Below are 121,896 nucleotides of genomic sequence, written 5' to 3'. Positions count from 1 at the left end.
AAATAACTCTTTCCAATTTTAGCATTTAACACATGAACTTACCTTTGAATTCTTTGTCAGTGAAGTGAACTAAAAATAGGTTATATATTTTGAAACAAATATTTTCAGTGACATGTTTGTAAATGTATATTATGATATGTCACATATCTTCATGAAAGTTTATTGTTTTCAATGAAAGTAATGATGATAGAATTCAATCGCAAAGTCTCTCCCATACTATTCGAGTGAGTTAACTATTTACACATTTTGATTGAAAGGAAATTTCTACATTTCAAAAAAAAGCTAAATAAATATTTAAATCTTTAAAATATGTCAGAAAGTGTATACTTTAGTGCATTTGATTTTAAATTAATTAAAATATGGATAGCTATCCTTCAATATGTAAACTGTACAAAGTTAGAAAATGTGGGAAGCAGTCTGGTATGGCTCCTTCAATTACCAACACAGCTTTCATACCCTTCATTATCTGTATATCAAGAATTGTTTCTGTGGAATTAATAATTTACTGTTAGACTGTTTTTTGTTTGTTTTATTTACTTCGGTTTCATTTTACTTTTAAATATTTACAGGTAATTTGACGAAATGAATCCCTTGTCAGCGTATCCTTTTCTAAAAGACTACCATTAGGTTTCTAATTATCTGCTTTTATGTTATTAAAAAATTTAACATAATATTAGCACAGCTAGTAATTCTGTTGGTATCTTCTTTGTTCCTTAACTTTACTATTAGAGATATACAAATACCATTTCCTTCAGATCATGAGGCTGAAATAGCATATGGTTCCCTCTCTGTAGATAAAGAACCCAAAAGAGGAGGTGTCAGCAAAACTATGACATTCAGTCACAATGTCTTGAACGTGTATGGTTAATGTTTATTTTATTAATTGTAACCAACAATATTTGATTTTAAATAATTTTTTTTGTCTTTGAGTCCTATGTTCCAAAGGTATTATAATTTTGTTTGGGGACATGTAAACTTGACATCATGCTTAATCTGTTTCATGGACTGCCATTTTGTTAATATGGAAAATTTTATTCTATTATTATTAGTTCATGTTTTACCCTCACAGTGCCTACGTGTGTTTGGCATGTTTTAGATCTCAATCAAATCATCTCAATTTCAATGTTTGAAAAAATTAAAGAATTTTGCTTTGGTCTCTTTTTATATTTAATGATATTAATTTGTTTTAAAATAATTTTAGAAAATATTGTTGTTATTTTTTAGCCAATTGACGTACCGGTACCGTACTAATTTTTTTTTTTTGCATTAACTTTTTTTTCTAGAAAACGTTATTAGGAAAAGGTTTCTTTAATAAATGATTCCAAACGTGACAACAGTTTTGTTTTTTTCCAGACATTTTCAAGCCCAAGAAGCAAGAATGCTGAGAGTCAGTATCAATTCATTCTTTGAACATTTAAAGCTGGTGGTTGAAACAATGGAACGTTTTGGACCACCTAGATAACAAACAGGATATCAAGATCTTTATCATACAAAAATGTCATTGTATCAATGATTGCATTACAAATAAAGTATCAAGTATACTATATAGTAGATTTGTATCATTTTTGTTTTAATAGTATCCCCCCAAAAGGGAAAAAAGCAGCTATTAGTTTTGTGTCTGTCCATCTTTCACATTAAGATTGAAAAAAAAAAAAATCAAAACACTAATGAAAGTCCAATGTCACCATACAAAAAAAAAAACAACAGTTGCAACAGCTACGCTTTGCCTTTTGTAAGTAAACTCTTTTTGTTTTCTAAATTAAATTTGTGAAACAGTCTTAAAACTTTAATAATGAATGTAAGAAAACTACACATTTTTGTTAACCTTTAAATATGAAGTTTTATTTTTAAATGTATTAATACTTTTTGTTTTCTGGTGTATGTACAAGCTATTTTTTGTTTATCAGAAACATTTATTTGGTTAAAAGAACAACTTAAGAATGCACACTGTATGCTCATTTTAATACATATATATAGAGAGAGTGTTCGTCAGTGCTTTTTTTGTAAAAAAAAAAATAAATATTTGCCGGTACTCAGTGATGGATTGCATAACTTTGAACTACCAATAAATTAATAATAAACGTTACACAGCTGAATCCAATTAGTTCCCAACAAATAATTTGGTGACATGTTGCTCACATCACAAATGACACACTGTCATAACAAAAATTAATACAGTAACTGTAATACAGTACAACAAACTAAATCAGTACATTCAAAAATAGTGAAAAAAAAAAAATTGCAATCGTTATTTTTTTTAGTCAACTTTCTTTTTTTTACAATGTCCTTTTATCTACTCTTTGGTCATTTGTATGGACAAACGTTCGTGTGAATTGAAATATTATTTTTTTTTGAAAAAAAAAAGGGGAAGGTGAGATTGAAGCGAATCTAGTTGTTAAGACATATTTCATGTTCCTTCTTATCAATGGCAGCTGAACTGTGAAGACATTTCCAGCACAATAGCATCTCGTTGTCAATACACATTTGTAGTATGACTCACACTAGAGAGAGACTTCACGATAATAAAACAAAAGGTCAAACCTATTGGCATAGACAGCAATATTTTGTATAGATGTACATCTCTAAAGTGTTCTATAAGTTAAAGAAACTAATTCAATGTCAAGTCTGTTTTATTAAATTGTGTTTATTAATTTTCTTGAATAACATATTAGTAGTATGGTAAGCAATTTAAATACTAACAAGACTTATCAGAAGTAATTTGTTTTTTAAACGTACACTCAGTGAACAGAGACAACTAATTAACATATTTAGGCCTAAGTGTCTAATTAAAACAAATTTTTTAAAAAGAAAGTCTACCGAACTAGATTCACCAAGCAAGAAAAGATCTTGTATTGAAATGAGAAGTTCCCTTTGTTCTTGTCACGCTTGGAAGGGATCTCTTACGTTCAAGTTGTTCCAGCCAGTGGTCACGATCACTAAATTCAGGTCATGATATTGGTGAGGATGGCTCTCGTAAGATCATTGCTAAGGGTACTTTTAGAAATGAGTCTTCGAAGACCACCTCTGGTAATACTTTTGTTGATGTTTGCTCGCTAACTGCAATGGACTTTGGGGACATCTTTTTATTGATAACCTGTAATGGTAATGAATTAAAAGACGTAATTACACCAGACACAGTGTTTCTAGGCGGCTCATCTTCATTGACCACAAATTGAAGTGACTTTGGAAATGTGATATTGCCTAATTTGGCCGGTGACCTAAGCGACGGGATTTTCAAATCCGCTTCTTGTGACGCGCCTTCACTGTTAACATTTGATTGTATTCCATGGAATGTGTTTTCATTAACTGTGACAGGTAGTTGTTTTGGGTAAGTTTTGTTTCTTAATAGCTTTTTTAGAGAATTCGGAAACGGTCTTTCATTAGTTTGCTGTGGCACTTGTTTTGAAGATTTTTTCCCGTTGATCTCTTCTGTGGCCATTTCCATTTTTGGTGGTTGCTTTAAAGAAGACGCGTCTTCGATCACATCTACTGGTAATTGTTTCGAAACCATGTCTGCAGTGATCTGTGAAAATATCGTTTTTGGATTGATCTGTAACGGCATTGGGTTTGGTGATGAATCTTCATGAGACAAAATGAAAGGAAGTTTGAAAGATGCCTCGTCACTTGCCTCATCCAGATTGTACTCACCATTCGATTCGACCGTTGTTTCAAATGTGCATGGTCTACACAGACATGTCTTGGGCAACTTCACTCGAATCATCGCCTGATAAAATCGACGCTGATCGTCATTCAGCACTGGGCATTTCAGAGATAGACCTGCTGTAATGAGCTCTACCGCCTGGCAGCAGGTGCAGGAAGCCTGCGTCACAAAAGGATTGTTTCTACTAGTCATGCTGTAGCTACGACAGCTTCCTATGCAGACTGGTGCGATGCGCCGTACGGGCACACAGTTGCGGTATCTGAAAGTATGAAAGGCAAGTTTTTTGGCACACGTTTCTGCCGAGGTGACTCCAGGAAGACAAGCTAGTATTGTCATTAGAATGTAGAGAAAGACATAGGAGCTTTGAAGTGGTCGATTGTTGTACGTATACAAATCAACATCCTGTAAAAAAAAATATGATTCATTATCTTTACTTAAATTTAAACAGCTGCCAATTTATATCGTTATTATTAATTTATATAAAAAAAAAAACATTGGGTAGGCCTAAATATATAGACTTACAACGTTTTTTCCCCCAACACGATTTCACATCGGCTATAGGGTATATTTAAAAAAACTGGTTTAGTATTGCAATATAAAGTGTCGTAGCTAGGGATTTGGGGGCCCGGGGGCTTGAACTCTTTAGGGGCCCCTGCATTTTGACATTCGACATCATGACATGAGATAATTGAGTAATAGTTATTATTTAATGTAAAAACTAATTTCGGACATTCATTTGAGGACTCCCAGGGGGATTTTCACATTTTGATCCCCCTCTCCCATCCAACCCTAGCTACGCCTCTGGAAAAATAGCTATTTCCCAAACAAATAAGACTTGTGGTAGGTAAATAAGTAGATGAACCGAGCGAATTTGAGAGGGCCCCGGGGGGGGGGGGATTGAAGAGGAATAAAAAAAAGCATGAGAAAAATCAATGAGAGAGTAAAAAATGAGCGAGATAAATAGAAGACGAAACAAGAACGTTAGCGAAAGAGAGACGAAGAAAGATAAAAAGAGAGAGAGAGAGAGCAATATAAATAGAAAGAATGTGAAAGCGAGAGAGAGAGAGTGATAAAAGGGAAAGTGAGAGAGAGAGAGGGGGGGGATACAAATAACAAAAATGAGCGCGCGCACGAGTGAGAGAGTAGTAGCGATAGACAGCAATATGAAGAAAAAGAAAGAGAGAGAGAGAGAGAATGAAAGAGAACACTGTATCTAAAAAGCTGTACAAAATGCAATCATAAGGTTAATTCAGAAAAAGAAAACGTGTGGTCTAAAGAGTATATTACTGGATTAAAATATGGAAAATATAAAAATTAAAACGCACAAAGTGTTTTCAAATACTCCACACCTAAACATTTATATGTTTTTTAAATACAAAAAATGTAACATAATTTTTAAAAAAATCAACTACGCGATTGTCATTTGTGAAGCTGTTGTTGATCTATTATTTTTCATTTTTTTTTCTTGTAAATGCTTCACTATTGCAAGGAGTCTTTCCAATAAGCTTTGCACAATCAATTAAGCCATTCCTTCTAATGATTTCTACATACGACAGTACGCAAAATATTTAAGTGCGTCCATTTATTTATTCAACTCTTTTCTGGATTCAAAGAAACATTTGAGTCGAAAGCGGTAATTCCCGTTGAAGCCATGTTCAAAATAAAACGACATAAGCCAAATTATTTTTAAGATGATTATAGTTTGAAAAATTATAGCGATCAAACCAGAGTTTCATTGTGTTGCCAATATATTTTTTTTCCAAAGATATACATAAACTGTCAAAATTCTAGAAAAATCAGAGCTAATTCGAAATACTCCTCCAAGGTCCATGAAGAGTTTGTAAGCTTATAGGAAGAACTGTAAACCTGGCTTAGAATATATCAATGTTTAAGTAAATCTTAAATAATGACTGTTGCTATATAATCTGCAAAGTTTGTTCAATATTGCATTTTCACAAGTTGAAGTAAAAGTGTGGACTAATAGTAAATGGTAATAATTGTCTTATTCATGATCTAATAATACAACATTAAAAAGTTACGATTCTCTCACCTTGGCAACATCAACATCCGGTACAACAATTATTCTTGTACTTGGTTCTTTACTTTGACCACACATGACATCCAACAATCGGCCCTCGGTCGCTTGTGTAGGCCTTCTTTTACCGCTGTTAGTATTTCGCCACCTGATCATAATGATCTCTTTAAATGCAGCAATTATAGTTTTGCTTTTGATTGCCAATGAAAATAGTGATTATTTTGCTTAGTAAGCAATAGGAAATATTTCCATTCTTAGTAAAAGTACTCTCTCAAAATGTTTAGAAAATGTGTTGATACTATTAAAACAATTTTGATCTAACGATAATTGAACTAAAAAAAATGAAAATAGGTTATTGTTGTTTCTTTTTTTAAAAATTTACTTTCTAACTTTTTTACAACCTTGTTTTAAAGCTCTTGTCCTTCTTAAAAAAGATAATTTCATCAAAAGCTTCTTTATTTATAATGTTAAAAGAAATATACATTTAATTGTTTCTTGCTGCTTTCTATGTTCCTAACCTTGTCTCAAGTGATGAGGACTCGTCTACTTCAGCTCTACTTATAGTGCTCTGGTGAAGCCACCTTGTCGTACTCAGGATAATTATTGTTCACAAATATCTCACGAAAGGGGAAAAAATAACAACATTAGAAATTTCTGTTAAGGAAAACAAAGAGAATGGAAGGAAATTGGTTGCCAAGACAACAGTTGCGTGGGAAGAGAGCGACATTTGCTTGCTTAACAAGCGAGCTTACTCAATAATTTCACTTTGGCATGTGACAGTAATTAATTCAAGTAACTATGTGGCCATGTTGTAGGCCCTATGTGCTTCGGAGTGGACTGTCTTAACGATGGTTCCATGTTCAAACCCTTCCAATGGTTATCCCCAGCAGTCTTACTGGAGGTTTGCGTTAGGGCGTACATTATTCCTTTCAAGCCTTAGTAGTCTGACTTTTTCATATCTTCGCAACCATTGTAGGTGTCCATTACATGGTTCTTGATTGGTTCATATTCACCATCCCCTTTCGTCTTGTGTTGATCAATTCACCATCCACTTTCGTATTGTGTTGATCAATTCACCATCCACTTTCGTATTGTGTTGATCAATTCACCATCCACTTTCGTATTGTGTTGATCAATTCACCATCCACTTTCGTATTGTGTTGATCAATTCACCATCCACTTTCGTATTGTGTTGATCAATTCACCATCCACTTTCGTATTATGTTGATCAATTCACCATCCACTTTCGTATTGTGTTGATCAATTCACCATCCACTTTCGTATTGTGTTGATCAATTCACCATCCACTTTCGTATTATGTTGATCAATTCACCATCCACTTTCGTATTGTGTTGATCAATTCACCATCCACTTTCGTATTGTGTTGATCAATTCACCATCCACTTTCGTATTGTGTTGATCAATTCACCATCCACTTTCGTATTGTGTTGATCAATTCACCATCCACTTTCGTATTGTGTTGATCAATTCACCATCCACTTTCGTATTGTGTTGATCAATTCACCATCCACTTTCGTATTGTGCGGATCAATTCACCATCCACTTTCGTATTGTGCGGATCAATTCACCAGTATTGTGTTGATCAATTCAGCATCCACTTTCGTATTGTGCGGATCAATTCACCATCCACTTTCGTATTGTGTTGATCAATTCACCATCCACTTTCGTATTGTGTTGATCAATTCACCATTCACTTTCGTATTGTGTTGATCAATTCACCATCCACTTTCGTATTGTGTTGATCAATTCACCATCCACTTTCGTATTGTGCGGATCAATTCACCATCCACTTTCGTATTGTGTTGATCAATTCACCATCCACTTTCGTATTGTGCGGATCAATTCACCAGTATTGTGTTGATCAATTCACCATCCACTTTCGTCCTGTGTTGATGAATTCATCATCCCCTTTCGTCCTGTGTTGATCAATTCACCATCCCCTTTCGTATTGTGTTGATCAATTCACCATCCACTTTCGTATTGTGTTGATCAATTCACCATCCACTTTCGTCCTGTGTTGATCAATTCACCATCCACTTTCGTATTGTGTTGATCAATTCACCATCCACTTTCGTCCTGTGTTGATCAATTCACCATCCCCTTTCGTATTGTGTTGATCAATTCACCATCCACTTTCGTCCTGTGTTGATCAATTCACCATCCCCTTTCGTATTGTGTTGATCAATTCACCATCCACTTTCGTCCTGTGTTGATCAATTCACCATCCCCTTTCGTCTTGTGTTGATCAATTCACCATCCACTTTCGTCCTGTGTTGATGAATTCACCATCCACTTTCGTATTGTGTTGATCAATTCACCATCCCCTTTCGTATTGTGTTGATCAATTCACCATCCCCTTTCGTCTTGTGTTGATGAATTCACCATCCACTTTCGTCTTGTGTTGATCAATTCACCATCCACTTTCGTATTGTGTTGATCAATTTACCATCCACTTTCGTCCTGTGTTGATCAATTCACCATCCCCTTTCGTCTTGTGTTGATCAATTCACCATCCACTTTTGTCCTGTGTTGATCAATTCACCATTCACTTTCGTCCTGTGTTGATCAATTCACCATCCCTTTCCCCCTGTGTTGATCAATTCACCATCCACTTTATTTTCTTGATATTCTTTTTCTTCAAAGTAATTGTCAGGTTTTCCAAGATCCAAGTTTCACGGATCTACTCTAATAATGGCCTTCTTGTAGTTTTCTTTTTTTTTTTTTTTTTTAATTCTTGCCCTTCTATTAAAATATGCTAAGTGAACTGCATATATTCTTTTTTTGATTTCTTTGTACCACGAAAAGGGAAATAAATCCTATTGTATTGAGATGTAATACTTTAAATGATGAATTCTTTTCTTTAGATAACCTTTGTTAAATTATATAATATGTAATATTAATATAACATAAGAAAAAATATCTAAAGGAAAGAATTCATCATTTAAAGTTTTACCTCACAATACTATAAGGGTTTATTTCCTTTTTTCCAATATCAAACAAAATAATTAATTACTTACTAATTAATGAATAAGTTATTTTTTTTTAAATTGATTCGTGCTTTGTTAGGTACAGGAAATAATGGTGTAAAGTTTCCACTTGATTCGAGACTGGAAGTGGGAGAAATAACTTGTTCAAAAATTGAACCAGACAGAGTGAGATGTAGGCTAATAAGCTTTGTATAAAGTATGTCTCATTTTTTTGTTTTACCTTTAGACCTAAAGCTATTTTGTAGTACTCGATAGCGGCTTGAATACTCAAATGTAAACTGTAGATCACGAAGATATCTAAAAAGAGTATTGATCTGAACTTGTAGTTGGAACAGTCCACTAGTCTACTTCTTCCGTCCACACTTTAAAAAAGCTGCTTTGATTAGCTGTTGCTATATTTAAACATCTCGTGACAAATCTTAAGCTGCGAGAATCGAATTTCATAACTGCCAAAGTCTGGTGTTCTTTTTATAGATACAATTATATCACAACTTAATAAGAAAGGCGAAACCTGCTATCCAAGTGTCTTGGTCCTATTTCTGTCTGATGGAGGGATCGATTCCACCACAAGTGGTTCACAAAGTTGGTCCTATTTCTGTCTGATGGAGGGATCGATTCCACCACAAGTGGTTCACAAAGTTGGTCCTATTTCTGTCTGATGGAGCGATCGATTCCACCACAAGTGGTTCACAAAGTTGGTCCTATTTCTGTCTGATGGAGGGATCGATTCCACCACAAGTGGTTCACAAAGTTGGTCCTATTTCTGTCTGATGGAGGGATCGATTCCACCACAAGTGGTTCACAAAGAACAAATTCAACAGAAATATGTTTCACCCAACAATTTGTTCAGCAGACAAAAAGCTCACTGACGATTAGTTTACAGTCAAATGGTTTACATTCAATCTGGGGACAGACTGTACAGACCAATGGTTTAATAATAACTAAATCGGCTCACCGACACTTGGCTCACAAAAAAAATAGTTCATACACTAATGGCTCACTGACAATTGGTTCACTGACAACTGTTTCTTAGGATAGTGAATATCTTTATCATTATAGCATGAAGGTCTATATGCCTACATTTAAACTAACATAATACATTTAAAATATATTTAAAAAACAACAACATGGTTTATCTCTAAAATAGTGGAGTCACTAGGAGGGGTGTCACCCGGTATGGTAAGTTCAGGGTGTCACCCGGTATGGTAAGTTCAGGGTGTCACCCGGAATGGTAAGTTCAGAGTGTCACCCGGTATGATAAGTTCAGTGTGTCACCCGGTGCTAGTTTTGTACCGACGACGAATTTATTAATTGGCAAAAAATAAATGGTGACCCGACAAAATAGCGCCGACATAAATAACGCCGACAAAATAGCGCCGACAAAATAGCGCGGACTTATATATGATGTGTACAAAAGTACCGGATAATTAGTAATTTAATGTCCCAGGCAGCATTTTTGTTGATGTCTCTATCTTTTTCAATATTAATACATGTGAAAGTATGCCATAAGTGCAGAGAACGAAAGTACTTTAAATTTTATATCATTTCCATTTTTTCACCAATGTTAAAATGCATACATTGCTAAAAATAGGATTTTGTATTGTGATGACCCCGTTGAAGCACTGATGGAATTTCTACGTGACGTTTCCTACAATTTAACTTTGTAAAAGTTTTTGTGTGTGTGTGTATGTGTATACGTCTGACAAGTATCTTTACCTGTTTTCAAAATACACTTTTGGAATGAAAATAAATGATATATTTTGAAATTATTCATTTTAGTTTATTATAATTTTTGCTTAGGCCTACTGTTTGCATATTTATGTTTAAGATATCTAAAGTGTTTCCTGCAAAATGACTGAAAAAAAATGATAACATGCTAAAGTATTTCTTTCAAAATGACTGAAATATATTTTTTTCTGCGCTATTTTGTCGGCGTTATTTTGTTGGCGCTATTTTGTCCGCACTATTTTGTCCGCGCTATTTTGTCGGGGTACCAAAATAAATATAATTAGTATTATTATTATTAAGCTTAACATTTAAAAGCGTACATGAAATTTTCAAGATTTCCAACTTGAAAACTTATAAATAACTTTAAAGTCAATATCTTTTGCGATTTTGTTTTCAATGGACAAAGTTGCCCGATTTGAGATTCGTGTCTCAAAAGTTCTTAATTAAAAGTTCTTAATTAACTTTAGTCTTCAAAGCTTCTTTCAAAAGACAATATGTTGGCATGCAGTTGGCAAGAAGCTGTAAAAAGGCTGATAAAGGTTCCTTAAGTCCCATCGGTATTCCATTTGAATTATAAAATGCAAGTACTTCCCAGTTTTAGCTTCTTCATAACTAACTTTTGCTGCCTGTAGATGTATTCTAGTTTTGGTATATCTGTTAAAATATCTTGTCGTCTGGCTCAATGTTCAAGGGATCAAGCATTAACTTCTTGTTCTCTACCGGACTAGTGAGTCCCGCATCATGAAATTACTCTCCTGACATTTTCATATTGTTTAAACGTATCTGTTTCAACAACATGCATGTTGGATTTGACAAATTGCTTATTTAGATAATGTGTCACAATTTTCGTAGACGTAATGTTTTTATTTGTCTGTTTTGCCACCGCTACATCAACAGTTAAGTTTTTAATTTGAAGTTACTCTTCTATAGTTTTGCCCCTTTGTAAATAAATACCCAAACAGTAAAGCAATAAAAAGTATACATTATGTATTCACAGAAAGCTATCCATGGTGTTTGAGCTGCGCATCTAGTGTCTGTATTTTCAGAGCGGTGATAAAGAGTTTTAATCGCCGTCACAATTCATCAAATCGTTATTTTAACAATTCTAACAGTAGTATTACTAGCGTTCCAGCGAGTTATTTATAGACATTGTAATGATACTCCAGTATGATTAATTTAAATAGCATTGGAATGGTAAAAGCGGCAATGAAAGAAAACGTTTTAAAGACTACACAAAATGTCTTTAAGGAAAAGTATTTTCTGACCACATAGTTTAAATGAACAATGTACTTATCCCTTAAAAGTGCTTTTCTGTTCTTTTTAATATTGCCTGTACTCCTTCATGAATTCCAGATATTGTAGCTGCATTATCATACCCATGAGCTCAATATATCAATAAACCCCGGTCATTTCTTTCAAGGCATTTTAATATATCAGAACTGGTACCATTAGCTTTGAAGAGAAAAATCCGTAAACCTTTCTGTCATTTGAACGATACCATTGCTAATGTTCAAATCTCTTCAGAGATCTATGTTAGGTGTGCTATGATAAAAGATACCAAAGTACTTTGTAGCATTTGTCTCTTAAAACATTTAATAAACTTATAAATTTATAAACTGTAAATTATAATACAAGGCTGAAAGTAACATTTTAATTCCGCATCAGTGCCTTGCAAGAAACATTGTGATATCAATCAGTCTGTGCAAGATGTTCCTTTATTTTCCTTCTTTACGTTGATCATAGCAAAGTCCGAGTGCCAAAGTTTTCCAAATCTTAAAGTCTAATAACAATTCTTTGGTATTTTGGTTATTTTTTTAACTTTTAGCTTTTATTATCAAAACATAAAAAAAGTGATAAATGTATTGATTTTAAATTTTTGCATATTAAGCATAATTTTATTTAAAAAATCTAATACTTTTAATCTTTTTACTGACACATTTTTAAGTTGTCTTTTTTTTTGTTGTTGGATAATGACCGGGTACAAATTATGTAGTCTTTCATTGACATCATCTTAATTCATTATCTGCTCGAACTATTCTCAGAGTTTGGCTGGAATTCGGGCTGAAACTAAAATCTTTTCAGTAAATTATTCGTTACACTGGACCGTTTACACACCTTTTTATCGACTTCAGCATACCGCTAGGACGTCCTCAACAGAATCATTGAAATTAGCCTTAATTATTAAGCGTTCTTACAACGCACTGGTCGAAAAAAAAAGTCATTGTTTTATTTCGTTTTTTTTTTAAAGGAGGGGGGAGCAGCCGCACTGGGCATCATATACCCTAGCTACACCACTAGCCTGTAAACATTTGGTCTTAATGTGGATGATGTGAATGTACATTTGTGGAGGAAACAAACTTGATTCTGTTAGCAAAGAGCCTAAACCTTCACGAGTATACATTATATACTATAGGCCTACATATCCATAAAAAAAATAATAGCGTCTTTTTATTGCTTGTCTAAATCTATTACAAATTACCTGACTGATCCAAACTAATTGATACAAGTACGCTTAATATAAACTTTGTTTTTTTAAACTATTTAAAAAATATTTTCGTTGCTCATTTTAATTAAACCTTATTTTTATGTTTAAATTGCTTTGAATACACGAATTTTATGAGAGATTCAGCAAACATCTCGTTGGAATCGTCCGCCAGACTCCCTTAATTTCCTTTTAGTGCCAGCAGATTAAGTCAATGTTTGAAGGTATTCTCCAGGATGGCGGCTACATCTCTATTAAGATTAGGCACACCCCTCCAGTTAAATTAAAAAAGCATAGCTAGAAATGTGAGACCCTAAATTAAGAGTATTAACGAGAAATGTCGATAATTGAAGAAATGAGCCGTTAATGAAATAAGTGCATCCAAAGTTGAACAAGATGACAAGCTAAAACAAAGTAGTGTGACAAAAACATTCCAGACGTCAGCAATCTGTAATAAAATGTGAACATGTTGAGAATAACTTGAAAGTATTTTTAATCATTAAATTTTAATGTCATGTTAATAAGGAACTTGTCGCCGAAACAATGATTTTGATTTTTTTTTTAATTAATGCATTCCATTCATATTTTTGTAGCATATTATTTATTGTGGAAAAAAATTCAATTAAAATAAATTGCAGTTGAAATTGTCTAAAACTATCTTTAAACTTGATTTTAAATGGGGTTTAAATATTCACATGTTTCAATAATTCTTTTAGTATTTACTAATGGAACACACGCGTCAATTAAAAGAACATGGAAACTTTGACTTTTAAAGATAAACTACAAGCTTTGTCAGATTGCTTACATGCCCCAGTAAGAAGGCCGTGTTTCGTATACATAAATTCTAAGTCTCGGGCATATGTTGCAAACAATAATTTGAAAAGGATATGAAACAAAATAAATATAGGCTACATATCGTTGAAGAATTTACTTTAATTTACCCCACACACAGAGCACATAGTGTTCAGATGCTGACACTCAGGGCTGCAGCGAGGGTTGTGCCCGCAAGCGTGCAATAACAAATGCCGTACGAGGAGTCTTAGATGTCAAATAAAAAACGCACATATCTCAGAGCCATACAAAAATGTGGTTAAAAGTTAGAACCACTGTGTTATAAATATTGATAGGCAGGGCCGGTCTTAGGCCATTGCAACCTATGCGGCCGCTGTGGGCCCCGCACTTTCATAGGCTCCGCGCGATACGAATTCTAGGTGTAAATTATGAAATTAAACCATTTTAACTTATTATTTAAAGGTTCCAGGAATTCTCCTGAAATAAAAAAATAAGAAAAAGTCATGAAAATGTCTAGAAATTATTAAAATCTTCTGAAAACTGATGCAAATCTCCTTAAAACAGACAAAATTGTCATTTCGGGGTGTCATTCAATATGGAAAACGCCAATCCTACTCGCGATTAAAAAAACGGCATTGTCAGCTTTCCTTTAAATAAAAATGTAATAATAGGCCGAATTTTAACCAAAACAAGCTAGAAGTTCAAATACTTAATTTACTTTAATAGTCACTGGCATACAAATATAGATCTAAATCTATCTCGACCTCTTAGAAAAAAAAAAAGCGATATTTTGCTAGTCGATTTTAAATCTAAAAGGCAAATTTGAATGTTTATCGGCTTTTTGTTGGAAAACTACAATCTACTGTAGATGGCTCGCAAAGTTAATTTGACACTGATTTTGTACTTAGTCAAGTATAAATAAAATGCAAAGATTAATTTATTTTCAAATACAAAATCTTAATTTTCCCTTAGGCCCTATTATCCTTATCACAACCCAAATTAGGCCCCGCGCAATTCGTTTTGCATAGGGCCCCGCAACCTGTAGGACCGGCCCTGTTGATAGGTGAATAGACCTACTCCGCCATACTCTCATTTGGAGGCTTTAGCCAGACGGTTGTCTATGGTGACTGGACTGGGGCTTTTAAAAAAGATACAAAGATACGCTGACGAGACATACGCTCTTTGAGTCGCTCCTTTCTGCTTACGGCCATACATACCAGACTAGGGCGCCTCTAAGAACTGCCTACGGCCATATCTTGTAAACCATATAGGCTGTTATACTCAATTGGTGGACAGAGACTAAAGTTTTCTTTTTATCGGCGAAAGGATTTTCTCTTTGGAGTTTCCTGCTGAGATTCGGCAGGAAGCAGTCCAAACGAAGCTGCGTAACTTTCCAACTATTGATCAAGCTGCGTCAGCAATAGGTTAGGACAACTAAATAAACAACAAAAAAACAACAAAAAAAAAAACAACAAATGTGTCTTGCTCTGGTGGTCTTTGTGCTGCTATCACATAAAGGTTTACAGAAATCTTCTTATCTTATCTTCTTATCTTATATAATACAGACGTTACTTCAAAAAAGAAGATGATTACGTCCTACGCGTCATGCATTTAGTCATGCATATTAACCAATGACTTAAATTCTGCCAAGTCACTGGTTTTCCTGGCTAGCTCAGGCAACCCATTCCATGCTCTAATAGCACTAGGGAAGAAGGAGTATTTGTACAAATTTGTCCTAGCATATGGGACGAGGAATGTGCCTTTATCTTTGTGTCTTTCAGAGTATTTTATTAAATTTTGTTTTTGTATTTGAAGATTATGGTTCAGTGTTTTATGTATGATTGCTACTTTACTTTTGAGCCTTCTGTCCTGAAGGCTTTCTAAATTTAGTGATTTTACTAAAGGTGTTACTCTAGTCAAATGTGAATATTCGTTTGTTATGAATCGCACTGCTCTATTTTGTGTCTGTTCTAGTTTCTTAATGTTTTCTTGAGTTGAGGGGTCCCAAACAGAGGATGCATATTCTATTATTGGCCTAACCAAGGTTAAATAACATTTTAGTTTTATGTTCTTATTTGATTTATAGAAATTTCTTTTAATAAATCCTAATGCTTTGTTTGATTTTTTTGTAGTTTCATCAATATGTGGATTCCATGACAGTTTTTCATTTATTATAACACCGAGGTATTTTGCGTTTTTAGTCTGTGTTACTGGTTTGCCATGAATAAGATAAGTGGAATTAATTTGTTTTAGTTTTTTTGTTACTCTTAACAACTGACATTTTTCTGGGTGGAAAGACATGCTCCAATTTGATTCCCATTTCTGTAATTCATCTAATTCTCTTTGTAAAATATCTGTGTCTTGTGTTGTTTTTATTGTTCTATATATTATGCAATCGTCTGCAAATAATCTGACTTTTGTTCCTGAACTAATGCAATTTGGTAAATCATTTATGTAAATTAAAAATAGTAGTGGACCCAAGACTGTTCCTTGAGGTACACCTGAGTTTACTGTTATCGGTGTTGATTTAGAGCCATTTATTATTACAGTTTGTTCTCTCCCTATCAGAAAGTCTTTAATCCACTGATGCAGTGGACCATTAATGCCGAAATATTTTAATTTTTTAAGCAAACTATGGTGGTGAACTTTGTCAAAAGCCTTAGAAAAATCTAGTAAGATAGCATCTATTTGTTCACTATTATCTAAACCTTTTGAAAAATCATCAATTAGTCCTATTAGTTGTGTTTCACATGATCTATATTTCCTAAAGCCATGTTGGTATGGTGTGAGGACATTATGTTTGTCTAAGTGGTTTATGATGTTGCTACATATTATGTGTTCTAGGATTTTACATGTGATGCTGGTAAGTGATACTGGTCTGTAGTTTCCTGGGTCAGATTTTTCTCCTTTTTTAAATAGGGGGGTGACATTAGCTTTTTTCCAGTCCTTTGGTACTCTGCCCTGGTTAAGTGAAGCCTGAAAGAGTATTTTGAACACTGGGGCTAGCTCATTACTTAGTTCTTTGAGTAATCTAGCTGGAATACCATCAGGTCCAGAAGCTTTATTTGGTTTGGTGTTGGCTAATAGTTTTTGAATTCCATTTTCTTGTACTACTATATCTTCTATGTTGTCTACTTGGTTCAAATTCAGTAATATGTCTTTGTCTCCTGGGGCTGAGAATGCTGATGCAAAGTATTTGTTTAGAATGTTTGCTTTAGTTTCATTATCATTATGTATTATGTTATGTTCATCTTTTAATGGCGCTACGCCTGTTGTTTCCATTTTCTTAGACTTAATGTATGACCATAGGTTTTTGTTGTTGTCTTTAGATATTACATTGTTTATGTATTCACTCTGCAGCTGTCTGCTTACTTTTTGGGTTAAGTGTTTAATTTTTATATACTTTTTGTAAACTCTTTCTGCATTAGTTTCTTTAAATTTTCTATATAGGTTTTCCTTCTGTTTACAAAGCTTCTTTAGTCTATTATTAAACCAGCATTTATTTATTTTGTTTGATGTGTATTTAGTTGGTATTTGATTTTCTATAATGCTTTTAAGATGGTTTTTAATAAAATTCCAGAGGTCATCGACTGGTTGGTTAATGTCTTTTTCTAATAAGAATGTTTGTTGAAAGTTTAATGCAGCTTGGTGTAGTTGTGTTAGGTTACATTTATTCCAGAGTAAGATTTTTCTTTTGGGTTTTGTATTGGCTACTGCTTTTATCTGACTGTGTATTTTTATGATCTCATGGTCTGATAGACCAGGGATAATATCATAATCAACTACTAATCCAGGTCTGTTGGTTAAGAAGAGATCTAATGTGTTGTTTAATCTAGTTGGCTTTTTAATGATTTGATCTAAACTTAGGTTGTGTAAAGTTTCTATGAAAAGCTCATTTATGTCCTTAAGGTTTTGGTGTTTATCTATGGTTAGTGTTTTCCAATTTATATCAGGTAGGTTGAAATCGCCCATAATCCAAAAAACTGCATTTTTATTTGTCTCTTTAAGTGTCGTAATCTGATTACATAGTTCCTGCATGTATTCTAAACTAGAATTTGGTGGTCTGTAAATGCTGCCTATTATTAGGGACGTTGAGGTGGTATTAATTTTACAAAATGTTGATTCTATATTTTTTGAGATAGGTAAGGTAATTTCTTCTGCTATAAGAGTGTTTTTTATTGCTAAAAGAACTCCTCCATGATTATCAGCCCTATCTTTTCTAAAAATTTCATAATTACTATTGAAAATTTCTGCATTATAAATTTCAGGATGTAGCCAAGTTTCTGTGCCTGCAATTATGTCTGGTTTCTCACATTCTAATAAAATTTCTAAGTCTGCTGTTTTGTTCCTAATGCTTTGAAAATTTATTACTAAGGTTTTAAGGTATTTTGGTGTTACTTCTTTAGTAGGTTTGTTTAGTGAGGCTGTTGTATTAATTTTAGTAGATTTAGGTTTAACAGGAGTGGATCTGGCTAGTGGTTGGTGAGTTTGGTTTGGGATGGTGTTTAGGATGTTGTATGGGTTAGAAGTGTCTGCATCAAAGGAATCAAACAGTCCTGATGTAAACTGAGGTAACCCACACGGTACACTGGAACTCATGGGCGTAGCCAGGATTTTTTTTCGGGGGGTGTGTGTTGGGGGGGGGGGGCTTTTTTCTCCCCCCCCCCAGCGAAAAACATATATCGTTATGTATGTATGTGTGTGTGTGTGTGTGTATAATCTTTATTACATTCTGACCCACCATTCTTTCGGAAGAGGCTTATTGTGCCCTAGAATAGGTTCTTCCTTGAGTTAGTGGGAAAAGTGTTGACTCCCCGCCATTGCCAACAAGGGGGTCTGGTGGAGGGCTAGGGGCCTAGCACTATTTCTGATATTGAAAGCCAACAAAATGCATATTCTGAGGTATCTACAGTGCATTTTCCTGCTATTAAAAAGTTTTATTTCAAAAACTTATGTGCTATTCTTACTGACTTAGACCCTCCCGCGCCGTTCGGCGCATTTGCCGTCAAGCTGTTTCCACAAAAATCTATCACTGGTAATGTCTGAAGCCTCTTCCCACCTGCTCTGAGGACCTCCATAAATGTGTGGCGCCAAGTTGTACAAGAATGTCATCGCAACTCTACTTATGCCTAATTCATTTTGTCGGAGAACATGTCCCGCAAACCTCATGCGTCGCTCTCTCACAATCTTACTAAGGGGTCGACTTCCAGTTCGGCATAGAATTTCCTTGATTTACACCCGATCTCTATAACTGACTCCTAAAATCTGTCTTAGCCATCTTTGTTGAGCCACATTTCAATTTCGCAGATGACTACTCACTGCACTTTATTAATGGAGCCCCGACTCTGGTAGAAATGTGTAACCTCTCTTGAATACGCTCTTGGAATTAATTGACTGTAGTTTGCTTTAGATTTTATATCGAAAAGTGAAGTTTTATCGTCAAAATTATCTGTTGGGGTTTTAAGCTAAAAAATCTCTGTAGTTATGTTGTTTTTTTTAAATTCAAAACCCCATTCAGCTACGGTCATAGAATTTAGTAACTGTAGTTTGCTTTAGAATAATATTGAAGATAGAGGTTTTCCACCTTAAAACGCTCTGTAGGGGGATTTTAAACTCAAAACCATCTGGAGGGGTTTTAAACTTTAAAAAAAAAGCCATCTGTAGGAGAGGGTTTAAAACTCAAAACCCCCAATTGTCTTGGCTACGCTCAAATAATTTTAGTGTGTAATTTGCTTTTTTTTTTATATTGAAGAGGTATTTTTTTAGCATCAAACCACTCTGAAGGGGGGTTTAAACTCAAAACTTCTTTTGCCAACTCTCATAGCATTTTGAGTGCGTAATTTGCTTTTTTCTTACATTGAGGATGTAGCCTATTTGTTAGCTTCAAACCTCGTTAGCCGGGGGCTTAAACTCAAAACCACTTTGGCTACGCTCATAGATTTCTGAGTGTGTAATATTCTTTGTTTTTTTTTTATATTGAAGAGGTATTTTTTTAGCTTCTAACTTCACAGGAGGGGAGTTTTAATTCAAAACCCCATTGAATACACTCATAACATGTTGAGTGTTTATTTGATTTGTTTTTAATATTAAAGAGGTATTTTTTACCTTCAAACCCCACTGGGGGGTTTAAGCTCAAAACTTAGACAAAACCCATTTAGCTACGCTCATAACATTTTGAGTGTATAATTTGCTTTTTTTTTCATATTGAAGAAGTATTTTTAGCTTCAAACCCAGCTGAAGGGGGGTTTAAATTCAATACTGAGTCAAAACTCATTTAGCTAGACTCATAACATTTTGAGTGCGTAATTTGCGTTATTTTATACCGGGTATTGAAGAGGTATTTTTTAGCTTGAAACCCTACTGAAGAGGGGGTGGGGGTTAACTCAAAACCCCTTTGGCTACGCTCATAGAATTTTGAGTGTGTAATTTTCTTTTTTTATATTGAAGATGGGGTTTATGGGAAATTTTGGAAGGGGTTTAAAATCAAAATCTTCCTTAACTGTGCTCGTGAAATTTGGAGCATTGTCGTTTGCATTTTTTTGTTTTGTGTTATAGAAGAGGGGAATTTAACTGCGAAAACCCCTGGTAGGGGGGTTTTAAACTCAAACCCTCCCTAGTAGGGGGTTTTAAACTCAACCCCCCTGGTAGTGGGTTTTAAACTCACCCCCCCGGTAGAGGGTTTTAAACTCAAAACCTCCTTTGCTGTGCTGAGGCAAGTAATAGTTTAGTATTAAAATCTTGCCTAAAATAAACAAAATGAAAGCAAAAAATCAGTCACTAAATTCCTATCCCCCCCTCTCTGCGGGGGGGGGGGGAAGGATTTCATTTCGGGGGGGGGGGGGGGTTGAACCTCAACTCCCCCCCCCTGGCTACGCCCATGCGTAGAATCCATTATATCCCTGAACAAAAAGGGCGGCACTCTACTGTTATTGGCGAAAAAATCCTTGCCACAATAATCAGTTAGCGATTGCCCAAATTCCAAAGTAATCGATGTGCTCTCTGCAAGTCAATGTGGTTTAGAGCTGCACATTCTGTCTTCTATTACAAAAGCCAGTTCTCTTGCTTCTAAGATAATTTTATGTACATTTTTATCAGATCTTAAATCTATTAATTATTTGTTATCTTTTTCATTACTGATACAAAATAATTTGATGTTGATTCGGTTGAATATGTGCTATAGGCTAAAAAAAAACACAAAAGAACAAATAAATTTAAGATTCTTTAGTTTAGTACCGAGACCATTCACGGAATTAAAGAAAGACAATAACAATATTTAATTAAATTTTTAAAAAGTTAACTTTTGAATAATATTTTGGCTTCCTCCAAAATTTGGCCGCCTGCTTGCAATGACACATTGCGCAATAGGGATCGGCGATCCTGCTGGCACTTGTCTTTCTTCTTAGCGTGTATGTGTAGGCCTACATTTGTGTATGTGTAGACCCACATTTGTGTATGTGTAGACCCACGTATGTGTATGTGTAGACCCACGTATGTGTATGTGTAGACATACATTTGTGTCTGTGTAGACATACATTTGTGTATGTGTAGACCCACATTTGTGTATGTGTAGACATACATTTGTGTATTAGTAAGCCTACATACACTCTTGCAAGTAGAAGTATGAGTTCCAGTCTAAAATAAATAAAGTAGGCGAAATCAAAAACAAAATAATGACAGTCTGCGAAGAATGTTTACGTCGCGTGTTTGAAGCGAGCGTTCTATTCAGGGTGTTCAACCACCGCCATTACCGTTAATAACAGACAAACCTTGTGACATTGTGTCAATCCGTCGCTAGTTTATGACTGTCAGTGCAGAGACGGAGGAAGGCTCACAGTGACCTCTGGACTTAATGCTAGTGAGCCTTGTACTTCATGGACATTCCACTGTGTGGGCTAATCTTGGGAAGGCTGGATCAGTCGTTAGTTTAGTTTATAGGTTCTTGTCGTAATCAATAGTTAGAAGCTACTAAATTAGGATAAAAGATATGAGAAGGAACATATTTTGACATTAAAAACACCGCTTTGAAGTTTGATTTTGTGATTCTTTTACTCATACGATGGCAACAGCTCGTCTTTTAAAGCGTTTTCCTCATTAGATAATAAGCAACCAATTAAAGGCTACTAAATAAATACTGATCTATTATTCTCCTTCAGGTATACACCTGACCGTAAGCCATTCATTATGTGGTGTGGTCCTAGAGTTGTGGTCCTTAGACGTTAATTCTAAGTCGTTTCGATTTTTATACATCTCAACCAAGGAGAAACATCCAAGAGAGGTCACGATTACACTCACTCACACACACAAACAAACAAACCAACAAGCTCGCCTGTCATCAAAGGCGTATTCAGAGCCTATCAACCGGGGGGAGGCGCGACTGTGTGGTGTGGTCCTAGAGTTGTGGTCCCTAGACGTTAAATTCTAAGTCGTTTTATTTTTTTATTTTTATACATCTCGACCAAGGAGAAACACCCAAGAGAGGTCACGAATACACAAAACAACAACAACAACAAATAACAACAACGTATAAGCTCGCCCTTAGGTTGTCATCAATTGCGGATTCAGAGCCTATCAACTGGGGGGAGGCGATTGCACGTGGGTGTATATCTATCACAAAATCTCTGAAACCACCGAACAGATATGTACATCTTACCTCTTCTATGACGTCCTTTGATAACAAAGCTTTTACCAACATAAATGTTTTAATTACATTTTAATCACTTTTTTAGCGCCCATCAGTTTATTTTCTGTATTGGAAGGGGGAGAAAGGGATGGGGAGATAATTGATATTAGATTTCACTGTCCAAAAGTATGTGTGTATGTGGCGTTATAAAGCGGTCATCTCCTATGCGACGTAACAAGATACTAGAATTAACGTGTCAAAAGTATGTGTGGTGAGCATTAAAATAAGAGATTTGATCATTTATTTATCATGTTTCCATATGTTGAGTTGTACACGTGGACAGTCTTGGTTTTATTAATTGTATAAAATGAATGCCATCTTAAACGACTTCAAACGCTTACAAGTGTATTGCCAATCTACGTCTAAAGAATTCTAACTTTATAAGAGCTCTTATAAAAACATTTCTCAAAGTAAAAGCGTTAAAAATTGTTTCCCAACTGCACAAAAGTAAAATAGTTTTAAAGTGTGCTAGTTATGTAATGATTTGATAATAAGGAAGACCGAATCTGAGATGCGAAACATTTTAATGGCATAATAAAAATGAAATTTACATGAAAATAAACATGGATACTAAATAATTACCGCACATATACACACCAATACATATTCTCCTACACACACACACACACTAGACAAATTAAAGAAAAAACAACAACAAAGAGATGTCGTTTGTTAGGGTTCTAATTGAAATAACAGACTTCACGTATGAAGAATTACATTTGGACGAGAATAAGATTCCACTGACCTTGACAGAACTAAAATGTTTGACTTTAGCATTTCATAACTTGGTGAAACAATATAACCTCATTATTTATGCCATGTCAGCAATAGCTTCTAATGAAAAGAAAAGGTTTCTATTGTTAAAAAAACAAAAGAACATTGCAAGCTTGACATAATAAATATTATACCTCCGAGCTATTTCTACATTAAGATTCACTGCAAGCATAATATCTATCTGACGTTAAGCATAATAGATCTAGCTATCTGATGTTAAGCATAATAGATCTAGCTATCTGACGTTAAGCATAATAGATCTAGCTGACATTCGTTTAATCCTCATGTATGTCTGAGAGTTCAACTGAAGAATTGTCCAAGGCGCTACCTTCTAGTTTCATGTCTGCTTGAGCGTGGGCCAGGCTTGTGTTCAGAGGTGGGAGGCGCTTCCATAGAGTTGGTTTGAATAGGCGGCTCCTGGTTTTGTCAGGCAGAGGAGGTTTGCGAACAGCTAGGTTCTCAGTGATGGGGGGCTGCAGGAGCGGATTGTTACCCAAGTAAAGTTCACCTTGTACCTGGAGGATGACAGGAACACATAAGAACTCAACTACTGGAGCTGAACCCAGTGACTTTAGTCGGTTGTACACAGAAACTCTGGAGCTGAACCCAGTGACTTTAGTCTGTTGTACACAGAAACTCTGGAGCTGAACCCAGTGACTTTAGTCTGTTGTACATAGAAACTCTGGAGCTGAACCCAGTGACTTTAGTCTGTTGTACACAGAAACTCTGGAGCTGAACCCAGTGACTTTAGTCTGTTGTACACAGAAACTCTGGAGAAGTATCTAGAGATATAACTATTCATTTGTAAGTAGAACCCTTGATTACCATTTAATGATACCATCTCAGGCATTCGACAGAGAGAGGGAGAGAGGGAAAAAAAAAAGAGAGAAGAAAGAAATAGGAAAATAGGGAAAGCAAAATAGAGAGAAATAGAATAAAAGGAAGAAATAGTAAGTGACAAAAAAAGAAAACTCCCAGTGAAGCTCACAATGAGTAAATGGGAGAATAAGCTAGAATATCAGCGATATATTTAATAGATACCAGTACAGAGAGAGAGAGAGAGAGAGAGAGAGAGAGAGAATGAGAGAGAGAGAGAGTGAAAGAGAGAGAGTGACAGAGAGAGATATTGAAAGAGAGATAGTGAGAGAGAGAGAGAGATAGTGAGAGAGAGAGAGATAGAGAGAGAATGAGAGAAATAGAAAGAGATAGCGAGAGAGAGAGAGATAGAGTGAGAGAGATAGAGTGAGAGAGATAGAGAGAGAGAGAGTGATAGAGAGATAGCGAGAGAGAGAATGAGAGAGAGATAGAAAGAGTGTGAGAGAAAGAGAGAGAGAGTGAGAGAGACAGAGAGAGAGTGAGAGATGAGAGAGAGAAAGAGAGAGAGAGAGGGAGAGTGTAAACGTCTCATATTGTACGACGTATCAATGCCCTCAAGCTTGATCTAGTGATACAATCAGTCATTTAACCTTTGTGTGAGATTAGAGACTCTAGGTTAAGTAGCGTAAGATCGGCTAAAGTAAAATGATGTCTATGTAAGTGATCTGGATGTTAGATATACGATATTTCCTTTACATTCTCAAAACCGTGATAGCCCTAAAACTCAATTTCATTTTGTGATGTCAAGCTTTGTGTGTGTGTTTTATTGTTTGTTGACGTAACTATAGGAATGAAATGTGTAACTGTAGATTGTAGACAAAGCCTATACAGCCAAGTCTGTCTACATTTTCAAGTCAAACTAACAACTTGTGAGATTTAAACAGCCTCCGAATAGCCCGATTTGATTTTTTGTCTATGTCAGGCCTTGTGTCGTTGTGCACTGTGAACACTTCAAGCAATAGGTGATGTGTACAAAATTTAGGATTAAATGGCTGCCTGGTCAAAAGTGTGTCCTCGTTATTTCTCCCACACCCAATTTCGGATCAAGTTCAAACTTTTGCAGTTATTTCGTATACGTCGGAAAACAAGAACGAATAAAAAAACAACAACAAAACAATTAGTTAATTAGGTCGTCGCTTAAAAGATTGAAACTAATGACAGATAATTAGGAAACCTACTATTTTCATAAGCACTTCGTTGGCACAGTGGTTAGTGTACCTGCCTGAAGAGGCTTGAACCCTCGAATGTGAATAGAAGTCGAACAACTTTTTTAAAGAAAAAATACATTTAAAAAGCGATCACAGTAACATTCACGCAGTCCTTGATACTCCCCCCCCCCCCTTTTTTCCCAAATGGTCCAGACGAGTGATAGAATCATAGCGCACTGAGAAAGCTAAAAACGTGAAATTGTGCTGAACAAAACAAAAGGTAAAGATATTTCTAATCACACAGATTTCATATTGTTAGTCAAGATCTATAACAAATTGAATGACACGACTGATCCAAACTCATTGATACAATTCCACGCTTGCTATACAAATGGTTTTATTCTCATGAAAACTCGATATGCCACATTTCACGTGTAATTATACTAGTCGAGTACGATCCAGTCACACAAGTCAAAGGAAAAGTAACAAAATTGTGTCTAGAAGAGGACATGTCATATCAACATGTGCCTGGAAGAGAAAATGCTCTATCAACATGAGTCCGGAAGATGACATGTGTTATCAACTTGTGTCTAGTAGAGGACATTATAATTAAATATCATATTAGTTCTTGTGTGATACGACAGCAGTTTTAAAATGAATTAATAATTAACAAAGAAATAGCCAAGGACAAATAACCCTCATTGAAGTACATGGGTCTAAGAATGTTTAATTTAAGAGAAAACTAAAAGACAACCAAAAACGTCTATATTAAACAAATGAGTCGAATGAAACTATCGTGGGGCAATTTGGTTGGAAATGTTTCTTACCCGCCTGACATCCCGAATGGAAGGTCCTTGTCGTTCAATACTTCGAGGTCGTCTCTTCAGTGACCTCAACTGACCACGGCCTTCTCTAGTATCTGTCAAAATACAAAAGTAGTAGTTTTCAAAATATTTTGTCTTAATATTCCAGTTAATTATAAATATACAAGAGAAGATGATGAGAAAAAACCAAACAAAAAAAAACCCAACAAAACAAGCCCAGAGAGTGTTGAGTAGTTCGAGTTACAAGATAAACGAAAGTCACTTTCCATGAAAATAGAGAAACACTTTACGATTTGACATCTTCTTCTTATCTTATACATTATAGACGTTACTTCAAAAAAGGAGATGATTACGTCCAACGCGTCATGCATTCAGTCATGCATATTAACCAATGACTTAAATTCTGCCAAGTCACTGGTTTTCCTGGCTAGCTCAGGCAACCCATTCCATGCCCTAATAGCACTACTAAAGAAGGAGTATTTGTACAGATTTGTCCTAGCATATGGGACTAGGAATGTGCCTTTATCTTTGTGTCTTTCTGAGTATTTTATTAAATTTTGTTTTTGTATTTGAAGATTATGGTTCAGTGTTTTATGTATAATTGCTACTTTACATATGCAAATCTAACTTATTACCCAGTGAGGCTTATATACTTCTGGCATGGGGTATAAAGGAATTATTGAAATAATTACCCAATGGCTACTGACTTTCGGGATTTAGGGGCACCCCTGAGTCCACCCAACTCTAATGGGTAGCAGGCATTGGATAGGGAAAAATAAAGACGGTTGGTCAGTGTGCTGGCTACAAACACAGATGATCTTTACATCACCTTTACCCATAGATCGTAAGCTCCTCTCGTTTGGCTTATTATAAAATTGTAACTTGACCAGGCGCGGACTATGGAAGATCTCGGGACCGCCAAGCACTTTCCTACTATCTGAGCTGCAGATATGCAGTATTCATGGAGATGTTGAGCATACGTAATAACTAAAATGCATCTGATTGGTTTGGAACAGTAAAAACATAATTTTGGAGAGATGGCTGTGGAAAAGTCTCATCTAAGTCAGCCAGTGACTAGGTCTCTTTTGCCTTCATCTTATATGAGAAGCCCCTCCTCCAAAATACAGAACAAAGCTCGCTAAAAGAGAAGCCCCTCCTCCAAAATACAGAACAAAGCTTGCTAAAAGAGAAACCCCTCCTCCAAAATGACAGAACAAAGCTCGCTAAAAGAGAAGCCCCTCCTCCAAAATACAGAACAAAGCTCGCTAAAAGAGAAGCCCCTCCTCCAAAATGACAGAACAAAGCTCGCTAAAAGAGAAGCCCCTCCTCCAAAATGACAGAACAAAGCTCGCTAAAAGAGAAACCCCTCCTCCAAATGACAGAACAAAGCTCGCTAAAAGAGAAACCCCTCCTCCAAATGACAGAACAAAGCTCGCTAAAAGAGAAGCCCCTCCTCCAAAATGACAGAACAAAGCTCGCTAAAAGAGAAGCCCCTCCTCCAAAATGACAGAACAAAGATCGCTAAAAGAGAAACCCCTCCTCCAAATGACAGAACAAAGCTCGCTAAAAGAGAAGCCCCTCCTCCAAATGACAGAACAAAGCTCGCTAAAAGAGAAACCCCTCCTCCAAATGACAGAACAAAGCTCGCTAAAAGAGAAGCCCCTCCTCCAAATGACAGAACAAAGCTCGCTAAAAGAGAAGCCCCTCCTCCAAATGACAGAACAAAGCTCGCTAAAAGAGAAGCCCCTCCTCCAAAATGACAGAACAAAGCTCGCTAAAAGAGAACCCCCTCCTCCAAATGACAGAACAAAGCTCGCTAAAAGAGAAACCCCTCCTCCAAATGACAGAACAAAGCTCGCTAAAAGAGAAGCCCCTCCTCCAAAATGACAGAACAAAGCTCGCTAAAAGAGAAGCCCCTCCTCCAAAATGACAGAACAAAGCTCGCTAAAAGAGAAGCCCCTCCTCCAAATGACAGAACAAAGCTCGCTAAAAGAGAAGCCCCTCCTCCAAATGACAAAACAAAGCTCGCTAAAAGAGAAGCCCCTCCTCCAAATGACAGAACAAAGCTCGCTAAAAGAGAAGCCTTAAGCTTTCTATTTGACTTATACCGTTTTATTGGAGGCTTTGGGCGGTAGCAGTTTGCATGCAGATCCCTATGTGCTAGACCGGCAGCCGGCATGATAAACACATTTGATTGTTGAAAGATGTGATTCCGCCGCAACCATCAGTAATGATTACGTTGGGACTGTGAAGCTGTTACTTCTACGTAGTTTGCACACAATGGAAAAGTTCAGACTGAGACATTAATGTGTTTGTCTCTATGTTCTGTTTGACCACAAATCTAGGACTACTTCCTTAGTGAATGATAGTTAAGTTCTAGGTGTCACAGATGCCATTATAGATTTATTTGTATATTTCACATTTAAAAGCTTGTGTGTAAATAGAAATATAAACCCTTGACTGAGCCTCAGGAATTACCCCACAAATATAGATCCTTGACAGCGCCTCAGGTTTTACCCGAGAGGTAATTACGATGTTGCAAATCTATTGGTTGATTTGAAAATAAATAAAGACATTTTAGCGCCAGAGAATTGACGAGAGTAGAAAGAACGCCAGTCGATGAAAGAATTTCCTAGTAGACAGTCGCGTTTTCTAAGAGCTCTGATTTAAAGCCTTTGTAATGTTATTTGTGCTTGTTGATCTGTAACTTGTACATAAGCTGTACTTACGTTTTATATTTAAATAAAGTTCCAGAGTTGTGTTTTAACAAAGAATCTTTTATTGTGAATCCTAGATCGTCATTTATTCAACTATTTTAATTCAAGTGAAATCCCCGGCACCACAACACACGTTGTGACATCTGGCACTCCGACTAATACAAGTTTATGGACAACTTCTAACGAAATTTATTCAAGATCTAGGACCAATTTCTAAACTCTTCAAAGGAACTTCATTCTTATTTAACGGAGGACAGAATTTCTGTGTTTAACAGGTCAGTTGGTTATCGATAATTCTTTTATAAAGATTTTCGTTAGAGTTACGTCTAACTCACGAAATCTATTATTATATGTAATTGGCAAAAGGAATAAGACCAATATACATAATAACTGGCATTATAAAAAAGACCAGTAAAGCAAATAACTGGCAATATAAAAGACCAGTAAAGCAAATAACTGGCATTATAGTCATTATAAAGAAGACCAGTAAATAATCATTTGTCTGGCACAAAGTAAACAGAAGACCAGATTTAACCAACTGTTAAACCAGTAAAAAAAAGTACTCGGCTCAATAGATCTATATATCGAAGCTTACGACTCCAGTGAAATACAATTTTACTGTCAAGCATTATTAGCAAATTGAGGCTTCAAGAACTTTGTCACTATATTATTATTATATCTGAGATAAAGCCAAAATCTAGATATTGTACATTTTGCTCCAATACAAGAAACTAACAAAAAAAAATTAAATATGGCTTCCGATTCTAGAACACAACGACTCCTTGAATTGATGGAATTAGCAAAAGAGAAGCAAATTCCTAAGCCAGACCTGTGGGCAGAACGCCAAGAAGAGAAAGAATATCAAGAGCAAGAATCTGAAAAACAAAGGCAAGAAGCTGAAAAACAAAGGCAACATGAAAAAGAAAAAATGGAATTCGAAAAACAAAATAAAGAAAATAAAGAAAGCATTCCAACTCAAGGTCACTCAAATATGTTTGACAAATACAGATTAATGAACAAAATATCGGCTTTCAACGAAAACATTGACAATATGGACTTGTATCTCATAAGATTTGAAGAAATAGCTACAACATCCGGTCTACCTGAAGCACATTGGTCGAGCTCACTCCTCACCCTATTGACTGGCAAAGCTGTCAACATTTGCTCACAACTGTCCATCAATGAACGCAGCACTTACTCTGATATCAAGGAAGCTCTACTGCGCCAATACGGAGCAACTTCAGCCAACTATAGAAAGAAATTCTATAATGAAAGGCCACAGCAAAATGATGATCCTCAAATTGTTGTAGCTAATATGTCAATGTGGTTTGATAGATGGGTATCCATGGCCAAAATAGAAGAAAGTTACCAAGCTCTTCGTCAACATATTATTATCGACAACATCACCCATGCTCACTCAGAAGATATTCAATCCTACATTATAGAGAGAAATCCTACTGATATCCAGACATTAACCAAGATCATCAGACAATATAAAGCAGCCTATCCAAACAAGGCAGTCAAACCATCTGTTGAAGAAAATTTTGTCTGCTTTGCTCAAGACAAAAATGCAAGATGTAAGTCAAATGATAAAATCAAATGCAACAAATGCCATAAACTAGGGCATTTCACGTCTCAATGCCGCAGCAGAACCACAGAATGTTCATATTGCCATAAAAAGGGTCACCAAACTCATGAATGTTGGAAAAAACAGGCAGTCTCCAAAAATCAAAATTTTGATAGACCCACATCACCAACTCAAAGATACAGCAATAGAGAGCAATACAATCTCAACAAAGCACCTGGAAATAATAAACCAGATAACAAACCTCGCTACAGAAGTCATTCACAGGACTCCAGACCACAATATATGCCAAACAGAAGCTCATATAACAGAAGCTATTACAATGAGCATTCAACTATGACAGTCATTGCAAAGTCCAATGGTCTCAAATTTTATCCAGGCTTTGTAGGAGACACGAAGGTGGAAGTTCTTCGTGACACCGGAAGCACGTCCACATTAGTACATGAACACTTCGTACACGCAAACCGTTTCACAGGCAACCACGTCCAAGCCACTGCCTTCAACGGAACTGTCAGCAAGTTACCTGAAGCCATCATTTATGTTACTACACCATTGTTCAGTGGTCAAACAAAAGCATTAGTAACACCCAATCTACCAGTGGACCTAATCATTGGAAACATAGAGGGAGTTAAAGAATGCACTCCTCAAGAACTTACTGAATGGACAAATGCCATAGAGCAAGGTCAAAAATGTTTGGCAGTAATGACAAGATCCATGTCCAGACAACAATAACATTTGGCACCTGAACAAGTTAGCCAAAATAATCACATGGCTACCTCAGTTACGCAAGTTATGCAGAATGCAACAGAACCAGTTACTAGTCCAGTAGCCAGCAACAATCAAGAACATTCAACATGGACACCCCCAGTTACATCAAGCCCATCCCTACCGGTCATAAGTCCACCTCCAATTCCCGAATGTCCATTGTTGAACAAGACTACATGCCCAGAGTCTCTAACAATGATACAAGAACTCTAACTGGTCAAACTGAAGTCCATCAAGACAAGTCATATTTCACACATGATGACTTCAAAGAAGAACAGAAACGAGATCCAACATTGCAAATGCTTTATCAGAAGGCTCAAGCAAACAAACAGCTGAATCTACCAAATAAACCATATTTTCAAGATAGCCTCCTGGTGAAGAATGCCATGCATAAAGACAATACCATTCAGCAAATAATAGTGCCACAGAAATACAGGAAAGAAATACTGGCAACAGGGCATAACATTCCACACGCCAGCCATATGGGTGTAGTCAAAACTAAAGCCAGAATCCTCAAAGAATTTTATTGGCCAAGTATCATTAAAGACGTCAATAAATACGTGAAGTCATGTCATATTTGCCAAGTCAAAGGACCTAAGAACAACAAATCACAGGCACCAATTCAAGATATGGAATTGACAGACAAGCCATTCCAAAAAGTCTCAGTTGATTTGATTGGTCCTATGCCAGTAGTTTCAGCAAGAAACCATCGATATGTCCTGACATTGATTGACACATGTACAAGATGGACAGAAGCAGTACCTCTAGTCAACATTACAGCGCTTGACATCACCAGAGCTTTGTCAGAGATATTTTCCAGAATTGGTTTCCCAGAAGTTATCCTCTCTGACAGAGGCACACAGTTCACAGCTGACATTACCAAAGACTTCATGAACATGTACCACATCAAGATGAAGTTCACAACGCCCTACCATCCCAAAGCAACGGGCTTTGCGAACGATTCAACGGTACTTTGAAGAGGTGCATTTCAAAAATAGCACACGACAATCCGCAGAATTGGGACTTATTGCTACCAGCAGCTCTGTTTGCATACAGAGAAAGTCCTCAAGAAACCACAGGATTCTCACCTTTCGAGATGGTTTATGGCGCCAACCCACGAGGACCGATGGCAATCCTCAAAGAAGCTATTATTCGCCAAAACTCAATCTCATCAAAAACCAAGACAGCGTTTCAACATGTGCAAGATACCAGAAACATAGTCATATCTGCATGTGAAAAAGCAAATGAAGCCACAGCCATAGCAAACTCCAATACCAGAATGAGAGTCAATAGAAACAGAACACTGAAACAATTTGAACCAGGAGATCAAGTATGTCTGTTACTACCAGACAAAAGCAACAGACTATTCATCAAATGGCAAGGTCCATTCTCCGTACTCAGAAAGATAACAGATGTTGACTATGAGATAGACATACACAACAAAAAGAAAATCTATCACGTCAACATGTTACAAAAATATAACACAATAACAGAAGGTACCACAAGCCCAGAACAAAATGAAAGAGCCATATCATGTCTTGCAGTCATACCAGAAGAAGATGAAAATGACACGTCTGAATTTGACGACATCAATATGCCACAAACAACTACCAAACAAACTGAATTTTGGCAAGACATCAAACTCAATTCAATGACACCGCAAAAGCAGAAAGAACTGACTACCATTCTCAAAGAAAATTCAGACATATTTACAGATGTTCCAGGCAAAACGTCAATTACGGAACACAATATAATACTTACTGATTCCAAGCCTACAAAAGCAAGACCTTACCCATTACCAGTACACTACAGAGACTTTCTTAAACAAGAAATTAACCAACTATTAGAGCAAGGAATCATTGAACATTCCAACTCTCCATATGCCGCACCAATAGTTCTTGTCAAACGGAAGCAAACGACAACTCCAAGAATGTGTGTCGACTTCATACAGTTGAATAAAATAACCCAACTCGACTCATATCCTATGCCAAATCCTGAAGATCTTATGACCAAATTTTCAGAGGCAAAGTTCTTCACCAAAATAGACCTGTCCAGAGGTTATTACCAAATACCAGTCAGACAATAATGCAAACAGTTTACGGCATTCACCACAGCTTATGGGCTATTCCATTTCAACTTCATGCCATTTGGTCTAGTCAACGCCAGCAGCACCTTTAATAGAGCCATTCACAGCATACTAGGCAATCGCTCTGACACAGTGTCATATATAGATGACATTTGCATATTCCATAAGACATGGAACAAACATATCAAAGGACTACAAGAAGTTTTCAGCATACTGAAACAACATGGTTTTACCATATAGCCTAGTACGGTAGAACTAGCCATGTCAGAAATATCCTTCCTGGGTTATAGAGTCAGCTACAATTCGCTGAGACCACAAGAGAACATTATTCAACGCATACTAGACATCAAAGTCCCCACCAGTAAAAAGCAAGTGAGAAGTATTTTGGGTCTGTGTAATTTCTACAGACATTTCATACCAGGTTACACAGCACTCATAGCTCCATTGATTGAACTCACTAAGAAAGGACAGCCAACGAAGATTCCATGGTCTACAAAGTTACATACCACTATTGAGAACATTAAAGCTGAATTCTCAAGAGAAGCAATTTTACCTCGCCACAGATGCTTCATCTTCAGCTATAGGTGCATGCCTAATGCAGAAATACCAAGACACTTCACAGAAATGCCAAGAGACTTTGCACCCAGTATTTTTCATCAGCAGGAAGTTGTCACCAGCTGAAACCAGATACTCAACCATCGAACGTGAATGTCTAGCCATTGTATGGGCCATAGCCAAGTTCTCCAGATATCTACTAGGTGCTCATTTCACACTCCTAACTGATCATGCACCACTAGCATTTCTGAACTCAAAGAAGTTAGCGAACAGTCGTTTAACTCGTTGGAGTCTACAACTCACAGACTACCAATTTGAGGTCAAGACAATTCCTGGACGTGAGAATGTTTTCGCTGACACACTTTCCAGATGTATTTAATTCTTTACATAATTGTGTATATATTTTTCTTCCACAGGTGTAGTATATCAGTTTTGTATTGTCATATTTTAATTTTATCATGAAGCACCATGAAGAGAAGTAACTCATTCAATTCAAGATTTAATTTATTCAAGTATTATGCTTTGTACAACTTTTGATATTGTCTCATTTTCATAACCACTTGAATAGTGAAACAGGTGTTCTAAGTCATCAATAATTTTGTTCTCATATACCTGACACTGCATTTACATTTTTTTTTTAACGTTATCTCCAAGTTGACTTTATTTTTCAGAGCATTGTCATATGTTACCTCAACCATTTTTCTATAATTTCATGTATGGTATCTCGTGTATATTTAAATATTTTTAATACATATGAGCATTTCTATTACCATACAAATGCTAAATGGAGGCGGGGGGGGGGGGTAATATGTCACAGATGCCATTATAGATTTATTTGTATACTTCACATTTAAAAGCTTGTGTGTAAATAGAAATATAAACCCTTGACTGAGCCTCAGGAATTACCCCACAAATCTAGATCCTTGACAGCGCCTCAGGTTTTACCCGATAGGTAATTACGATGTTGCAAATCTATTGGTTGATTTGAAAATAAATAAAGACATTTTAGCGCCAGAGAATTGACGAGAGTAGAAAGAACGCCAGTCGATGAAAGAATTTCCTAGTAGACAGTCGCGTTTTCTAAGAGCTCTGATTTAAAGCCTTTGTAATGTTATTTGTGCTTGTTGATCTGTAACTTGTACATAAGCTGTACTTACGTTTTATATTTAAATAAAGTTCCAGAGTTGTGTTTTAACAAAGAATCTTTTATTGTGAATCCTAGATCGTCATTTATTCAACTATTTTAATTCAAGTGAAATCCCCGGCACCACAACACACGTTGTGACACTAGGCAATGTAGGCCCTTTTATGTTCTTGTTTTGTTTTTCTCTCCGCCAGAAATAAATGTGTTGCTCTTTTCAACGCTGTTTTCCATAGCAACAGATTGAGCCTAGAGTCTTTAGGTCGCAACAGATTGAGCCTAGAGTCTTTAGGTCGCAACAGATTGAGCCTATAGTCTTTAGGTCGCAACAGATTGAGCCTAGAGTCTTTAGGTCGCAACAGATTGAGCCTATAGTCTTTAGGTCGCAACAGATTGAGCCTATAGTCTTTAGGTCGCAACAATTTAGTTCAATTTAAAAAAGCATGAATATTTGTGTGCTTCAGAAAGCATTTCTATATGTACATGTGCAAGAATTCGAATGTTTTAACTTTCCAGGTTTATGTTGAAGTATATGCGTATTTTCAATTAGGGTGTGTTTTAGTGTGTGTCGGTTCTCATATATGTGTATGTATGTGAATTTATGAATAAACTTTAGTTTTCAAAGTCAATGAGTTTTGATTTATATCAATTGTTACGTTTGTCAATCTCTCTTGTTAATATGTCTTGTTATCCTTTCTTCTCTACCACTCTCCTCTTTATCACTCTCTTCTCTCTCTCTTCTCTTTCCCTCTCTTCTCTTTCATTCCCCTTTCTATCACTCTTCTCTCTATCTTTCTCCTCTCTATCTCTCTTTTCTCTCTTTCACTCTCTTCTTTATCACTCTCCTCTCTATGACTCTTTATCACTATCCGTTTTATCACTCCCCTCTCTATCACTCTTCGTTTTATCACTCTCCTCTCTATTACTCTACTCTCTATCACTCTCCTCTCTATTATTCTCCTCTCTATTACTCTCCTCTCTATCACTCTCCTCTCTATTATTCTCCTCTCTATTACTCTCCTCTTTATCACTCTCCTCTCTATCACTCTCCGTTTTATCACTCTCCTCTCTATCACTCTCCTCTCTATCACTCTCCTCTTTATCACTCTCTTCTCTCTCTCTTCTCTTTCCCTCTCTTCTCTTTCATTCCCCTTTCTATCACTCTTTATCACTTTCCGTTTTATCACTCTCCTCTCTATCACTCTCCTCTCTACAACTCTCAGTTTTATCACTCTCCTCTCTATTACTCTCCTCTCTATCACTCTCCTCTTTATCACTCTCCTCTCTATTACTCTCCTCTCTATTACTCTCCTCTTTATCACTCTCCTCTTTATCCCTCTCCTCTTTATCACTCTCCTCTTTATCACTCTCCTCGTTATCACTCTCCTCTCTATCACTCCTCTCTATCACTTTCCTCTAATGTTCACTCTGTCTTTCTATAAGAAAGTGATATGCTAAAGACAGCAACCAGACACAAATGCCAGTGAAGCAATCAAAGTTTTCAATTTTAATGTAACTATTCCCCAGTGATAAGAAGATGACATTTCTTAGAGGACAAAGCATAGCACTTTTAGTTTCGTACTAAAAGAAATAAGAAAAAAAAACAACTGCTAATGTAATTATAGTGACTATGTAGGCGACATATGAACTTTTTGTACTAGCTACACAGTTTTCAAAAGCTTTACAAAACAAATAAAAAGGAGCTTATATATATATATATATATGTACTTCAATCTGATTTCTAGAAGCGATGCGGGGGTGGAAAGAAAGCAATCTTGAAAGAAGTGCATGAGTCCATATTGAAGGCTGTCAACTTGGCATTGTTGAAGAAAGTGCAGCCATTTCACTCTTAAGTGGTATAATTGGAAGAAAAAGCCTAACTACAAAAAATATGCTTATTATTCTACTGGCCAATACTATCCCCCCTCGCATGTACTTGTGTGATAGTTACTAAGAGCAGACATTAATGATATATACTAAATTTTTGTGTTGTCAATCAAAAGAAATAATTGAGTAAAATTTCATCTTGATCTGACAAGATTGTACAAACCAGACAGACAGACAGAGTGAGTTAATATAAGCCCTGTAAACATGGTTATTGTACTCAGCAATAGGGCACAACTTAACCTAAATGTACTCAGCAATAGGGCACAACCTAACCTAAATGTACTCAGCAATAGGACTTAACCTAACCTAAGTGTACTCAGCAATAGGTCACAACCTAATCTAAATGTACTCAGCAATAGGTCACAACCTAATCTAAATGTACTCAGCAAAAGGGCACAACCTAACCTAAATGTACTCAGCAAAAGGGCACAACCTAACCTAAATGTACTCAGCAATAGGGCACAACCTAACCTAAATGTACTCAGCAAAAGGGCACAACCTAACCTAAATGTACTCAGCAAAAGGGCACAACCTAACCTAAATGTACTCAGCAACAGGGCACAACCTAAACTTAATGTACTCAGCAACAGGGCACAACCTAAACTTAATGTACTCAGCAACAGGGCACAACCTAAACTTAATGTACTCAGATTGGAAAAAGCTTGATTTGCTCTTCTACTGAAAATTATTTGACAATATGTTTGATTGTACCTAAATATTAAAGGATCCTTACATAAACAGGGTAAGTCAAGACACGAGGAGTAAAGATCCTTGAGGGCGGTACGTGACGTTTTGGCGCCGCCGTTTTGGCGACGGGACGTTTTGGCGCGAGCCGTTTTGGCGACGGGACGTTTTGGCGCGAGATATCATTTGACGATAATTTAATAAGCACGTAGCTTTTTTTAATGAACCCTTGAATTCCAGCGACTTAGGCAAATAACCATGGTGTCTATGTATACTTAACTTAAAGTATTTTGAGAAACATGGTACATGTATTATATTTTTACTTATTATTAGCAAGTGTTTGGTATGTATAGCTGGAGATACCATACAGTCATTAAACAAACCAATGTTAATGTAAACAAATAATTGCATCAATTTTTAGTCTATCATCGTTTCATTTTGTTTTTAGTTTTAAAGTAATATCTTAAAAAACTTTTTGGAAAACAAAAGTGCGCCTCTTAATAAGCACACATACACAAGCCAAAATGTTTATTAAAGAAAATGATGTGAAAAACAAACACATATTTACATTTAGTACGTGAAAAATATGTCTTAACACAAACACTCATGCAAAACATAGATATTAATAATTCTTTTAAAAGAAATAATACAATAAACGTACTTAATGTATTTCGCGCCAAAACGTCCCGTCGCCAAAACGGCTCGCGCCAAAACGACCTTCGCGCCAAAACGGCGGCGCCAAAACGTCCTGCTTCGCTTGAGGGATCATCAAGACACAAGAATCTTGTGGATATCAGAATGACTTAAAAATATATCTACCTGATTCAACTGATGCCATAGAGCTAGCAGAAAGTCTACGAAGCTCTGAGACTCTATAAGTACTTCCTGCTGAATGATTCTGGAGAAGGTTAATTAAATGTTGTCCTGTTAGCTGTTCATTTAAGTTGATTTCTGAATTAAAATAACCAACTTGTTCTCTAAGACCTTCAGAATTAGTTTTGTGTTTGGCAGTCACTCTCTGTTGATTGGAAGTAGATGTCTCCCTCAATAAACTGTTTCTGTTGTGGCTGTGGAAGGCAGAGTGAAAAGGGTTAATGAATATTTTCTTTGAAGATACTATTTGTGATGATTGTTTGTTTGCTGCATTACAAGTTTCATACATTCCTTCAGGAATAAAGATTACTTCGTCCTAGACCAAAACTCCTGCAGGACAGCAAACCATGGTGGCAGGCAGGGTTAAAAATAAGGACCATTGTGGTGATAGATGACTGTTCATAGAAGGAGACTAGATTAAACTTTTCACAAAAAAAATCAAGTCTTGATTTATTTTTTTAGAATAAAAACCCATTAAACATGTATACATTTTTGCACTGAAATTTGTTTTATGAACTATATTTATATGGGAAACCCTCAACATTTTCATGTCATTCTTTAGGCCCATCATTAATCTTAATTTCCTAAATGACTAAATTCTCAGCCTTTTTTCCACTTAAAATACTCAACATTATTGAAATAAAACTAAATATCAAAAACAAGCAAAAGAAAGAGAATACTTTAAAAAAAAAACATAGCTTATTTAAGGGAAAAAATATGTGAATTACTGCCATTTATCTCAAGATGGCAGGGTTAAGCTCCCTTTCTGGTATATAAAACAAAATTAATGAATTAGTACTAAATGATTAACGGATTGGTTAATTTTTTTTATATTGATTCTTATATTATTGACTATGAATAATTTATGCTTAATTAAAACTTGATCCAGGAATGGAAAGTGGGAGAAACATGTGCAAAAATGTCAAAAGGAGATTAAACCCATATTAACCCATTCACACCTCTCATTAAGTAGCATTGAAACACCTCTCCTGGCTTTAGGTTCACAGTGTAGTGTTTGTCTTTGAGGTTTTTCCTTAGGGCAATTAGTTCGCAGACTTCCATGTAAACACAAGGTAAATAATCATTAGCTTTCTGTTTTACTACACTTTTACATTACCCAGAGGCTTGGCAGGCAAGTTGATTATATAATGATTGTTTGGTTTGATTGTTTTGATATCAAATAAAATAACTAATTACCAATAGTTAATTAGCTGATTGGTTAATTTTTTTTTTAATTGCTTCGTGTTTTGTCAGGTACAATGAAAAATTGTGCACTTGATCTGAGAATGGGAAGTTGGAGAAAAAACATGTACAATCATTTTACCAGACAGTCAGACAGAGTGAGTTAATATAAGCTTTGTATAAAGAACACCTTACCCAACTAAACTGCTAGGAGATGTAAATTGTTGGCCTAAAAGCTGGAGCTGTACATTGGAATTAAGTGAAGGAGTGAGTTGATACTTCGTAGCATTATTTCTTTGAACCTTCAATCTACTGTTAGCAGAGGTTTCAGAAACTCTGGATGCAGCTAGTGGAATACCAAATGCTGTTAGAACTAGTCCAGTTTGGTTAGTGGAAAGTACACCATGCATGTCTTCAGAATTATTTTCTGAGATGTGAATGTCGCTAATGAAAAAAGACAAAAACAAGCTTTTAAAATTAATTTTGTACTTATTTAAAGAAAATGTGTTCTTGTTTTGGTGAAATGTTTCATGCTATAGCATTCTTAGTGCACTTTGGTCTAATCTCTTTTGTGAGCATTGGCGGGAGGGGATATGTGGGAGGAGCTTTATGTGCTCCTTTTAGGTGCACAGCATCACAATTCAGCTCAAGTCAGGATTCAAACTCAAATCACCTTGATGGCTAGCCATTTTTGCTACTCTGTCAAACTTCCAACAATGAATGAATAAAGCAATATCTTTTCTACATATGGAAAATACTTTATAAAGAAATAAATATTTTATAATTTAATTAAACAATACATATATCAAAAGAGGAATAATGCTTAAGTGGTAACTCATGACAAATATTTAATAGCTATTTTTTTTTGTTTAGATAATCAGACTTAAAAAATATTTTAAACCTTACAAAATAATTTATCAAGATGTTTATGGTTGAAAACAGCTAATACTTGATTATCCCATCCAAAAAAGATATTAATTAAGTTTTTGCTTATTAATGTTTGAAAAACAACCAAAGCAATTTTTTTTATACATTATCTATTAGTATGGTATGGATGTATTAAAAATATAATCCTTTTTAGCGGCCCCCGTAAGGAGAAAAAGCCGCTATTAGGTTTGTGTAAAAGGTCCGTCTGTCCGTCTGTCACACTCAGATCTCGAAAACTAGAAGAGAAATGAAAAATATTATTTCATCATTAAATGCGGCTTAAAAAGTTTAGGTGCAATGGCTACTTTTGGTTTTCTAAAAGCAAACCGTTTAATTTATAAAATTAATTATGCAAGCGATTTTTTCATAAAAATACACCAATTCTAGAACAATTACGTAAATGTAAGGGAGGCAATTTTACAATATGCTAACAAAGATGGACAATTTACATGTATTTTCAGTATCACTAAGTCAAATATATTTATAAAATGTACAGGAAATGTTTACAACAAATATCAATATTAGTTACAGGTGTTTCTGTTTGTTTATAAAGGCTAATAATGCACTTTGTATGTAAATATCACGCACATTTTTTAAAATGGACTTTTTATGCAGCGACTTTCGTGCAGTAGCATAACGTTGCAACATGACTAGGTGCTAAACCAATTCCTTAAACTTTAAAAAAAAAATCAGATTTTATTTATTTTTTGTTTAGTGCCCCCATCCGAATAAAAGAAGATTATTTTTGTGCGTTTTGTCTGTTGGTCGGTCTGTCCATCACGATTAGATTAACAAATAACACTAGCGAGGCTGTTGTAAATCTGATTTAACCTTTAATTTTTCATTCAGAAATATTGCAATAGTTTAAAGTATCTATAATAGATTGTCCGGATGTTTTGTGAAAAACAAATATCTGCCAATGAATATTTGTTTGCTCTTCTAACTTATATTAGATTTTATTTCCATGCTTAAACGTTGCAAGAAACACATGATCTTTAATATATTGTTCCGGTTTTTAATGTAAATAGCATATAAATGCTAAATAAAAATATCTATACTGATTTATATTTCATTAACTATAAAGTTGTTCCGGATATTGTTTTATAAAAAATAAATTATGTCAAATGATTGTTTGAAATCGCATAATTGACTAATATTACACTTATATTTTTTGACACTACATCACTATAGTTTATTTATCAATATCAATTTTTAATTTAAAACAAATTTATGTCAAATAATTTTATTTTTTTTAAATATCGACAATAGGTTATTCAGGATTTTAAAATAAGAAAGTAATTTACTAGAAACGATTATTGAATATCAATTTTTAGACTTATTTTACAGTTAATTTTCTTGCCGAAACATAATAAAAGTTGTTTAATCGGTAAATAATGTTCCGGATTTTGTTTCAAAAATGAAATCAACATACATTACCTTAATTTTCTTACAAATATTCGCCAAAAATGATCTGATTTTTATATGAAAAATCTAATAACGCTAATAAATGTTTGAAATCCCTCTTCTAATACATAAAACAAATAATTTTATCATTTACGAAAATTGGTTGTTCCGGATTTTTTATGAAAAATAGTTTAACTCCATTTATGTAAAATCGCACTTCTCTCTTACACATTTAACTTTCTAGCTAAAACGTTAGAAAATCTAATTATCGTTAATATTATGCTCCAATTTTTAAGGAAAACAACTTCCTAACACCAAAGTATGGTTTGAAAAAATCTCCATAAGGCTATGGTACATCTAATTTAATTAACAGCATTTGATTAATCTGGAATTCTTATTGCTCTCTCTATAAATATATAAACATCCGGAACAATCTATTATAGAAACTTAAAACTAATTCGATGTTTCGGAAGGGAAATTAAATTTTAATCAGATTTTCAATAGCTTTTAGTCTTTTTTTTTCTCACTATTAACATAACAGACAGACAGACTGACAGACAAAACAAGAAAAAAGCGTCTTTAATCCTTTTATATATATATATATATTAAGTCTAACTAGCCCATCAAATGAAATGCTAAAAGAACAAACTCGGTGCACCAATGTCTATGATCCCTCGAGAAGCTGATCATATAGATGACATTTTTTAGTTTAACTAGGACATGTGACGTAATGGAATTTTTTCCTTTGACGTCATATGGAGTTAATTCTTTAAATGAAATGCTAAAAGAACTCACTCGGTGCACCAATGTCTATGAACCCTCAAGAAGCTGCTCGTATAGAAGACATTTTTTAGTCTAACTAGGACGTGTGACGTAATGGAATTTTTTTCCTTTGACGTCATATGGAGTTAATTCTTTAAATGAAATGCTAAAAGAACTCACTCGGTGCACCAATGTCTATGAACCCTCAACAAGCTGCTCGTATAGATGATATTTTTTAGTCTAACTAGGCCGTGTGACGTAGTGGATTTTTTTCCTTTGACGTCATATGGAATAAATTCTTTATATGCTAAAACAACTCGGTATAGTAATGTTTATTAAATCTCGTAATGTTACTCGCATTTTAAAAAGACTTATAATAGCTAGATTTAGATCTAATATAGATTTTTTACACTGCTAGATCTAGATTTGTTTTTTACACTAGAGCTAGATTTTTCACACTAGATCTAGATTTTTTTTCTTACACTAGAGTTAGATTTTTAAAACTAGATTTAGATTTAAGTTCTAATTAAAATCATTGTAGAATCTAGATCTAGAACTTCTTGGTCTAGTTTAGAATGTTTGTTGTTTTACATGTTTCGGATGTTCCTTCAGAGTAGTAGTCCAAACCTCCCGTAGGACGATGGGGGATGGGAGCGGGCATATATGGTTTGAACCTCGGACCATTGATGAATTCAAACGACAGTCCAGCGCGCAAACGGCACTACCACACAGCCATGATTTAGACTAGATCAAGATCTATAATTTTAATTTCAAGGCTTAAAGTGTAGATTTTTATTTCTAAAGTCTAGATTGTCAATATGTCAATATTGCAATGTTATAAAATACTAAAACTAATCCACTATTTTAATATTTCATATTGCAATTAGTCTATTAATTGATTATCTAGTGTTTTTTTTTTTAATATAAATCTTGTCTAAATTACATCTACATTATCCCAAATATATATTTTAGATCTAGATCTAGTAGATATAGAATATAGATATTGAGAGTGCTAAATTAGTAGTTTAATTTAGGTAGATTTACATCCTCATTCTAGTTCCATTTAGGCCTAAATGAAAATGCTCAATACCAAAAGATTATCTAAAATCGCTCTTCTGACATATTGTACATATCCGGTAGTTGTCATCCCATAATGTGTAGGTATATTATCAATAGTAGGGTATTAGTTTGTAACCAGTTTGTCATTAGATAAGGAGCAATGCCTGGTCGTGCGGTTAGCGCACAGGACTGATTATCTCTACGGTCTCGGTTTCATACCCTGCTCAATGCCATCCTTAGTCGACCAAGGATTATGCAGATCCGACAGGGATCCATCTCCCACGGGGGCTGCCTCTGAGTTTGTGTAACTCTCTTTGTAATCTTGTTTTTTTTTTTAAATTTATCTTTTTTTTAATTTTATGTTTTTCATATACATGTTTAACAGAATAAAAATCAAGTTAACACACAATTAAAACAAATATATGTAAACATTAACACACAAACCAATGGTGTCACTTTACTCACTTCTTTAAATTTTTCACTCTAGGTTTTAATCTGTTTAATATGATACATTGAACAAAAAGTTTACATACTAAATGTGCTAAAAAGAATACATAATTTCCTATTGAAATGATAACAATTATTACTGTATTAAATTTCATAATTTAAAATGTGAAGGCTTAAGAACAAACTTTAACACCTAGATGATAAAATGAATAATGAATATTTTTAAATAGGTATAATATATATATATATATATATATATATATATATATATATATATATATATATATATATATATATAATGGTCTTACCTTTCAGTATTAACAATGGGTGCAGCTGACAGACCATCAATGGGGCAAGTAGGGTGCGAGTGAAGTAACCAAGAATCTATACAATCTTTATGAAACTGGTAAAATGATGTTATCCTTATATACAAATTATAGCAAAGCTTAACAAAAAGTAAAAACAAACTTATTAATGAGCTTAATCCAACTTAAGTTTATTTTTGGAATATATAAATTAGGCTACTTCCCTTTCTACTAAAGCTTTAAAACCAATATATAGACAAGGAATCATACCTAATTTCTGAATCACAGTTGACTCTTGATAGTTAGGGACTGATGTGTGTGTGTATGTGTGTGCCAAATTACTGAGATGTCGGAATACTAAAGGTTAGCTATACTTCAAACAACTTTAGGTATTTGTCAAGAAAATTGTACATTTAATTATAATGCAATAAGATTTTTTCTTAGACTTTCAAGGGTATAAAATAAACAAAAGAAAAAAAAGAAAAATATATTGATCTAAAAATAAATCCAAAACATTAAATTGCAATTTAAGCCTACCTACATTCTAAAAATATATGTACCACATTATAAATTAATTACACAAATTAAAGCATGTGCTTTAAGAAATCTGTAATAGTCTTTTCTTTCTTTTTACACACACAATCTTTCAACATTAAAACATGCACGTACAGCAGAAATAAACATCGCCTTGAGTCAGATAAGTGAGTTTGTGAGATAATCAAGTGTCAACTAAACATTTAAGTAACTAACAAATTTGTGAAGTAACTTTACCAAACAATCATTTTATAATCAACTTGCCTACCAAGCCTCTGGGTAATGTAAAAGTGTAGTAAAACAGAAAGATAATGATTATTTACCTTGTGTTTACATGGAAGTCTGCGAACTAACTGCCCTAAGGAAAAACCTCGAAGACAAACACGACACTGTGAACCTAAAGCCAGGAGAGGGCCACCTTCTCTTACTTTTTCAAGAGGCAGTGCTTGTATAGTCTCTTCAGTTAAATTGCTCAGTTCTGTATTTTCACTGTTTCTGTTTAATAACATTATATGCAAATATTTATAAAGAGATAAGATTGCTAAAATAAAGTTACTTAGAAAAATTATAACCTACTTAAAAACATGTCTGTTTTCTCACTATCTGCAGGGACAGTGGTTATTTATGTATAAAAATAGGAATGATTATAAAGCAAAAGACTTCTCTATTATAGTATAAAATACATAATAAAATAATAATAACACATACATAAGAACCATAAAAAAAACATTGTGGATAATAATTGTGTGCCTAATAGAATCATTTTATTTATTTTCTCAGAGTCAAATCTGAACAAGTGGCCTGAAAGTGCATGAGTGGATGTATATACTCTCTCTTTATTAAAAAACAACAACAACAAACAACCACATATATAGTCTGGATCTGACTTTACTTAACATATAACATTACATAAAAGCCACAGTGCAGCAAGTAGTGCTCTGCAATCTTTATGGTTCACACTGTAGCTACTACAGTTCGAAATAAACAATATATTTACAAATATTTCTTTTAAATAAATTTAACATGTTTAATGTTCCTTTGCTTTTGAAAAGATTACAAATTTTAACATTTAGCATCTTATTCAACTTAGCTGAAGGTTTTAGTTTGACTATTTGCTATAATGTGATACCTCTCTAGCTGTAGAAGCATGTCATAATCATTTTCAGTTATCTCCCTGTGAACTAAATCATTTACTATTGCAGGTGGAAGACTGCTACCCAAAGTTCTTAGTGCTGACTTCCATTTTTGATTACATTTCTAGAAGTCAAAGACAAGAAGTTTTATGAGTAAATATTTTATGCACATTTTAATTCTGAAGGTTAGTTCAGAAAAACAAAACAGCAAGAAGAAAGGCTTAGTTGCATCCTAGTGCTACTTGATTAAAAAAAAGGTAGATCTATATATATTTCCAGTGACTTACTTGTCTAAATTGAAATGCATGGTTTGTATGAACTGGTAAATTAAAACATCTCTGGCACATATAGTAAGTGGGACAAACTGAGCATCTAAAGGAAAAAAAAATAAATAGAATATATGGTCATTGTTAGTTGCAATCTTGCATTTATTAGAATACATTAACAAATACAAAGACAGCCTATATCTGGTAAGTAAATTTAAGTAAAACCAAAATCTGAAATATGTTGTTAATACTGAAATGGTGTATTCATGTTAGTATTTTTAATCATTTGTATTTGTACAGTTGGTCACTACCCCTGACTGTGTTATTGAATCTTATCTCTTTTCTAAATAAAGTGTTGTTTTATTTATTGAAATAAAAACTTGTTCATAAGCTGTTGTTCGGTACATCTCAGTAAAACTATTTCACTGACATTTTTTATATAAAAATGAATAAGTTGTTACTTTAATAACAAGCAAAAGTAAGATAGTTAAGACTTTTTCTACTTAGGTTGGAGTATTCCTTCAATACTATATCTACTTACCTGTAACACTTTCCTTCTATAGGGGCCATGTTACAGTGACCACAAGCTATTCCAACATGTCTGTCCAAACGAAGACCTGGAGCTGGTGGTTTACTGCAGCCTGCATTTCTCATTTCTGTTTTCAATAAATCTAGAGGTCCAAAGTCTTCTCTACACATTGGACATTTGATGACTCCATCTTGAGAGGATTTCTGCTGATGCTCAGCCCACACTTGCATACATTTTATATGGATGCTGTTTCCACACCCAAATCTGCACAGACAAAAGGACAAAAATTGTAAGAATGTCAAAATATTTGCAACTATAATTGACTTTTTGATATAACACAACTGCTTTGCAAACATATTAAAAATATTTTTTTCTTTTTTTAAATAAAAAAAAGCACTGAATAAAAAAATATCTTGAAATATAATGAAAAAAATGATTTTATATGTATGTATATAGGCCTATGTGTTTTCAGGAAATGATGTAAAAATATGTGAGAAAAGCTTGGAGACAAGCAAATTGAAGATGGATAGTGAACATTAAAAAGAAAGAGTTGCATAGGACTGAAAGATAGACATGATATGAATAGTAATACAATGTATGTTGCATCATGTATGCTTTTTCTGCCTTAGATGCTGCAGAATATGTGTCACATATGGATTTGCATAGCTTTGTTACAGCACTTTTCTTCAACCTTTGGACTCAGAGACATATCTTGCTTTACTGAGTTGTACCTTGTTTAAAGACATTTTCAAGGAAATTGTATACATTTGTGTAAGATTTATATTTGTTAAAAAAGTAAGGAGTTTTATTATACTTAAATGCAGTACAACAGCATGATTATTAGCTTATAATTTAGACTAAGCTAGCTTTTTTGTGTCTTTCCTAATGTCATAACAACATATATGAGTTATACTTACTTGCAAAATGTAACTGGATGTTTCTTGACTAAAAGTTCTTCTTGACAAATGGGACATACATCTTCTGGAGCAATGTCTCTTTGTTCAACAATGGCTCTTCCATCAGATGTCTGAACGTCTTTGTGATCATTTGGTTTTTGTTTTGTTTCTACCTGTCGAGCTGCTGTGTTACGCCCTTGAAGAACTTCATTTAATTCTCTTTCAACAAGACCAAGCTGCCATGACACTAAAAAGATTTTAAAATATTGCCTGCTAAGTCATTATTTCAGTTCTGTTAACTTAAATATTTAAAAGATAATTTTTACACATCATTTAAGACAATTTTTTTCTATGTACATACAAGGATCATTGGCTGACAAGCGGAATTTACGAAGAAGTAGCCAACAAATATGTTTGCAAAGATCCTTCTCTTTCCTAAAAACTGAGCATGTACAAGAATGTGGATCTCCAAGAAATACCTGAACAACAAAACATATTTCCTTTAGAACAAATGCTTTTTTTTAGCATTTCATAAACAGTATTAACACTATTAAGTATTGTAATAATGTCGTAATACTAAAATCTTTGGTAGATTTAAGAAAAAAAACACTACCTTGACATTTTTAGTCTCCCCTTCTTCTTTTAGCAGAAATCCTGTTGGTCCAGTCTGTCGTAAAATGTAAAGAGTTGACTCTAAAGCTTGAGTCTGATGCCAACAACAAGCATCACTCACTGTTCTTCTCCAGGCTACACTGCGTGCCATACTTTATAAATCTAGGTGAACAAAAACAAAAGTACAAAACATCATAATAGATTTTAATAAAACTTAAACTTATTATAATTTTAAGACATTTTCAATTTAATTTGTTTGTAAGGCACACTAGATCTAGCTATCAAAGAAAATTTTCCAATCATATATATAATATAACTCATATAGATCTATATTATGTCAGACTTTTCACCTTGAATTTAGCATAAGGGAGGCCTAGATATATATATCTAGATTTCAATCTTTATATAATATAGATCAATGACTATATGACTATGACTATTTAATTAGGGAAAAAAATCAAATAATAAACTATATACTATTAGAGAATTTAGTCAACATCTAGTCTAATTTACTATAATCTAGATATACATTTAGTAACATTATTCTACATGATCTACAACTAGATTTAGATCTAGTACTAGAATCTAGCTAGTAACTTAAACTATATAAGTCTAGTAATAAGTTCTATGTATGACTACTACTATAACTATCCTAAGCTACTAACTACTACATAATCATTAACAAGTCAATAGTATAGCAGTTGAACAGTGAGTAGATAATTTATTATTATTAATTAAATATTAATTTAAATAATTAATAAATTTAACTATCATGATGATCTAGAATTAATCTAGTTTCTAGATTCTAGTGAAAATCAAAATAGATCTAGGTCTAGAACTATTGTATACTATAGAGATAATAGACTAGTATAGATTTAATTCTGAACGAAAATAACGAAATAATAATTTCTATTAAATATTAATTCAAAATTACACTTTTCTTCTTTGTTGTAAAATGTATCAGATTTTAAGTTATATCTAGATTATAGGCCTAGATCTAGATGTACAGGCCTATCTACATAACCATAAATCATATTCAATCTAGATTCTAGATCTAGATCATCTGCTAAGACTAAGTGACTAAGTCAGTAAGTGTATGACAACGTCGACGGCCATGTTGTTTATATGTCACCAAGGAAGAAGTTCCGGTTGTTGAATTTGAAATGAATTTTTCGCTTTTTTTTTTTAAACAATGAAATGATTTTAACGATTTTCACCAACCTTCTTTCACGAACACAAATCGATCTAGTGAGTGGCATCACAAGGGGGATGCGGTTGGTGCGGGCCGTACACGTTGACATAGAACATATGAGAAAAATTCTAGAAGGATTTACTCCTACCTTCACCAATCTCAGGTTTGCACAGCTTATATAGGTTTTTAGTATCTACTCCACAGCTTATATAGGTTTCTAGGATGTACTCACAGCTTATATAGGTTTCTAGGATCTACTCACAGCTTATATAGGTTTCTAGGATCTACTCACAGCTTATATAAGTTTCTAGGATCTACTGACAGCCTATGTAGGTTTCTAGGATCTACTTACAGCTTAGGTATATAAGTTTCTAGGATCTGCTCACAGCCTAATATATAGGTTCCTAGGATCTACCCACAGCCTATATAGTTTCCTATGATCTACTCACAGCCTATATAGGTCATTGGATCTACTCACAGCTGAACAGAATATAGAATAAAAATTCAATCGTAACAGATATATATATATATATATATATATATATATATATATATATATATATATATATATATATAGGCCTATATATATATATATATATATATATATATATATATATATATATATATATATATATATAGGCCTATATATATATATATATCGAATCGTTAAAAGAATCAATATTGTTTGGATATCATTGAAACTCATTGTCAAATGTCATCTCTCAAGGTACAGTGGAGGGAGCAAGAAGAATGGATCGTCCAAAGAAAATTTGGCTGGACAACGTAAAAGAATGAACAGCGCTTCCTCTTGATATCCTGCTGCCGGCCGGGAAGTTAAGGAAATTTTTACGCGAACTGTCACAGTATCCCTTTCAACGAAAGTCAAGAGAGAGATTATGATAAAAATGTAAAGCTCCCCTTTCAGACCTTGCTTTCTATACAGATTATGATGATCATTATTAAAACATCACACAAGAAACACTTAGAACACAGAAATACACAGATATTGATATGCTAATAAAGCGAATTTCGTAGGTTCCATTCTCTTACTGATCAATGTCTTATATTTATTTCAACAACGAACAGATACGATAGAACCAAATGGATACAATCAGATTCGATTCGTATCTGATGCGGTTCGATTGAATAGTGTCGGATCTGATACGTATCCACTTATAGGTCCAATCCCATAGGATCAGATCAGATCCGTTCTGATTAGATCCGATCAAATTAGATCACATTCAATCAGAACCAATTCAATATGATTAATAAAATTCAATGCATCCAATTCGCTTAGATCCGATAGGAATAAGATCTGGTAAGGATCAGATTCAGTTCGATCAGAACAAATCTAGGCTCCCCCGTATCGGTCCGCATCCGATCCAATCAGATCAAGATCAGATACGTTACGATCGGATATGATGTTTCATTTTGTATTTGATCCGGCTCAGATGTTATCAGATTCGAATCTCACTTGATTCAAGTCAGATCCGATTTGATCAGATTCTTTCCGATCCAATTATATCCATATATTATATTATATATAAATCGGCAGGGCTGTGTACTTGCTCCTACTCTATTCGCTATCTTCTTTGGCGTAATGCTGGATCAAATGAGGCAGCGATTGCACGAACGCATCTATATCCGGTTTCGTTCTGACGGCAATGTGTTCAATCTTCGACGTCTACTATCCCATACAAAAACAAAGGAGATGATCGTAACGGAGCTTCTCTATGTCGATGATTGCGCCCTGCTAGCTCACAATGAACATGACCTCCAGAACGCGGCAAACGAATTTGCATAAGCTGCCGCCTCTTTCGGTCTATCTAGAAACCTCGGGAAAACAGAAGTCATGTTCCAGAAGTCGCCCAATAAAACAGTCTCAGCCCCAAATATCACCGTAAACGGACATTCCCTTTATGTGGTAGACCACTTCACATATCTAGGTAGTATAGTGTCAAATGACGCCTCACTTTCAAGGGAAGTTGATAACCGTCTGGCCAGGACCAGTAGCGCTTTTGGGCGTCTTAAGGCGAGAGTTTGGCGGAACAGATCGCTCCGCCTGCCTACAAAAATCAGCGTCTACCAGGCGGTGGTTCTCTCAACCCTTCTGTATGGCTCTGAGACATGGACACTATACAGGAAACATCTAAGATTTCTTGAGCGCTTCCACCAAAAATGCTTGCGCTTCATCATGGACATACGGTGGCAGGAGCGCATTACAAACAGCGATGTCCTTGCGAACGCCGGTATGGACAGTATAGACTCAGTATAGAGGGACTTCTTATGGTCCGACAACTACGCTGGGCAGGGCACGTATACCGTATGGCATGGGCGTAGCCAGGGGGGGGGGGTTCTTGGGGTTCAACCCCCCCCCCCCCCCGAAATCAAATCCCCCCCCGGGGAGTCGGAATTTAGTGACTGATTTTTTGTTTATTTTAGGTGAGATTTTAATACTAAACCATCACTTGCCCCAGCACAACCAAAGGAGTTATGAGTTTAAAACCCCCTACCAGGGGGGTTCGAGTTTAAAAACCCTACCAGGGGGGTTCGAGTTTAAAACCCCTACCAGAGCGGTTCGAGTTTAAAAACCCCTACTAGGGGTTTTGAGTTTAAAACCCCCTACCAGGGGTTTTGAGTTTTAAACCCCCTACCTGTTTTTTTTTGCAGTTAACTAACCCTCTTCTATAAAACAAAACAAAAAAAAAATGCAAACGAAAATCCCTTAATTCCAAGAGCACAGTTAAGGAAGATTTTGATTTTAAAACCCCGTCTAAAATTTACGATAAACCCCTTCTTTAATATAAAAAAAAGCTAATTATGCACTCAAAATGTTATGAGCGTAGCTAAATGGGTTTTGACTCAGTTTTGAGTTGAAGTGGGGTTTGAAGGTAAAAAATACCTCTTTAATAATAAAAAAAAAGCAAATTATACACTTAAAATGTTATGAGTGTAGTCTATAGGGTTTTGAGTTTAAACTCCCCTCCAATGGAGTTTGAAGCTAAAAAGTACCTCTTCAATATAAATAAAAGAAAATTACTCACTCTAAAATCTATGAGCGTAGTCAAAGGGGTTTTGAGTTTAAACCCCCATTCAAAGGGGTTTGGTGCTAAAAATACATCTTCAATATAACAAAAAGCAAATTACACACTAAAGTTATTTGAGCGTAGCCAAGCCAATCGGGGGTATGAGTTTCTTCTACATATGGCTTTTTTTTAAAGTTTAAAACCCCTCCAGATGGTTTTGAGTCTAAGATCCCCCTACAGAGCATTTTGAGGTGGAAAACCCCCAACAGAAGATTTTGACGATAAAACTTCTCTTTTCGATATAAAATCTAAAACAAACTACAGTCACTTAATTCCAAGAGCGTATTCAAGAGAGGTTACACATTTTTACCAGTGGCAGGGCTCCATTAATAAACTGCAGTGAATAGTCATCTACCGAAATCGAAAAACACTAAATGTAGCTCAACAAAGATGGCTAAGACAGATTTTAGGAGTCAGTTATAGAGATCGGATCTAAATCAAGGAAATCCTATGCCGAACTGGGAGTCGACCCCTTAGTAAGATTGTGAGAGAACGACGCATTAGGTTTGCGGGACATGTTCTCCGACAAAATGAATTACGCATAAGAAGAGTTGAAGAAAAGAATAGCACATTAGGTTTTTGAAATAGAACTTTTTAATAGCAGGAAAATGCACTGTAGATACCTCAGAATATGCATTTTGTTGGTTTTCAATATCAGAAATAGTGCTTGGCGGCGGGGCTTCGACGCTCCCCCAGACCCCTTTGCTAGTAATGTAGGGGAATCTACAATTTTTTCACTAACTCATGGAAGAACCTATTCTAGGGCACAATAAATGTCTTCCGAAAGAATGAAGGGTCAGAATATAATAAAGATCTACACACACACACACACACATAAATACATATATTTTTTTTTTCGCGAGAAGGGGAACGAATTTAAATTTTATATTATTTAGTTTATATCTAAAGAAAGTTCGGAAAAAAAATCTATAAATAGAAAAAACAACACTTGCACCAATTTAGTTTCAACTTCCTGTGTGAATTTTTTTCAAGCTGCTTTTTGTTTCTCTAATGAACCAAACAACTCGCTATGTTGCAGCCTAAATTCCATTCAAACCGAATTGAACTTGTAACTATTCTACTAGATCTAAATCTGTACTGTACAATGATTTGAGTCTTGCTGGACTTTATGCAAAGGTTGAGACCTAAAGAAAAACTCTATTTCGGTAAGAATCACCGTGCCTTCGTGGTAGCATATTTAATTAGTACAAATGAATTTAATCATTGATGTGCCCCAACTTAGTCGAGACAATGGACCTAAAGTCAAAGTGTAGATCTTATCGACTTGTCTACATTAGACTGAAATTAAGAAAAGTGAAATGAAAATTATTTTATGACCTTTTTCCTTTTTTCAGATGTGAATACAGATGTGAATGATTATGATATGGATTGAAAAAAATATAAACAATACTTTAAACAAAAACAACAAAAAACACAGCTTATATTGAGCGTACTTGTATCAATTAGTTTGGACCAGTCATGTAATTAAATTTTTAATTGATCTACACTAAAAATAAAAAAGCATTTATAAAAAATAAAATAAAAAGTGGGAATGACCTGAATTCAGAATCATGGCACGAGCCAACACCTAAACCACTCTGCTAGTAGAGAGCTTATGAACATGGACATTGTCTATTGTTTCTATAGTCTCGTCCTATTTTTCAGGTTTGTGTTCACTAAGGCTCAGACGACGACCTATAAAGGGGACTAATTCAGCTTATACCACCTCTTGAGTCAATTACTATTTCTTTCCCTTGTTCGAGATACCAAACAAAATAATTTATTATCATTAGCTAATTAACTAATTGATTATTTTTAGCGACCCCCGTAAGGGAAAAGCTGCTATTAGGTTCGTGCAAAATGCCCGTCTGTCACACTCAGATCTCGAAAACTAGAAAAGAAATGAAAAATATTATTTCACCATGCAGTGCGGCTTGAAAAGTTTAGGTGCAACGGCTACTTTTGGTTTTCTTAAAGCAAACCGTTTAGTTTATAAAATTAATTTTGCAAGCGATTTTTTAATAAAAATACACCGATTCTAGAACAATTACGTAAATGTAAGGGAGGCAATGTTACAATATGCTAACAAAGACAGATAATGTTTTGTGTATTTTCAGTATCACCAAGTCAAATATATTTATAAAATGTACAAGAAATGTTCACAACAAATATCAATATTTGTTACAGGTGTTTTTTTCTGTTCAACTAGCTGCTAAAATTAAAAGAAAACATTTATGTTTGTTTATAAAGGCTAAGAATGCACTTTGTATGTAAATATAACGCACATTTTTTAAAATGGACTTATTATGCAGCGACTTTCGTGCAGTAGCGTAACGTCGCAGCATGATACGGTGCTAAATTAATTCCTTAAAAAAAGGTAAATAATCAGATTTTATTTATTTTTTGTTTAGTGCCCCCATCAAGATAAAAGCCGCTTATTTTTGTGCGTTTTTTTGTTGGTCGGTCTGTCTGTCACGTTTATATAAAAAACAACAACACTAAAGGCTATTGAAAATCTGATTTAACCTTTAATATTCCTTCCAAAACATTGCAATAGTTTTAAGTAGCTATAATAGATTGCTCCTGATGTTTCTGTGAAAAACAAATCAATGCCAATGAATGTTTGTTTGCTCTTCTAACTTATATTATATGTAATGTCCGTGCTATGAACTATGGAGAACTATGAAGTTGTTCCAGATATTGATTTATAAAAAAAAATATGTCAGACAATTATTTGAAATAGCGTCATTGATTTACATTACCCTTATATTCTTGGACAATAAGTCACTATATGCAGATGACCTTGCCTTAATTAGCACAGAAGAATATGTAGGAACATCGAAATTTCGATTACCAGATGCTCTTGATAAACTCAATAATTGGTCCAAAGACTGGGGCATGTCCATTAACACAAAAAAGACAACATATACCATATTCTCACTGTCAACAAAACAACAAACAATAAAATTAACATTAGATAAGGAAGCTTTAGAAAAAAATGACAGCCCTACTTATCTTGGAGTCACCTATGACCCGAGACTAACCTGGAAAAACCAAATAGATAAAACACAGAGTAAAGGCATCCAGAGACTATCCCTCTTGAAAAAATTAGCTGGCACAGACTGGGGAGCTAATCATCCTGAAAAAGACCTATACCAGTTATGTAAGACCTGTACTAGAATATGGTGCCACAGCATGGGGCTCAGCAGCCCAAACCAACCTAAGAAAAATAGACAAGGTTCAAAATATTGGTCTAAGGATAATGACAGGAGCAATCAAAACAACACCCATAAGAGCTATGGAGGAAACCGCTGCCCTGATCTCTCTGGATGAAAGAAGAGAAATAAAAATCCTTTCCCAATTCACTAAATTGGAAACCTTGGAGAGGCACCCACTCAGAACAAAAGTCCACAAAACTGGCACAAAAAACCGTCTCAAAAGGACCAATTTCATACAGGAATCTCTAAACCTAAAAAAGAAACACCAACTTGAAAAAAATACTCTGGAATCCTCGATACACTATAATGAATCTCCACCCTGGGACAAAAGCCCTCTTCCTACTATAAGGGGCCATATTGAAAACATAAAAAGAAAATCTGATTACAGACCAACAGAGCTCAAGGAAATAGTGAACTGTTTTCTACATACCAATTACCCTAGCAATCAGTGGATCAGAGTTTACATGGATGGCTCATCCCATAAAGCCACCACAAATGGAGGAGCTGGAATACTTATCGAATGGCCAGATGGAGGAAAACTAGAAAAATCCATTGCAACTGGAGAGATCTCTGACAGTCACAGAGCAGAAAGGGAAGCACTAGCACTAGCTGCTACCATGCTAGCAAATCATCCAAGTTCCCCTCACAGTCAGATTGTCTTTCTAACAGACGCGAAAACAACCCTCCAAAGCTTGCAAAACTCTGATTCCCCTTATATTAAAAACCTCAGATCAGCACTTACAAAGCTCAACAACAACAGCAAAAAAACTGTTATTCAATGGATACCAGCTCACATACAACTAGCAGGAAATGAGAAGGCTGACACACTCGCCAAGAGTGGGAGAACAAACTCACAAGAAAACTCTGCACTCTATCCAGAAGAAATGAAGAAATTAATTGTAGATAAAATAAATGAGAAATGGACGAGCTCCCATCCAAATCACAAGAAAGATGACGCTTACTATAAGCTATCCCGACAAGACCAACGTCTAATCTTTCGACTCAGGACCGGACACAACAGAATGCGACAACACATGTTCCGGAAGCTCAAAATTGGAACCAGTGAAATCTGCCCATGTGGAGTATCACCAGAAAATGCCGACCACGTCCTCCAAAACTGCTCTCTCTACCAAGAGGCCCGTATAAGACATTGGCCCCAAATCACCCCAATAGAAAGAAAACTATATGGAGAGCTCTCTGATTTGGAAACCACTGCGCAGTTCATCTCATGTATTGGTCTAGTCATATGAACACTCCAACATAACAATGAGAACGATGAAGAAGAAAAAGAAGAAGTCACTATAGTTTAATTGTCGATATCCGATTGTTTCGTATATTCAACTTAAAACAAAATTATGTCAAATGACTTTTTTTTTTCAAAAATATCGACAATAGGTTGTTCAGGATTTTAAAATAAGAAAGTAATTTACTAGAAACGATTATTGAAAAACACTTTTTACTTTGAATTTTCTTGCTGAAACATAACATAAGTTTTTTTTTAATTTGTAAAGAATGTTCCAGATTTGTTTTTTTAAAAGAAATCTACCTACATTACTTAAATTTTCTTACAAATCGTCACCAAAATTGTTCCAAATTTTATATGAAAAATCTACTAACACAATTAACTGTTTGAAATCCCTCTTCTAATAAATAAAACAAACAATCTTCTTCTCCTTTACGAATATCGGTAGTTCCGGATTTTTATGAAAAACATTTTAACTCTATTTATGTAAAATCGCACTTTTGTCGTACATTACATTTAATGGTACATCTAATTTTCATACGAGACCATTCCAAAAATATAATTAACGGTATTAGATTTATCTTGAATTTTCTTTTTCTCTCACCATATATACAAACATCCGGAAAAATCTATTATAGATACTTAAAACTAATGGTACATCTAATTTTCATACGAGACCATTCCAAAAATATAATTAACGGTATTAGATTTATCTTGAATTTTCTTTTTCTCTCACCATATATACAAACATCCGGAAAAATCTATTATAGATACTTAAAACTAATGGTACATCTAATTTTCATACGAGACCATTCCAAAAATATAATTAACGGTATTAGATTTATCTTGAATTTTCTTTTTCTCTCACCATATATACAAACATCCGGAAAAATCTATTATAGATACTTAAAACTAATGGTACATCTAATTTTCATACGAGACCATTCCAAAAATATAATTAACGGTATTAGATTTATCTTGAATTTTCTTTTTCTCTCACCATATATACAAACATCCGGAAAAATCTATTATAGATACTTAAAACTAATGGTACATCTAATTTTCATACGAGACCATTCCAAAAATATAATTAACGGTATTAGATTTATCTTGAATTTTCTTTTTCTCTCACCATATATACAAACATCCGGAAAAATCTATTATAGATACTTAAAACTATTGCTATGTTTCGGAAGGAAAACTAAAGGTTAATCATATGTTCAATAGCTTTTAGTTGTTTTTTTTTGTGTGGATATTAACATGACAGACTGACAGAAAAAACGCACAAAAAATGCAGCTTTAATCTTAATATGTATATATACATGACATACATATCTCGTGACACACATCTCGCATGAAACACATCTAAAATAGCTCACATTTTACAGACCACACATCTCACATGACACACACCACACATGACATACACCTCACAATATATACATCATATATGACATATATCTGATTTGTAACATTTCATTGGTTCAAATATTCAAAATTCAAATTCACATCAAAACATCCATCCTTAGCAAATGTTTTCATATAGATCTAAAATAATATAAAGATCATAAGTTTAAAATGTATTGGTCTTTTCAACTTGCACTCCGCTTAAAATTTAAAAATCTAACACATTTTCTACATGTGGCAAAGTTTCTTCCCATTATCCTAGACATATTAGACATTCTACATGTGGCAAAGTTTCTTCCCATTATCCTAGACATATTAATTCTACATGTGGCAAAGTTTCTTCCCATTATCCTAGACATATTAGACATTCTACATGTGGCAAAGTTTCTTCCCATTATCCTAGACATATTAGACATACTAACCCTTCAACTTCAATCAATGGCTCAATATTATTTAAGCTTCACTAGCAAAATTTGAACTAATGTGTTTATGTACAAAATAAAACCGCCTTGTATCAATAGAAATTATCATTGCATCAGTTGTCTTTTAACCAATGTTTTTATCGTTAGGTATGAGAGCTCATGATGACGAGACTGGACTGTGGTTCCCTTTGAAAAAAGACCTAAACCAGACATTGAAGTATCTGGTAACAAGAAAACCGACACAGTTAGCAAGGAACAGCCTGGCCCGGTAAACTTGTTTCCTAGTAGTTTTGTATAACAGTAAAGGGAGCCAAAAACTGTTATTTTAATAAATGCAGTAACTTTCCCTTAGAAAAGCTTTGGTTTCAAAAGTATTCTTTTTTTTTCTATTGCTTGTTTGATACCTCTAAACACTGATAATTTCTAAATGTCTGTGACATATCTTAATCAAAATATTGGATATAATCAGATGGTGCATTTGCGAATTCTGTTATGACATTAAGTCTTCGAAGCAAATAAAGAAAATATACCAAATCAAAGCTATGTTATGTATCTCGATTTATGAAACCTTAGGAACCAAAAATGTCGAAACTACTGAATTTCTTCCGTACAACATAAATAAATACCTAAATATTCTAGCTTTATTATATACATAACATCTGATGGGATAGCGTAAACGTGGCGGACTTAATACAGTTCCATAACGTCATCGCAACCATGTCGTTTTTTTTTTAGTGGAAATATATTTTCTAATTTGACAACGAGCGTACCCAAATGTCTAGTATTAAAAAGTGAAAAAAAAGAGTTGTAGCTGTTTACAAAGCTTATATCAACTCGTCTGTCTGGTCAAAACGTTTATACACATTATTTCTTCCACATCCAATTTCTTATCAAGCGGAAATTTGCACATTTTTTCCCATGACAAAACAAGAATAAATTTAAAAACAAAAACATAACATGTTAATTTACTATTGGTAATTAATTATTTTGTTTGCTATCTCGAACAAGGAAAAAAATTGTTCTTCACTGATTAGCCACTTTTATACTTTGTAGGTCGCCGATTTAAAGTTTGAAGCTAATAATAGATAACTATAAAACCTTCTATTTTCATAAGCGATTCGCTGTCAGAGTGGTTAGTGTATTGGCCTGAGGAAGCTTTAGCCCTCCAGTACGAGTTATCTTATCTTATATAATACAGACGTTACTTCAAAAAAGAAGATGATTACGTCCTACGCGTCATGCATTTAGTCATGCGTATTAACCAATGACTTAAATTCTGCCAAGTCACTGGTTTTCCTGGCTAGCTCAGGCAACCCATTCCATGCTCTAATAGCACTAGGGAAGAAGGAGTATTTGTACAAATTTGTCCTAGCATATGGGACGAGGAATGTGCCTTTATCTTTGTGTCTTTCAGAGTATTTTATTAAATTTTGTTTTTGTATTTGAAGATTATGGTTCAGTGTTTTATGTATGATTGCTACTTTACTTTTGAGCCTTCTGTCCTGAAGGCTTTCTAAATTTAGTGATTTTACTAAAGGTGTTACTCTAGTCAAATGTGAATATTCGTTTGTTATGAATCGCACTGCTCTATTTTGTGTCTGTTCCAGTTTCTTAATGTTTTCTTGAGTTGAGGGGTCCCAAACGGAGGATGCATATTCTATTATTGGCCTAACCAAGGTTAAATAACATTTTAGTTATATGTTCTTATTTGATTTATAGAAATTTCTTTTAATAAATCCTAATGCTTTGTTTGATTTTTTTGTAGTTTCATCAATATGTGGATTCCATGATAGTTTTTCATTTATTATAACACCTAGGTATTTTGCGTTTTTAGTCTGTGTTACTAGTTTGCCATGAATAAGATAAGTGGAATTAATTTGTTTTAGTTTTTTTGTTACTCTTAAAATTTGACATTTTTCTGGGTGGAAAGACATGCTCCAATTTGATTCCCATTTCTGTAATTCATCTAATTCTCTTTGTAAAATATCTGTGTCTTGTGTTGTTTTTATTGCTCTATATATTATGCAATCGTCTGCAAATAATCTTACTTTTGTTCCTAAAGTAATGCAATTTGGTAAATCATTTATGTAAATTAAGAATAGTAGTGGACCTAAGACAGTTCCTTGCGGTTCACCCGAGTTTACTGTTATCGGTGTTGATTTAGACCCATTTATTATTACAGTTTGTTCTCTCCCTATCAGAAAATCTTTAATCCATTGATGCAATGGACCATTAATGCCAAAATATTTTAATTTTTAAAGCAAAATATAGTGGTGAACTTTGTCAAAAGCCTTGGAAAAATCTAGTAAGGTAGCATCTATTTGTTCACTATTATCTAAAACTTTTGAAAAGTCATCAATTAGTCCTATTAGTTGTGTTTCACATGATCTATATTTCCTAAAGCCATGTTGGTATGGTGTGATGACATTATGTTTGTCTAAGTGGTTTACGATGTTGCTACATATTATGTGTTCTAGGATTTTACATGTGATGCTGGTAAGTGATACTGGTCTGTAGTTTCCTGGGTCAGATTTTTCTCCTTTTTTAAATAGGGGGGTGACATTAGCTTCTTTCCAGTCCTTTGGTATTCTGCCCTGGTTAAGCGATGCCTGAAAGAGTATTTTGAACAATGGGGCTAGCTCATTGCTTAGTTCTTTGAGTAATCTAGCTGGAATACCATCAGGTCCAGACGCTTTATTTGGTTTGGTGTTGGCTAATAGTTTTTGGATTCCATTTTCTTGTACTACTATATCTTCTATGTTGTCTATTTGGTTCAAATTAAGTAATATGTCTATGTCTTAGGTAGTTCACCAATTTTTTTTCACCCCTTTCCAACTGGTCCAAACAAGTGATATGATGATTGCGTAATGATAATGTAAGCTTTGTTTTTTAAAGTATTTTTTTTTTCTGGTTTTCTTTGTCCCAAGACCAATCAGCGATAGAGCGTTCTTCCGTGACTTCACTCATCTACGTAGAGCTGGTCATTTCTCTGATGCCATCATTAAAGTTGATAATGTTGTCTTTCCTGTCCACCGAAACATACTGGCCTGTTGCAGCCCTTATTTTAGGTAAACATTCATAATGGTTGACATACCTAAGCCCTATTCCATGCAAACAAATGTTTCTATGTCCCGTTGACAGGATATGAATTGCATTCCGTAGGTTATGTATCGCTGCTATACAAAACAAAAATATAAAAATATACTTAAAAATATAAGCAACGCTTATAATCTTCAATAAAATGAAGCAACTTTAAATTTACTCAGTTATGGCATAACTACGGTAATACCATTGACTAAGCCATGTCGGCTCTGGGATATATAAATTTCCATCCAAATTTAAATTGAATTATTTTTTATTTTGAAAAATTATAACGGTCAAACTAGATTTTTCCCGTGTGGCCAATGACCTAGTAATTCTTTTCTAGGCGATATGCATCAACTGTTAAATTTCTAGGAATTAGAGACGTTTTTGAGATCCACTGTCCAGGTTCCTGTCCTGGATCCAGGTTTCAAGTGAATAGATGGATTGTAAAAATAAATAAACAACAAAGCTTTGTCCTTTTCTTTATCCATCTCATCACAACGACACTACAAATTGTTTTAAAATAGGTCTAAATGCTTGTATATTTCAGAGCTCTGTTCACAGTCCTGGAAGGGTCAGTGCAGTCGTCTCAAGGCCATGTAGAAACAAAAGAAGCACCGGACCAACCGTTGTCAATAGGTCAATCTATAGGGTCAAGTGCTGTAGAGACGTATTCCCCTGGTGTAGAGGGGATGGATTTTAATCTCAACCAAGCAGAGTTTAACTGGGTTAGTTATACGTTTTAACGGGACTCTCCGATACTAAGAAAATAAAGGAAAATATTTATATTATAACAAAATTGTTATATTTTTATGGAGCTCATTAAGATCTTGATTAATTCTCTATACAAATATATGAAGGCTACACTGATTTTTTTTGTCTTACAAAAAGATGTTTCGCTCTTGAGATACAAACTTTTAACCCTAACCCTAACCATTCGCATTTTTCTTTTGTTTAATACAAGATAATCATGTGAATAAAATATGTCTGTTCATTAGTGAGTAAATTGAGTAGACAGTGGATACAAACCTTACATAGGTTGCGCCCGCTTTTGAGATTTCAAAATGACTCACTAGATTTTCCATTTGCAATAGATACAGGTGAAAGAAAATATCAGTTTTGGATTTTGTTTTAACTAATAGTACAACGATGAAATTAGCGTATTGATTATTGAGTGGTAAAGCGCGTGGTTTCTAAACCGAGGAGGCTAAAGATCGAATCCAGGGAAGTCTGAGATTTTGTAACTATGTAATTGTTGAGTCCACTTTACTCTAATGGATACTTGACATTCTTTGGTCGTTGTGCTGGCCATCTGACACTCTCGTTAACCGTTGACAAAAAACAGATAAGCTTGACATCATCTGCCCCCATAGATCGCAAGGTCTGAAAGGAGTACCTTAACTTTAAAAAAATGAATGCAAGTACCACTCAATGCGTCATACAACACACTTTTTTAAAAACTTAAAAACGAGATAACAAAATGAGTTTTTATTTTATTTATAGTCGACCCATATGGGTCCGCTGTTTGGTAGGCGATGCAGACTAAATGGAGAGTTTCGACATTTTTAGCACTTTTTCTTCTTCTTTCTATTTTACAAACTTATGTTAACTATTTCTGTCGGTCTGTCTGGTATTTCAAAACATGCTGAAATTTCGCAAAATTATTTCTTTTGCCTAACAAAACAAGAATAAAAAAAAAAATTAACTAGTTAGTTAATTAACTATTGGCAATTAATTATTTTGCTTGGTATCGAACAAGGAAGAGAAATAGTAATTGACTGATGTTGTGGTATGTTGAATTAGTCCCATTTTATACTTTGTAGAGAGAAATAGAAAAAGTTTGAAATAAACATAAGATAACTATAAAATCTTCTATTTTCATTAGAGCTTTGCTGGCACAGTGGTTATCATCTTGGCTTGAGGACGCACGAGGAAGCTTGAGCATTCGTGTTCGAAATCAGTTTTTTAGAAAATGCATTAAAAATCAATATTGGCAATATACACACAGATACCGTCTTCTTTCTCCCCCCCCCCCCCCCCCCCCAATTCTCAACTGGACTGGTCCAGACAAGTGATAGAATCATAGCGTATTGAGACAGCTAAAGCATAAAATTGAGCTAAACAAAAGATTGTTAAAATATTTCTAATCGCACAGATTTATCATTGTTAGTCTAGATTGATAACTAATTTAATTACATGATTGATACCATTACATTTAATTTAAGCTTTGTTTTGTTTTCAAGTATTTTTGTATGTTTTCTTTGTTTTTAGTTGACATGTCGAGCCAATGGTACGGTATCAAAGTCTTTGACGTCGATGGCCATCACATCTTCTAAACATTGTGAGCACAGATCGCCTTCGGATGGAACGGGCGTACCTCCCCTTGCGACCCAAACGTCCTCCTCCGTATCAGAGAAGTAAGACATTAACTTGGTCTAGGGATCTATGAATACTGTATGAATACAAACCATTACATTCTAGCATCCAATCAAACCTCGTGAAAATGTTTACATCTGACTTGGTCTACAGATCTAAAGAATACTGTATGAATAGAAACCATTACATTCTAGCATCCAATCTGTCATTCATTCAGACCTCGTGAAAATGTTTTAATTTTGATGTGAAATTGAAAACAAATTACATAACATTTCACATGGTAAAACCTTGATTTCACAGACAATATAAAAACAATATTTAAGCATGAAGTATACATGGATATAGAATATTTTATAGTAAAGTTTTACTTTATATACACCATAATTTACTAACCGTTGTAGTTGGGATTGTGTATTGCAGATAAGTAGATTGTCATTAGCCAAATGAAATGAATAAGTATTCCGTCTTTCACTAATCTTTCCGGAATGGAACAAAGACATTTCCAGAGGGTTTCCTTGTTCAGTAACTAAATTAATTAAACTAAACTAATATAAAAAAAGATTATCAGTGAGTACATAGACTCCACCTATATTATTATTAGAAAGTCTTAAAAATCCTAAAACTGACGTGCACTTCAATGGTCTACTGTTGTTTGACGTGCACTTCAATGGGCTACTGTTGTTTGACGTGCACTTCAATGGTCTACTGTTGTTTGACGTGCACTTCAATGGTCTACTGTTGTTTGACGTGCACTTCAATGGTCTACTGTTGTTTGACGTGCACTTCAATGGTCTACTGTTGTTTGACGTGCACTTCAATGGCTACTGTTGTTTGACGTGCACTTCAATGGCTACTGTTGTTTGACGTGCACTTCAATGGTCTACTGTTGTTTGACGTGCACTTCAATGGTCTACTGTTGTTTGTCAATACAAACCTAACACCCAAAATAAAATGGGAAACTTATGTAGTTTAATTAAGAATCTATTTTTAGATTTTATAGCCGTATAACATTTAGACACAAAATAGTATAGACAATAATAGGCAATACAAAATAACAATCTAATAGAAACACTACCACGAGACAATACAATAAAGCTTACAAAAATGAAGCATCACAACAGGACACACTTTAAGGAGTCAACACAACAGAATACACTTTAAGGAGTCAACACAACAGAACAGTCGCGTAGCTAGGGTGGGGGTCCAAATTTGAAAATCCCCTCCCCCGGCCCCCCCCCCCCCCCCCACGAAGGGTCCCTGAATGAGTGTCCGAAAATTTACATAAGTTATTATGCCATAGCTACGCCACTGCAACAGAACACAATTTAAGGCGTCAACACAACAGAACACATTTCAATGAGGACCCACATACGGAGTGCTCCTAAAACAAATTAGGGGAAATTGTGCATTGTAAACAATTTTAACATACAAATTATTTGCAGCACAAATTTAAGAAATGTTCACATTGTAACTTTTCTGTTCATAAAGAGGAGAGAGAGAGAGACAACAAGAAAAAACAAACAAACAAACCCATCTGCTAATAGGTGTCGATTTCATCTTTAGACACACTTTTTTAAAAAATGTATTTTTATGCTGTAACATTCTTGCTCTTCCTGCATATCTTCTCGTGACCACCACGAAAGAATGCCTCTGGAAACTTCTGACACTCATCTTGACCAGTCCCAAAGTATTAAATCAAGCTGCTGCTGTTACGAGGTGACCATCACTGACGTCTGCCCCGACATCATGAACGAGATCATAGAGCACGCCTATGGCGGTCAAGTTGCCGTCTCGGCCCACAACGTTGAGCAACTTCTGCCGGCAGCCGATAGATTTCAGGTAACCACGAAAACACCTGACCTTAGTTTTACGCGGCTTGTTCTAATTCACTAGTTTTTGTGTGTGTGTGTTCATCATCAGGGCCGGTCCTAACAATTGCGGGGCCCTACGCGAAACTGATTGCGCGGGGCCTAGTCTGGGTGGGAATAAGGATAATAAGTAAAAATTAAGATTTTGTATTAGAAAAAAAAAAAATTCGACTTTGAATTGTATTCATTCTTTTCTAACTACAAAATTGCGATCAAATTAATTTTACGCTACGAACCTTGCAACCTATGGCATATTTATATGCCAGTGACTATAGAAGTAAATAAAGTATTGGACCTTCCGATTAAGGTGAAAATTTGCCCGATTATTACATTTTATTACATGAAAACTGACAATGTCTTTTTTTTTTTTATCGCGTAGGATTTGCGTTTTTCGCAATGAATGACATCAACAAATGGCACTGTTGTCTATTTTTCAGGAGCTTTTTATAAGTTTTCAGGAGATTTTAATAAATTCAGGAGATTTCCAGGAATTTTTTCGTATATATTTTGCAATTTAATAATTACACATAGAATTAGCGCGGGACCTATGAAAGCGCGGGGCCCACTGCGACCGCATAGGCTGCAATGGCCTAAGACCGGCCCTGTTCATCATATCTCATTCATCCATACATCCATCTGTTCATTATATCCCATTCATCCATACATCTATCTATTCATCCTATCCCATTCAACCATATATCTATCTATTCATCCTATCCCATTCAACCATATATCTATCTATTCATCCTATCCCATTCAACCATACATCTATCTATTCATCCTATCCCATTCAACCATATATCTATCTATTCATCCTATCCCATTCAACCATATATCTATCTATTCATCCTATCCCATTCAACCATATATCTATCTATTCATCCTATCCCATTCAACCATACATCTATCTATTCATCCTATCCCATTCAACCATATATCTATCTATTCATCCTATCCCATTCAACCATATATCTATCTATTCATCCTATCCCATTCAACCATATATCTATCTATTCATCCTATCCCATTCAACCATATATCTATCTATTCATCCTATCCCATTCAACCATATATCTATCTATTCATCCTATCCCATTCAACCATATATCTATCTATTCATCCTATCCCATTCAACCATATATCTATCTATTCATCCTATCCCATTCAACCATACATCTATCTATTCATCCTATCCCATTCAACCATACATCTATCTATTCATCCTATCCCATTCAACCATATATCTATCTATTCATCCTATCCCATTCAACCATATATCTATCTATTCATCCTATCCCATTCAACCATATATCTATCTATTCATCCTATCCCATTCAACCATATATCTATCTATTCATCCTATCCCATTCAACCATACATCTATCTATTCATCCTATCCCATTCAACCATACATCTATCTATTCATCCTATCCCATTCAACCATATATCTATATATTCATCCTATCCCATTCAACCATATATCTATCTATTCATCCTATCCCATTCAACCATATATCTATCTATTCATCCTATCCCATTCAACCATATATCTATCTATTCATCCTATCCCATTCAACCATATATCTATCTATTCATCCTATCCCATTCAACCATATATCATATGATATATCTATCTATTCATCCTATCCCATTCAACCATATATCTATCTATTCATCCTATCCCATTCAACCATATATCTATCTATTCATCCTATCCCATTCAACCATATATCTATCTATTCATCCTATCCCATTCAACCATATATCTATCTATTCATCCTATCCCATTCAACCATATATCATATGATATATCTATCTATTCATCCTATCCCATTCAACCATATATCTATCTATTCATCCTATCCCATTCAACCATATATCTATCTATTCATCCTATCCCATTCAACCATATATCATATGATATATCTATCTATTCATCCTATCCCATTCAACCATATATCTATCTATTCATCCTATCCCATTCAACCATATATCTATCTATTCATCCTATCCCATTCAACCATCAATTTATCCATCGTGCTAGTTTTAAGAATTCTAATATTGCTCCAGAAATACATATAGTAACATATATAACAGAGTTGAAGATCGATTAGAGTGCATATCATTGCAAATGTTGCTTTCGCGTATCTGATGCAGCAATGTGGTATATGGTCTAATTAAAATATTTAATCTGATCCTAATCATGACATTGGTTGTAATACTAGTCACAGGAAGCTAACATATGAATTATAGGAAGCACTAATGTATACAAATTGGGAACATTGCGAACATATTTTCTTTTCAAAATGTAATGAAATAAAATAATGCGAACTTAATAAATTACAAACATGCCAAGAGTTGTTAATCGTCTACAAAAATTAAACATTTTGTATTATACAGGTTATGCCCCTTTTAAAAGAATGTTGTGACTTCCTGGCCAGCGAAATCTCAGTGGGGAACTGTATTTCTATCGTCAAATTCGCCAGTCACTTTTATCATTGTGACTCTTTAAGACAGCTTGGCACCCAGTTTCTGCTGGACAACTTTACAGCAGTCTTTCAGGTTAGATGGAAATTATTTTTTTTGTTAGGTGAATCCGTGGTCTGTTGTATCGTTAGCCAAGGTGAAGTATCTGACTGAAATGTCTGTCTGATTCTGTTGTCTACGAGCTAATTATGTGTAAATCAATGTGAAACAATTTTCTTTGAATTTGTTGTTTTTAAGACAAATGATTGTGAAGTCGATAAAGTTTTGTTTTTTTGCAAACTAAGATGCAAACCAATGCTGCAAGACATACAGAAGGCCTTCTAGAGCCATTTATAAAAAAAATCTAGTGTATCTAATTCTTAGCCATATCTAAGATGGCTGTTATCAGATCGAAAAAAATGTTTGTTAGGAATAAAAACGAAATAACTGTTACTTGCCATTAGCTTGAAATTGTTTATTGGTTCAAAAAGTAATAAACTGGAAGTTGAACACTGGATGGACGGGTATTTGGAAAACAATTCTAGAGATTTTCCTAGAATTTTGACAGATTATGTATATCTTTGGGAAGAAAGTAACTAGCTTATTGACCACACAATGTAAACTCTGGTTTGACTGTTATAGTTTTGAAAAATAGAATCATCTTAAACTTACATTTGGCTTGCGGCTTCAGCGGGTAGTCCTGCACGTTTTTGTAGTCTGTAAAGAGTTCAAGGAATAAATAGAGACGTACTTGAAGATTGTGGGTAGGAATTAGTTTGGCTGTAATAACAAAAACTTGGGCTCGCAGTGGCTGAGTGGTTAAGCGCTTGGCTTCCGAACCTTGGGCATGGGCTCTGTTACGATGGACACTCAAATATAAATACATTTGACATAAGAACAATCTCAGGTAAACACAAACAAGTTTAATCAGCCATCTTGATTACTAGAGTAGTTTCCCCTGTGCATGGGCACAACTCTTCATACAATATAACATTCCATCAACAGGCTCGAATCTCGTTGAAGACTTGATTTTAAATTTTGTGATCTTTAGGGCACCCCTGAGTCCACCCAACTCTAATGGGTACCTGACTTTAGTTGGGGAACGTAAAGGCTGTTGGTCGTTGTGCTGGCCCTAACCCTAGCCTGCCTGTTAACCGTTAGCCATAAAAACAGATGACCTTAACATCATCTGCCCCATAGATCGCAAGGTCTGAATGAGAAGCTTTAAAAAATAAATTACTTTATTTTTTAATGAAAGAACTTGACTGTGCAAAGCTCACTAGAAAGACTCCTTGCAAGAATGAAGTATTACAAGAAATAAATAGAGTCAAACTTCTACTGGTATGTTTGTGTATTCACTGTATTGTATCACAAGAAATAAATAGAGTCAAACTTCTACTGGTATGTTTGTGTATTGTATCACAAGAAATAAATAGAGTCAAACTTCTACTGGTATGTTTGTGTATTCACTGTATTGTATCACAAGAAATAAATAGAGTCAAACTTCTACTGGTATGTTTGTGTATTGTATCACAAGAAATAAATAGAGTCAAACTTCTACTGGTATGTTTGTGTATTGTATCACAAGAAATAAATAGAGTCAAACTTCTACTGGTATGTCTGTGTATTGTATCACAAGAAATAAATAGAGTCAAACTTCTACTGGTATGTCTGTGTATTGTATCACAAGAAATAAATAGAGTCAAACTTCTACTGGTATGTCTGTGTATTGTATCACAAGAAATAAATAGAGTCAAACTTCTACTGGTATGTCTGTGTATTGTATCACAAGAAATAAATAGAGTCAAACTTCTACTGGTATGTCTGTGTATTGTATCACAAGAAATAAATAGAGTCAAACTTCTACTGGTATGTTTGTGTATTGTATCACAAGAAATAAATAGAGTCAAACTTCTACTGGTATGTCTGTGTATTGTATCACAAGAAATAAATAGAGTCAAACTTCTACTGGTATGTCTGTGTATTGTATCACAAGAAATAAATAGAGTCAAACTTCTACTGGAATGTCTGTGTATTGTATCACAAGAAATAAATAGAGTCAAACTTCTACTGGTATGTCTGTGTATTGTATCACAAGAAATAAATAGAGTCAAACTTCTACTGGTATGTTTGTGTATTGTATCACAAGAAATAAATAGAGTCAAAAGTTCTACTGGTATGTTTGTGTATTGTATCACAAGAAATAAATAGAGTCAAAAGTTCTACTGGTATGTTTGTGTATTGTATCACAAGAAATAAATAGAGTCAAAAGTTCTACTGGTATGTTTGTGTATTGTATCACAAGAAATAAATAGAGTCAAACTTCTACTGGTATGTTTGTGTATTGTATCACAAGAAATAAATAGAGTCAAACTTCTACTGGTATGTCTGTGTATTGTATCACAAGAAATAAATAGAGTCAAACTTCTACTGGTATGTCTGTGTATTGTATAACAAGAAATAAATAGAGTCAAACTTCTACTGGTATGTTTGTGTATTGTATCACAAGAAATAAATAGAGTCAAAAGTTCTACTGGTATGTTTGTGTATTGTATCACAAGAAATAAATAGAGTCAAAAGTTCTACTGGTATGTTTGTGTATTGTATCACAAGAAATAAATAGAGTCAAAAGTTCTACTGGTATGTTTGTGTATTGTATCACAAGAAATAAATAGAGTCAAAAGTTCTACTGGTATGTTTGTGTATTCACTGTATTGTATCACAAGAAATAAATAGAGTCAAACTTCTACTGGTATGTTTGTGTATTGTATCACAAGAAATAAATAGAGTCAAACTTCTACTGGTATGTTTGTGTATTGTATCACAAGAAATAAATAGAGTCAAAAGATCTACTGGTATGTTTGTGTATTGTATCACAAGAGATAAATAGAGTCAAAAGTTCTACTGGTATGTTTGTGTATTGTATCACAAGAAATAAATAGAGTCAAAAGTTCTACTGGTATGTTTGTGTATTGTATCACAAGAAATAAATAGAGTCAAACTTCTACTGGTATGTTTGTGTATTGTATCACAAGAAATAAATAGAGTCAAACTTCTACTGGTATGTTTGTGTATTGTATCACAAGAAATAAATAGAGTCAAAAGTTCTACTGGTATGTTTGTGTATTGTATCACAAGAAATAAATAGAGTCAAACTTCTACTGGTATGTCTGTGTATTGTATCACAAGAAATAAATAGAGTCAAACTTCTACTGGTATGTCTGTGTATTGTATCACAAGAAATAAATAGAGTCAAACTTCTACTGGTATGTTTGTGTATTGTATCACAAGAAATAAATAGAGTCAAAAGTTCTACTGGTATGTTTGTGTATTGTATCACAAGAAATAAATAGAGTCAAAAGTTCTACTGGTATGTTTGTGTATTGTATCACAAGAAATAAATAGAGTCAAAAGTTCTACTGGTATGTTTGTGTATTGTATCACAAGAAATAAATAGAGTCAAAAGTTCTACTGGTATGTTTGTGTATTCACTGTATTGTATCACAAGAAATAAATAGAGTCAAACTTCTACTGGTATGTTTGTGTATTGTATCACAAGAAATAAATAGAGTCAAAAGTTCTACTGGTATGTTTGTGTATTGTATCACAAGAAATAAATAGAGTCAAAAGTTCTACTGGTATGTTTGTGTATTGTATCACAAGAAATAAATAGAGTCAAAAGTTCTACTGGTATGTTTGTGTATTGTATCACAAGAAATAAATAGAGTCAAAAGTTCTACTGGTATGTTTGTGTATTCACTGTATTGTATCACAAGAAATAAATAGAGTCAAACTTCTACTGGTATGTTTGTGTATTGTATCACAAGAAATAAATAGAGTCAAACTTCTACTGGTATGTTTGTGTATTGTATCACAAGAAATAAATAGAGTCAAAAGATCTACTGGTATGTTTGTGTATTGTATCACAAGAGATAAATAGAGTCAAAAGTTCTACTGGTATGTTTGTGTATTGTATCACAAGAAATAAATAGAGTCAAAAGTTCTACTGGTATGTTTGTGTATTGTATCACAAGAAATAAATAGAGTCAAACTTCTACTGGTATGTTTGTGTATTGTATCACAAGAAATAAATAGAGTCAAACTTCTACTGGTATGTTTGTGTATTGTATCACAAGAAATAAATAGAGTCAAAAGTTCTACTGGTATGTTTGTGTATTGTATCACAAGAAATAAATAGAGTCAAACTTCTACTGGTATGTCTGTGTATTGTATCACAAGAAATAAATAGAGTCAAACTTCTACTGGTATGTCTGTGTATTGTATCACAAGAAATAAATAGAGTCAAACTTCTACTGGTATGTTTGTGTATTGTATCACAAGAAATAAATAGAGTCAAAAGTTCTACTGGTATGTTTGTGTATTGTATCACAAGAAATAAATAGAGTCAAAAGTTCTACTGGTATGTTTGTGTATTGTATCACAAGAAATAAATAGAGTCAAAAGTTCTACTGGTATGTTTGTGTATTGTATAACAAGAAATAAATAGAGTCAAAAGTTCTACTGGTATGTTTGTGTATTCACTGTATTGTATCACAAGAAATAAATAGAGTCAAACTTCTACTGGTATGTTTGTGTATTGTATCACAAGAAATAAATAGAGTCAAACTTCTACTGGTATGTTTGTGTATTGTATCACAAGAAATAAATAGAGTCAAACTTCTACTGGTATGTTTGTGTATTGTATCACAAGAAATAAATAGAGTCAAAAGTTCTACTGGTATGTTTGTGTATTGTATCACAAGAAATAAATAGAGTCAAAAGTTCTACTGGTATGTTTGTGTATTGTATCACAAGAAATAAATAGAGTCAAACTTCTACTGGTATGTTTGTGTATTGTATCACAAGAAATAAATAGAGTCAAACTTCTACTGGTATGTTTGTGTATTGTATCACAAGAAATAAATAGAGTCAAACTTCTACTGGTATGTTTGTGTATTGTATCACAAGAAATAAATAGAGTCAAAAGTTCTACTGGTATGTTTGTGTATTGTATCACAAGAAATAAATAGAGTCAAAAGTTCTACTGGTATGTTTGTGTATTGTATCACAAGAGATAAATAGAGTCAAAAGTTCTACTGGTATGTTTGTGTATTGTATCACAAGAAATAAATAGAGTCAAAAGTTCTACTGGTATGTTTGTGTATTGTATCACAAGAAATAAATAGAGTCAAACTTCTACTGGTATGTTTGTGTATTGTATCACAAGAAATAAATAGAGTCAAACTTCTACTGGTATGTTTGTGTATTGTATCACAAGAAATAAATAGAGTCAAAAGTTCTACTGGTATGTTTGTGTATTGTATCACAAGAAATAAATAGAGTCAAACTTCTACTGGTATGTTTGTGTATTGTATCACAAGAGATATTGGGAATAGATTTGGTTGAGGGCCTCTAATGATTGTCTGCCAAGATACACGAAGGAAATGTCTGATGCTCGCACATCCAGCGGTATGAATTCTGTATGTTGGATAGTTAAATGGATATGTTTAAGTGTTTGTCTCTTTCATCAGACTAGTCCAGAGTTTGAGAAACTGACCTGCAAAGAGCTATGCTTCATACTACGAGCTGACCAGCTCAACGCTAAACATGAAGAACTGGTGCTGGACGCGATCATTCGATGGGTTATAGCGGACACTGGAGAACGAGAGAGTAAGAGATTAAATGCAATCTTATTTTTACTCTCTACATATATTTGATTCTTCTTTTTATTTTCCAGATAGATTGTGATGTATTGGAGGAGAAATATAGCAATGTGAAAAGTCTTGGATTTTCAATGTTTCATTTTTTAGGATCCTCCTTAGCTCCAGTGAACTCACCATTTCTGACAATTCTTAGTTGAGTGTAGACAATGGCTAACCTTGTTAATCTTTGGCCACAGACAACATTGAACCTTACATCGCTCTTGCGCTAGTAGCTCTTGTAGGAAAAAACCTGGCCTATTGTCCTGCCGGCGATCGGTAGAGGTTATCGTAAGACCCAGCGCTTGGCCGGGACACACCGATATACACATTTGTTTATGTATCGGTTACTTTGTACTTCCGCTTTATGCTTGTTTAAATAATGAGAGCGTAGCAAAATAAATACAAAGGCACACACGAAGAAAAACTTAGAGAAGTGACCAAAACATTTTTAAGGCAGAAACGATGTGTGAGGTTTCAATGGAAAAAAAAACCTGAAAAAACAAAACAAACAAACAATAAGATTATATAGGGAGAAAATGCAAATGATGTTGTGGCAGTAGGAATGTAACGTAAAGAGGTAAAACAGATTCAATGACAATATTATTTCAAGGCTGGCTATAAGAAGGTAGTCTAGGGGGTGGGGATGACAAGTGACTTTGCGCTGGAATTTTATTTAAGTGAGGAGGATTCGCGCAACACATCGACCCCACTCTCTCGCCCTAAAGCCCATCCTTTTCCGGAAGCAGGATTTGGTCAAGACGTCCGGGGACAAGTTTGGGTGCAGTGGATGACCAGAGACTTTCTGTGTGTCTTGTCCAGCTCTTGAGTGCTCCACAGCACTGAGCTGGTAATGATACAGATGTCCTTAAGGTCCGAGAACGTCCAGTTCCCTATTAAAGGACCTCTTGACCAAGGAAAGGCTTTTATCCATGGCCAGGATGAGGCATCGGCTCTTCACCAATCCCTCTTTTCGAAATCCCGCTTTATCCGAAGTGATCATGTATTCACGCCCGGTGTGTCGCTAGTCACGACACCCTTGAGCCCCGCACGAGTTTCCCCCTCTCGTACGAGGCCGGAGGCCGAGCCGCGTGGGGGCCTTTCGTATGCCTATACTGTCCCACCAAACCCGTGCGAGGTCCATCACAGCGCGTATGGCCCCCGTTAGGGAAGGAATCGATGGGGGGTTGGACGGGTTAGCGAGCCTTTGTTACATCCCTACCACGTGCAGTGTACAGTCTCTCGACCGTACTTGTGGTAGCCCACTGAGAGCTATGTGTGCTACCGTACTTTGCCTATCCGTTTCCCTTGGCAGACGTTTCCACAGGAGGGCCACGTTGAGGCGACGGGAGCATTCCTCCTGCTGAGCTGGTACTTTCCCTTTCTGTCCGATTAGTCTAGTTTTGTGACGTTACGCACAGGCCGCCAAGTCCAGACTTCACATGCTAGGTTTGACAGAACCTCAAGTGTACTGAGTGCCATGGACACGTCAGATACCCTCTACCTGGTTTAGCCGGCCAGTCAAAGCCGTTTCCGTGGTGTGGCCTCTGCGCATGCTACAGCTTCTGGGAGCCACAGGTGAGAGTTGGGTACCGAGTGGGGACCAAGAGTGAGCCAAGATACCCTCAAAAAAAGGGTACGACTGCCACTAGAGGTGCTACCCCTCCTAGATACCCCATACACCTCAAGAAGGTAGTAGCGCTTTTTGGACAGACATGTATTCGTGAATTGAAAACAAAAAAAGGTTTTTGAGGGGAAGTCTGTGTATAATGCCTAAACAATGAGGAAGCAATTGTGTCTTTGTCAGATCAGTTCTACGTAAGCGTTCACTGATTCAACACACACTTCTAAGAATGGAGAATGAACCTCACAGCTAGACTCCAGTTACTGTTTTAATCTATTATTATTTTTTGTACATTTTAATCAACTGAGCTATAATATTTAAACGAACTGTGCAATGCATTACATAATTCTCCAATAAATTTTTGTGTCAGAGTATATTCCAGAACTGGTCTCATGTGCCAGGGTAGGTCTTATGATGCCAGATAATATGGGAGAGTTTGTAGACTCTTGGCTGCTGTCCAGAGATTTAAACTCTGATCTGAACAAAGTTACACTCCAGGTAATCAACACAGCTTGAACTATTTCTTTTTGCTATTTAAAATACACATGTACTTTTGTGTGTCTGTAGGCCTTCCTTCAAATATATATTTGATATTACATTAGTATAACATTACTAAAATTTAGTCTAACATTAGTTTAACATTGGTCTAACATTAGTTTAATATTACTTTAAGATTAGTCAAATCTAACATTGGCTACTAAAAAAAACAAAGCTTATATTTAAGTGTAATTGTAGCGTATTAATTAGTTAGGATCAGTCAAGTAATTGTATATGTGATTGACATACACATAATATATCTGTGCGATTAGAAATATTTTTACATGGCTTATATCAACTCACTCTGTCTATCTGTCTGGCCAAAATTTTGTACACGTTATTTCTGCCACACCCATTTTCCGATCAAGCTGAAATTTCGCACAATTATTTCTTTTACCTTACAACACAAGAATAAAAAAAAAAACCTACTTAGTTAATTAAGTAATATCAGGTGACCGAGCCTCGCTCAGATGAATAGTTTGTTAAGGAAGGATATATACCCGAAGTCATTTTGGGAATATTGTTGTAATTACGAAAATGAACGATCAGGTAAAGACTATCAATCCGAAGAGTTGATTTTTCGTTCTGTCAGTTCTCAATGTAATCGTGTACATGGCGATTAGAACAGAAAGTCCCCCCAACAGTAGGCCTATAGAAATCCACAGCTCACGTCTTAACGTTTTACATTGCTTCTTTCGTGTAAAACTATTGGGCTATTATAGGCTTGTAAGAAAGTCTTTGCAGCAGGGGCGGACTGGGTATCAAAATCGGCCCGGGCATTACAATATAAACCGGCCCACAAATGGCATGTCATATATTTCCGCAATTTGTATATACATATATATTAGTGTGTGTATATGTAATTAATCTTCATTACATTCTTATCTTTCATTCTTTTAAACGTTTTTTCTACCCTAGAATACTCTCTTCCTATAATTAGTGAAAGGCAGTACACACCGCCAAGGGACAGCTAGGGAGTCTGGGGGAGCGCTGTAAGCTCCCCCAGTTTTCGCCCCGGACCCAAGCATTATTTCCGTTATTTTAAGCTTTAAAAAATGCATATTTTGAGGTATCTACAGTGCTAATAGCCTGCTACTCTTCCGCTTAAAAAATCAAAAACTTAATCTTCTATTCACTGGAGTCCAGCGACTGGTAGAAAATGGTAAAATGCTTTAGTTTTGTATTGGAGGGGGGGAGGGAAACCACAAAACCCTTTTTGGCTACGCTCATGAAATTTGGTGACTAGTTTGCTTAAGTTGGCTGCACTGAGGAAGTTAGTAAAGTTTCCCTTTCAGACAATGAGATTTGAGGCCAGTGATGGTTTGAACTCCTCCTCTCTCGTCTACGCCCATGTGTTTTATCATAGTTGTAAGCCTAATTCTATTCAAAATATATAAAGTTTGATAACGCATCGGAAACTGAATGTATGCTTTCGTAGGCTTATATAATGTATTCTATTTATACATGCATGTAGTCTGAAAACTATAAACACTACAATAGCAGTCTTAATGAGTTTCAAACTTTTTGGTATTACTTATAGATTACAGACGTTCCTTCAAAAAAATAAAATAATTAGGTCCTACGCATTTCTCGTGTCAATCTAATCAAGCATGTTGATCTGTGACTTAAAATATGCTAAATCATTGGTTTTCCTGGCTGACTCAGGCAACCCATTCCTTTAAAGTGGTATCACCACAAATACAAAACTAGCGGTCTATCGAGCCGTCATCCTCCCTACATTGCTCTATGCCTCAGAAACATGGATAGTGTACAGTTAACATGCAAAGAAACTGAACCACTTCCACATGACATGTATGTGAAAAATACTGAATGTCAAATGGCAAGACAAAATACCAGATACTGAAGTCCTTCGAAGAGCGGGTCTGCAAAGCATCCACACAATCCTGATGCAGTCCCAGCTGCGATGGGCAGGACACGTATGCAGAATGAAAGACCAACGCATCTCTAAACGACTCTTGTATGGCCAACTAAGCGAAGGAAAGCGCTCGCAATGTGGTCAAAGAAAGCGCTTCAGGGACACCCTCAAAGCTTCTCTGAAGGCGTTAAGCATAGACACAGCCACCTGGGAGACAGAGGCACATGACAGAGCATCATGGCGTCGCGCTGTGAAAACCGGCGCACAGGTTGCTGAGGAAAAGAGAACATGCTGACAGAAGAAAAACGCCAGAGAAGAAAAGCAAGGCCAATGACACTAGCTCCAGCTGTAATAACCTGCCCAGTGTGCAGCCGAACATTCCGGGCTCACATAGGTCTCACCAGCCACACGAGGAGACATAAAACCCCAGTGCAAAGCCCTCAGCCCCCTGGATGACAAAGTGGTCATAATCGAACTACGATGGACGAAATATATATATATATATATATATATATATATATATATATATATATATAGATAGATAGATACATAGATACATAGATACATAGATACATAGATTCCTTTAAAAGATAAGAGAAATTAGAATGATTAGAGATGTACTTCTAAATGTGAAAAACTCTTGCTTCCTCCGAGTACATTCTCAAAAAAAGCGATTTGTAAATGAATATATTATTTAAAAAAATAAATGATTCTAAATCTCTTTTCATTAAATATCGAATGTGACAGCGCTATATAAATTATTTTAATTATTGTAATAATTTTCATTATTAATGAATTCATACTAAGCATAAGTTTGCCATCAATCGTAATGGTATAAAATTGATTTAGATCTAGATTTATGTTTTAATTAAATAATATTTTTTTTTGTAAGTCTTAAGTGTAGTATTTTTAGTTATATGCTATTACAAATAAACAACAAGAAACTTACTTTTTCTTTTCAAATCGCAGAAAGTAGAACTTTATACCCATATTGAGATATGAATAAGTTGGGTGGTTTGAGATTTCGCGGCTGTGTGTATGTGTTTGTTAACTTCTATTAAGTTTTGTTAAAGAGCTAATTGTCTCCCCTTTTGCCGCGTTATATCAATGTTTTCTAACTTAACCTCTCCCATCCCTCTTTTCGTTAACTTTCAATGGAACCATAAAAAAAAAAAACGGGTGAGGGAAGGAGCAAAACCAAAATAGGAGTGCCATCAAATGCCCGTGCCGACCAGCAAAATGATCAGGCCAAACACAGTCTCGAAGACATCAAAGTAGTGTTGAAGGCATGCCGCTCGTGCATAGCAGAAAGTACGGTCTAACGTTTTACAAATGATAATACGTACAGTGTATAGTGTAATTCTTAAAATTACATTCTTGTAGAATTTCAAACAAAATTAATTGTAATAATAATTTACACAAAAAAAAAACAACAACAAGAAAACCTGTTTGGGCCTTTGTGTCTTGCTGCTGTTACTTATGAATTTAATTTTCTTTGGTCGCGACCAGACTGGCCCATTTGGTACCGGCCCACCGGGCATTTGCCCGTTTGCCCATATAGCCAGTCCGCCCCTGCTTTGCAGTATAACTTCTAAAATGGTTACTTTCTGACATTTAATATTGCAATTAATATATTCATTATGGCTCTGAGACATGGACACTTTACAGAAAACAACTAAGACTTCTTGAGTGCTTTCACCAAAGATGCTTGCGCTCCATCATGGACATACGGTGGCAGGACTGCACTACAAACAGCGATGTCCTTGCCAACTCCGGTATGGACTGTATAGAGGGACTTTTTATAGTCCGACAGTTGCACTGGATAGGGCACGTATCCCGTATGGGAGACGAGCGTATGCCAAAGGCAGTCATTTTTTGGTGAGCTAAAAGGTGGTCGACGTAACAGAGGCGCCCCACGGAAATTCTTTAATGACCAGCTTAGGCGTCAACTTTCCTTCGCTGACAGAGAAGAGAGCACCTGGTTGTATACGACCTCCGAACGAGACAGCTGCCACAGTGCCCCGAAGGTTCAAAAGCCCCGCGCTAATTCTAGGTGTAAATTATTAAATTAAACCATTATAATTTATAATAGGGTTCCCGTGGTCTCCTTGTTTTCAAGAAGCTCCTGGAAATCTCCTGAAACTCATAAAAATGTCCTGAAAAAGACAAAATGTTCCTTTTGGGGTGTCAATCAATATGGTAAACTACGCGTGATATAAAAAAAAACGGCATCGTCAGCTTTCATTTAATAAAAATGTAATGCAAATACGAATTTATTTTCTAATACAAAATCTTTATTTTCACTTATTATCCTTATCCCTACCCTTACTGGTCCGCGCGCAATCCTCACATTTCACATAAGGCCCGCAAACGTTAGGGCCGGCCCTGGTTGTGCAAGTAAGGCATAGATAAGCTGTGTTATGACCATTTCCTATGTTTTGGTATGGGACAGTAGACTTCGAAACTTAAACACATTGCAATAATTCACCAGCAAAATAATAACAAAGTAAAAGTTACCTACGGAATTAAAGTGTAAACAATTTATATAGCCTACATACATACATAAAGATATTTAATTTATTTTTCTTCCATAGTTTCATAATGGATCATTGTACAATAAGATGGTGCGCAAATGTTTAATTAGGCCAATTGAATCATTAAAACTTTTTCTTGTTTGCGAAGAAATGTCTTAGTGTACTGCTGTGAGCCTAGTGACGTAAGCGGTGTCAAGTTTTTTTCGCATTGACGTCATATAGAAAATTTAATTCATAAAACATTCTAGCCAAAATTAATTTTTCGATAATGAGCCATTTTCAAACCGATATAACGGTCGACTTCGAGTTTTCCCGATATGGCCAATGAGTTGAGAATTTTTGTCTCACTATTATGCACATACCGTGAAATTTTAAAGAAAATCGTTAGAGCCGTTTTCGAAATAAAATTTATATAGAAATATATATAAACATACATACATACAAGAATTGCTCGCTTAAGAGTATAGGATTGGTAATATATTTCTTTGTTTGATATCTCAAACAAGGGAAAGAAATAGTACTTTACTGAAGTCCTGGTATAATCTGAATTAGTTCCCTTTATATTAAAAAACGTAAAGTTCCCCTTTCAGACCTTGTCTATAGGGCAGATGATGTAAAAGTCATCTGTTTCTGTGGCCTACGGTTAACGAGGGTGTCATGTCGCTAGCACAATGACCAACAACTTTACTTTACCCTAACTAATGTCAGGTACCCATTAGAGCTGTGTGGACTCAGAGGCGCCCAAAGATCCCGGAATTAAAAATCTCAGCCTTCACAGGGTTCGAACCCGGTTCGAAAGCCAAGCGCTTTACCACTCAGCCACCGCGACTCCCCCTTTACATTTAAGCTGCCGCCTTAAGCTTAGTGAACACAAACATGAAGAGAAACAATAGATAACTCTACAATCTCCCATGTTCATAGACTCTTCGCTAATAGAGTGGTTACCGTGTTAGCCGGAGAAGACAGCCATGAGTTCGAATTCATGTCGTCCCCTTTTGTTTTATATTTTTTTTTTTTTTTTTTTTTAATAATATTTTTTTTTTTATAAATGCTTTAAAAAGTATTTTTATATATTTTTCTCGTTACCTATTGCTATTGTTTAGCTTTTAGTTTTCTCAAAGCGCTATGATCCTAGCACTTGTCTGGACCAGGTGTGGAAAAAAAAGGGGGGGGGGAGAAAGGATATCTTAATGAATGTTTACATGATAATTTTTTAAATGCATACAAGTTCACTCAGGGCTCAAGAGTCCTCAAGGGGGCTTATTCAACCTATGTTCAAGATACCAAACAAAACAAAATGACCAATAGCTAGTGATCCTCAAGTTCTATCGGCACGTCCTGACTTGTTTTCTTGAGTTGAATGGTGCACGTCAGAGTCACGCATTCGTGCAGCTGGGAGCGTCTGGGCACGCTTGGAAGAGCTTAAGCTCTCACCCAGACTTCCTATTTGGTTGCTTGGAAAAGGGGGGGGGGGGCTTGTAAGGAAATCGTTTTGTATGAGGGTGTCACAAATAAAGGCTCGAGAAACACTGAAATCTGAAATGCACTATTGTTTTGAAAAAAAAATGTGTTCGATGTTTTTTTTTCTTTTGTTTTTGGAGGGCATCAAGATGTCGCACTAAGTATACATTATTCTAGGTTCTCCAGGTACTTCTAGGTACTAGCTGCTATACAATGCACCCTTCTTTTATGATATAATTTACTGTGTTTATAAAAATGTACTCTTGTCAGACAGCAAACCATACTTAGAAGTTAATGTTAACACTTTTCTGTAGGTTATGGAATCTGTTTTACAACTCCAGAAGCAGCAGTTGGCGGCAGTGGACAGCGCCATGTTCTCTCCAAGACTACCACGAGATATTCTGTTTGTGATAGGTGGATCCAATTTTGGATTCCCTCTCAACATGGTGGAGGCCTTTGATTGTCGAACTTGGCTGTGGTCCATCATATGCCCTTATGACTTCGGTAAGAGACACAGTATAGTGAGATAGCATTTAGATACACAGAGATGACTTTAAGACAGTGGTTCTCAAACTGTAGCACGCGGGTTCGCGAGATTACCGATGGGAGTCCGCAGAAAAAATGAAAATTGAATACGATTAAACAAACTTGTTCACTAAATGCCAGTTAATCCGATCGGATAAGTTCAATAATAATAAACTACCCCCCCCTCTACTGTTTAATATGTCAATAACGTAATATTCAATGACGCCTAAACCTGAGATTGGAAAACATTCTTCACTTGGATATTCCCGTGTATTAAGAAATAAAGGAACACTGAAGAGTCACCTAAAACAAGGTTCAGTGTTTCTTTATTTCTTATTACAATTTAAAATCTGTTTTTTTTTCATTTGTTACTTATATAATATTCATTTATGTTGCTTTTTCTTTTGGGAGTCCGTGGGCAAGTTTTTAGCTATATAAAGGGGTCCACGGGTCATACAAGTTTGAGAACCTCTGCTTTAAGATGTAGCTGTGAGAAAAGATTAGAAAATCCAATAACGAGTATTTCTATCTCATTCCAAAATGAATTAAAAACTAGATTAAAAAAAATTAAAACAACATTTCTCAGAATACTTCCATTCTCAAACTAAATCTTTAGTATTTCTACGTTGTCCATGCAAATCTAATTTGAATTATTGCATTTGTTGTTAACAGCAGCAAACAGATGCGGGAAAGAACCATGCCTTACACAAATCTAACGGACTCTTTAATTTAAATCACTGTTTGCGTAGCATACAAAAGAAACCTAGAATGACAGTAATAGAGAATGAGACTTTAAACGTATAGAAGCGATACAATGAAGCAGTAACATAGAGACAAGAAAGTGTCCACATTTATTTCCCAAGATTCTCAGGAAATTTCCGTTTTGTGTCATTTTATTTACTTTCACTTTGACGTAAAAACAAGATTCGAGATTTTCAGTGGATCTCAGATGTTTGTGTTTCTGTGTTACAAGAATCTTTATCTTCATCCCAATATCAAATTGTGAGATACGCTCTCGTCTTTTAAACTGCCCCTGAAAATCCACTATAACTTTTTGTGAGTTTAGTCTGTTCGTCTGTCCGTCTTCCACGTTTAGATCTCAAAAACTTAAAGCAATTTTTAAAAATCCGATTACATTATATTTTGTATCTATTCACGTTTGTTATGTGAGTCTTGAAGTAGGTCAAGTGTTGTATCATTCGGCCGCCTCATTCAATCTTGATAAGTGCCACATTTTCTCCTCAGCGCCTCGATCTTACCATGGGATGGTGGCGCTGGACAATGAGATCTATATTATTGGTGGATTCAGCGGGCAGGTTTATCTCAGCAGCTGTTGTAAACTAAAACCTGACACACTCACTTGGGAGGACGTCACACCAATGAACACGAAGAGGTAACTAATGTGTCTCATTATATCATTGATATGAACATGACGAGGTAACTAATGTGTCTCATTATATCATTGATATGAACATGACGAGGTAACTAATGTGTCTCATTATATCATTGATATGAACATGACGAGGTAACTAATGTGTCTCATTATATCATTGATATGAACACGAAGAGGTAACTAATATGTCTCATTATATCATTGATATGAAAATGACGAGGTAACTAATATGTCTCATTATATCATTGATATGAACATGACGAGGTAACTAATATGTCTCATTATATCATTGATATGAACACGAAGAGGTAACTAATATGTCTCATTATATCATTGATATGAACATGACGAGGTAACTAATGTGTCTCATTATATCATTGATATGAACATGACGAGGTAACTAATGTGTCTCATTATATCATTGATATGAACATGACGAGGTAACTAATGTGTCTCATTATATCATTGATATGAACATGACGAGGTAACTAATGTGTCTCATTATATCATTGATATGAACATGACGAGGTAACTAATGTGTCTCATTATTCCATTGATATGAACACGAAGAGGTAACTAATATGTCTCATTATATCATTGATATGAACATGACGAGGTAACTAATATGTCTCATTATATCATTGATATGAACATGACGAGGTAACTAATGTGTCTCATTATTCCATTGATATGAACATAAAGAGGTAACTAATGTGTTTCAATGTATAATTGATATGAACACTAAGAGATACTTTTTTTTATCTTATCTTATATCATATAGACGTTACTTCAAAAAAGAAGATGATTCCGTCATTCGCGTCATGCATTCAGTCATGCATATTAACCAATTATTAAATTCTGCCAAGTCACTGGTTTTCCTGGCTAGCTCAGGCAACCCATTCCATGCTCTAATAGCACTAGGGAAGAAGGAGTATTTGTACAAATTTGTCCTAGCATATGGGACGGGGAATGTACATTCATGTTTGTGTCTTTCAGAGTATTTTATTAAATTTTGTTTTTGTATTTGAAGATTATGGTTCAGTGTTTTATGTATAATTGCTGCTTTACTTTTGAGTCTTACTTACTATGTCTCAATATAAAGTTGAAATGAACACAAAGAAATAAATATGCAACTACACAAATGTCACAAAAACGTAAATAGTGTTTCTTGAATTGGGGAGCGGGAAGAGTGGTACATATATGTTTCAGTGGACACAAAATATTTGATATTTGCTTTTTAATTATAAATCCATATTTGAATATTAATCAAGTAAAATGAAACTATTACCAACGTTTAATTGCGAAATTAATAAAATAATTTAATTTTAGATACATCGTTAAGTAGTGTTATATCTATATTTGCTACAAAGGCATCTACAACAAGCATGATTCAAACCTTTTTTTTTTTGGTTTATTTCTTGAAGAAGACATTTCAATACTTCTCCGCTAGATCGATTCTGTTGAGTTTCAAATGCCAGAACGATTGAATTTCTCTCTAATGTTGTATAGTGGGCAGATAGTTGGCAAATAAACAACAACAACAAAAAAACGAGCGTAAAAGCGTATGTGCGTTATTTATACTTGGAACGAACCTCGCCTTTGAGCATTGGCTCTCACGAGTCATGACTTTTATGAAGAAGGGAGGTAACATTAAAAAATATCTATTTTATCAGTAATCTCTCTTGTTAAAGTATAAATGAAACTCCGCTAAATTTCTTCCTGTTCCACTGGGGCCTTCTAATTCCAAGTCACTGGCTCCATGCGCTTCGAAATAAGCGGATTTCACTGTAACATGCTAACAAAACTCCTCTTTCCGAGTCATATAGATTACAATGTTTAGCATACAAAGCTCAACAGTAGCATTATACCTCTGCCAGGCTTTTAGATGCTAATTAAAAACTAAACTCTTCTGTTCCCAAGTTAAAAAATATACAAAGAAATTATTTTAATTAGTTTAACTACTGGTTCTCAATCTATAGTCTAATCAACCCCTTCTTTATAGACAATGTGGCTATAGTTACTATGTTGCATGGTTTGATCAGATGCTACGTGGGTGTGACTGCACTGCAAGGATGTCTCTACGCCGTTGGGGGATTCGATGGCCAGTACCGACTGAACAGCGCAGAACGATTCAACCAAAGGACTAACCAGTGGAGCTTCATCTCCCCAATGATACAGCAGAGAAGTGACGCTGGTGTGGCTGTACTCAGTGGTCAGTACAACCCTCGGGTTTCTACTTAGTAGTATGTAGTATTTTAGTATAAACAAATAATAACCGTCTATCGTAGTTCCGTTCGGGATATGTGTTACATCATTATGGCATCATATATTTCTCAGATGTTACTTCGGGTTCATGCGTGTATTAAGACTGTAGAGCCCGAGTCGTGCTTAACAAAGATTGAAATGCACTGAGTAACAAATGCATAGCAGACAACAAATGTATTCTATAACTTGATATAGTAGAAATACATTGTAAACAATTAAACTTAGCAACAAGAATCATTTTCCATTTCCATACAGTCATAACAATCAAGTAGTAAATATCCAAAGCGTCCTCATTCTACAGGGACTTGTTCACAACTGCCAATGTATCGCGGTTTCGCTCTATAAGCACGGTTTATAATCATTGACTAGAAATCCTTAACATACCACAATGAGCTGTGGCAGTATGCAAGACAACAGTGCTGTCACATAGTCACAACTATGTCAAATGTCTTTGTCCGTTTTGTTGTTCTCAAGGAGTTTTTCTTATCTTCCTTTCTTTCAGCTGGAGAAATGCACTGAAAGCTAGTATTAGTTTCTTGTCCTTTGTTGACTATTCCGTGTATATATCGTTTTAGAAGTATTAATACGTCTATTGAAACCCGTTCTAAAATATATTGAAAGAGTCCATTATGAAAATTGATCCTGAAAATCTGTCTAGAGAGTCTATTCTGAAAGTCTAGTTCTGAGAGTCTATTCTGAAAGTCTAGTTCTGAGAGTCTTGAAACTCTGTATCTGAGAATCCGTTCTAAAAGTCTATTGTGAAAATCCTTTCTGAAAGTCTGTTTTGTAAGTTCCCTCTGAAAGTGGAAAGCCTTCTACACAAGCGCTGATTTGAGGTAGCAATCGAATATATCTTCATCTTATTGTTTCCGTCCAATTATTGACCGTTAGTCTTGCACACAGTTCATTTTATTGCAGGAATGCACGTCAGACATAAAACAACAACGTCTCTCTATTCTCATTGGCTAAGTCCCTTTCAAGACTTACTCGTAACTACAAATGAACAAAAAGTGTGTCTTTATGCATCATGTGCAGTCTCATTATTGGTGTACCCAAAATGTGAACATGTGAAGTGTGCGAATCCCGCCTTATTGAAGTTTCATTGTCTTTGTAAACAATTGTTTTATTTATAGCTCACGCGCTGAACAAGATGGCGCTAATATTTTATAGCCTACCCTGTCTGCATACAACACATTAAAAAAAACAGTAAAGGGCTGTCTTTGACTGGCAGTGATTTACTTGAAAGTGTCATTCTGATCAATGGACACTGGTCGATCCTTTACAGACTGACCCTAGGGCAGAGAGTATAATTTAATGCCTTAGTCCTCTCTCTAGAACGATGTGTAATTTGTTTCAGCTTGGTCAATACAATCCTGCGCAGTCTCCCCTCTTTCAAACTTTATCTTGTAAAAGAGAATAATATTGTACCTTTTTTTTTACAAAGCTTATATCAACTCACTCTGTCTGGTACAATTTTTGTACACAGTATTTCTCCCACATCCATTCTCGGATCAAATTGAAACTTTACAAAAAAAGTACCTAAAAACATTAATCAATAAACTAATAATTATGCATTGGTAATAATTTCTTTTTGATATCGAACATGGTAAATAATTGATACTTCTTGAGAGATGTGGCTTTAAATGTGGCGTTATTCCCCTTATTTCATTCAGTACACGTTTTGTTTTTCTCACTTCCCATTCTCCGACAAAGTTCAAATTTTTCATATTAGATGATTATACACGAATCAATCAAAACATTAACATTAACCAATAAGTTAATGAATTAGTGGTAATAAACTAATTGTGTTTAATATAGAAAAAGTGGTAAATATTCTTAGAGTATTGAGATATATGCCAGAAACTGTTGCTGTTCTTCTACTTAAATAAGCTTTTTTTATTTTTAATTTTTTAGTTTGTTTTTCTTACGGAGTCGGAACTTAAGTGTAATATAAGAAATCTGAAAAAAAAAAACAACGATTTATAAGCTTTGCTATTTCCCATTTGTAACGTTTCTATATGAAATTGTTAATTTATTCATGTCAGTGAATGCATTGTGGCTATCCTCCTTGTATTTTAGAGTTAGGTGTCTCCATTTCACAGCCCATTCATTTGTTTGTCACACAACATCTGTAAGATAAGGTGTGCGCAAAGAGACACACACTAGTCTGGACGTTAAGTAACACCACACATGACAATCACGTGACATTGTAAAACTAAACCAAACCAAAAAAAAATTAGAATAATGAAGAAAGTGGGAAGTAGATCTATGTATATTTTGATTTATTTTTGTACCAGGTTTTATATCAATAAGACCAAAATAACTGTTTAATATGATCAACTGTTACAAGACTCAGACGTGTCATTTTGTTAGTGTATTATTTGTTTGTGTGTTTAGTTTCTTAATTGAAGTTTTGACTCAGATGCACGTGTCATTTTGTTAGTGTATTATTTGTTTGTGTGTTTTGTTTCTTTGTTAAAGTAATGCTACATTGTACTTTATACTTAGTAAGCATTTCACTGACTGGGTATAGTCCTGACTGGGTATAGTCCTGACTGGGTATAGTCTCTGACTGGGTATAGTCCTGACTGGGTATAGTCCTATATGTTCAGTATAGATTCTCGACACAGTGCTATGTTTTTTTTAGCATAATGTACTGGTTAGCTTCTTTGACATAGTGCTACATGTTATACATAGATTATTGATATTGTGCTACATACATAGAGTTTTGTCATAGTGCTACACGTATATTATAATGCAACAGGTAGCCCTTTTTTTGTACATTATAGATATTTTGAAGTGTTGCTATATGTAAAATAACAACTACAGCACTTTGACCTTACCCCAATAAAATCTTATAAAAATTCATTTATCGAATGATTATCTCTTAGTTCAGTGAAGTCTAGAACAAATATTCATTTAGAAAGTGTCTAGCAATAATATTGAAGTCTAGCCAATGGATTAAAAAAATTGTCTATCAAATCGTGAATCTAATATAAGTACAGAACTTATAATATTAATTTGACAGCCTACAATAAAATTGAAATTTACATATTCTTGACCAACATTTCATCCAATAATTACACACATATATTATATGTTTTATTTTTTAACCTTTAGTCACCATAAAGTATGTTTTTTTTAATCGGACTTTCCCATTTAGTAGCAATGTTTAGCAAGGAAAGTTTATCCAACAATCGCAACAAATGAAATTATTGATTCCTAAGGTTTACAATTTTTTAAAAAAGTTTTCCATTTCTTACTTTTTAGATGTTTTTATTATCATTCTCCTGTCGATTAGAAAGTAATATAAACCTGAATTGGATCGCATTACATTCGAATGTTCAATTTGAGTCAATAGAGATCCAATGTCAATTAATTTCCTTGTAGAACCAACTCTAGAAATTGAATACTTGATTTTCTTTTTCCCACTCGCAGTTAATTGTTTCAAGCGTAAAAGTTTGTTCATTTTCTAGTTTACAAATATGAACATCTTCCTGGAGATTCATATTTCTTTATTCCAGGGTGATTTTTTTATTCTATTAGTAAAAGCCTTAGCCTGATAATGTCGTGTGGTGGGTGGATCTCCCTGTAACCTAAGCACAACATTCAAAATAATGATTTCTTATCCCCTGAAGTATTTCAGTTTCTAAGTTAGAAGTCGAGCCTTAGCCTGTAGCTTCATTGTGCAGTTAGATATTTATCTCGCATGTGTTACTTCTTCTGGCTTCTGCTTTTAAGTCCATTTGCTATCAGATCTGACTTTAGGTAAAATGAGGGCCAGCATGAATACTGTAACATAGATATATTGGTTTACCTACCTACCTACTTCAACTACCTGAAGCAAACCCTATCTATCTATCTATCTATCTATCTATCTATCTATCTATCTATCTATCTAATCTATCTATCTATCTATCTATCTATCTATCTATCTATCTATCTATCTATCTATCTATCTATCTAATCTATCTATCTATCTATCTATCTATCTATCTATCTATCTATCTATCTATCTATCTATCTATCTATCTATCTATCTAATCTATCTATCTATCTATCTATCTATCTATCTATCTAATCTATCTATCTATCTATCTATCTATCTATCTATCTATCTATCTATCTATCTATCTAATCTATCTATCTATCTTTCTATCTATCATCTAGAGGAACGTATGGCAGAAGTTATTCACCTGCTTTTAAGTGAAATGTTATCGAACAATGACAACGACCAACAGGGGCGTAACTAGGGATTTGGGGGCCCGGGGGGATTGACCTCATTGGGGGGCCCCTTACATTTTGACATTCGACATATGACATGGGATAATGTACGCAAAAATATATACGCCCCAAATCCAATAGGTTCAGTATATCAGTAAACTTAACAAAAAGTAATCAACACTCTTTTAATGAATAATACCTTTATTTATTAGTTAAATAATGCACAAGTGATAAATCTAAATTGATATCGCTTCACGTCGTGCATTCTGTGCAGCAAAGACATCTATAACATCAACTACATCGATGCTTTCTAGTATTTGTGACTTCACTGACATTAAAGCCATGATAAGCCTTTCTTGGGTCATTGTGCTCCTGAGATAGCTTTTGATGAACTTGAGCTTTGAGAATGATCTCTCACATGACGTAATGGAAGTGGCCTGAGTTAGCAGTATTCGGATGAGGTTGCAAAGTTTGATCACACGTAATTACCACATGAAGCCTGTTTCCTCAATATGTCTATTGGTGATTGTAGTACTGGTTTGTTGATGAAAAGTGCTCGTGGATCAATGACATCATTGAAAAAGCGATTTGCCATTTATTTCATCATACAAACAGGAAAAGTAGCACAGTTTGTCATAAGCGGGTCTTCATCTAACAGGTGTCTTGGTTCAAGAAGAAACCCAAAGGTATCCATTTTCTTTCCAGCCTTTGTAATCTGCCATTCATCTCCATATGAAATCTGTCCAGCACTTCTGTCGCAACACGTTTGAATTGCAGTTCTATTGATAGTCCTACATTAGAACTCAACTTCCCATCAAGTCTTTTCTTTCTTCTGGTTGTTTTGATTACAGGGAATCCATAGTATTCACTACCATCTTTTGCTTTTTCGATGGATTGGTTTTTTGTCAGTTTCTCATCATTTTGCAGAAAGCATGAAAGGGTACTAATTTCTTTAGCAGCTTCCCCTATATGCAGTCCAGACTTTTGTAGTTTCTTCTGAACTATATTAATTGGGCGCAAGAGCTTTGACCAGAATTCAAGATAGGCAAAAAATTCTTACTTTTCCACTGCATGAAGAAGATTCTGTGCTAATATTATATGGTATTACGTCATTGTTGGTTGTTTATGTTTTGTGCGCAAGAAAAAGGATTCAAAGAATACAAAAGTGGGAAAGATCCATATCTCGTTATGCTCGAGTATAGAAATACTCCGATAAGCGGACTGCCGTATGCACCATCACAACTGCTGACGAGAGGAAGACTCAGGGAATCATTCCAACTGATCCCAAACTATTGAAACCATCGGTAGCTGAAAATGCAGAGACATTACTCAACGAACGACAGATGAAAAGCAAAGTGAAATACAATGCAAAAGCAAGACTACCTAAAGATTATTCTGTCGGAGAGTTCGTCTAGGTCAAACATGGCAGAAAGCAGTTGTCATAAAAAAACATTCAGCACCCAGATCTTACATCATAAAGACAAACGATGGAAAAACATACAGAAGAAATCAACGCTTTTTGAATAAGAGTTTCGATGAAGACATCTCTGGGTACTATGATACCGATGAAGACAACGAACTGCAAACTGTTGGAACAAACGAAACAGACAGTTATAGACCAACATCTAGAGAACTTGTTTTGCCAGTCAAGACAACCAGAAGTGGACGAATTGTTAAAGTTCCTAGTAGACAGGGCCGGCCTTAGGCCACTGCAGCCTATGCGGTGGCAGTGGGCCCCGCGCTTTCATAGGCCCCGCGCTAATTCTAAGGGTACATTATAAAATTAAACCATTATAACGTATATAAAATAACAGGGTTTTCGTGACCTCCTGATTTTCCAGGGCCTCCAGCAAATCTCATGAAAAGGCAAAATATACGATAAAGTCCTGAACTTTTTTTTAATTTATTCAAATCTCCTGAAGAATAGACGAAATTGAAATTTTGGGGTGTCTTTAAATAAAAAGTGGCATTGCGAGCTTTCATTTGATAAAAATTTATTGCAAAGACGAAAGTAAGCCTATTTTCTAATTCAAAAAAAAATATTTGACATTATGCTCATCCCTACCCAGACTAGGCCCCGCGCGATCCGTTTCGCATAGGGCCCCGCAAATGCTAGGGCGGCCCTGCTAGTAGATATCACTTTTAAGAACTTTAAAAGGAATGGTGTGATAATAACTTAAAAAGGAATGATGTGCTAATATTATATGATATTACGTCATTGTTTGTTGTTTATGTTTTGTGCGAAAGCAAAAGGATTAGATGGAAATAAAAATAGAGTTGGATTGAGGAAAGATGAATAAAGGGGTAATAACTCGAGTGTGAAGTTTAATTCTGAAATTATAGACGCCAAACCCGAATAATGGACTATTCTAGTATTATTAAGATTAACTTTTGGATCTGTTATACTCGATTCTGTAAATTTTGATTCCAGGTTAATTAGTGTAGCCATAAAATACTCGACATTTAGATCTATTATTAGTAAAGGTAACAAGATACCTGGAATTCGCTGTATATCATGCAGTTTTATTCGTGGCAACAAAGTTTAAAATGTAAAATTAACTTTAAAAAAAATTGATCTCTGTGGGAAAAAATATTTTTAAAATGTCAACAAAGTCAACGTACTGATAGACCTAGATCTAGGTTTAGTCTTTGTGATAAATTTAATCCATAAATGTTGAAAAAAAAAAGACACCCGTTGACACTATTTGTCAATCAAATATATTAATTTATGTATTTACAATAAATTTCGGACACCCATTTGGGGGCCCCCCTCCTAGGGGGCCCGGGGGGGATTTTAAAATTCTCCCCCCCCTTAGTTACGCCACTGACGACCAACCGCTTTTACTTTCTTCATTGCTGGCCTGGTATTTTGTATAGCTTAGGTCAGGTACCCTGTTGTTGTGTGTAACTTTCGATATGTAAACTTTAGTTCTGTAAAACTTAGGTCAGGTACTCTGATGTTCTGTGTAACTCTGGTCAGGTACTCTGATGTTCTGTGTAACTAAGATTAGGTGCATGGAATTTCTGTTTAGCTTACGTAGGTGCACTGATGTTCTGTTTAACATAGGTCAGGTACCCTGGAGTTTTGTGTAACTTACAGATCAGGTACATTTTTGTTTTGTGCTACTTACGTTAGGTACTTAGGTAATTTAGGACAGGTACACTGATGTTTTGTTTAACTCTGGTTAGGTACCCTGATGTTCTGTGTATCTTAGATCAGGTACTTTAATGTTCTGTGTAACTTATGTCATGTATGCTGGAGTTCTGTTTGTCGTAGGTCAGGTACCCTTGAATTCTTTGTAACTTAGGTCAGTTGCCCTTGAGTTCTGTGTGACGTAGGTCAGGCACCCTTGAGTTCTTTGTAACTTAGTTCAGTTGTCCTTGAGTTCTGTGTAACTTAGTTCAGGTACCCTTGAGTTCTGTGTGACGTAGGTCAGGCACCCTTGAGTTCTTTGTAACTTAGTTCAGTTGCCCTTGAGTTCTATGTGACGTAGGTCAGTTGCCCTTGAGTTCTATGTGACGTAGGTCAGGCACCCTTGAGTTCTTTGTAACTTAGTTCAGTTGCCCTTGAGTTCTATGTGACGTAGGTCAGTTGCCCTTGAGTTCTGTGTGACGTAGGTCAGGCACCCTTGAGTTCTTTGTAACTTAGTTCAGTTGCCCTTGAGTTGTATGTGACGTAGGTCAGTTGCCCTTGAGTTGTATGTGACGTAGGTCAGGTATCATTGAGTTCTATGTGACGTAGGTCAGGTATCATTGAGTTCTATGTGACGTAGGTCAGGTATCATTGAGTTCTGTCTAACTTAGGTTAGGTAATTGGAGTTGTGTGTAATTTAGGCACCCCCCCCCCCCAAGGACCCGAAATCCATCATAATAAAGAACTGTGATATGTTCACTTGGTTACCTAATAATGACCTCAATGTATACGGCAGACAAACTTTACGTGTGTGGAGGTTTCAACGGTATGGAGTGTATCCGTGCGGTGGAGATGTACGATCCGTCCACTGACCAATGGACACCAGAACCAAGTATGCCCAGAGGTCGGAGTGGCCTTGGTCTGGTGGCGTACAATGGCTACCTGTATGCCGTCGGGGGCTTCGACGGAACAGACAGCACCGTGAGACTATCCACGCTGGAAAGCTACAGCCCTGTTACTCGACAGTGGACACGTCTTGAACCAATGCCTCACCCACGAAGGTTAGTAGCAAAATGAATATAAAACCTGCTAAATCAAATAATAATTTTATTCTGTTACAGGTCATTAGACAAGGTACTTGGTAAACTAAAATAGTTACATTTAACAACAAATTAAATATGTGAAAGAAAATTAATTGATTTGCAAAATCCACACCGAAATAGTTTTACTTAAAAATTTTAAACTGCTAACTTAGTATTTCATAAACTAATTTACATTTTATTGAATAACATATTTGAGTGTTAGTGTCAACCGACGGAGAAAAGTAATTATTAGTTGTGTGTTTGTGTAGTCTCTCTGTCCACCTTCCGTCACGTTTAGATCAAAGAAAACAGTTTGGAGAACGCGGAAATAAAAAATGTAAACTGGATCTTAAAAACCCAATTTCCATTTAAAACATGGCTCTTTGTTCTTTAAAAGCAAAAGAAAAAAAAATGTTAGATCGTTAAAGAAGAGAAAGTGATATTGTGAAATATTAGGGGCGATAGAATAAAACCTTAATCCAAACCTGAGACAGTTAAACGAGGAAAGATTTGGGCACATTTTGAAATTAATACACTAAACAACATGGGCGTAGCCAGGAATTTTTTTCGGGGAGGGTTTTGGGAATCCCCCCCCCGACCCCCCCCCCTTCGCGAAAAAAATTATATATATAAATGTGTGTGTGTGTGTACATAATTAATCTTTATTAGATTTTGACCCTTTCGGAAGACGTTTATTGTTTATTGTAGACTCCCCGCCCTTGATAGCAAGGGGGTCTGGGGGAGTTCGCAGCGCTCCCCCAGCGCGGGGCGAAGCCCCGCCGCCGAGCACTATTTCTGGTATTGAAAGCCAACAAAATGCATATTCTGAGGTATCTACAGTGCATTACTTTGCTATTAAAAAGTTTTAATTCAAAAACCTAATGTGCTATTCTTACTGACTTTAAATCCTCTCGCGCCGTTCGGCGCATTTTCCGGCAAGCTGTTTCCGCAACTCTTATTTTGCGTAATTCATTTTGTCGGAAAACATGTCCCCCAAAACCTCACGCGACGCTCTGTCACAACCTTACTAAGGATTCGACTCCCAGTTCGGCATATGATTTCTTTGATTTAGACTCGATCTCTATGACTGACTCCTAAAATCTGTCTTAGCCATCTTTGTTGAGACACATTTAATGATTTTCAATTTCAGCAGAAGACTATTCACACTTAAGGCCTATTAATGGAGCCCAAGCCACTGGTAGAAATTTGTAACCTTTCTTGACTACGCTCTTGGAATTACATGCCTGTATTTCGCTTTAGATTTATATCGAAAAAGAAAGTTTTTTCGTCAAATCATCTGTTGAGGGGTTTTAAACTAAAAAATCTAAAATGTTTTTTTTTTGTTTTGTTTTTAATTCAAAACCCCATTTAGCTACGATCATAGAATTTGGTGACTGTAGTTTGCTTTAAAATAATATTGAAGAGAGAGGTTTTCAACTCTAAACGCTCTGTAGGGGAATTTTAAACTCAAAACCATCTGGAGGGGTTTTAAACTTTAAAGAAAAAGGCATCCGGAGGAGGGGGATTTAAACTCAAAACCCCTTTGGCTACGCTCATAGATTTTATAGTGTGTAATTTGCTTTTTTTATATTGAAGAGGTACTTTTTAGCTTCAAACCCCAACTGGAAGGGGGAGGGGGGTTAAACTCAAAACCCCTTTGGCGACGCTCATAGAATTTTGAGTGTGTAATTTGCTTTTTTTATATTGAAGATGGGGTTATCGTAAATTTTGGATGGGGTTTTAAAATCAAAATCTTCCTCAACTGTGCTGTTGGAATTTGGGGATTGTTGTTTGCATTTTTTTTGTTTTGTTTTATAGAAGAGGGGGATTTAACTGCAAAAACCTCTGGTAGGGGGTTTAAAATTCAAAACCCCCTGTAGGGGGTTTTAAACTCAAAGCCCCCTGGTAGAGGGATTTGTATCTCAAAACCCCCTGATAGGGGTTTTTAAAATATCAAAACCCCCTGGTAGGGGGATTTAAACTCAAACCCCCCTGGTAGAGGGTTTTTAACTCAAAACTGCCTCGGCTGTGCTGTGGTAAGTGATGATTTAGTATTAAAATCTCACCTAAAATAAACAAAATGAAAGCAAAAATCAGTCACTTAATTCAGTCCCCCCCCCGCTGCGGGGGGGGGGGGGATTTCATTTCGGGGGGGGGGGGGGTTTGAACCCCAAGAACCCCCCCCTGGCTACGCCCATGCTAAACAATGTCAAGGACACTCTATAGAAAGAAACTTTTTGTGAGACATCCGGAAGAGCTACACAAAATCATTTGATACGGCAATGCTCAAAAATTATTCTATGTCTTTTCAAATCCAATATCTTATCATACCTTCCGCATGCTGCACACCGGATATACTGGAGACTCCATTAATGAAACCCCCCTTGGCATTTTTACTGACTTTGGAATAAAACATCGAATATTTTTTATATACGTTGATTTACATAGATAGTTGTTTTTTTTTAAGCTGGCTGTTGAGTGCCGAAATCATAGAGTACAAATAAATCATAACAAATAAATATCTTTAAAATGGACATCTGAAGTGAATTGGATAGCTACTATTGTTCTATCTTTGGTCTTTTTATTGAATTTATGCATAGGCCTATATTCAGATTCTCATCGTATTTGTTAGCTTTGGGTTATTTGGTCTCCAATTTATTTCAAAGAATTTACAAGCTTATTTTAAAACTTTTTGGGGGGTTTTATCCTCAGATTATTATCTTTGTATCTTTAGTTCTATTCTAGTTTTTTTTTTAATCTTTTTTTTGTTTGTATATAGATCTTGATCTTTTTTGTATTTTTCTCTTCATCCATTCTATATCATGTCTAGATCTACTCTATATTTATCACTAGCTTTATTCTGTACTTGTCACTAGATCTATATCATATTTATCACCAGATCTATACTATATTTATCTCTAGATCTATTCTCATCTTCTTAGTAATTTAGCTGTAGATGTGTTGGAAGATGTTCTTTACGCCATCGGAGGCTATAGCGGTGACAGAACAACTTCAGTCGTTGAATGCTACGACTTTAGTACCAACACCTGGTCAGTACTTTATCACATATACTATAGTAGTCTTAAGTTCAATGATATACACTTTTATTAGCATTGCAGTAAAGATACATAAAACTTACAGAGGACGGCGTAACAGAGGTGCCGCCCCCGCAGTAAGTGCTTTAAAGAAACACTCAAGCGCCCTTTTGCCCTCAGTGGTATAGAAGAAAGTAGCTGGCAGCAGTTGGCCTCTGAAAGAGACAATTGGAGAGCTGCGGGACACAGAAACGAGACCTAAAGAAAATCCCTTGTTGAAAAGGGGCGCTGAAGAGGGAAAGAAAAGTTAAATAGATCGCCAGCGGACAACGGCTTTTTCTACAGGAGATGCGAGAAAATATGTAGGTCGCAACTATATTTGCGTAGTCATGTGAAATAATGCACTCTTAATCTTCGGAATCGAAGCCATTGCCATTAGTTGTGTATCCTTTCGATTTGTCCACAAACAAACGTGACGAGGGAGTAAATGTAACAGAAGGTCGCAAGGTGTCGGGCACATGATCATGCCTAAAGAGATTGTAAGCTAATAATAGAGGTAAAAAAAAATTAAGAACGAACTCTTAACAATTTAGAATTCATAAGAACGAAATCTAAACTATTTAGAATTCGTTACTTTTTTAATGATTGGGCTAGTCGTATTATCATAATTGCCTCTATTGCCTTTCACCAAAAGACTTGATGTGCGGAGGACGCTAGGACACACACACACACACACACACACACACAAATGCTACAAAGCGAATTCCAAAGCAATGAACTCCAACCTTGAATTATAAGAATCAATTAATTCTTATCACACAGCCACCAATCAGTGGCGTAGCTATAGTTGGGGGACGGGGGGGGGGGGAGAATTTGAAAATCCGCCCGTGCCCCTACTTGAGGAGGGTTCCCCAAATGAGTCTTGGAATTTATTTTTTTTTACACTTAATATTAAATATTAAGCCATAATGTTATGTGATGATGTTGAATGTCAAAATGCAAGGGCCCCTAAATAGATCAAGCCCCCCGTCCCCCAAATGATGGAAAATTCCTAGTTACGCCACTGACTCCAATATATCAGCAGGAGCCAGACACAGGGAGCTAAATATAGAAAGGCAAACATAGAGAGCTAGAAATTAGGTAGCCAAACATAGGAAGCTAGACCTAGGTATCTAAACATAGGAAGCTAAACATAGGAAACCAAACATAGGGAGCTAAATCTTAAGAGGTAAACATAGGGAGCTAGACCTAGAATGCTAAACATAACTAGATCTAGGGAGCTAAACAAAGGGAGCGAAATATAGGGAGCCTTACGTAGTGAGCTAAACATAGGAACCTAAACATAGGGAACTAGACCTAGGGAGTTAAACATAGGAGTTTAATATAGGGGGGTTTACATAAGGAATTAGACCTTTGGAGCTAAACATAGGGAGTTAGACCTAGGGAGCAAAGCCTAGAGAGCTACTCTAATGGAGCTAAACCAGGAAATCAGGGACAAAAATCACTTAGCTGAGCTGCAGGAACAGAAAGAAAATGAAAAAATGCAGGACACCGTCCCACACAAAGTCAGTGTGTCCAGCCTTAGACCGGCCCTTCACGCTCTAACATATTTCGCTAGATACGCTCTTGTCAGCGATGGCTGAGAATACTTTCACATGTTTGTTGGACAATATCACCAGCTCGGTCTTTATAATATATCTTCTCCCTGCTCGATAATTCCCATGATCAAATGATTTCACTGCAACGAATGTCTATAATAGTTTATAATTAGCTTTAATTAGGAGAATTTATGTCACCATTGTCTTCGAGTCTTAAGATTAAAGATGAGCTCAGAGTGTCACGTGACTCCTAGTTTTTTTAACTTCTCAAGCACACACAATAAATGTCTAATTAACTGTATTCAATGTATTGGACATAATCAGATAGAATGCACTATTAAATTGTCAATAATACTAATAGGTTATTTCTATTGTATGTAATTCAGATAATCAAATCATTTTACTGACATTCTTTAAATAATATTTTCGACGTCAGCCAGCTTTTCTTTCTAGGTGTGCTCTCATTCTCTAATAGCCTTTGATCATCCAAGATCAACTACCAGGCAGTAGTTGTTTAATTTGGAGTTGTCTCTCATGGATGAATTACGATCCCTAGTTAATGAGTTTCACCTACCCTTGTTTAGAGTTTAAGCGCCATATACTCGCTTTTTGCAATCATTTCCCTGAATTGTTTTTAGTCTAGAAAAATCAATCAATGTCTATCAAGCGGTGGTTCTTTCAACCCTTCTATATGGATCTGAGACATTGGTATTATACAGAAAGCAACTAAGACTGCTCGAGCGCTTTCACCAAAGATGCTTACGCTGGCAAGACCGCACTACAAACAGCCATAGTATTGTAACGAATCTCACTATCCAGACTATCTGCAAAGTGCACCACTACCTCTAACTATGTCACCACCAGGTTTATAACACTGCCCCCTCCTTAGATTCACCACTTGTCGCTTTCTTCTTCTCCTCCAGTTGGCCTTCATCTGGTGGCATCGCCATCCAAGCCTTATTATTAAATCTTAAGATCTACTGTTCAGAAGTTATGCGTTATATTACTCTTGTCACTACGCCCGGCTTTTCAAAACCTACCTCATCCTCCATGTCTGGAAACCAGTCTTTTATTTGATAATCATAGCTAACTCTTATAGCTAACGATTTTTCTTCAATCCTCCACCTGGAGACGTGCTTGGTGAAAGATGGTTGTTCCACCAATGGGGTCATTCCGGATCTCTTCTCAGTCACGTGGGTGTGTTGTTTACATTAATGATCACATTGATTTCATTGTAATTTAAACATGAAAATAGTCTAGTACTATACATCTTTAAGTAATAAAAAGTATGTTACAATAATTCTCTAATTTTTATGATTATTTAGTAGGTCTACTAGATCTAGGCTAGCACTAAATCTAGATCTACATCTTATCATAGGAAGATATTGTCATTATTGCCATGTATAAGACCACAGTCACGTGACTTTTTATAAAGTAGGTCAGAGAATCGGAACTACCTCATTAAGAAGTATTATGTTTTTAAAATGTTCACTTGGATACGGTCAGCTGTAGGCCAGTCGCTGAACTTCTAATCACATGTAGTTTAGTTTGAAACCTAAGCCGTCATACACATGTTGAGCTTGAAGAAATTATGTTCGTTTTAAAACATAACATGACCGTGACAATAGTAGATAGTATTAGTATCTATAGAATGTGACAATAGTAGATAGTATTACTATCTATAGAATGTGTAAATAGTAGATAGTATTAGTATCTATAGAATGTGTAAATAGTAGATAGTATTAGTATCTATAGAATGTGTAAATAGTAGATAGTATTAGTATCTATAGAATGTGTAAATAGTAGATAGTATTAGTATCTATAGAATGTGTAAATAGTAGATAGTATTAGTATCTATAGAATGTGTAAATAGTAGATAGTATTAGTATCTATAGAATGTGTAAATAGTAGATAGTATTAGTATCTATAGAATGTGTAAATAAGGAACTTATGGCAGGGCGGTCGAGTCTCTCTCCCCTACCCCCACCAGTATTTTTGTTAAGTAATTAAACATGCTCTGTCCCCACCTAAATGATATTGTGTTAAAAAACTTTCATTGCCTACATAGACAGGTGGACGTATGTGATAGATCACCTGACAGATGCGTATATTGCCTCGTTTTATGACGCCGTAATAGAAATGACCAATATTATTGAAAAGCTGGTGTTTCATGGACTACATGTTGGTGGTTCACTGACCACATGTTGGGACCTACCGCCACAGATAATCTTTTATATCTTAAATTACCCCCTTTTATGCTTATATTTAAATCTGTAGGTATCAGTCGACACGATTAAGTCACAACCGAAGCGCCCTTGGAGTTTGCGTGGTCAGCGCCCTACCCAATGCCGCTAAGTTATTGAGACGTGATCCGACAGTGGTACACCCACAGAACGCCCTGAGAGAATACTGACACCCAGATCACTTTTTGTAGACAAGACAGCAGCAAGCCATTTTCACAGCCTCGGGGCGCCACTGGAATAGACTCGCTCCAGGACAGACCATCTGTTTCACTTTTCTTCAGTCGTCTTTCCGGAGAGTCTGGGAAAAGACGGAAAGGAAACTCTTTTGTGTTGATTGATGAACAGAGAGGCTTGGTCAATAAAGTTGGACACTCGACCAAATAGCTTTGGAACAAAAAAATTATAATTGTATTTTTTTTTACTTCCTATGCCCATGTGTGTGTGAGAAAGAGAGAGAGAGAGAGAGAGAGAGATGTAGAGAGAAAGAGAGAGAGAGTCAGAGAGAGAGAGTCAGAGAGAGAGAGAGAGAGTTTACTTGATTGTGTCTGTGTATGTATTTCTTTTAAAGAAAAAAAAAATCTCAGATTTAACAATCAGATCTTTAGTAGAACTGGAAGGTTGGTATCTGTGTGTCTATCTAAGTAGAACTGGTGAGTTGGTCTGTGTGTGTGCGTGTGTGTTTGTATAACTGGATAGTGTTTGTGTTTCTCCATTAGAAATGGTTAGTGGCTGGGTGTGTTTGTCGTTATTTGACCCGGATAGTGTGCTTGGGTTTAAATGGGACTGGATGATGTCTGTTGTGTTTTTTCATATAAAAATATTTTTTTTTAATCGTAAAATTAATTAGCGTGTGTCTCTTTTTAAAATAAAATATATTGTCCTAAAAATATATAACATTTTATCTTTGTAGTAAAATAGACTACTGTTTTTTTTTTATAGAATGGTGTGTTTGTACAGTAAAATATAATATTATGTCTTTATAGTAGATTACAATATATCTTAAAACACAAAAATAATTATTTATCTTTAATATAATAGAATATTGTGACTATGTAAAAAAAACAATATTATGTCTTCATAGTAAATAGAATATGTATCTTCAATTGAATAGAATACTGTGTCTTTAGTAAGGAATATGTATCTTCAATTGAATAGAATACTAAGTCTTTAGTCAAACAAAATAGTGCACGTGTGTGTGTCTTTAAATATTTTTTCCTGAACTTAAACACTAAACAAAATTTACTTCAGTCAATATGTGAAGTCTTTTCTTTAATAACGCTTCTAGATCTACATGTAGCACATTATTAACGAGGGAACTGTGTGACTAGCCCAAAGACGTATTTTCCTATTAAGTCAAGTAGCCAGTGGAGCAAGGTGAGTCAGTGTTGTAAACTCAAATACCGAGTGGAGCAAGGAGAGTCAGTGTTGTAAACTCAAATACCGAGTGGAGCAAGGAGAGTCAGTGTTGTAAACTCAAATACCGAGTGGAGCAAGGTGAGTCAGTGTTGTAAACTCAAATACCGAGTGAAGCAAGGTGGGGTCAGTGTTGTAAATTCAAATACCGAGTGGAGCAAGGTGAGTCAGTGTTGTAAACTCAAATACCGAGTGGAGCAAGGAGAGTCAGTGTTGTAAACTCAAATACCGAGTGGAGCAAGGAGAGTCAGTGTTGTAAACTCAAATACCGAGTGGATCAAGGTGAGTCAGTGTTGTAAACAAACACCGAGTGGAGCAAGGTGGAGTCAGTGGTGGAAAACACATCTCGCACCGGAAATTCAATCCCAAGATCCACTGTTCAGAAGCCATGCGTTTTATGACTCTGTCACTACGCCCGACTTTTCCACGTGGTTGTCTATGTTTCAATAACTCTTACAATGTGAAACAGTTCAAACTTGTATGTAAGTTAGTGACTTTGTATGTGTGTAGGATATGTGTTTGCTTGTATTTGTGTATGTGTGTGCCTTGTATGTATGTATGTATCTTGTATTTATATGGTCAAGATTCGGTCACAGTGTTTAAAACATTGACATTAGTTTGGCAGTAGAAAGTATGAGTTAAGTACCCGACTTTGCATGGAATAATTAAATAGAAAGTTAATCGATTGATAAAGTTAGTATATAAAGTGTTTAATATATTACACACCTTAGAATTTAAAGATTTGCATTGGCACTTTTTTTGACATATGACTTAGCCACGAGTTTGTAAACAAATTAAAACTTACCAGTATTAGCCACGAGTTTCTAAACAAATTAAAACTTACCAGTATTAGCCACGAGTTTCTAAACAAATTAAAACTTACCAGTATTAGCCTCGAGTTTGTAAATATTCTTTTAGCCTAGAAGTGGAATATCACATATGGTCATCTGTTTCTAGAGCGTCTCGCAATAAAAAAAAAAGCACATAGTAATCGAGTTCTTGAAAGTTATTTACTACCTTTATATAATGAAAGGGCATACTGATATTAATGTAGCATTATTATTTAATAAAGTCAATTAGATATATTTGCATACTGATTTGAAATAATCATACTTTGCTTTATAAATGGGGAGATTTTCTATTTCACTCAGTAGCTATGAATCTGCATAATTGTAAACATTTTCTCGAAAAGAGGTGAAAGTTTCAGAGTTTCAATATTCCGAGGAAATGTAAACTTTAATAATTTTCTCTTGCTGTGTTCTAGCTAAAAGTTCACTCGTTTTACATTAGAATCGATTCGATGAGTACGTACAAAGTGTTATGTAAGGTAAATGTTAACTCTCACATTATGAAGCTTAAAGAATATAATTTACCAAGCTTATATTAGCTGAATCCGTCTGTCTATCTGGTCGAATCCGTCTGTCTATCTGGTCGAATCCGTCTGTCTATCTGGTCAAAAACTTTTACACGTTTTTTTTCCCACGTCCCATTTTCGGACCAAATTGAAAATCAGTACAATTAATTCGTTGTCGATGACAACACATGAAAAAAAATGACCAATTAGTTAATCAATTAGACTTATTTAATTAATTTTTTTTTATATGGAGAATATATTAAGCTAAGGGGTGTTAAACCTTGCAATACTGAGAGATTGAATGGAGCTCTCCACCCCCATCCCACCCTAAAGCGCACCCCCACAAACAAGCTCAGTCGGCCATATGTGACGATAATCATGGACAGTTCACTAAAAGTATTTTTTTTAATTTCATTTTTTTTTACAAGAAAATATGAATAACACTACAAAAACAAAACAAAGCTTATCACTATTCTCTTGCTATTTCACTATTCTCTTGCTATTTCACTATTCTCTTGCTATCTCACTATCCTCGTACTATCCTCCCACTATTGTTCTGTTGTCACAGATTAATAATAGATTACTGTAGACGTTATTAAATAATAATTATAATAACGAGACTGTCTTTATCAAGGTAGACATATATAACTATCTTTTTATTTCCGTCCGATCCTTTGCTTTCGCACAAAACATTAACAACAAACAATGATGTAATATCATATAATATTAGCACAACTATCCTCTCACCATGTGTACCATTCAAGCGACGTCATGTCCTATCTCCATCGCTAATAATAATTAATTCTGTTGTTTAATGCAGGCTACTTCTAATTCCAATAATGGATTGTTTTTGTCTTGCTATTAGCTTGAAGCTGTCTCTTAGTTTCCACCAACGTCCACGAGTCCTTGCATGATCACGTGACAGGGACATGTGTTACTATGGTCAACAGTAGCATGCACATCTCAGTAAGGTGAGAGTTTTTGAAAGGGGAAAAACATGAGGAAACAACAACATTGCATCGTGGGGGGTTCAACTCAAAATGTTTTTACATACACTTAACTTTTGAAACAAATAATTAGGCATGGATTTAGATTGTGCCAGTTGCTAAATCTTTGGCTGGACTGTCTTTCGGACTACTCGATGGTCTCTGGTTTAAACCCTGTCCGCTCCCATCCCCCGTCGTCCTTCGGGAGGTTTGGACTAGGAAGTAAATTATCTTCAACTCTGATGGAACATCCGAAACATGTAAAACATTTTACAAACAATGCGGAACTCTTACATTTCTAAAGTTAAATTAAGCTCTTTCTATTCTATTCAAACGAGGAGTAAGTTTGATTTGGTTAGTATAACTTGCTGATTAAATGTCCATTTCTAAACAATGTTAAGGATGGTTTATTAAAAAGGTATATGTTTCCAACTTAGAAAATTGCGATAAAAAGTGCAAATTTATTTATCGTATGCCTTCTACATAGCTAATCAACACTACCAATTTTTCTGTACTCCGGATACACCAAATACTAAGGTATTTATAGTAATCCGCCATTGATGAAAATGATCAATAAAAATGCAGGCTTACAGTGTGAGCCTACCATGTACATCCTGCATTATAGTGTGTACGTTGTAGAAAACAGTTTGTATGATACAATGTTCTTTGTCCAATATATAGTGTACATTACACAGTGTACATAATATCTTATAGAATTTAGATTATAAAGTGTGCAAACAGAAGGTGTAAAATCATAAAGATACGTTGTTGTTTTTTTTTTTTGGGGGGGGGGATCTATCTTCACATATATAAGAGAGACATTCATAGTTCACGTTCTTGGTGAAGCTTTGAAATCACTTCTCAAACAACGCTTTTAATACGAGAAACAACGAGACTAGCAACGAGACGTAGATGCGTGTGAATCATTTATGTCCTTCGGCCAGATCACGTGTCTACAAAAGCAATGTCTCGTCGCAAGTTGAGAATCAGCAGCAGCAGCAGACATTGGCTCGAAGAGAAGCGGCACAGACATAAACCCATCAAGACCACGTTGCAACCTTTCTCGCGACCCTTCCAAGCAGCGGATGTCATGAAAGATACACACGTAAAACCATTATACAGAGTTGAAAGGGGGTGGGGAAGAGGTTAGTGTCAAATAGTTGAGGTGTGTGTGTGTGTGTTACAATGAGAGGAAGTGGAGAAATAAAGCTAATTACAACCAAGTGAACCTCTTAGCAAGTATTGAACTGGTTGATGCTAAGAGCGCTTTAATATTTACAAAATTTGAACCTATAAACAATAGACTTTCTTTATAGACTCATGTTGTTCCTTAAGTAGATTCTGTAGCCCAACTACGACTTTGATGAGGGGAGGGGACGAGGAGGGAGTCGGTGCTGCTGCATATTTTCATGACTGTTCACGTAGCACTTTCACACGATAAGGAGCTACTGACAGCCAGTAACTTGGCTAACATTTTACTATTACTGATGCACTGCTGACACTATAGTGTTGCTGGGAAGCAGTTCAAGAAGCTTATACTGCTTAGCGTACAGCTTTCGCTGGCAGCTATACGCCTGAAATCCTGATCTCTGCTAGGGCCTACCCTGGTAATAGGCTTCATAACCTGATATTTAGTTCAGAAGCACCTGTGGGTCATGAAAACAGCTCCTCAGCTGAAATGAAACCAAGAATTAAATTATGTTTATTTTGTTTTGAGCTAGTGACCCTTGAACCCTTGTATACGTCACCTCAAAAATGTTTTACAACTCAATCACCAAAACACAGTGGCGTAGCTAGTGGTTTTGGGGCCCGGATGGCTTAACCTTTTTAGAGGCCCTGCATTATTGCATTAGACATCAAGGCATGAGATAATGTGCTTAATAAATAATTCAAATTGGTACAAATTTTAAAAAATAATCATTGAGATACTTTTAATGAATAATACAGTGGTTTATTGGCGAAATAATGCACAAGTGACAAATCTCAATTCATATCGCCTTACGTCGTGCTTTATGTGTAGCAAAGACTTCTATAACATTATTTGTCAAGCATTCCTGACTCATCTATAACATTATCTGTCTAGCATTCCTGACTCATCTATAACATTATCTGTCTAGCATTCCTGACTCATCTATAACATTATCTGTCTAGCATTCCTGACTCATCTATAACATTATCTGTCTAGCATTCCTGACTCATCTATAACATTATCTGTCTAGCATTCCTGACTCATCTATAACATTATCTGTCTAGCATTCCTGACTCATCTATAACATTATCTGTCTAGCATTCCTGACTCATCTATAACATTATCTGTCTAGCATTCCTGACTCATCTATAACATTATCTGTCTAGCATTCCTGACTCATCTATAACATTATCTGTCTAGCATTCCTGACTCATCTATAACATTATCTGTCTAGCATTCCTGACTCATCTATAACATTATCTGTCTAGCATTCCTGACTCATCTATAACATTATCTGTCTAGCATTCCTGACTCATCTATAACATTATCTGTCTAGCATTCCTGACTCATCTATAACATTATCTGTCTAGCATTCCTGACTCATCTATAACATTATCTGTCTAGCATTCTTGACTTATCTATAACATTATCTGTCTAGCATTCCTGACTCCACGTGAATAGCAAGATTACATGGCAGTGGCGTAATATTTAATGTAAAATAAAATTTTGGACAAATGCACTTACAAACATTTTTAGCATCCCTTAGATGTATGCTAGATCTCTTGTTATCTTGGACTATCTGTTGTTCTGTGTATCCACAATAATTAATATTATTATATTACATAATAGTGGTTGAGTGAAAAAAAAGTTCCAATGACCAAATCTTCTCTTCGACAGAAGTGGATTCGATGAACGACAACTGACTTTAAAAGAACTCTTGTTTTTTGTAAGACTAGAAAATAAAAACAAGAAAACTTCATTTCTTCATACTTCGGAGACAAAACTAGATCTAGTTCATCTGTTATAATTATACTACAGAATGCCTAAATCAATGACTCTCTGTTTATAAAAGGGAAGAAAGCAAAGCGAAGAATGCGATATATTGAATTCCTAATGCCCTGCTCTAGGGGACACTACTGGCCAACTGTTCATTAGCGAGAAATGACAATATTTTGGTGTAACGGAGGACACACACTTCCCGGTTATATATTAAATACTTGAAATCAATACTATCCATTCTTTGAAGTTGGCACAATCTCCAACCCTAATCGGACCTGGTGGTGAAATTTTTTTTTTCTTTTAGAAATCTCATTACATTTTCCTGTTTTATTAATCTCTAAAAGACTACAAATCACCCACTCACTCAATCACTCACAAAACATTGAGATATCTGTGTGTTTTTTTTTAAATCTACACCGAGATCTTCCTTGGCATTCTCAGAACTGGCCTGACGGTTCTTTTTTTGGACTATCATTTACCATAAATATCGACAATACTATATTACTGAAATAAAGTAGGATTATCGATATCTCAGAATAGTTCTTTTATAAGCAAGCAAGAGCTTTTTCTTTTATTGTTTTTGTTTTTTTTAACAATTTCTTTTCCAAGTAACTGCATTACTAGACTAATAATGAAAGACTTACTTGTATAGAAGACTTGTATTCAAGATTGATATGACGTAGGCCTGTGTTTTATTTCTGCTGTCTACTTTACGAATATTTAGAACTGCATCTTATTAGATTTTTAAAAAATTACAAGAAAATTTAGCTCTTGTGGTATGAAGGGTGAGTAACCGTTTAGGGATTCAAGCACGACATGGCCTAAAGTGTGCCGATGTGTCAAAAAATTCAAATTCAAACTCAAGAAAAATGTAAAGAAGTGGACAAGATTAGGAGCAAACATATATTTGAAAATGTTTAAAATTAAAGAACATTAGGTTCCTTGCACATTACACGGTTTTTAACGTACTGCAAAAAAAAATAAAAAAATCCCGGACAAGTTTTTCACTTTTAACGGGATTTTGTCGTGTTGTATCTAGATAGTTCTTATTTTATTTTTATCCTCTCAGATTACTGTTTCAAGATTGATTGATCTCTCGTAGCTATCAATCTATATATCTAAAAAACAAAACAAAACTTATCAAAGGGGAAGAATCTCAAAATCACTGTCATATATATCAATACTAAAAAAAGACCACTAATTGATTAATTAATTGGTTATTTTTATTTGATTCATGTATTGTCATTAACTATATACAGTTATTCAAAATTTCAACTTCTGAGAATAAAGAGAGGGAGAAAAACGTGTACAAAACGGAAGACGGAAAAACTCCACATATACAGCTAATCTCTCAATAAATAGCATTTATTTCCCTTTTTCTATATTAAACAAAATAATGAGTGTAAGAAAACGTGTAAAAGAATTGTAGCAGACAGAGGCAAGACACACGTCTGTTTCAAAGCACCGCATGGACATCTTACAGCCACGTCCAAAAGTGAAAGCTTCCATGTCCTTCTTCACATCTTCAGACGTATTATTTTTCCCGTACGGATAAAACTGTGCAATGTGCAAGCAACTTTAGATTAGAGGGACACGTCAAAATCGTGCACTTAATATGGGTCGTGGCATTTATCAAGTGATTAATGTAGATCTCTAGGGGAAAGAGGAGAAACTATACAGCTCTGCTCTAGAACAATGATGGCTATTACATTTGCAGAATACGCTTCTAAAAGTCAAGGTTAGTATTTCTTAAACAGAAAAAAAGGGCGCTATTTTGGGAAGCATGCATTTGAAAGTCTTTTATAGTTAGTGGAATGCTTCTATCCCCTACCACTTCTGGCAATAACAACCTTATGGTAAGCTTCGGCCAGGAGGGGCTCCTTAGCATTGCTTGGCTACCGAACTTGGAAAAGGAAAACTGAATTTGAACCTTCGGGAGTCAACCCTGAGGAAAAATCAGAAGCCGGTGATCCTTAGGCATCTTGCAGCATATAGCCATCCTTTTTTCGGGGGTGGTGGGTTTGAGGGGGGTGAGTTTGTTTAGCAGGAATCGTCCTAAAGTGGCTTGGATCCTACCTGACTGAACGCACCCAAAGTGTCGTCAACGGAACAGAATCAACAAGCTTACTCTTGAAGTACGGAGTACCCCAAGGATCAGTTCTAGGCCCAGTACTGTTTACTATGTCTACATACCCACTCAGCGGTGTCATACGGTCAACCGACTCAACACTATCTTTCGACCCACACATAAGTCAGATCTGCAAGGGTCTTTATCTGCAGCTGCGCAGATTAGGCCAGATCTGACCATATCTGACAACGGAGTCAACAAAAAAAAAAGCTAGCTGTGGCATTCATACTCTCCCGCCTTGACTACTGCAACGCCGTGCTAGCAGGTATACCCGTTGACAAATTAGCCAAGCTGCAACGTATACAGAACAACGCCGCTCGAATAGTCCTTAGAAAAACAAGACGAGATTCTACAACTACGCTCTTGCGCACGCTCCATTGGCTTCCTGTGAAAGCAAGAATCGACTACAAGGTGGCCACACTTTGTCCTCAGTGTAGATATAACAATGAAATGCCCCTATACCTTAGCGAACTGGTCACTCCATGTCCATCAAAGAGCCCAGCGCTCAATGGACTCAATGCTTCTAGTGGTGCCACGTTACTCCCTCAAAAGCTACGGTCTGCGGGCTTTTTCAGTGCACGGACCAAAGGTTTGGAACTCACTCCCCATTGATCTCAGACAGACAACATGCTACTCAACTTTCAAGAAGAACATTAAGACCTACCTGTTTAAGGCTTTTTTAGATTAGTTTGTCATGTTAGCTCTTGTGTTTGTGTTTGTAATGTTATAACAGCGTCTTGAGCCTACATTTTGTTTGTTATCAGCGCTTAATAAATACAATTAGTATTTTTATTATTTTTATCGTATAAAATGTCGTGTCTGTGCTTTATGAAATGTTATACGTGTGTTTGGTGAGATATCATTTCGGTGGGTTTTATGAAATATTGTGGAAAGGTTTTTTTAAAAGTAATTTATGTTTGTTTTATAAAATTTAGTTTACGCGTGTTTTATGAAATATTGTGTAAAGGTTTTTTTTAAAAGTAATTTATGTGTGTTTTATAAAATTTAGTTTATGCGTGTTTTATGAAATATTGTGTAAAGGTTTTTTTAAAAGTAATTTATGTTTGTTGTATAAAATTTAGTTTACGCGTGTTTTATGAAATATTGTGTAAAGGTTTTTTTAAAAGTAATTTATGTTTGTTTTATAAAATTTAGTTTACGCGTGTTTTATGAAATATTGTGTAAAGGTTTTTTTTAAAAGTAATTTATGTGTGTTTTATAAAATTTAGTTTATGCGTGTTTTATGAAATATTGTGTAGATTTTTTAAAATGCAGTTTATGTGTGTGCTAGTGCATTTAGTGTATGTGTAGTGTGTCATGTTGGTGTTCATTATAAAATGTCTGGCTATGCACAGACTCTGTGATGAAGATTTGCTAAAGTCCGATTGAAATGATAAAAAATGTAGTGAATCAAGGCCTGTATGTCAAGTTCAAATAGAATCAAGTCTTTTTTCCTTTTGTCTCTTTCTCTTTCTCCTCTTTCTTTTTTTTTTCTTGTTGTCTTTAACAATGTACAAAAAAAATGTATTCACACAATTACCATAGGCTTGTAACGCTCAATTAGTGGATTATTGCCCCTGTGCTGCCAACGTCCGGAAGAATCCACATTGGGATTTGTTATTTTGATTCAAGTCTTACTGCAGAACTCTGTGTCAGGTGATGGACAACCCAGGCACGTAATGCAGTAAGCCTCTCTTTAAGATGGGTCACAAATCTGGAGGATACTCCTGCACGTGATGTGAGAATTGAAATGTATTTACTAAATTGGTTAGCCCCCCACCCCTTTTGCCCCCCTAAAGACATTATTTTTCAGTATTCTCTGCCTCAAGGAGATTTATTAGACAGTTTTCCTCTCTGTTCTTTCACAAATGTATACACCGACAACAAATATGTACAAAAACAAGAAAAATATTTTTTTAAAAGGACAATTCCTCTATCATTAAACTTTAAATATAACCTTATAATTTTAAAAAATAATAAAATTTTCTTTGTATCGATTTGGGTATCGAACCCAAAATACCGTCAGCTCCTAGAACTTAGGCTTTTTCTTTTGATTCGTCCAGCGAGCAAGGTCTAACTTTTACCATTATATACTGATATGTTCCCTATATGGACATCAAGATCTAACACTAGACCATAAGTTCTGATGGACAAACTCTTAAGATCTAGTCTACATCTACTTCTAGACCTAGAGTCTTGATGTCATTTTTATTAGATGTACGTACAAATATAAGCAACGCTTATAAAATTCAATACAATGGAAGCAACTTTCAATTGACTGGTATCGCAAAGGTATGGGCAATATGGCTGACTACACCATGTTGGTTCTAGACCAGATTCACTTTTATTCATTGTTCACTTAAAAAATTATAATGTCCAAACTAGAGTTTTCCCCGTGAGGCCAACGAGCTAGTAAATCTTTTTCAGCAATATACATCAACTGTTAAATTTCTAGGGAAATAGAGCCATTTTGAGATCAGCTGTCCAGGTTCCTGTAGGATCTGACTTGAATGGAGATATAGTTAAAAAAAAAATAATTATGTACATAAAAACATTTTGAACAAAAAATATGTATTTAAAAAAAGGATTATCTCCTCTTGATTTACATTATTATTTTTTTTTACATTATTTTAACAATAGAATAATAACAAAGTGCAGGGACCCAAACAGTAATTTAGAGATATGGGCAGGGGAGAGACGGTATAAGGTAATCTACAAAAAGAAAGTTCGAAAATAGAGAGGACTATTATGAGAAAGTTTGAAACAGACAAACTGAGTAATGTCAAGGACGCCATAATGAAAGTGAAAGATCACTTCTGCTAATTTAAAAAAAAAAATTACTATGTGTAACAAAGGAAAGAGCTTGGAGAGTTAATATTCCGGAGTAAAAAAAAAAGCACACAAAGAATCGTACACCTTTAAAAATACTTAAGTTTTCAGCAATACCTTTATTTTGTATAAAGGATATACCAAGATGTAAAATAGTTACATATTCATCTTGATGGCAACTCCAATGTACAAACAAAATGTACCAAAAACAAAAAAGAATACTCATAAAAACACATATTGAGCATTTTGAAATAAGGTCAAATTTGAGAACTATCAGAACTATAATGTATACTGTAATATCAAATAATGTATAATATAAGTAGTTGGGATTTATCTCGAAGTTATACAGATTTTTGCGATATTCTGCCCCTACTGTAAAGAGCAGACAACTGAGCTGATTGGATCCTATTGTAAGACATGACTCAACTGTCAAAAGTTATCCTACAGTGGAGGGAGCATGAAGAAAGGCTCGCCCATACAAAAACTGGCTGGACAACGTAACAAAAAAAAAGGACCGTCCTCTGCTAAGAACAGCTGCTGACCGGGAAATGTGGAGGGATTTGGTTACGGAAACTGTCTTATCACCCCAAGCCTACGACAGTCAAGGGACAGATGATGATTAGTAGTAATAGACTACATTGCCTTTAAAATTAACATTTAAAATAAAACAAAAGATTTTTTCCGACGGCCCCAATAGAATTCCACCTACCCGTTCCCCACATTACATTTCTTTTGATATTGTGTCATCTAAAAAACAAAAAAGGCTCTGAAGTCATTTAATTTGTATAAAAGGAATTTCAAATTTTATTAGCTAAGGGTTGAAATAAATAACATTTTTTTAACGCTGAAAGAGAAACAAAAAGTTCTGTGCTAATTTATGTGACTTTGGAACTTTGACCTGTCACTTTTTATATGGATATTTATTGAAAATGTTCGAAATCTTATGCTACTTGTGTCCATTCGGTTGTCGATTGCTATTCAACATTGCATCTATGACGACCGTACTATTGTTTAGATGGATGGACTGTAGAGGAAGGCCCTATTCATATTCAGAACATGTTGAAACATAATCAAACTATTACAAGTATGCAAATTTCACTTGACGACTAGATGATTTAGTCCATCTTGGTTAAATGAGATTGAGAGTCTCCGCTGCATACTTAAGTTTGGGAGTATCCACTGCATATTTAAGTTTGAGAGTATCCACTGCATACTTAAGTTTGAGAGTATCCACTGCATACTTAAGCTTGAGAGTATCCACTGAATACTTAAGTTGTGTTCGAAGAAGATTGTGTATGCTGTTACATATATGCTGATGCAAGCGTCTAGGACAGCAATACTGAACACTTGATTTGAACAAGTGAGCGTCTTACAAGTTAAAACTGTAGCACAATGTAATAATAATGGCAGTGTCTTTGAGTCTGAAGATTGAGTGCAGTAATTCACATGACTTTGCAAAGCCCACTTGCTCCCTACATATTTTAACACATTAGTATGACCTCCTACAGTCGTAAAGCGACTAAGAATCATCTTTTGGAAATGAGATGACTGCCTGGGCATTAGTCATGGTAAGAATGTCACCAAAGTATAATTTAAAATAAACTATGTCATGTACGGGATAACGGACTGCATGCATCGGAAATAACCATGACATGCGTCAACCAAGTAGGTGACACCCTACAGGAAGTGATTTTGATTGGTTGAAGAAAATAATTTCATAGGTTAAGCCAAGTGTCAAAAACAAGGGCAAGAACCTGGAGTCGGAATGTAAACTTCGTAAAGATAGGACGTACTTTAGTTTTGAGTTAGAGTTTGTCCAGATCAGTCTTGTATTTTTATGAAATCTAGTAGAAAATTTTAATATTTTTATTATTGAACTTTGAAACAAAGTTATTTATCTGATACAGTTTTATTTCTGTACATAGTGATTCCAAGTTTTGAATTAAATCTCTAAGAATTATTTAGATCTAGAGATATACATCTGTAGAATCCCCAGCAAGTCTCAGTGACTTCTTGTAACATCTGACATCTCAAGAAAAGGTCCACAATTTTAGCACTTCTCAGCACCATCAACGAATTAGCACCTACCACAACAACAAGAAACCTGTAACAGTCGCCCACACATCAGTTCCCCACTCACCAAGCAGCTGATGTATCCAAAGGAACAGCAAGTGCCGATACAGTTTGGGGTCAATGGCGTCGTATGCTCTGCCAGGGTTAACACTGAGTGCTGCAAACTGCCTAAGGGTCGCCGGCTCCTGATTTTTCCTCAGCGTTGACTCCCGAAGCCTTTTCCATGTTTGATATGATATCAAGGCAGCTGATGTTTGAATCCTTCTCCTCTGTGGGTAGTCAGTCATGTCCCGGTGGTCGGCAAGAGGTTTTCTTTGGGCTTCAAATGTAATGTAATGAATTATGTTCCTTTTCAATCATTCACCGAATAATTTAAAATATTTTCTTGATTTTTCTAATAGATCTTACAAAGTACAATAAGGCTATTAGTTGGCTTAAAATTATACATCTATAATTTAAGACAATCTCTTGAAAACACATGTGGCCTTTTGGTGATTTCTTGTCATATTATGACACATATTGTAACAAATGTTAACAAATATTGTAACACTTATTTAACAAATTTTATAACACATATTGTAACATAATCTATGACGCAGATTATTATGTATTTGAATAACTTTGCTTTGAATCATCAGAGTTTAATTCTTAAATCATTTTTTATCTCATACAAAGCATATAAAAAAGTCCTAGTATCACTGTAAGACTGTAAGTGTAAATATTTAGGCAATGTGTTTGGAAATCGTGTTTGGAAATCGTCCTCTAAACATTACACATAATTTACTTTTTTAAACAATTTGTCAATGATTGTTGTGAGAAAATGTGCCACCAGTTTTGATTGGCTATCTAATACTGGTTACCGAATTTGTGTATGTTTGAAATACATGGTCTGGTCAACCACTTTTGACTAACGATTTTGGTCTAATTAGTTCATCAAAACTGACATCTAAATAAAGAAGCTAGAATTATAAGTTTGACTGAATTCATTTTTTAAAATAAGTTTTTTCAACATTAAAAAGGTATTTTTTATATTTTAATTTTGGATGCATTCTTTGTCAAATATTAAAACAAGTACGTTAGAAAAATCCAAATAGTTGGATGACTTTTAGGAAGAGAATTCATCCACTGACTGTAGATCTATATATAAACTTTTTTTTTGCAAGCACCAATTTCTAAAGATTAGGGACCACTGTTATTTTTATAATTTTTATTTGTTCTAAACTGTAATGACATAAACAAATGTTAAGAATTCACTCTAAAAACAAATGAAAACCCTAGTCAGTCATTGTTTACACGCTTAGTATTTGAGTTAAACAGTTAATGAAATACAACAAAAGCAGCACTATTGTAAGGATGTCATAAACAAGTAAACAAGATGAAGCACTGATACATATTTACACTTTTTGTTGTGTTGCGCTAAGTTATAGGCGTGCGTCTTGACAACATGATTGTAGATCTAGATAAAAGTCTACCTTTGAAACATACACAAGTAGGCCTATTATAAATCTCTTTTTTAAATAAAAAATATTTTTCTACTAATTCGAAGTAGATTCTAGATCTTGTCTGCTCATAACAGCTAATACAAATACAATTAATGTATTGATATAAATACTGGCATTAATTTCGGAGTTTGATCGCCCGCCTACAAATGAAGGCCAACTGTTGTTTCCTCGACTGTCCCCTGCAGCCAATCAGAATCATTATTTCAAACCGCTACACCAGAAGTGACTAATGAGTTTGTTTAATGACGTCATGAAGAGGAGACAGCCCAGGATGAACAGCATTCTCGCGCCACTGGCTGCCGCTGAGGATAGTGCTATTTTTTAAACTGGTCACAACGTCTGTGTGTGTGTGTTTAGAGAGATGATGAAACAACTGGCCAGAAGTCACGTGGTGATTCATAAAGGTGTGAATGTGACGCCGCTATGATGAGTGTCCACGAAAATAGATGCAGAGTATTACCTACGCTCTCCATCTGCTTATGTTATAGATTCACGAAAATAGATGCAGAGTATTACCTACGCTCTCCATCTGCTTATGTTATAGATTCACGAAAATAGATGCAGAGTATTACCTACGCTCTCCATCTGCTTATGTTATAGATTCACGAAAATAGATGCAGAGTATTACCTACGCTCTCCATCTGCTTATGTTATAGATCCACGAAAATAGATGCAGAGTATTACCTACGCTCTCCATCTGCTTACGTTATAGATTCACGAAAATAGATGCAGAGTATTACCTACGCTCTCCATCTGCTTATGTTATAGATTCACGAAAATAGATGCAGAGTATTACCTACGCTCTCCATCTGCTTACGTTATAGATTCACGAAAATAGATGCAGAGTATTACCTACGCTCTCCATCTGCTTATGTTATAGATTCACGAAAATAGATGCAGAGTATTACCTACGCTCTCCATCTGCTTATGTTATAGATCCACGAAAATAGATGCAGAGTATTACCTACGCTTTCCATCTGCTTATGTTATAGATTCACGAAAATAGATGCAGAGTATTACCTACGCTCTCCATCTGCTTATGTTATAGATTCACAAAACTAAATGCAGAGTATTACCTACGCGTTCATTCTGCTTGTGTTATAGATTCACAAAAAATAGAAGCAGAGTTTTACATATATTTTCCATCTGCTTGTGTTATAGATTCACGAACATAACATAACTACAGGGTATTACCTACGCTTCCCGTCTGCTTGTGTTATAGATTCTTGCTATATCCCAAAAGTAGACATCTCTTACACATACACACAATAGCCCACTATTAGTGATGCAACATTAGAAAACATGACGTGTCATTATTAGGCTGTGTTATATACGTACAATCATTGAATGGGAACTAGAGGCAACTTATAGCTCAAGAAAAGATTGTTGACACTTCGTTTCATAATGACAATAAACTCTTTGCTCGGGAACGTTACTGGGTCGGTCAACTAGATACAACTTTGCTAGGCTGTGTTTGTTTCTTGCATTTAAACATATCGTAATAACCATTGGCGTAGCCAGAATTTCTTTTTCGGGTGGGTGGGGGGGGGGGGGGGAGGGAGGTTTGGGTGGAAAATGCAGAAAAAAAATATATATATACTTATTTTATAATTTTTTAATTTTTTTATTGTTATTATTGTTATAAACCTGGTGGTGGCACAGATGGGGTAGTGGTGTGAGTGTAGTCAGCCGACGTAAATCGCCCCAGGCCAGCGCTAGACGAGCGGTCAACCGTGACGAGTTACGACGGTCGGCCGAGACGAGTGTCAACATGATGGTTCGGGAAGGATCGACGTCGTGAACAGAGGTCAGGAGCGTCACTAGGGTAGTAGTCATCTGACCACCCAGAATGGTCCAGCGACGTTCTGCCCGGTTCTAGAAGGCAAGAAGGGACCCTATATAAAGAGCGGAGGTGTCGCAGTCAAGACGGTCGAGAAAAGGGGCTCAATACAGCACGGTCCACGACAGAAGGTCCACGACAGGGGCTCAGAACACGGTCGACTACAGCACAGTTCAACGGTGTGGTTCTGTACGGAGCATTACGACGGTTCAGTGCGGAGTACTGTCAAGTACAGTTGAGACGACTGGCGTCTTGATCTTGGTCTGCGATCGAGTCCGACACAACGAGCCTAGTGTGTGAAGTCAGTCCTGAACTGTTGAACCCAGTGCAAGCCCGGAACGAGACGGAGACGCCAGTGCAAGAGTTGATACGGCGGAACGGTGTTATCGGAGAGATATTTGTACAGTGTACGTGCTGCCTATTGTACAGTATTGGCTGTTATTTATTGACACTAAAGTGCTACGTTACTTTGGAGCCCTGAGTTGTCAAGTTCTTTAAGTTGGTGGTGTATGGTGCAGTTTGCAGAGAGCCTGGATAGTGAGATTCGTAACATTATTCTATATATATATATATATAGGGCAGATAATGTAATAATAATATATATATCAAGGGCGTAGCCAGGAGGGTTTTTGGGGTTCAAACCCCCCCCCCCCCCAGAAATGAAATCCCGCCGCCACGATCGGAATTTAGTGACTGATTTTTGCTTTCATTTTGTTTCTTTTAGGTGAGATTCTAATACTAAACTATCACTTGCCCCAGCACAGCCAAGGGTGTTTTGAATTTAAAACCCCTACCAGGGGGTTTTGAGTTTAAAACCCCCTACCAGGGGGTTTTGAGTTTAAAACCCCCTACCATGGGTTTTTGCAGTTAAATCCCCCTCTTCTATAAAACAAAACAAAAAAAAATGCAAACGACAATCCCCAAATTCCACGAGCACAGTTAACGAAGAATTTGATTTTAAAGCCCGCTCCAAAATTTACGATAAACCCCCTCAATATAAAAAAAGCAAATTACAGACTCAAAATTCTATGAGCGTAGCCAAAGGGTTTTGAGTTAACACTACTCTCCTCTTCAGTAGGGTTTGAAGCTAAAAAATATTTCTTCAATATAAAAAAAAGCAAATTACACACTCTAAAATATATGAGCATAGCCAAAGGGGTTTTGAGTTTAAACCCCCTGCCAGCCGGGTTTGAAGCTAAAATATACATCTTCAATGTAAAAAAAAGGCAAATTTCGCACTCAAAATGCTATGAGCTTTGCCAAAAAGGGTTTTGAGTTAAAAAAAAACCTTCAGGGGTTTAAACTCAAAAGCCTATTTGGCTACGCTCATAGCATTTTGAGTGTGTAAATGGCTTTTTTTTAAATATTGAAGACGCATTTTTTAGCTTCAAACCATGCTTGTTTAAACTCAAAACCCCATTGGCTACGCTCCTGTAATTTGCTTTTTTTTTTTTTATTGAAGAGGTATTTTTAGCTTCAAACCCCAATGGAGGGGGGTTTAAACTCAAAACACCCTTTGGCTACGATCATAGAACTTTTAGTGTGTAATTTGCTTTTTTTTTTAATTGGAGAGGGGGTTTTATCGTAAATTACGGAGTGGATTTTAAGATCAAAATCTTCCTTAGCTGTGCTCTTGGAATTTGGGGATTGTCGCTTGCATTTTTTTTTTGCGTTTTGTTTTTTAGAAGAGGGGGATTTAACAGCAAAACTCCCTGGTAGGTTTTTTTAAAACTCAAAACCCCCAGGTAGGTTTTTTTTAAACTCAAAACCCCCTTGGCTGTGCTGGGGCAAGTGATGGTTAAGTATTAAAATCTCACCTAAAATAAACAAGAGGAAAGCAAAAAATCAGTCACTAAATTCCGACACCCCTCCCCAGGGGGGAAGCATTTCCACGTCCAGTCTAGATATAATATATCTATAGGTCTATGTGGGAACTATACTACTGTTTATTGTGTGTGTTTGAAATGGGAACTATGTGTTTGAAATAAGAACTATACTTCTGTTTATTGCACTAGCGGATCCAGAACTTTGGAGGGGGGGGGGGGGCGATTTTTTTTCCAAACCCTTACCCTAACGCCCAGTAAACCCTAACCTTATGCATAAACTTGATTACAGCATAAATATATATATATATATATATATATATATATATATATATATATATATATATATATATATATATATATATATATATATATATATGAAAAATAGAAAAAGCAGTGTTTCTAAAAAAAAACAGACATGTTGAGCCCTTTCTCTTGATAGTTTGGGGGTCTGGGGCTGGAGCGCTGTGAAGCTCCTAAGAGGGGTTCGAGGCGAGGCCCTGACGCCAAAAGCGTTTTCTTGCATTTTTCACTGCTGAAACGCATTCTCCTGACATCTACAGTTCATTATTCATCCTATTAAAAAAATGACCTTTTCAATAATGTTTTACTTGAAAAAATATTCTAATATGAATTAGAAAGGCCCTTACTACATTGCAAATAAAACAATTTGAAGATACCCCACATATTTAGATTTAGGCTTTGAAAATCGCCGACGAAAAACAAATATTAGAATAATAATTTATTTTTTTTAAAGTTCGTTTGTAAGTGAGACATTTTGTTCAATAAGCATGTTTGTAACTTTGTGTTTTGTTACAGAACTATAATTCAAAGCTCTAACGAAAAGTTTCGGAAGTGGGAGGAGAAATTAAGTGGACCAATTAGACTGTACTCTAAATTTGTTTGCAATTTTAGGATTGAAGCATAAATTATGAGCTATATTCCCAAATTTATTTAACTAGAAAAATAGCAGATTGAGTAAAGGTTGGAAAAAGGAGACTAGGAAAAGAATATTTGGGTTCAGAAATCATC

General features: G+C 35.4%; 4 protein-coding genes across 6 annotated transcripts; 2 read left to right on the top strand and 2 right to left on the bottom strand.

The window, feature by feature from the left end:
* The first annotated feature begins 563 nt into the window (after positions 1–563).
* LOC106078349 (EKC/KEOPS complex subunit LAGE3-like) lies at positions 564–1,546 on the top strand. Its single transcript, XM_013239205.2, has 3 exons — positions 564–599; positions 730–858; positions 1,354–1,546. The coding sequence occupies exons 1-3, from the start codon at positions 583–585 to the stop codon at positions 1,460–1,462; spliced, it is 255 nt and encodes an 84-aa protein (XP_013094659.1). The 5' UTR covers positions 564–582; the 3' UTR covers positions 1,463–1,546.
* A 687-nt stretch (positions 1,547–2,233) lies between these two features.
* LOC106078351 (uncharacterized) lies at positions 2,234–9,047 on the bottom strand. Its single transcript, XM_056045148.1, has 3 exons — positions 8,925–9,047; positions 5,712–6,313; positions 2,234–4,063 (listed from the first exon to the last, which is right to left on the bottom strand). The coding sequence occupies exons 2-3, from the start codon at positions 5,850–5,852 to the stop codon at positions 2,948–2,950; spliced, it is 1,257 nt and encodes a 418-aa protein (XP_055901123.1). The 5' UTR covers positions 5,853–6,313; positions 8,925–9,047; the 3' UTR covers positions 2,234–2,947.
* Positions 9,048–22,893: 13,846 nt separating this feature from the next.
* LOC106078934 (E3 ubiquitin-protein ligase Zswim2-like) lies at positions 22,894–49,476 on the bottom strand. 3 transcript variants are annotated; one of them, XM_056045033.1, is made up of 14 exons: positions 49,292–49,476; positions 48,359–48,519; positions 48,107–48,224; positions 47,767–47,992; positions 46,862–47,113; positions 46,342–46,426; positions 46,051–46,178; positions 45,245–45,416; positions 44,391–44,485; positions 44,101–44,130; positions 39,679–39,927; positions 38,248–38,495; positions 26,012–26,103; positions 22,894–23,675 (listed from the first exon to the last, which is right to left on the bottom strand). In XM_056045033.1, the coding sequence occupies exons 2-14, from the start codon at positions 48,506–48,508 to the stop codon at positions 23,436–23,438; spliced, it is 2,085 nt and encodes a 694-aa protein (XP_055901008.1). In that variant the 5' UTR covers positions 48,509–48,519; positions 49,292–49,476; the 3' UTR covers positions 22,894–23,435. The 3 variants fall into 3 exon arrangements, with proteins under 3 accessions (XP_055901008.1, XP_055901005.1, XP_055901014.1); XM_056045030.1 differs by having other exon boundaries at positions 48,359–48,509; XM_056045039.1 differs by lacking the exon at positions 44,101–44,130 and having other exon boundaries at positions 48,359–48,509.
* A 4,146-nt stretch (positions 49,477–53,622) lies between these two features.
* Positions 53,623–102,865, top strand: LOC106078933 (kelch-like protein 10). Its single transcript, XM_056045019.1, has 15 exons — positions 53,623–53,801; positions 59,073–59,193; positions 61,853–61,993; positions 62,560–62,737; positions 64,281–64,426; positions 66,029–66,224; positions 68,654–68,815; positions 74,251–74,389; positions 76,413–76,540; positions 82,765–82,954; positions 84,221–84,368; positions 86,411–86,580; positions 94,787–95,051; positions 98,015–98,122; positions 101,983–102,865. The coding sequence occupies exons 1-15, from the start codon at positions 53,765–53,767 to the stop codon at positions 102,116–102,118; spliced, it is 2,265 nt and encodes a 754-aa protein (XP_055900994.1). The 5' UTR covers positions 53,623–53,764; the 3' UTR covers positions 102,119–102,865.
* The last annotated feature ends 19,031 nt before the right edge of the window (positions 102,866–121,896 follow it).

Source organism: Biomphalaria glabrata, chromosome 1 (genome assembly GCF_947242115.1).
Source record: "Biomphalaria glabrata chromosome 1, xgBioGlab47.1, whole genome shotgun sequence".
NCBI lineage: Eukaryota > Metazoa > Mollusca > Gastropoda > Planorbidae > Biomphalaria > Biomphalaria glabrata.
The sequence above is the reverse complement of the archived record's forward strand: the minus strand, read 5'-3'. Positions and strand labels throughout refer to the sequence as shown.

Excerpts from the sequence above, each read along its gene's own strand:
- LOC106078349 (XM_013239205.2), top strand. Across the intron at positions 859-1,353 it reads AGTCACAATGTCTTGAACGT|ACATTTTCAAGCCCAAGAAG; the intron begins GTATGGTTAATG and ends GTTTTTTTCCAG.
- LOC106078351 (XM_056045148.1), bottom strand. The coding sequence starts at position 5,852 with ATGATCAGGTGGCGAAATACTAACAGCGGTAAAAGAAGGCCTACACAA. Across the intron at positions 4,064-5,711 it reads CGGATGTTGATGTTGCCAAG|GATGTTGATTTGTATACGTA; the intron begins GTGAGAGAATCG and ends TTTTTTTTACAG.
- LOC106078934 (XM_056045033.1), bottom strand. The coding sequence starts at position 48,508 with ATGGCACGCAGTGTAGCCTGGAGAAGAACAGTGAGTGATGCTTGTTGT. Across the intron at positions 48,225-48,358 it reads GGGAGACTAAAAATGTCAAG|GTATTTCTTGGAGATCCACA; the intron begins GTAGTGTTTTTT and ends TTTGTTGTTCAG. Across the intron at positions 47,114-47,766 it reads CATCCAGTTACATTTTGCAA|ATTTGGGTGTGGAAACAGCA; the intron begins GTAAGTATAACT and ends TTGTCTGTGCAG.
- LOC106078933 (XM_056045019.1), top strand. The coding sequence starts at position 53,765 with ATGCAAAGGTTGAGACCTAAAGAAAAACTCTATTTCG. Across the intron at positions 66,225-68,653 it reads CGGCAGCCGATAGATTTCAG|GTTATGCCCCTTTTAAAAGA; the intron begins GTAACCACGAAA and ends TGTATTATACAG. Across the intron at positions 68,816-74,250 it reads ACTTTACAGCAGTCTTTCAG|ACTAGTCCAGAGTTTGAGAA; the intron begins GTTAGATGGAAA and ends CTCTTTCATCAG.